General features: G+C 39.1%; 3 protein-coding genes and 1 long non-coding RNA gene across 13 annotated transcripts; 2 read left to right on the forward strand and 2 right to left on the reverse strand.

Moving 5' to 3' along the window:
- The first annotated feature begins 17537 nt into the window (after nucleotides 1-17537).
- Nucleotides 17538-85582, forward strand: TLK1 (tousled like kinase 1). 6 transcript variants are annotated; one of them, XM_084524456.1, is made up of 23 exons: nucleotides 24495-25547; nucleotides 27146-27222; nucleotides 27363-27508; nucleotides 44673-44791; nucleotides 46551-46622; nucleotides 50461-50536; nucleotides 53021-53067; nucleotides 53512-53598; nucleotides 54702-54791; nucleotides 55574-55666; nucleotides 57015-57125; nucleotides 58620-58756; nucleotides 59979-60167; nucleotides 67386-67452; nucleotides 71004-71101; nucleotides 75060-75141; nucleotides 75422-75513; nucleotides 75600-75689; nucleotides 76469-76638; nucleotides 77737-77872; nucleotides 80291-80402; nucleotides 80690-80797; nucleotides 83819-85582. In XM_084524456.1, the coding sequence occupies exons 3-23, from the start codon at nucleotides 27460-27462 to the stop codon at nucleotides 83993-83995; spliced, it is 2202 nt and encodes a 733-aa protein (XP_084380582.1). In that variant the 5' UTR covers nucleotides 24495-25547; nucleotides 27146-27222; nucleotides 27363-27459; the 3' UTR covers nucleotides 83996-85582. The 6 variants fall into 6 exon arrangements, with proteins under 6 accessions (XP_084380585.1, XP_084380586.1, XP_084380581.1 ...); XM_084524457.1 differs by lacking the exon at nucleotides 24495-25547 and adding an exon at nucleotides 29318-29425 and having other exon boundaries at nucleotides 26107-27222; XM_084524459.1 differs by lacking the exons at nucleotides 24495-25547; nucleotides 27146-27222; nucleotides 27363-27508 and adding exons at nucleotides 17538-17683; nucleotides 18422-18468.
- A 2029-nt stretch (nucleotides 85583-87611) lies between these two features.
- Nucleotides 87612-106731, forward strand: LOC311439139 (uncharacterized protein). Of its 5 annotated transcripts, none has more exons than XR_014694553.1 (4): nucleotides 87612-88045; nucleotides 91786-91872; nucleotides 92869-93531; nucleotides 102164-106731. XR_014694553.1 is itself a non-coding variant. In XM_084524489.1 (3 exons), exons 1-3 carry the CDS (start codon nucleotides 87902-87904, stop codon nucleotides 102245-102247), a joined length of 315 nt encoding a protein of 104 aa, XP_084380615.1. In that variant the 5' UTR covers nucleotides 87612-87901; the 3' UTR covers nucleotides 102248-106731. The 5 variants fall into 5 exon arrangements, 2 of the variants coding, with proteins under 2 accessions (XP_084380615.1, XP_084380614.1); XR_014694554.1 differs by lacking the exon at nucleotides 92869-93531 and adding an exon at nucleotides 99983-100142 and having other exon boundaries at nucleotides 101288-106731; XR_014694555.1 differs by lacking the exon at nucleotides 102164-106731 and having other exon boundaries at nucleotides 91786-91954; nucleotides 93398-98443.
- Nucleotides 93834-99970, reverse strand: LOC311439140. The gene is made up of 2 exons (XR_014694556.1): nucleotides 95022-99970; nucleotides 93834-94669 (listed from the first exon to the last, which is right to left on the reverse strand). It is a non-coding gene; the product is annotated as an uncharacterized lncRNA (long non-coding RNA).
- On the reverse strand, nucleotides 105824-121560 carry GORASP2 (golgi reassembly stacking protein 2). The gene is made up of 10 exons (XM_084524487.1): nucleotides 121377-121560; nucleotides 114162-114242; nucleotides 112360-112563; nucleotides 111864-111950; nucleotides 111216-111346; nucleotides 110475-110607; nucleotides 110246-110369; nucleotides 109800-109886; nucleotides 107652-107747; nucleotides 105824-106869 (listed from the first exon to the last, which is right to left on the reverse strand). Exons 1-10 carry the CDS (start codon nucleotides 121437-121439, stop codon nucleotides 106559-106561), a joined length of 1317 nt encoding a protein of 438 aa, XP_084380613.1. The 5' UTR covers nucleotides 121440-121560; the 3' UTR covers nucleotides 105824-106558.
- Between the last annotated feature and the right edge of the window lie 336 nt (nucleotides 121561-121896).

Raw genomic sequence — 121896 nt, forward strand, 5'->3', positions numbered from 1 at the left:
AGGTGAGCCTAGTTACCTTTTTTATCATACTACCAAGCTTTTCAGTGTCCCCCTGAATTTACAAAATCAAATAAAAAATAAAAATGACAGCTATTGCCAAAGAAAAGCCCAAAGGGCTTGGATTATGTGCATGCATATATATATATATATATATATATATATATATCCTTAAATGAGAGAATAGGGAACATCAGCAGTCTGGGAGGTAGAGACATGGAAGTTGGCAGGCATCCAATTAAAGAGAAGTCCAGGCATGAGAAAAAAGAAATTCTGTAAAGAGGATTTTGCCAATTTAAAAGAGAAGGTTTGTACACGCAGGAGTTCTTCCTAAACACAGTGGTAGCATGGGATGAGAAGTAAAATAAAAGTTATTAAGGGACTTCCATTTTTTGGTCTGGAAAAGTGTGTAAGCTGTAACTGTCACGTCTGGACTTTCTAAGCACTTTTATACAAGAGGTCTGCTGGGGATCCAGATTCTTTTGCAGTTGGCACAGGTGCTGAGTCATCAGGAAAGTTGGCCATTTGGTTTTAGGTTTCTAAATATAGAGGTGAAGATTTAAAGCCGTAATCTGGGAACGGTGGTCACTTTTATGCAGCTTTGGTGGCCTGAATGATTTCGTTCTTAACCGGGTTCAATACCAGAGCCTTAGCTGTGCTTAGATTATACATACTCTTGAAAATCGTCACTTCTGTGAAAAACAAACCTTAGTAATTACAATAAAAAAATGAAGAAAAGAAGAAATGTAGAAGAGTGGCAAGTTTTAGTCTCTTAGCAAGCATGAAAACTCTTCGGATAGCTTGTGTGTGCTTTCAATCTATACAGAGGAGCTGGAACAAGTAGGCCTTGAGGGAGGCGATAGAAGAATAACCTAACGTAATGAAGAAAGCTTTGGTGAAACCTTAGAAAGGGTGAATTTTAACTATGCAGTTGGGCTGGTGGTTTTTTAATTTCTGATGAACTGCAGCACACGGTTGGAAACTTTGCTAAAATAGGACCTTATTTGACACTTAAAGTGCTGTCGCAGAGAATCAGAATTACAAAAAGGCATTTTCACTTTCGCTGTAGATTAATTTGAATAATCCAGTATCATATAGGATAGTAGTAGGAGCTTTTTCTTTAAAAAGCAAGGTTTTACATTGGTGAGTCATTGCTTTAGTGTGACAACGTTTTGTGCCTTTTGCATTGATGCTAGCTGAATAAATGCTTTCTGAGAGTGTCCCCGCTTGAAAATGCAAGGTGGGCTGGGGAGGGAAGGGAGAAATCCTGCCCGACCAGCAGCAAGGTCTGTCTGGTTAAATGTGTACATTACAGCAACGGAGTGCCTGCGCGGTGACGTTGTGGTGCCCGTGGCTCATTCCTCATTCCTGCCACACCAGTGTGCTGCACAGCATGTGCATCATAGGTGTCATCTTCCCCCCTCCCCTAAAAGGCAAGGTATTCCAGGAAAATGAGCCTTGAACTAGCTGTGAGGTAGAATGGGTATTGTTTTGACAGGCCAGGTATGGCCCAGGGGTTCACCAGTGCCTGACTCTGCTTTAAGTCCAGTAAATGCTTCGTTATTTATATTGATTACAATCTAGGTAAGCAAAACTCTTGGTGATTTTAAATTAAGGGAAGGATATCTAGCAAGTGGATAGCAGCTGAGGAAAGAGTATTTTGAGCGAAAATAGTTCTTTCTATAAACTTTGTATCGAGCTTTTATCTGCTGTACCAGCAGTGCAAACAGAGCTTTCTAGTGGGGTGCAAAATACCTGTAGCTATGTTAAGCTTTGAAGGATTAGCCATTGCATCCAACATACAGTGCTTTTGTACAGTGGCAGTTCACATGCAGCTGATTGGTTAGTCAAAAAGAAAAAAAAAAAAAAAAGCGTTTCCCCTTACTATAAGATGTGAGCTTCAAAATGAGACTGTGCCCTCATTTTCCATGAGAACTTAAGACATGCAAAGCTTGAGGTTTTAAAAGTTAGTCAGCCATGTGTGAGTTACAAAACCACAATGAGTTAGAAACTTGTGTTAAAATTTGAAATGAGTATTTTTTTTATTTGCTTCTAACTTAAGACCAATTTGATAAGTTTCATTCCATCTGGTGTAAGACTAAGTATGACTGTTTTACTGCAAAAGGGGATTTCTTGATAATATTACAGTAGGATGATAACAAGAATCTGTTTCTGATTAAACTACAGCAGATGACTGCATTGGCACTTAAAATGTACCATTATTAGTCTGTTGCTAGACGCAGACTTCTTGTCTGTTGTTTTGACACCTGCTGAACTCTTCTTTCAGTTGTTTTCTCAGTCTGAAGGCCCTCGAGTTTCAGTCACCCCTGTTAATTCTGAAAATGCTGCTACATGAGGTGAAATTAAATTTACATAGCAAATGCAGATTCATTGTATGAAATATACTTGCAGATTTCTCTAATGAATCTTCCAATGCCAAAAAGGGCCCACAACAGCTTCCTAGTCAGTGGCCACTGTTATGCAGTGCTTAAATTACTCACAAATACAGTCCCTCTAGTAGAGAGCATCTCTAGTATGACTTATTTTTAATATAATATAGTAGCATTCTTTCCCATGATTCCTACCTCAAAGCTGATATAACACATCCTGTTCCACCCACTGGGAAACAAATACAGGTTCTGTCACCAGCTTCATTCAAGGTATGAATTCATCAAGAAGAAATTTCATAATTGGGTCTGCATCTATTGCACATCCCTGTCCAGGTAGATTTCTTGATACTTTGATCAGTTCAGTATGGCATATTATTGGTCTACGTTTTCTGGACCTTATCGATTATTTGGGTTTGTTTTTTCTCTGAGATACAAAAATGTGGAATCTTCTGGCAAAATGAAAAGGAGAGAGAAAATCTTGAAGCTTGAGTATGTCTGTGCATTGCTGCATTGTTGGACTTACTTTTTAAAATCAGTTTTTCAGTTCTTCCCAGAAGCACTTTAGTAAAAGATAAGTGTTGGTGTGCAGCAGTCACAGGACAGAACCAGCCTAGAGCCTGTGTCTGCACCTTACAGAAAAGGCCTGTAATGGGAGCAGTGCGATGACTTCATACAAAGAATCCTGAAGACGAAGCTAAGCTGTTCTGTGTTCTCATTTATTAGACAGAGAGAGAGAACTGAGGAGTAACCTTTAAGGAATTCACATCGTACCTGAATAATTTGCATTTAGAAAGGATGTTCCTTTAGTGTTCAAATTGGTTTATTGAATCCATGTTAGACTCCTGTAAATGCTGCACAGCTTTTGCATCTCCAGTACTTTGCCTAAATGAAAAACTAACCTTTGGTGTCTGTCTTAGCTGTATTGCATTTATGTTTGGTCTAATAGAGGTGATGAAAGTCATTGAACTGAATGGCACAAATTTGCTTGGCCCTTTAGAAAGGAGCCTTAACAACAATCTCGCTTGGATGTTCAGAGTGACAGGAATTAACATCATTCCTATGCATAGGAACATACTTCTGCTCAAAACAGCCCTCACAAACTCATGTTTCAGTAATCTGTGGGGCAGACTTTGGTGCTAAAGAAGGAAAAACAGAATGTATTTGTTTAACTTCTTCCAAGAGAAGTTAAAAAGAAGGCAAGTACTTTGAGTGGTTAGCAAGCCTCCCTTCATTTTGATTCTACTGACTGACCTACCGTAAAGAAGCTTGAAACAAAACTCATGTTACTGAACAAAAATATTTTGTACATAAGTGTGATAAGGAGCTATGGGATTGGTGTGGATGTGGACAGAGCTTGTTTTTTTCCTCTAGGGTACAGGTTATGTTGACAGTAAATTCTTCTCGCAGATAGTGGTCATAAGAAGTTTTGCCATGCAGATCAGACAGAAAACTGTATTGGAAGTGTAGGAGAAACTGGGGGGGTGATTAGGGAGAACGACACACCTCTGTCATACACCTGCTTCAGCCCCTTTCAGTTTCAGCATTTTTGTGTAGATCTCATGGGATCTTATACAAAGGCTTTATGGTCAAGATAGTATTTAACAAGCTGTTTAAGATCTGTAAGGTTTTAGGATTTGTTTGTGATTTTTTTTTACAAAAGCAAAATTTCATTGAAGCCAGACATGAATATAGTTTGTGAATTACATGTGGAAAATGCTTTGTGGGAAAAATGCCCATAATTCCTAACAGGGTATTTTAATATTCTACTTAATATATCCAGCATTAGAGACATGAGATTCTAAGTAGCATTTCTGAGTTTATTCATAGCAGTCACTACTTGAGTCCCTACTTGAAAGTGGGGAAAAAAAAAAAAAAGTTAATTTCTTTGTGAACTTTGCAGTATCAGTGCAATTGCTCTTTTCAGCCAGGGTCTGGGATTTCCTGAGTTATTCTGAACATATGGTAGCCTCAGTTACTGGTGTCTTGGTCTCCAGAAGGACTATTTTTTACACTGCCCTGCAGATCTCTTTGCCAAACAACCTGGATAGTTTGTAGCTGTCATATCAGCAAAAAGGGCATGGCTGCAATCCTGTAGTTCAGCACAGCTGCTTAACTGTTTTGGATGTGTGAGGCTCAGAAACCGTCCCATCCTGATGAATAATAATCTTATTTCAGTCCTTGTCAGCTTATGGCTGGGATAAGGCAAGGGAAATATAACGTGTGTAGCAGTAACTTTGGCTCAGAGCTAGCATAGAGCAGTACTGTGTACTCCCAGAGACCAAGGATACTTCCCTGTTTGCCTTCTATTCCTTGCTGTGCCTTTTCAAAGAATAAGAAATCAGCAGTATCCTGCTCTATTTTCCCTAGGCACTCCAAGAATGAGATGTGGGGTATTTAAGGGATCTCCTGAAGCTCAGAAATGAAACATGGATCATCTAGAACAATGGGTCTTCCCACAACAATAGCAAATCTTGACTGTGTGAGAACAGTGTTTTCTTTGGAAATGGTTCATTTCTGTCTCAGAAGCTACAGAAAAAGGAATATTTCTTTTATGTTGTGTGCTCCACCATAAGGACCCATATTTTTGTACGCATGTGCAAAGCAAAATAAAATTTCGAAAAGAAAGCAAGCTAACTTGCTCCTTCACAGCTCCATGCAGACAAAATCTTAGAACTGCATAAATAGCAGTTTGGTGCTTTATGCATGCCTACGACATGGTCAGGAAACAAGATAGAAATACATAAAGAATAGAATAAAAATAGAAACTATTATGCAAAGATGTCTTGATGCATTTTTGTTTCTCTTTAAATGTTATAAATAAATGAATATGTGCAATTGACCATAGATTATCATTTACTCCTAATGACCTGAAATCTTCATTTGGAACAAGGCTTACAGGATATTTTATAAGTTCTTTGGGATTATTTTTTTTAAAGGAACTTGGCATATGAATATATGAGTGTAATATGGCACTATCATCAAAAAGAAGATCAAAATAGTGACTAGAATAAGTGAAAAGGAGACAGAACTGGCACAAATCTGTATGGAACAAAGAAGTTACATTTATTATCCAAAGTACATCTCCCATTGGGAGCTTGGGTAGGTATCATACAAATCATGATGGAAGATGTCATCTAACGAAGGACCATTATTATGGGAAGCAGGTAGTCTCCATTTTGAATAAAAATCTAGGCACAATTACATCGCTTGTTAGCATGCAAGCAGCCAAAGGAGCCCTGTCTCTTATTAGGCACTTAATCTTACTACCTGATGTGGAATTGTCTAATAGGAAATTGGGTAGGAATTTCTGTGAAAAAAAATGCAAATAATGTACAAAGTCATGTCTATGAGTCTTATGACTGGTTTTAGTGCTTTAAGGTTAAGTTCAGGTTGCAATGAAACAAATAGTTTGGCTGTTCTTGGGGTTTGTGAGTGTTATTAAGTATGTGAATATCAAATAACACCATACACCTGATTTATCTGATAGCAAGTTATGTTCCCGTTGCTTCCCTAGGATCCTGAAACCTTGCCTGAATGCCATCACCTGAGACAGGCATTTCTTTCACTGTTTTTTCTGTGACAGCGAATGTGAGTGCCAAATCTATCTTTGGAAGGCATAAATGAGATGCATCGTCTTTTAGTGGTCAGGTCTGATAGATATGCTCTTTTATGTATCTGCATAGAGTCTTATATAAGATTTTGCAAAAGTGAGAATACATTTTCCCTAGGGAGAGAGATGAGGAATAAAGGATTAGTACATCTCTCCATACAATAACTCCTAATGTGAAATTCTAGCCCTATTTATAACAATGAGAGCTTTGCTACTGACTTGAGTAGGATCACAGTTTTACCCCTAAGGTGCAGTTGTGCTTTCCTAGGAGAGCTAATGTACAAAATACAGCCTCTGCCAGCACATCATCAATGCAATAGCATGGAAAGAGGGTAACATTAAATGACATCCATAGCCAATAATAGCTGCTGCAAGCATCCTGTCGAGCAGCGTATTGATGTTAGTCACCAGCCTTCTGGGTTTACATAATATTTTCTTCATACCTGGATGAAATGAACTTAGGATGAGTTGGGGTTCTTTGTCGAATTGTGGTTAGCATTTTGTTATTGTTGTTGCTTTATTTATTTATTTATTTTACTTTTTCTGAAACTCGTCAAAGAATGTCTCATGTGGTGTTGCTTCTTTGATTTTTATTAATAAATCACACCATATGTAACTAAGTTTTTAAAGCCCTTCAAGGCACTGTTTAATTTTTCAGCTCTCCTTGTCTGGTTCTGTCTAGCTCTTTATTAGCTTCCTGTCCTCAGGCCTTGCCTTTTGTAAAGCAGATATCATCATGCATGCATTTCTGTGAAGTGTCTTGCATCTCACGAAAGAAGGAAAAGACTCTTAACTGGGATCCCAGCCTTCCCTGACCCACTGCTCAGTAGGAAGTGTGCTGTGGATGACAGCAGCATTACAAAGTGTCTTTGGCCAGCAAAGGACCTACAAGTCACGGGCTGAAGACTGTTACTTAATATCTTCTAGGTAAGACTAACATACTCTTTTCGATAGGGCTGTTTAGATGTCAGACAAGAAAATAACTCCTTGATTTGTTTGCATGAGAATGAATCCTGCAGATAAAATTATATTGCGTAATAATTTCCTGCAGCTCCCCAGATACTTGTTAGAGTAGTCCAAAATTTAATTCATCATCTCCCTATGAAATTGGATCTCTACTTTGTACTTCTGATTGCTTCTCTCAGCTCGATTAATGACATGGAAGCACTTGTTCTTTCTCTGAATAGTGTCTGGGTGCCTCCTGCCAGAGCAGTGAAGATCACCTTTTGCCGAGCTTATACATATATGCAGCAATAGCAGCCATAATGGGTGTTTCAGTGCACTGTGTAATATCTTCTTCCAAATTAAGGGGGCTTTGACACATCAGTCAGTTTCCTTTGCCTGTATTTGATTGCACACTTAAAATCAGCTGACTCAGATCAAGTGGTGCCTTGTAGCTTTAAACTCAGCAGTGGCTGTTGTCTATGTTAAGGGAATTCTTCTGTCACTGTAAATGAGAAAACAAGACTCAGACTAACACTGGCCTTGGAATTTCTTTGTAATGATCCTCCCTGAGAAACTTCAAGCTTTCTTGATTGTAAATAGGAAAACTTTTGAAGGAGTATGTGCACATGGCAGAGAGAACTTAAGAAAGTTTATTGAATAATTTCCAAAAATAAAGTGGAAAAAGATGATGTGTATCAAAACAGAAAGAAGCAAAGCAGTAGCGTGAGGTGACACAGTGCTTTAAGATTCTGAAGGCAAGCTGGAGATTGTACTTGGGACTAGGCAAAGTTCTGCATTGAGATATTGGAGGTCAACATCCTGAGATACTGAGACCACTTCATTGCCCCATTTCATGCTAATGTGTTTCAGGCTACTGTGTTGAGTATCTCTAATATTTGGCTTTTTATACTACATGCAGTAGATTCAATTTTCCTGTTTTTACAGGCATTATTTACAGCAGTGTGCCCCAAAACGCCTTATGGATTCAAGCTGTCCCTGAATCAGTGTTGCAGAGGATGCAGTTTTGATCTTTTTCTCGAATATATGAACTATAGATGATACATCCTGGCATACATCTTTCAGACCAGACTGAAAGCATTCAGTTATAGACATTTCAATCTAAAAAAAAAGGGATAGAAATATAACATAGATGGGAAACAGAGGATATCTCAAAACGAGGTCATAATGGAGGACTTAAATTACACGTCTATTGAGACAGCAAAAGGACATGCTCAAAATATGCTGCAGTATCTGCATGCAGATATTGACTTTTACAAATATGCAACAAATATGGATTGTTTGTGAAAGCAACAGCAATAGGTCAAGATGTAGCATAACAGAAATCAACTCTGCAAATATAAATATTTATTATTAGTGGACAGTAACTGCTTCCTACTAAAACTGGCAAGAATGACGAATCCAACCCTCTCAATATTTACTGAAGAATTAGGAAGCTAATGAGAGAGAGTGCTGCAAAAAAACCCAACCTTGTGCATTCTAGAAAAACAAGCAAAGCTAGCATTGCCAGACCATAATGAAGAATACTCCAGTGTACTGAAAACTACTGGGCTGCAGATCCACCTACTTAAAATACACCAGTGCTTGCTACTGAACCAAGCAGTGACAAATATGAAATGAAAAATCCTGCATTGATTGAAGAATGTGCAGAATTCTTTCCCTTCTGTATTTTTTTGATTGTTAGTACTTCTATGAAACACTGCTGGATGGCCATTGAGCAGATTACAAGTAAGAGATGAATACGTCTGGTTTGATCTTTGAGCCTCTTTCATTAGGGGCAGGTAAGAGTCAATGTCATCTCTGCATACTGTAGCGTATTTTAATATCTGCTGTTATTCTCTGGGTTGGTTTGCAATTTGAGTCTTTAACTTATGACCTCTTTTTTCATTTAGCCTTTGATTACACCCCAAAAGAGTAGATTCACTTGAACTACAAAATCCCTGATTGTTGTGGTACTAATAAGCATTATGCCTACCGAGAGCTGCAGTAGAAGAGAAAGGGAGGCTTGACACCATCTTTTGTCTGTGTTAGAGCAAGAGGAGAGGGAAAGATGTCCAGGAATTGTCTTATCATCATATGCACATACGCAAGCATTTTTATTTATCTAATCTCCTGGCTGCTTTTTCAATGCCCGTCTTAATCCTTTGTTCTTGAAGTAAGCAAAGGAAAACTGTATGACAGGCATTTATTTTTTTTCTTTCTCAAGAGCAGCTAGTATCCCTTGTGTTGGGAAGAAAATGGGACCATGTGGAAAGCTAGACTTCAATTAACACATCAAAGGGCAGTTTGAGGGGTTTTGCCTAAAACTAACAGTTAGCTGAGTTGCGGGACTGTGGGAATTTTGCATTTTCCTATACGCTCGTGTGTTGCTTTTTTACCTCTCCTATTTCTCTACTTTTTCTTTCCTTCTCCGAAGGGGCTGAATGGAAAGCAGTATAATCTTGTTGAACATATTCTATGGTTCTTGCTGATGAATTAGATGAACAGCTGCTGGGAACAGTCTGGGAATACAATTTGGTGAAAAAAAGAGATGAGATACAAACAAATTCCCTTATGATGCCATTCATTCTATATGCAATATTATCCCAGAGGGGTGGAAGGATGGCAAGGCCTAAAATTCAATTTCAATTTGAGCTGGTTTTAAAAGAAGCAATTCTACATAAGCTGCACCCACAAAAACATGTATTTATAGGCACAAACTTCTACTTCGTAGGTAGAAATGGCACAGTTGTTTGTATACGTTTGTTCTTTGTATGCATAAGAGCTTACTTTTACAGGGACAACCAGTGTACTTTATTCTCAATATTTCCCAAACAGATATGTTAATTCTTACACTATAGAATTCATATCTTTTCTGTGTGCTCTAAACAAGGTGTGGAGGGGAAAAAAGAAAAAAAATAAAATAAATAAAGGCCTACATTTTAGTATACAGGATGATCAAAAATCAATTCTAGAAAATGAAAAGGAACTTAGTAGTATGTGTCAGTATTCCTGTAATGTCCTCCCAATCACGTTTCTGCATTGTAAAAATCCAGCATGCGATTGTGTGTTAAGATTGGAAATTAAAGCTAATCTCCTCCTCAGTTGCCTTTTGAATGTCATACAGCAGCTAAGCAATGGGCATTTTGCTTTCTTGTCTTGCTGCTTCAGTAAATTCCTTCTCAGGTTCTCTTCAGCTAGCAGCATCTGGGAAACACACACAGAATTAAACATGCCTGTCCGAAGAAATGGGAGAGCCAAAGAATAACATTGATCTTGGATAAATTACCGTTTATTGTACTTCTGATAATTCACACTATTTTAGAAAGGTTGAACAGATTTTTGATGGGGATCTCGGTAATGTGGAACATGTTATGGCCTGTGGCCACACATCCCATAATTTGAACTAGACCTCTGTGTTTTAACAAGTTGTTTCCTTTTATCCCACTGTAGATCAGTATAACATAAGCCCAGGTAGTAGGAATTGGATGCATTTCTTTTCTTGATAGGTTGGGGCACCTGGAAAACCATACATTATGCTCTGTATCTTTTGTAAACTACAAGCTTGGTCTGCAAAAGTAACCATTTTAGAGTCCTAGGAAAGTAAATAATTTTTAAATAAATATTTTATAATTTATTCTGGAACTGAATTGGTTTTGTGCTTGGATAATTGGGAGAAGCCTTCTTAGTAGTTATGAAAAATGGAGAAAGTATATATATATTTAAAGTAGCTCTTAGAAATCATCTAAAAGCTTAATAGTAGTCATGGAGGCTGCAACATGAATGATGGTTTTGTTTCTTTAAAAGGGATTGCATTAGCTGTCAGGATGAAAGTGTCATCAGCTCAGCTGTAACTATAGCTTGACACTTTGTGCCTCTGTGCATGTGCATAGCTTGATATTATCTAAGTACGGGTAACAGTGATACCTAAGGCTACTGTGGATAAACATTGAAGGTTTCTGATGACAGCATCTTAAGCACAGGAGAAAAGCTCTTGTGTGGTTTGTGATACCATCATAACCCTAAGATGCTGACAGAGCTTCATTCACAGTTTTCCTGTGAGTTGCTTTTCATTATTTCTTGTATCACTTTTGTTTCCTGTTGAAAATCATAGGTATTTTTTTCTCTTTAAGTCCAGATTAAAGTTAAAAATCAAAATCAAAATACCTCTTACTGCCCTGCTTATTTTAAAATAATTAAAGATCTCAATTTTATGTATTGAAGGTTATAAAATGAATATTTTGGACAATACAAGTGTATTTTAAGAAACAATGCAATTAATCAAGAGTAATGTTTTATTTAGTTAAATTTATCACGGCATTATGATTTTTTGCTATGTGGTTAATCATATCACTCAACATGACAACCAACATCATCGTTATTAATAGAATATAGTGAGTACTGAATGGAGCCTTTGCAAAGATACATACGTGCAAGCTGGCTACAAATTGTAAGTAGCATTTGTCGTTACAAAAATGTGGGTTGCATTTGTCTGTTTATTCTTGGGTTTTGTCATGTTTATGTTTTCATGTTGCTAGAATGAGTTTTCTTTATTTTTTCATTGTCCTAACTATTTCTTATTTTACATGGAAGTGTTCTTTATTTCACTAAGGTCTGGACTGCATCCAGTAGTTGTGCTGCCTAACCTACAGCAGCCAAGTGAAAGGAAACAGGTTATCTAGTACTGAAATCATTACGAGGTGGGGGGGGGTGGGGGAGAAGAGAGGGGCAGAAAAAGCCCTTAAAAGGTCATCCAGTCCATCCCTGTTCTGAGGCAGGAAATGGGTAACTAGGTCATTCCTGACAGATGTTTCTGTAGGCTGCTGTTTAAAAACCACAAATGAAGGGGATTCCACAATCTCCATAAACCTATTCCATCTAATCTAGACTTTAAGTTGAAAGGTTTTTTTTTTTTTGTTGGCTTTTTTCCCCCCATCTGGTCTACTCTTCTTTGCTGCAAATTAAGCACTTATTTGTTATATTTCAGGTGGGAACAAAGAACTGTTGATCACTGCTTTCTGTATGATGCTTTTTAAAAGATGCATTTTCCCCCAGTCTTCTTTTTCTGAACTGACCAAGCCTCATTCCTTCAACCTTTCCTTGTAAGTCCTCTTTTCAAAAGAACTTATCATTCTTGTTGATTTCATTTCAACTCCATCCAAATTGTTTAAATTGTTCTCGGAGTGCATCGCCCAAAATTGCACAGAATACTCCAGCTGAGGCCTCAGCAGCACGGAAGATTGCAAAATAATTAGGTCTTGCATCTCACATACTGTGCGCTTCCTAATACATCCTGGAATGAGAAATGTCTTTCTGCAGCATCATCGTGTTGTTGACTTGTATTTACTTGGAAATCTACTCTAACCTTCATATCATTTTCTGCAATCCTGTTGCCCCATTAAAGTGTCATTATATTATATTGATATGTTCTGTTTTATTTTTGTCATCAGTAGTATCTCTCTAGAATTTGTTGAAGTTAGACTGTTGCTCTAGATAAAATATCTAGATATTTTGAATTCTATTTCCAATGTGTTTGCAACCCCCTTCTAGATTTTTTTTTATTTTTATTTATTTATTTATTTATTACAAATTTTACAGTTTACCTTCTGTTCTATTATCCAAGCTGTTAAATGAAAATTTGAATAAAATAGAATGGATGAGAAAACCCTGAAGGATGTTACTACTGTGCCATCCTGATTTGTCAGGAAACAGTTGATAAATACTGCTAGGGAGAAATATTTAACTACTTGTGTGTCAACTGTTACGTGATTTCATCTACTGCATTTTTTTGTATTGCAAGCAAAATTAAAGAAGACCAAACTAAGAGCTTTGCTAAATGACGGATACCACATTTGGTTCTTGCTTCTTATTCAACAGGGCCCTGTCTCAGAAGCAAATTAGAGTGGTTTGACACAACAAATTATTTTTAGATTACATTTTAATGTCTCATCGCTTAATTGTTTCTATTATATTATTGTCTCCATGCCTATACACTAACTGCCTAATAACCCATGTAGTACCCTTCAGTGATGGATGAAGTATTTATGAAAGTTAGGTCAAGTGAACTCTTAATTCCTGAGACAGGCAGTATTTTTATTATCCTTTCTAGTCTTGCAGAACCTCCCTTGTACTTCACGAATTCTCAAAACAAAATAAAAATAATCATGCAGAGATTATTTTAGCTTTTTAAGTGTTCCAGCATATATTTTAGCATGTTTTCCTGTGGAAACAAAGTTTATATGGTCGCACTGTATGACCTGACCAGTCATGTCACACCATGTCTCCACGTTTTTGTTTGATGATTTCTTGTTTTTTAGTTAAGCAAAGAGTTTGCTGCTCTCTTTCAATGCTTTTTTTGTGTCAAGGTAGTCTGCTGTTGTGTCTTTAGTATGCCTTTCTCAATAACTGTCAGCTCTCCTATGCTCTTATTTCCTTCTGACTTTATTCCAAAAGATCCACCCACCCTTTCATTCCCTAAGCCAACTAGAATCTGCTTTTGGAAGCCCGTTCTCTTTCTGCTATTCCATGCTTTCTTTCACATAATTAGTTTTATTGTTCTGCAATCAGTTATATACATACAGTCATCTACCTTTGCCTTATCAGTTAATGTTTAATGATTGAATAATATGCAAAACACCATTTTTCCTCTCATCTCCTCACCTATCTGAAATCACAAGTTGTTCTCAGTACCTTTCGGAATCTGCTAGCCAGCTTGTCTCCTATCCTGTTATTTTCCAGAACCTTGTGTGTGTGCACCGAGGGGTGGTGGGTAAGAAGGAAAGGCTGTCCCAGATTTACCATGGGACCAGTATCTTTTTTTTTTTTTTTTTTCTTTTTTTTAAGGTATGTGACCTGTCTGGACAGGACCAGGGAGAGGATGCTTGACTAGGTGGGTGTCAGATCTGATCAAGCAAAGCAGCTCCCTTGTTCCCAGCACAAGGGGCATCATGGAGTGAAGCAGCAGACCAGCAGGGCTAGAGCTGGAAGGGAGCAAAGGCAAGGAACCTGTAAATTATAATACTGCCACTTGAATATCTAACATTTCACCCTCTGTCACGCTTATTGTTCATGTTATCTAGCCAAAATTTGAAGGCCTTATTCAATAATACAAAACAAGAACAACAAAAACAAACAAACAAGCAAAAACAGCTTGAAGTTGGTATGATTTTTGTCCGAATAAAGCACCAAGACGTGCCTCATTGCTGTTAGAAACTGTATACAGACATGGCTCTCTACAAATATTGTCTGTCTCTAATGGCTTAAAATCAAAGGCAACAAAATAAGCTCCAGGCAAGGCAGATACTTCAGGAAAGAAGATATAAGGTGTAAAGAGTTAGACGCAAGTATGAAAGATGTATGGAAAAGCATGAGCTTAAAAAAAGGATGTAGAGGAAGCCTGACACATAAGAGGGGACTGTTTACCAGAAAACAGCATTATAAAAGGAATAGTCTGAGTGTAGGAAAAAATTGCAGGGAGTAGCAGACAAGTAGATTGCAAGGGACACAGGAAGAAAAGCAATAGAAGAAAATGAAAACAGACAGGAGGGAGAAAAGGAAGTGAATGTAACATCCATCAAGATTGAGTTTTTCATTTCTTCACCAGGGAACATTTAAAACCAAATTATATTTTATTAAAATGACATACACGAGAAAGGATTGTAAAATTGTCTTTCATTCTGACTGGAAGGTAGCTAATAATGTTAGTAGTTAAAGCAAGGAGAATGGAGTAGAGAGCAATGCTTCTATGGAAAGAATGGTTTAATTTTTGTTTCTGGTTTGCAGGAAAGCTGTTTGCAGGCTTCTCAGAGATTTAGAGTACAAATAATCATAGCAGAGGTGGATCACTGGGTCTGACTGCTGGTGATGATATCAAAGGTATATGATAAATGCAGTTTCTGACAATTACACGGATGATAAAAATAGATCTGTGCTTACATGGTGTTTCTGTTCTCGAATGTAGGCTTAATGTGATAGCATTTTTTTCATTTTGGCTTCTCTTCATCTTGATATGCTGGTATATTTAGGGAGGATATTTTTGCTAGTATATTATTTATGTATGTTTTTGTTACCTTGCAACTCAGAGTTGCTAGCAAGTGCTATATTAAAAAAATTATAAAGCATGTAGTGCAGTATGTGGCTCAGGGAGACAGCTCTAATTCAGTGAGCCTCAAAATTAATTTAATCAAGATCTGAATAACTTTTTCCTATGAAAATATCAGTGCTTTAAATCAGTTTTAGAAAAGTTTGATTAAACTGGAAAATTAACGTTAGTACAATTACATTTCTTTTTGCTCATAAATAGAAATGCTACGTGAGAATCAGGTGCAAGAGATGCTAAAATCTGCAAGTGTATCCCATTACAGTAATGCACATGCTGTCACAGTCACTTGGCATTTTACCTTGTACGCAGGCCAAAGCTGCATTTGGAGTCTTGTGAGCAACAGGACACAGATTGGAAGACTCCAGTCATCATCGCAACCCTGGCTGGCTGGGAGTGTGTCGGTATGGTATGGGGAGGGCCTGTACATGTACTCAGCTCTGTTAGGTGGAGGAAGTGCAGTGTCTGAGCTACAGACTTCCACCATTCACTAAGACGGAGAATGGTATTTTCTTTTTTTTTTTTTTTTTTTTCTAGAGTGCTACATTCCATCTAACCTAGAAATGTCATAAATACATCATTTTAATGATGAAGTAATTTAGGCGTTTTCTATTTGAGCTGCTGTACCAGTATGTCTGTTTCAGTTTCGAGAATATTTTTTTCTACCATGATAATCAGATCAGATTGGCTGCTGATATTGGCATAGTTATAGGGTGTGTGTATGTCCTTCTCTATATGGGATAAGTGAATGCATGTGCATATGTGTATACAAATATGTGTGTGTAAAATTAGCATATGTTGGCAATTATGGTGCTACATCAGCATATCCCTCTGTAACAGCTTTTGTTTCTCCTTTAAGAAAATAACTCTACAGCTATAAGACACCTTTACAATGGCAGAGAGGGCCATACTATGACAAACTGCATAATGGTCACAGAAAAGTAGAGAGAATCAAATGAGGTAACCTGCTAAAAGTTCTCATGTGTCTATGATCCAGAACTGCCAGGATGACAGGGAACCAACGAAGAATTGGAAATCTTCTAAACAGAGTCCAGTTTCACTGGCATCGTGAATAATTGGTGGCCTAAATCAAAGGTCTTGAATAGCAGTTGCAAAAGAGAATTGCTTGTTTGAAAAAGACAGAAGCAAGGCTGGGTTACTCTATATTCTGTCCAGGAAGGTTAACTTGCTCGAAGTCTAAGAAGATGGAAGAAGGCTGCATATTGAATATTTCTGGTTAAATATATGGAAGGGTAAGAAGACCTAATACTATTGTTGAGCATATTACAGAACTCTTAATCAAAAGAAGCAGGTGCAGGAAGTAAATACCAAAAGCACCCAAAGTAAAGACACTGATGATCTGATTCCTGCCACTTCCCTGATCTCTAGCTGATAGAGACTGCTATAAGTTTGGAAGTACATAGTTAGTGCTACTCGAGGGATGTACTCTTAATTCTGGTAACTCTTGTCTTTCATTCCTAGAAGTCGTACAAGCTAGCTAAATCCAACTCTTCTTCTACATCTATTTCTGATTGCCCATGAATTTAAAGCCTCCTTTCTAATTATTGACATAATTTTTTAAAAATGGTCTTATTTACAACCTATATGTAAATGTACGTTGTTTGTGTAATTGGTTACATGATTTGATCAGTCACCACTCCCAGATATTCTAGCATCTGATGCTTCATGAAATTTCAGCCAAATGATAGAAAATTGATAGCACTTTGGTGGGAAAGAGAGATATTGAACACTCCATTACTAAGAACATGTATTATTGGATGTTAAGAGTACATATTCCTCATGAGGACACCAAAACATATTTGGTGCCTAAAATCTCTTCCTGTAATTAGTCCCATGACTGTAGCATATTCTTTCCCAAAAACATCTGGGATAAACTGTGAATTTTATATGTAATTTTGAAATTACATCTCTTTGTTCTGTAATGGATGTTTGTAAAAGTTTTGAAATTGACGTTAGACCTGAGTGCAGTTATCATTATAGTTGCAATGCTGTAGGTCACTCCTGCCACAGTCATTCTTATTTTTGCCTGTCAGTCCTTTTCTTTAACCCCTTTCCTTCACTGTCTCCCAGTTAAGTTCTCTTTTCTAAAGATTTAGGGGTAGACTATCAATTTATTTGTGCACAAAACTTGCATCACAGTACTTCCACTGGCAAAGCTGAAAGTTCTCACAATTCTGTTGTGTTTCAGGATTTGTGTTGCTTGGCTTTTTTTTTTTATCTTTGGAATAATAAAATTTCAAAATGTTTTTCTGTTCTTCAGCTGTCCTTGATACGAGGGCTGTTACTGTGATAAACCGTTGCTAACTTCCACTTGACATACTTTCAAGGGAGAAATAGCACACAGGCTATTTCACTCCTTTCTGTTCTTATTTGGATTTTGAGGTCCTTCTTTCTCACACAGCAAAACTAAATGAGATTCCTCGGCCTTAGCTTGGAATCAAGCTTTTCCTTGTATGCAGGCAGGTATGTGGCACCTTCTTCATTTCTATTCAGTGCAATCCCACTGAACAGGGATTTCCCCATTTCTACTGCCTCAGGTTATGCTGGATGTCAATGATATGTGGCGTTTCCTGCGTATCACAGGGAATCATGATAGCAGGCTATCCCACTCCTGAACACTAGAAGGTAAGGAAAAAGACTGAATATAAAAATCATATATTTATTATTTAAAAAAAAATATAAAAGAATGTGTAATACTTCTTCAGTACTATTAGGGCTAGAGTTGGTTTTCAATATTTTGGGTGGGTAACACAGAGCTGACTGCTCTCCACTGTGAGAGGTTATCCATCGGGCCACTGGACCATAAAGTTTTACTGCAAAATGAAGGCAGAGTATTGCCAGTGACTGAGAAGCATTATGCATGTTTATGATGCTATATAATATGGTAAGTATTTTAGAGTATGTTTGGAAAAATCTAAAAGGTATCATTTAAGTGATAGCACTGAAGCAATGTGGCTTTACAAGTAAAGGGATACCTAAAATCTGTGTTAAGACACATTAAGAAAGTAGGTTTTCTGTGAAATATGAAGGGGAAATATGTCAGCTCCATGCATTTTAAAGTCAAGCAGATCACCTTATCTGGAGATAGTCCATATAATTCATGCTCCGCTTTCGATCTTCATCAACAGCTCAGAAAAACAAGAGATACTGTTCTGTATTATGAAAACTAGATCCCAAATCTACAGAACGCAGTAGACCTCAAGCTGCATTTTGGGACTGGTACCCATTTCTGCAAAGCAAAAGGGGCAGAAAGAATGCTTGTTATGTCTGCTTTTGTAAAGGTAGCGGGCTTTGTGTTAAGTGATGCAAATAAGCTCAGTGACTTTGTTATATTTATTTAACTGACTGTTTCTTACTTGGCAGATTTAACAATGGCACGCTAGAGCAGGATGTACTCCTCAGGAAATGAGGTACACGTTCACTTATGCTATGGTATGGACTGGGGGATCATGAGTATGTTTTGGTTTTAACCTTGCAAGAAATTTCTATGCTAACTGATAAATATTAATATTGCAGTCAGAGTGAACTAGCATGGCTTTACTTCATGTCTAAGTACTAGCCATTTCCTGGCGTAATTTGCTTAGGTGAAGCCTGAGAAGTCCTGTATCAAGCTGTTAAGAAGCAAGTCACGGTTGAAGTATTAGATCACTTCGCCATACCCACAAAAAAAGTATAGCTGTTGCTAAGTATATGTCCTGGAACAGACTTGCTTAGCAAGTAAACGTACTAATTTTTACTTCAGGTTAATACCAAATTGCTAAGAAACTTGCAGTTATGCTGTATACTTGTGGGAGGTGAAGATCTTAGATAATTTGACAGATGCCACTAAGGAAGAGAAAAAAAAAAAAGGTAGTATCTGCCTTGTGCAGGGATCTGCAACCCCCCGCTAGTGATCCGTGCTTGTTGTTCTCGAACAGAGGGGAAGGCAGGCGGCTGAGTGGAGGGCCAGGATGTCTCCACATGGCACCGCACCACGAGTGCCGTGTCCAGCAGATGCAGATACTTACGCTGTATGCAGAACGCAATAAATCTGCGCGCTGGGACACTTCGAAGTACTCAAAGCCAGTTCCGTGCACAAGTTGCACTCGGCAGTTAAAAGGCTTTGTTCCAGCCCTGACTTTATCACGCCTCTCCCATGCCCGCTCAAAACGCCGTTACTTGTGGGGAAGGAAGCGGTGAGCGCGGGGCTCCGGCGCAGCTCCGCCCGCCCCGCAGCCGTCCTGCGGGCAGGGGTGCGGGTGGCAGGGCCGGGCCGGGCGGGGGCGATGCGCGAGCGGCGCCTCCCCCTGCTCCTGCTGCTGCTGCTGCTCCCCGCGGCCCCCGCTTCTCGCCGCTGCCGCCGGCTCCCCGGGCGCGGACTCCGCGTGCCCGCCCCGCGCCGAGGAGCGGCGCTCCCTGCCGGCGGCGCCCGCGGGCCGGGCTCTCGGCTCCGCGCCCCGGCGGCATGAGCGGCGCGGCCTCGGGGGAGCCGGCCCCGGCCCCGGCGCCGCAGGCACGGGGGGCAGCGCCCGCGGTGCGCGCCGCAGCGGGGGCGGCGGCCGGGGGCGGGGGCGGCGGGGCCGGGGCCGAGCGGCCGCCTGGGGCCGGGCCGGGGCAGGTGCGTGCGCGGGGGGCGCCGCTCGCTGGGCGGCTGGGGCTGGGCTGGGCTCGGCGCGGCTCGGCTGGGCGCCGGCGGAGCGCGGCGCTCGCTCGGCAGCGCTCGTGTTTGCGCATGACCCCTCCCCGCCTGCGCCCTCCCCTCCCCTCCCCGGCGGCGGCGGCGGCGGGGAAGGTTAGGCTCGCACACAGGCGGCTGCTCGGCGGCGGCGGCGGCGACGCAGTGCAGAGGTGCGGGCAGGTTGCGCCGGCCCCGCGCCCCGTCCCTCCCGCGCCCCGCCTGCCTCCGGAGCCCTCGCCCCGCCGGCGGCCTCGTCGCGCCGGTGTCGGGCCGGCCCCCCGGCCATGAGCGCGGCGCTGGGTGTCCCCCCGCCGCGCCGCCTCCCCCGCCGCCCCCGGCGGCTGCCGGGCTCCAGGAAAGTAGCTTGATGAGTGTCCAAAGTAGCAGTGGAAGTTTGGAGGGGCCGCCATCTTGGTCCCGGCTCTCCACGTCCCCACCGAGCCTGCAGGGCTGCTCCGCGGCGGCGGCGGCCTCCCAGCTCCACGGCGCGCCGCCCGGCAGGCCGCCCAAGGAAGGTAACCGGCGCGCCGCGGGGCTGCGCGGGGGGCCCGGCCCTCGGGGAGGGGCCCGGCGACCGCCGCCGGAGGCCGGTCCCGGGCTGGCGGGGAGAGGCGGCGGCGGCGGCGGCGCGGGGTCAGCCCTGGGCCCGGCGGCGCCGCGGGGAGCCTCGGGCGAGCGGGGCCGCGCCGCCCCCGCCCGCCGCCGCCGCTGCTCCTCGGCGCCTCCTCGGTGCCCCTGCGGCCGGCTCCGCTCCCGGCCGTCCTCCCGCGGCGGGCGCTCGCCTCTGCTCCCGCGGCGGCTCTCCTCGGGCGGCCGCTCGCCGCGTCCTCCCCGACAGCGGCTTCCCCTCCTCCTCCTCCTCCTTATCCTCCTCCTCCTCCTCCTCCAGCGGCGCGCCGGAGGTGCTGGTGGATGCGGCCGTTGTTGCTGGATGGAAGGAGTCGGGCACTTTTGGCAGCATGGAGGTGGGGCAGAGAGAGGGACCGAAATCGCAGCGTTTGTCCCTAGCACGAAGACGCCCTCGGGAGCGGCTGCTTTTGCGGCCCGAGGTGACAGGGCACCTTACGGCCACCACGGAATGACTGCAACTTTCTCCTTTCCTCCATCACGTCTTAGATGATAATATTTTTCTCCTCCCTCCCCTGCTCCTCCCCTCTTGTGTTACACCGACAGCCAGAGCGGGGTGTTGTGGGTGTTTGCAGGGAATATCTGTATGAAGGTTACGAGCAAACAAGTCCCCTTTCTATTCCGTTTCGCTTATTGTCTGTTTTTTCCTCCGTGCATTGAGATGGATTGCCACAAGATGTAGCAGTTATACAGCTGGTGAACGGCTCGGAGCTTTCAGCTAAAATAACTACTTGCTGAATGTCGGCTGGTGGCGGAGGAGAACTTTTATACACAGATACTTGCATACTAAACAGTTGTATAATTTTACTCGATTTGCCCCGGTTTAACGAATTCCGTATAGCTTTTCTTCTAGCGTCTGCAAAATGTCGCTGCCTAAGCAGGAAACTTGCTAACTTTAAATAGAAATGATAGCGAGAAGGGGGAGTCTTTGTTTTTCAAGTCTTCCTGTAGCTTTTGTTGTTGTTGTTGTTGATAAGCAATTTAAGGACTTGGTAACGGGGATCTGCTATCCTGAAAACGCGTAATGTAGGACGTGGTTCTCCATTTTCCATGCCAGTAGTTGTCAGATTTGTGTCACTCTCTGTCACTTCTGCACACGCTCCTCCAGGTAGATTGACATGAAATGCTCTAGAAAGTACCTGGAGAGGGATTACCGTATATGTTAAAGATGCTGAGTAAAGTGGCAGGCATTTTGTGCTCCTGTGCTCTCGAAAGCTGATGCTCTCAAAAGCAGCCACCGCCAGCTGAATATGCAGTTGATTTTAACTTTATGGAGAGTAGGTTTCATCACTGTCGCAATGCTTGTTATGAATGAGTGTGCATATAATATTCATATAGGGTGCATATGTGAGGTATTTTTGAATATATTTCAGATGCCTGGCATACAAGCCTGAAATGATTATTGCAGTATTACATGCATATACATATATATATATATTTGTATTTATGTATAATTTATATATGTTATTTATTCTAAAGAAAACCGGCATTCATTGAGTGTGTTATCTAGGCATGGAAAAACAGTGTTGTGAAATTAATTTTTTAAGGTGACGATGATGATTTTTACTTTTTTCTCACAACTCATGCAGTTGGATTTTCCTGGGCCCGATGGTTTACATCGTGTAGTTCAGATTCAGGGGTTACAGAGTAATGATAGCCCTGGTATGTGCTTGGTATTATAATGTACTTTATTTGCATAGTGTTCCTGTGTTGTGATGATTATGTGGCAGAGGTAGATAGTTATGCTTGAGAATCGGTGTAGGCTATCAGCAGTGCTTGGATCTACAATTTCTGTTTAAACTGGCAGGATGTTAGCAGCACACCTTACTTCATTCATATACATGTATTTTACAGTGAAGCATCATGCATGAAAGCAATAGGCCATCAAATAGGGGCATGTCAGTGCGTTCACAGACACTGGCTTGTGTGCATGCAAGAATCATGGCAGACCGAACTAAGGAGCTCACAATGTTTGAAACGCAGTGTGGTGTGTTCATAGGAGTTTGTGTGCCCACGTGGTCTGGACTGATGAGCCCTTGCGGTGCTGCCGGAGGTCACGGACATGTCGGAAGCGGTGTGTGAGGCCGTAAGCCTGGGCGAGCTCTGAGCCATGCTCTCGCTGGGTCTGGGGCCTGGTCCTGGTCTTGCTGTTGGATCTGTGGGACCCAGCCCCACTCCTTGACCTCAGGAACACAGGCCTCACTGCTGTGAGGACTTGGTACCTGCTCGCATGGCTCTCACCATCTTCTAAAAATTTATTGAGAACAGAAACCCCCAGCACCCTGATTTAGGAAGTCCTGAAAGCATTCTTTGAGCCACTAATATTGAGAAAGCAGAAACAAACAAACCTCTGACATATATAAAACTGTCACCCAAAGATGTGTTTTTTTTAATTATTGTTGTTGTTTTGTTTTTTAATTGTAAATATAGTACCTTGTCAGTATTGAAAAGGAACTACTTAGGAAATACAGGGTGAAATTAAAAAAAATAATTAATCTCTTCTGAAGTGTGTTACAATATTGTAGCAATACTTCATTATAATTCATCAGGTGTTATCTTCTCATGTCTTGACTTACAGGGGCATCATGGCATAGCTATGCGGATTTGACTTAGGTTTTTGGGGTTTCAAAATGAAAATACTGAACTGGACTTAAGTACAATGGTAGCCATACACTTTTACTATACCAGAACTATCTCATGTTTCCCTCTCCATTCAGTATCTAAATTCCCATAGTTATATCAATTATTTTATATGCCAGTAACTTATATGTGGTATATTTGGTCTCTTGTTCAAAAGCCATACAATATGGGCTATAGGGAATTTACGATAACTGTTTGTTATTTTAAATAACATATGTGATCGTATAGCTAGATCTCGTGCCACATAAGTTTCTTGACTGTTGACTCCTTTGTGGCTGCCTATAAGGAGAGTGCCCATAAGGAGACCAAACTGGTGAGTTGAAGAGCGCTGTTTTGTAAATGGGGGATGACAAGGCAGAGGGAAGAAGTCTGGGGAGGGATGTGTGAGTATCTTGGAATAGTTCCTCTTCAGGGGCTGAGGCAGAGCCCCAGTGACTGGTAGTCAGGCATGGAGCTTTGCAGGTTGTTTTGTGTGCTTCTGACTCTGAAGACTGCTGTTAAAAGCAGAACACCACCAAACACATCTCTGAATTGCCATGGCAGGAACGTGAAGGTGCACTTTTAGAATTTGAACCCAAGTTAACGTATGATGACAACAGGGTAAATAACCTCATTATTTATTAAGCACTGTTTGAAGGACTAATGTTGTATGTGTAGCGAACTTTGGTGATAATTATTTCTTAATTTGATTAATGTATAGTATTTGTATTCATTGTTACCTAAAATACGATGGTAGTTGTCCATCTGAGCATAGACATACAGGTTTTTGTTCTTCAAGTTTCCAGCTTAGCAAATGTTTGTAGGTATGGGTTTGTGTCACAAGTGCTTCATATAGTGATATTGTGTTAGTACATGTGCATGAAACCTACCTTATTATATTAAAACTTGCATGTTTTTTTGTTTTTGTTTTTTATAGTGTAAAAACTCAACTGTTTTATTTCCTTAACCAGTAAGCTCTCAGTAAGTTTGTTTATTGCCATTTCTTACTGTTTAATTGTAGATGTAGAGCTTTGAGAATCTTACGGATTTGGCCGGTAAATGTGGGAATAAAGAAGAATGGGAGCATTTGCTGTTGAAGGTGATGGGTGTATATCTACATGGCATAAACACATCAATCGTATTTAGGCTGGCTACAGCAGGTGTTGTGTAAGGCTTAATGTTGTTCCACTGGTAATGCACAGATTCTAGCTTGTGATATTACTGCTGTTTCTGTTGCAGATGTGTTTCTTACACTGAGCTAATGCCAAATTCTTACGAGATTTTATAGTGTACCCAAGTGAGAAGTGGAAAAAGACCTTTTTAATATGGGCACTTGTTTGAATCTGGTTTTCTGAAAGGCAAGTGTTGCAGAGAATAAAGCAAATTAATGTTTGTGTGATTGTTTTGTTTTAGTTCTGTTTTAACTTGCCTAGAATGGAGTTTCCCATTAACCTATTCCATTTTAAATGGAGAGAGAATCGATATCTTTAAGGATAGGCTGTATTTATTTGTTATTACCTCCATTCAGATAAGAAGCATGTTATTTCTCTGATTTTTTTCTGTATTTTTTTTCAGCAAGTAAAATTTTTCTTTAGCAAGCTGAAATAAGCTTGCTTCTTTGTAATAATTTTGTTCTGCAGTTATTGTTGTTACTACCTTGGATTTTCTTCTAAATGGTTGTAAAATACTATTTTAAGTGCTCCTGGAAAAGACTGTTGTATGTCCATGGTCAGTGAGCTCTGTTTTACTACCTGAAGAAAGGAGATTATGGAGACATGACTGGCTTAAATAGTTGTCTCTACTTTGTGTGTGTTTGACTGAAGGTGGCATTTTGAAGTACTACTTGTTCCTGATCCAGATTACTCCAACACTAAAAATATTGCCCCCACGCTGAAATTTTTGCACAAGTAAATGCTGGAGTTGAACTTAGTAAATACTATATGTTTATGAAGTAGAATATTTCCTGAACTGTGGCTCCACTAAAACCTAAAAGTATACCAGGGAAAAAGTTTTGTCTTTACAGTCTTTATGAGCTTCTTTTTCATTGGCTTGGTGTGTTTTGGCTGTGGAAGAGGAAGAGGGAAATTAGGGTTGCTGGATTGCTCTAAGTAGAAATTAAAGTTGGGTAGGGGAAGAAAAATAATTACTTTTTCTTTTCTGTTTAGAATGTGTTGGTGGGGCAGTTCCATGGAGGTCCCGATGGTGACTCAAGGGTAGCCGTTAAACAGAAACTGGCCTTCAAAATACAGTCTGTTTTCTCGGGTGGGCTTGTAACTGAAAAACTTCTAATGGTTGCTAAAGATAGCAAGGGACGGGCACTGCACTTCTGTCTTCAGTGTTTAAGGACTGAGTTCTGCAGCAGTGGAGAAGGGCTAGTGAGCATCAGAAAGTATTTTGGATCCATGTCCTTTCGTCTTGACTCAGTCCATATTGAGGTACTCAGTTTGGGGTAGAAGCCCAGGTTCTGTGTCCTTCCTGAGGAGCCTCTTGCTGGAGGTCTTCCTCCTTTCTTTCCTTCCCAAGCAGAGCTTCAGAAGATGCCAGCGGGAAAACCGGGGCAACCAGCCGTTCCCAGGGGCAGACGCGGTAGGTGGCAAAAACGTGAGTGTTTGAAAGCTTTAAAAGAAGAGCAGCCCAAGTGTGCCCCAGGAGCAAGGGCAGGAGGGCTCGGCTGGGGCTGGGCGTGCTGGAGGCTGATGGTGGGCGGCTGCTGGGGTGGGTCCGCGCTGGGAGGGTTGACTGAAATCAGTGATTATATTACTAATTTTAATCATGGCTTAAATCAGCAAGCAGGAAATCCTGATTAAATAATTGTTTTTAATTTTATTTGCATTTGTGCTTAATTATTTTTCCCAAAGAAAAGTTGATTCTAATTGGTCTAATTTGATCACGCTTCTTGCTAGGCGGGGGGGGGGGCGCATCTATATGTGTTTACTTAAGTGGTAACGCAGCCTAGATTCTTGGTGTTTAAGAAACATAATTCCCTATGCTTTAGATAGCTTTTAGCTAACTTTATTAGCTAAATAAAACAAATCCTAATTGTGCTAGATACGTAAGAAGAAACAAACACATCCGAGTGCGTTTTGCGTTTAAAGCAGATTAAACAGAAGTGGAATCGTCTGTAGTTTGTGAAATGAGTTAGTTGTTTCTGGCCACTGCGCCTTTCAAGATTTCAAGTTAACTGATCATACCCAGTCGCCGTTCCTTTGTTTGGGAGAGAAATCAAGACTTCTGCTTCCCGAATTGTCGGTTGCTCTTTTGGTTCTGAGCGAACTGGCTGCTGAACTGAAGGAGCTGAGCAGGTGAAAACAGCAGGAGCGGCTGCAGGCCTAGGTTGCTCAGGGCTTTGGCCCTCCCGTCCGGGCTGCGTGTGGGCACCTTTCAGCAGCGTGGTGCTGTCACCGTCACAGCAATAAGGTTTATGCTCTTCACATGTGTTTTTCACCTGTGTGAATTTAATAGGTCATAAACATGAAGCCTCACCATAAATTACCATTCAAAATTAAGCTGAAATGTTTAACACCAGGGGTTATTTTTAAAATACAGAAATAAGAAAAGTAACACATCCTATACTCCAAAGGCCTTCTTAACTTTAGGTGGGGAGGCTCTGAGGCTGACAAGTATCCTCAAAAGATTTGGAATGAAAGTTAGGGGTGGTTAGATGATTACAAGACTGTGATGGGAATCTGGTAGCTTTGGAATACGGAACTTCATTTACAGGAGCTTTTATGTGAAACTGAACATCAAGGGAGATGGTCGGTATTCCCCCAGGCTGCCTCCACTTGCTGAGAGGTAGCAGCAGGAGCATTAAGAAATGGCTCTTGCCTCATCATATCTGCACAGCTTTAAGTGGGTGGAAACTTAAAGGCCGCTGTGCTTTGTAATGTCCTTATGAACAAAGCACTCCGTACTTCAGGGTTTAAGAGATTGGGATGGTGGCAAGAAATTCCAGAGTGCCTTTTAGAGGAAATGAAGCCTGACTGTAATTACTTGGAGATTTGCAAGTACTGCATTCCCTTTCTTTGGACTTCTAATACAGCTATACCTGTAAGAGAAAATGAAGCAAAATGTCTCTTTTGAGGAAGAGCAGGAAATCTTGATGCCTTTAGAGAGAGATCTATTGTATGATACCATGTACGCCTAACCTTTTAGATACTTACCTAGTTTTATGCCTGTACCCTCAGCTCATAACATGTAGATGCTTCAAGCACCGTGTCCTGCAGCTGTGGATTCTGGTAGCTTACGCTTTATTTATTTTTTGGTAAGTCATAGACCTTTTGAATGATATGTATAAGAGCAATAAATTGGAAAGTAATGTTAAACGTGCAAGTAAATGTTCTTTTTTTTTTTTTTTTTTTTTTTTTTTTTTAACTTGTATATGTCTGAAATAATATAATTCAGATCATGGTCCTGGACTTCACTCAATGAGTTTCTGATGCTCTTGGGATCACCTGAATATAATAACAGAGGCATTTCCTGTTTCTTCTTCCACCACTGAATGATGGGAGCTCTTGTTTGTAGGGAGACAGACTCAGGTGATGCCACAAGTAAGATTTCTAGTATGTCTTTCTTGCACCCCTGTGGCTAAGACTGAATAGGCCTGTGCACTGTATACCTGCATTTGATAAATGCTGCTTTGTAGTTAATACTGCATTCCCATCAGTTCCACAGTTTTGTCTTAAACTTTGCAGCTGTGTTTCAGCCAACGTTTGCAGGTGTTTTTTGTTTGGTTGGTTATTTTTTTTGGTTGGTTGGTCGGTTGGTTTTGTGCCCTAATACCCTTTTTGTAGCTATTTGGGTCCCCAGGGAGATTTCAGTCTTTATTTCTTAGTTTATTCCTAGTGAAGGTGATGGGAGAAGAAGCATCCTTTAATAAGTTGGTGTATTTATTATAAAACAATTGAAAACAAAATCCCCATGTTATTAATAATATGCTTTAACATTAGTAGAACCATGTCTTTTAAAATGAACTTACAGAGAATTATAACTAAAGCAATTGTTTAGAAAGTGTAATTTTATTTTGGTTGCTGGAGGTCTTTATTAGCAAATGCTTCTAGTCCTGATGGGTAATGATCTGTTTTTAACAGTTATATTAAAAGTTGTATAAAAAGATGTTACAGAAGTTCTGAAATTTTTTCAAAGTAAAAATTCTTTGGTATCTTTCATAATGTTCCCCATACTTTTCTTTTGCCTTCCTTTTATGCCTTATCTGAAGAGGAATGGCAGAATTATTTGATGGCAACTAATCCTACAGCTGATGTCCTTTGAACTAAACTTTGTGGCTTGGTAGAAAATAATCACGTTTTGTCTTAGTTCAAATACGGTATTGGGAAGATAGTGTTCAACGTTATATGCTGTTCAATGAAGAAATATGTTTCAAGTAACCGCTTTCTTTCCATTCAGCGTTGTGCGTATTGCAGTATGATGTCCCTTATTTAGGATAACTTTTCATTGGAGTAATTGTATCAAAATGCTACATATATTAATGAGATTAATTGCTTATTTATAATACCTTGTGTTCTGTAGTGATTGGCCTTTTTAAGATCATTCCCAAAGACCATAAAATCTCCACTTGGATCTTCTGATAATCCAATCCTTTCTGTGCATTGGTCACTGAGAATTAATTGAATAAGAAAACATACGAAGTCCAAGCATATCTTTAGTGTATGAAAGAGTTGTGAAATAAAGCATTTAAAGAGGAAATTTATTGGAAACGAGGTGGTGTAAAATGTGCTTAAATCAGTTGGAAATACAGTAATGCATTTGTCACATAGCATAGTGTCATTGCTAGCACATTCCTTAAATTAACTTTATAACCAGTGCACATTGATCTTCTAGTCATACTTGTTTTTTACCATCTTGTTCTCAGAAAAAGAACTTCAATCATTCTGTCCTAAACCTTGCTCACTTCTGTATTTATTTAAAAATATATATATTTTTTCAAATGAAAATTCAGTCAAACTCTAAGCTTTAGCCTTTCATGAAAGGTAAATGCAGGAAGGAGTGGGAGAAGTTCAGCATGATGAAGTACCAGCTCAGCTTTCTTCATGTGTGCAATAAAAGGGGGAACAAAAACAGAAAAAACACACAGCAAAACATATTGAAAGCATCAAAACAATGCTGCTTAAACCAAAGTGGGTCATTCTAGAAGGCTCAAAACAAGGAGATTGTGCTAAGTATGTGTATTTATTAGAACTCTGCAAAAGGATAGTCTTCTCAGTATTTTCACAAGAGATGTGGGTTATGACAAGTCTTTAGTAGATAGTAGAAACTTAGATTTTATGGGAGAGAAAAGATCAAAATGCTTTAAAATGCATCTTTGCTTTCTCAAGATTTTGTCTAATTATTTTTTTCAGGAAAGAATCCCTTCTGTGTGCTTTCACTTATTTAAGGTGTATCCAGGAAAGTGTCCTACTTTCTTTTCCCAGCCATTTTACCCCTGGTGTGTGCCCTTCACCAGTGAGGTGAGAGCCTGTACTGTAGTGAGAGGATAATCGTGATGATGGCGGTGGTATAGGTGATGTGCCTTCATTAAGTTGTTTTTTGGGTTTAGTTTTGGTGTTGGTGGTTATGGATTATTTTATTGAAATGGGTTGATTAGTACTTATCACTAGGGTTTTGCTTTGTTTTGCCTTTTTTTTTTTTTTTTAAGTTTCTTTTGCAAGTCAGTTATTCCTTGAGCAGGGTGTATTCTGGGGAGTGGTTGGTGTGTCTTTGGTAGATATTTTAGAAACTTTTTGAATATTAGTGTTAAGCTTTAGTTTCAGTAGGTCTATTCATGGTACTGAACTGTATTAAAAAAGTTATCTTGCAAGTTATCCACAAGATCTAACTTTGAATAAAGTGGAGAAATCGTTATTATAGTACCTTTGTATTTAGTATTTTGAAGGCCACCTTAAGGAGTTGGATTTTTGTATTTTAACATTAATATAGGGTGCCAATAGAAGTAATTCCTGAAGATAAGGGTTTAGAATTTTTAAATTAAATGCCAAAAAAGCACTTTTTTTTCTGTGCATGTTATTTTATGAGTTTGAAATCAAACTGTTTGTTTGATTTATCTCAACTTGTATAATCTGATTGCATGTTACATTTTTTAATTAAATGGTATTATTAAATGATTATGATGCTAATAATGCCTAAGATGGATAACACCAGTATACCATTGTCTTTGCTACATTGTCAGATGGTATTTTGTATTCCGCATCCATACTTTTTTTCAGGCCTATGCTGTCACATCCAGAGCATCCAAGTGGTTAATATTAAGGAACAGTCAATTTTATGCATCATGCATGCACACACTTGCTTTTTTGTGTACACAAAATACGTGTGTGAAGTCTCCATGAGCTGTTTGGTCATTTGGAATCCTGTTGTTGTTAGGACTCTCCATCCGCCATAGCAGTCTCATGAACACATCAAGCTTACTCGAACTTTGGTCACTTTCTAGTAAGAATGTTCTAAAATCATGTTGTCTCTTATTATGTACTTCTTCAAAACTTGTTTTGTGATTTCAAATACACCATTTTGCTAAACCTGCTGGTGAGTGTTGCAGATAATACAAAATTTGGTTGCTAGATTAATAGTACTAGTTTTACTGTACTTGAGTTTTAGTTTTTTATAGATTGCTGTTTGCTTTCGACCAGAGGAATAAAAACATGTCAAGCTGAAAGAAAAATATTGTCTGTTTGTATATTACATTAGTATTATATTTCTTGTGTTGTTTTTTTTTTTTGTCCACTTGTTATCTTTGCAACATATATCTTAATTTGGGAACGAAATATTGAAGCTGTGATGGCAAAACAGTTTCCAGTAAATGACCTTAATAGTGATTTTTTTCCTTGTGTTGTATGATTGAAAGCTGACCTGATTTGTTCTCCTGACTAAATCACAGCGTGCTGTTCTCTGAGCCCTTTGCTTGTTTTGCTGTTCTAGAGAAGCGCAAATAACAGGCACTGGTCCCTGCCAGCATCTGACACCACCTTCCCAGCGTTTTTCTTAAATCTTCCTTCTTCATTTGTTTATACCAAAAAGAGAGGGAGAGGGGGACTGTGCCGGCTGTCATGTTGTTGTGATCATCATTGGTGTACCATCGGTTCCGTCATACCGAAGGAAGGCAGGGTGTCAGGCAACAATATCAGGGACTCTGCCAGAAGGTGCAGGATCTGCCTGTGTGCTGCTGGTGCACCCGCGTCCCACTCTGCACAGAGAGTGACACGCTTTCCCCAGCTGGGTCCCTGAGGCTGTGCCTTCCCACCACTGGTTTCCCTTTCTTAACAGCACTTGGCCACAAGCGTGACCTCCTGTGCCATCAGCTTGCTCTGCTTCCTCTCAGCTTCTGTGAACTTTAATTTTCCTCTTTGAACTGACAACCGCGTGCTCGGCCTTCGTATTTGTCCCATACCGTGATGGCTGAGGAGCAGAAGCTGCCTCTGTGCTGGTTTTGCCAGGAGGACTTTGCTTTGCAAAGGGAAGAGGTGGCTGCTGCGGCAGCGGCACCACCAGCACAGCACACCCAGCACTCAGGCACAACCTGAGGGGACGCTCGGGGACACGCGGCTTCAGGGGGAGGGCCTCCCAGGAGCTTCTCCCCAGCGTCCTGCAGCGTGCCGCCCAGCAGAAGATGAAACACACTTCTAAGGTCATAGCGGATAGAGGTCCAAATGGAGGTTTGTGTTTTTTTTGGCAATAACAGATCCTCTTAGCATTTCAGTCTTTAATAATGGAAATTCCGTGTGGTTTTTTAGACTTCAAGTTAAGACAGGTCATTACGATTGCTTTTTGTTACATCCATTGACTGGTTGAATCTACTGGTTTCTGCATCCAGCTGTGCGGAGGTGTGTGGAAGAGTGTTCCTGACAAAAATAAAACATTTCTAGTAGGAATTCTCCCATTTGATAAATAATTGTTAGCACAACTAATAATGTTAGCTTGTAATCAGAAAACTATCTTACGTGAAAGTAGTAAGCGAAGACTGAATCAGTGATTCAAGTAACTAGCAGAATACGTAGTGTGAGTAGCTGTTAAGGATTGAAATTAGTGTCATCAGAGACTCAACTGCTGTGTTATTTTTTTATTTTAAGTTCTACCCAGACCTGCACAGCGTACTCAGTCACTTGCGTCAGCACGTGCCCCCCACACTCAGAAATTTGCCTGAGCGTTTCGGCGCAGCGGTGCCCCTGGTGCTGGTGCTATGCGGGTGCCAGGTGGGATGGCACAGGCTGCTGCTGGCTTGCCTACCCTCATCCCCAGAACACTGCCAATGAAACTTTCTTGCTCCTGATGGGTTTGGGGTTAGTGAATTTCACTCACTGTTAAAGTTTAGTCATCCTCAGACTTTTCCTCTCTGAGGCCATGTTGCCAGGGAAGGGAACGGGTGTGTGAGGGGTGCCCAGTGCCTGTACGCGCAGGCGCTGGCCTGCTGGGGCTGTCAGGGTGTGCCTGGCGTGGCCCTGCCTCCTCTCCCAGTCTGTTGCAGACTTAATGCTGGATTCATTCTGTTTTTTAAAGTATCCTTGATGCGGTCAACTTGGGGTGTAGTTACCTCCAGCATCAGGGTTGTAGAACCAGAAGGGTTAAACATATGCTGGGTGAAATGTATCCCAATTCACCAGCCATTTGCTCCTGGTAGCACAAACTGGTCTGTCTCTGTCAAGTCACCTGTAAGGAGGAGGCTCTGGGAAGCTTACTTCAGCCATCCGAGGATCTTCGTGGTCCTCCCTTGCCTGAGCTCTGTGAAGGAGAACTCCTGAGCTCTGTGAAGGAGAACTCCTGCTTTCTCTCTTGTTGGCTGGGGAGAAGAGCTTGGGTCACACTTGTTCTTAAGTTATACTTGCTGTGGTCCTCAGAAGCCAGTGTAATGACATCATCCTTTAAAGTAAGTGCGGTTAGTTCTGTAGTGCTACAAGTACTATGCAGCTGTGTTTTCAGGTCTTTCTACATGGTGGATGTTATTAATTACACGTTTTTACTAGTGTCTTGAATATGTATGTTTTATTTGCCACATCGAAGACTAAGAGCTGCTCTTTCCTAACTCCTGGTTGTTCTTGGGGCTTTAGCTGCACTGATGTTACAAAACTTAATCCAAGTGATCACAGGCGTTGTTCCATGAGGTCCGTTCTTTATTCAGCATGCAAGATGGGCAGTCCTCAGGAAAGAGCCGTGCTGAAAAGAATGAGAATCCTTTCTTTCTTTGTTCTAAAACTTAAATGAATGAAAGTGATAGTATAGCAGAAAAGAAAGCTGGTTTAAAATTAGGCAAAGTACTAGATAGGAGAAACAGCTGTAATGCAGATTTCTTTAATGATGATGCTGAGCAAGACTAAAACCAGATTTCTGACAAATGATTACATATGATGTTTCTTTGTCTGTGAACTGGGTGGTTGCTGAATTAGAAATTAAAACATTTTTTCTTTTAGCCCTGAACTTGATTTTTCACTGATTCATGTGTGATTTCATACTAGACTTTTTTTTTTCATCTCTGTAAGATGGAAGTAATGCTGCAAGGTCTTAGGAAAATGTAGGTGTAGTCAGTAATGTATTGGTGTATGTATGTAATTTATTTGGAGCTGTGTTCTGAGACACTCCTCCTTACAAGGGGCATTGAGGAAGTGAATTTCTTGCTGTATTCGGCAAAAGCTTGGATTCTCTTGTCAGTTAGAGACGGCTGCTTGAGTAAATTAAAAGAAAAAATAAAGGAAAAGAAAAGAACAGAAAAAGAGGAACATATCTAGTTGCCTGATTCTTTGAGCACCACCTAGCCTCTAGACAGGGTGCCTACAAGAGACAAACAGCGATCAGTCACGCAGTTGGCGTGGCCTTACTCAGCACAGGGGGACGGAGCCATCGTTGCATGAGCTGCCTGGTGTCGTGCTGTTTTCTCAGCAAGCTTGTCGAAACTCTTGATGTAAATTTTGTTTGTTTCAGTTTCTAGTGTTTTATGTGCTGTGCGCTGTACAGGTATTTCAAAAGGAAAAATTAACAGTGTTGATGTGAGGTTAAGACCATTTTTCTTAAAATAGCGTTGCTGAAAAGCCAAAATGGTTTATGAGGCTTGTGGTTACAGTCAGAGGTGAGTCGACTGTCCCTCTTTAATCTTAGAGGCTTGATAATTTCTTTTCTACATGTTTGCTGTGAAACTGTAGCCTGATACATAAGTATATGGGGGTTGAAATTGGTCGATCCCAATGTTATGAAAGAAATAGGTGAATGTAGTTGGAAGGACTTGTTTGATTTCTCACTAGCAGCGTGAGGCTCGCCTGTAGCAGTGCAGGTGGGAGCAGTGAGGGGAGGGGAGGTGACCGTGCCGGAGAAGTTTGGAGATCACAAGGGCAGAAGTGGTAGTAGGAGCTACGGAAGTAAGGCGATTAGGAAGTTTGGGGAATTAACAACTGAAACACGCTCCTATTGCCACAGATACAGCTTTCAAATACCAGATGACTTGTGTTGAAACTGGGAAGTATGAGATTCTATTAAATTGTTTTTTATGGCCACCTTTTTACCCTATGGATAACTTCCAGACAAATTTATTTGGGGAAAAGGTGTGTGGTTTGTTTGTTCCTTCATGGCTCACTTTTTCTGTGGAGTGAGCAAGAGAGGCAGAAAAATGCTGCGGGGAGGGGCACTGCTCTCCCTTCCTGCTTGGTAGGTGACCTCTGCTTTTAACTTCCTTTCCACTCCTTCCTTAGATAGCAGAAGCTGCTGTTTATTTTTGATATGTACAAAAGGCCTGTGCCATTTTAAATTCTTGCAGAACAGCCATTTCATGGGCTCAAGCATTTAGGGCTCCTGGTTTGTTTCCTTATAACTGAATGCAGCAAATGAAATGTGCTGTACTTCCTAGTATTTCTCTAGGTAGATGTTTCTTCTTCATGACTGCTCCGGGCTTTTAGTGCTTTTCAACATAGAAATAGAGGGGGATGGAAAGAAGTGAGCTTTTGTTGAACGTGTGATGCGCTTTTTTGGTGTATCACAAAACTCGTGTTATCCTGTGACCTGTTAGTCAGTGTTACCAACAAGCGACCCATAAACTTGCAGCTTGCTTCTCCCTGCCTGCTGCCTGTTCCCCAAAGGGGACAGGGAGCATCTGTTTTTTTTGCTGCAAATGAAGCTGAAGAGGGCAAATTCTGCTTCTGTCTTTCTGTCTGGATACCCTTTATAGCGCTGTCTGGGAGCAGCAGTAATTGCTGCAGATTCCTCTGCATAGAGATGAGAAGGGAGCTGGTAGAGACGGGCAGACAGCATGTCACCTGCATGTGTTTGGCCCAGGCAGTATTGTTTTTTCTCTCTCTTGACATAATGTTGTGTTCAAGGCAGATGTGTGCTACCTAGAAATAGTCTTTTAGTGTTTCTGCCACAGATGTCTTACCATAACTTTGGCCAAAACCTTAGTCTCTTTCTGTAAAATGCAAATAGGCTTTTTCTAACTTATAGGGGAATAGTATGCATAAACTTCTCTGTGTATTGTTTATTTCTTTACTGGTGTACTTATATACTGCAGTGCAATATACCAAAACTGTTCTATTGTCCTATGGGGCAGTATGTGGACTTTTTAACTTTTTGATTCACCAAGCATCTCCAGAAGACTTAAACAACAAGAACAACAAAACCAACAAACCCTAAGTGGTGCTGTCATATTTTCTTCTAATCTTTCTTCTAACTTGATAGAATACATCCATAGAAACAATATCTTCAGTGTATTTTTTTCTTTAACCAAAATGTTGTCATTAACTCTAAAGAAATGAAAGTTACTGCTTTTGACCTTACAGTGAAGTTTTCCATTTCCAAGAGGAAGTTGCCTGGAACCTAGAGATGATTGCTTAAGGCTTTAAAGGAGACTCTAGAAAGTGTAGTATCATGTTCATGCAGTCACAGATTATTATAGTGTTGAGAGATGACCAGAAATGCCAGGAGGGTGTGCTAGTTGCTTACCCAGCTGCTGCCAGCCCAAACAGTTGTCTTGAACAAAACTTTATTAAAAGCACTTTAAATGAGTGCTTTGTACTTCTGATTATTCTGTCACTGTAGCAGATATTCAGATGCAGTCATTAAAAAAGAGCTTTATTGAAGATAAATACTTGAAGATACTAGTGACAGGACCCGCGGGAACGGGGTTAAGCTGAGGCAGGGGAAATTTAGGCTTGACATCAGGAGGGGGTTCTTCACAGAGAGGGTGGTTGCACACTGGAACAGGCTCCCCAGGGAAGTGGTCACTGCACCGAGCCTGTCTGAATTTAAGAAGAGATTGGACTGTGAACTTAGGCACATGGTCTGAACTTTTGGGTAGACCTGTGCGGTGTCGAGAGTTGGACTTGATGATCCTTAAGGGTCCCTTCCAACTCAGGATATTCTATGATTCTATGATTCTATGATAAGATGTACAGATACTGAATAACACATGCATTTGTTCTAAATGGACTAAATGCTTAGAGTAGTAGTTTGGACAGCGAGAGTGAAATAGTCAGGTAACTTGCTCTCAGGTATCACTGTCATCAGCTGTGACCAATAGAAAATGGTCAGTGAATACTGTTAAGCTTTCTTGTTTCTTTGATATACACGGGATCTGACAGTTCACTATGAAGTGGTAGAAGGTAGTGATGTTCAAAAGCCATCAGTCATCCTGTTGAGTCAGAACCTGCTCTTTGATCACTTTTGGTAATCAAAAGTAATCCAAAGAACAATTGCAGGTGAGTAATCTGGATTTCAAAAAATATGGCAAAATACAGCACTCAACATTAAATAGCAACAAGTTTCAAAAGAATAGATACTATTCCCTGTAAATAACATATTTGGGATATCACCAACCTAGTTTGTAGATGTTCAGAGTGCTCAGTTCTTCGTCAGTCTTTTTCTGCATACAGTATTGTAGCCAACAACACAGGAAGTCTGTTTTTAGCAGATACTTTACTATTTAAGCTCTTAGTTGTATGAGTTCAGAGTAAGTCTTTTTAAGTAGGACATATCCAGGAGGGTTGTTATTCACTGGTAATACTTTTCTTTGGAGTATATTATTATTTAGTGCCTGTTTTGTTTGATACAGGAGGGTCTTCAAGATGGGAAAAGATTTGGGGTTTCAACACAGGACATACACTCAGCTTTTCCCTAGCACAATATTGTTTTTAAGTCTAGAAGAGATTACTGGACATGGACAAGGATCTTGGGCAAGTTCTTTGTCCAAGTGGAGTGTTCTGCTCTTTGGGCACAGCAGGTACTTCTGTTAATATGACCATGAACTGATCTGTTGAATTCGGTTTTTCTCTAGTTAAGGACTGTAAAGGAGAGGGGAAAATATGGCGATACCTATTTTCAAAAGGTAGCCTCTTTACCACTGTTGAGGTTTGACCATTCGAAGGTAAAGGATTTCAAGATTTAGTAATACACCGTATGTTCTTTCAGTTGTCGTTTTCCCTTTGTTCATCAAGCTAAACTTTATTCAACAGACTCAGGAAGGACCTTGTCGTGGTTCTGTTGCTCATAGCGTTATTTGCTATGCTAACGCTTCCTGTACGTGGTGCAAGTGGAGTTGTATTAGAAGCTTGGGAAATGGTTGGGTGGGTGCAATGTTGAATGTTCTATGTTATATCTTATTGTTAAAAATTATTCTGTGCTTGTCAACTCCTATCATTAAGATAAGAAAAAAAATGCAAAAATAATGATGTAGTAATTTCAGGGGCAAAGTGGGAAAAAAAATGTTCTATGACAAATTCCTGCAAGAAAAGGTAGCATAAAGAAAAGTCTGGCTAAGACTTATCTATTGTAAGGACTTGTGTCAAATTAAGTGTTGAATCTTGTCTTCTGCATAATGAACAGGATTGGAATGAGATGTGGCATGCCATTGTTTCGAGTGAATATTGCAAAAAAGCTTTGGAAGCTTTCAAACCCATCAGCATCATCAATTGTACTTCAGTCTTAGAAGATGTCATAGACATACATGTTGTATATTCTCAGGTTTGAAATATAATTTTTAAAGGTGCTCAACCAGCTGTTTTTCTTCTTTCAAGTATTTCTCTTGCCTACATTAGTGCTTATCTTTCATAGGCACTGTGCTGCACATGTTGTGCTTACACTGGTGCAATAGATTTGTTGCCCATGGCGCTGAAGGAAAGCCCAATTGCTTTTATGCAGTATGTAGCCAAGATGCTGTCACTCAGAAATAAGAGCTTTTGGTTGCTTCAGGGGGCCAGCGTGTTGCTCTTGAGTCGTGTATGGCTTTTGGGCAATTCGGTAGTACTTGCAGGGGATAGAACCAGAGGGGCTTAGAAAGGAGGTGTCTGTCACTGGCTTGCCTTGGACATAGTTACATGACCAGTTCAGCCCCACTGACAGCAGAATAGACCCTTGGGGAGTTATTGTCCGTTTTGTTGTATGAATCATTCTCTGAGCTTTGCATGAGCCATTGAGTTTCCATCCTTGTGGCATGTGCCCACACGCATGAGTGTGTATTGTTGGTTCATAGCCAAAATGAAGGCTTTGATAAGCAACTTGTAAATCCATCTCTGCCTCAGCTGCCTACAGCCGTCTGATGAGACACATAACAGCTAAGGGATCCTTAGAATACGGTACCTAGCTGAAAGGTGGGAAGATCCTTGGGTTGTTACCCACAAATTCCTCCTAGCTGATCTGGATGGATTTGGGCCAAGTGGTTTCCTCATAATTCTTTCTTTAAAATGTTTGTGGAGGTTCACTCAGGAACATTTCTCTCTAATTCACTTTCCCAGCTTGTTGGCCAGACAATTGAAATCCAAAAACTGGCAGGATATAGATGAAGTCTAAAGATTGTTAGAATTTTTTAGCATTAAAGAATTGATTTCTGCTGGAGAATGATTTGCAGAAAATGGCTTATCTATCTGGCAGCTCTGGGCTGGTGAACTGTTGGAAAAAGTGAAATAACCTCCAAATAGCATTCAGAAAAAAAAAAAAATCTATGGCCATTTGGGGGGGACAGACTTCAAAAAAGACTCTGAAAAAGAAATAGATTGCATCTTGGGGTTTGGAGAGGAAGTACACAGAATATCTTCCTGACCTTACAGCACCAGGAGAATTAATGTTGAACATAAGAATGCATGTAACCCTAACCATCTGTTCTTCCTTATCAACTCTTTAGTTCAAGGGAAATCAGAAATTGTAGGGGCTTTTTCTCCCCTTCAGAAGAATGTGTTTTGGTGTGTTTTTTTACTTTGTATTTTAACAAGATTGCATCCAACAATCATACAACTGTAACCAGCAGACAAAAGTCTTTATAAAAGTACTTTGGAAGTGGATTTTCAAATTACATTTGTCAAAAACAAACAAAAAAACAGCTATCTTCTGATGTTTATAGGGAATATTTTTTTCTTATTTGTTAGATTTACTGTATTTATGTTCTTTAAGACCAAAGTTGTTTTTCAGTTACTTTTTTTTTTTTTTTTTTTTTTACTTCCTACAGGTTTTATATGGACTAAAGTCTGATCTATCTGCCTGCTAATTATGCAGCATTTTTCCTAAATAAAGCGTCCTCCTTCCCTTCTTAAAACACCTCCTCCCCCCCCCAACCACAACTCGGATAAGCAGTAGTTATATTTCACTTGCCTGCATTCTTTTGAACATTATCCCCATTTTAAAGTACCTGAGTAGTTTCAAAATCTTTTGGCTAGGTGAAGGGCTAAGCTATAAAGTCAGAGAAGTCTGAAGTTTGTTTGAAGTTAACTGTAAATCTGTAAAGGAACGAGAGACAAAACACTTGCTTACTTGAATTTCAGTTGCATTTCCAAGCAGTGCTTTTAGGAATGCTGTTTAAAGTCCGTAATTTTCAGGCAAAATTGTTGCTTTATGTCGCTGAATTTTGAAAAAGTAAGGGTACCATCTAGTTCAGGTTGTTACTCATTGGAACCCATGTGGAAAAATCAGCAGACATGAATAACACAACTTGAGGTATGGGATGAGTTGTCTTACTGAAGTCACATCTTGTATGTTATTTAGGTTGCTCTTCTAAAAGTACAGTTCTTCTCATTTCAAGAGGATTGCTTTGTGAAATAAAAGAATATTAAGTGTATTAAGTTCACCTAGGCACCTTATCAGTGGTAAGAAGTCTGTTAGTAAACAGAGGCAGAGGATAACTTGAGTAAGAAAAACTGTTATCATAGGTCTTCCCTATTGCGGGCTTTGATGTTACCAGCTGAGGGACTGAGGAATGCTGTTTTCACTACGCATTTAAAATGACTCTTGATCAATGAAGTAGGTTCTGTTCTTTCCTGACCCTAGGTTTAGATAAGTATTCATTAGGAATTTCCTATCACTTGCAATCTTTTCAAAAGGTTAGTTTCACTTGAACATCAGGATGTATTTTTTTCCCTATTCTACTGTTTCTACTGCTACCCTTTGACTTGAAAATCTTCATTGTAGCTTGAATGTAGTACTCTACTTTTTCAAGTCGCCTTTGTGGAAGTTATAGTATAATCTACCCAATATTTGTGGTCTCCTATATAAAAGTTAATGCTCTGGAAAAGCCAGTGATTACAGGGATTTCTAAATTTCCAGGTTATGCGTTGTCATGGCTGATCTGTGGCTGTTTTTGTTAAGTATTAAGTAAGTGCTGCAAGCCTAGGGTCTTAGTAAACAATGTCCTATAGATTTTGGATATGTGACTATTGTTAGGAGGTATGTATAATTTGAGGTTTTTCTGTTGTAAATCTCAGAGTGTATTCTGTTGTCCTGTTGACTGGTGGTTTAGGTTGGATGGGACCTTTTTGACTCCAAAGGCCCTAGAACTTGAATGCCTGTGGCCTTGGGGTTGTAGCTCACCTTGGATGGTGATGTACTTCAAAGCCTACTGAGGGTGGGCTGTGTTTGTGCTGCTATCTTGGAATTGAATTCTTCCTTCTCAAATTACTGCTGGTTGGCTTGATGCCATCATACTAGCACCTCAACTTGTTTTCTTAACACATTAGTAGTTTTCAAGGCTGTCTCCAATGCTGTTTTCTGTGATTCCCCAAAACATGCTGTCGAAGAAAGATTTAGCAGCACAGGTCAACTTTTTTTTTTTTTTTTTTTTTTAAATCATTTCTCAATTCCACAGCCTAAATGTTCTATTTTAAATGGAACTGATTTTTTTCTAACCTAAAAATTAGGAAACTTGCATTCAGTCCATACAGTGTGATGTTTTTACTGTATGTTGATTTGCCTTGCTTTTTCACATGCTTACAGTTACAATTTAAAGACATGCTCCTTCACTGACTGCTTGTTCTGAGTTGCTTTATTGCTGAGCCATAAATAAAGTATAAGCTGTAATAAATAGAAAGTTCTACTATTTAGAAGAAGAGAACTGGATCAACGTGACTTGTACTTGTCACTGTACCAAATACTTCATTTTCTTGGAGGCAGAATGTTAGCTTGATTACCTTATTTTCCTGGAGAATGAGAAAGTCCTTTCTGGCTGCTTCTGCAGTAAGGAAGGCCAAGAATTTCAGAAGGATGAGAGAGAAGAAAGAAGCTGAGTATGTATTTTGTTGCTTTTGTTTGGTTTTGTTTCCCAAGTGAGACCAAAGCATAGTTCAAAAGGAAGTACATGTGGATGCAGAGATGAGATGCATCTTCATGTTGGTAAGACTTTCAAGGAAATCAGTTGTGTAGCATTTTTTATGAGACTGCAAGAATTAAAAAATCTGTAAAGCTTTCGTTTTATCTGCCGGTGCATGTGTATGACATGGTGTCATGCTCAGTTGTTAAGAAGTTAAATTATTAGAGCATCAACACAGTGGGATAAATATATTTTAGGATATTCCAATTTGAAATAAAGTTACTTAAAGACTTTAAGAACTACATTGCAGTGCAGTTACCATGCTAAATCTTGATGTTTCTAGTTCCAGAGATTGTTTGATACTTTTATTGGAACTTCTATTTAAAAAAAAAAAAAAAAAAAGTTTTCCAGGCTGCTTTTCTTACCATTTGAAATATGTACCATTCCCCCTCCCCCCCCCCCCCCCCGAGTCTCTTTTAGCTAGGTATTAGTTACCTCTATTGATCTTAAGCATGCTACTGTCAGTGAAGAGAATACATGAATACATGGTGGTGATATAATCAATGTTAATGTGAAGTGTTCCAAAACCAAATGTTGGACATGAATCTCACACCATGCGTATTACCATAATACCTGAGTGTCTACAGGGAGTACATTAGAAAATTCTATTTACATTTGGGCTATTGTTGAACTGTCGTCTTCTCTTCAATAGATAAGTCTCCCTGCTGAAGGATTTTGTTTTGGAATTAAAAGCTATATGCATATAAGACTGCTGAAGAAACCAGACCAAACCAGTATGCCTTTCACTTAAGTGAAAGGTGGTTTGTGCCAGCCTTGAATTCAGGGGAGGGGGCCTCAGTGTAATCTTAAGGGTTGTTCTCAGAAGAATCTAGCTTCTGCATAATGAACTTTATCTTCATTGTAGAAGGCTGACAATGTGTGAAGCTGTTGATCTTTCTTCATCTGGAAGCTGTAATTGATTGCCAGATAACAAGTGTCCATTCAGGGTAATAAGGGAGTCGAAGGTAAAGATTGAGGCTTGGAACCTGATTCCATATTTAGTAGGAAAGAAACTTGTCTGATCTGTCAGGCCTTTGTGTTTCCGTCTGCAGCTCTGCTCTGTAGTCTAGCAGTGTTCACAGTAGAGATCATAGTATGTGTGTGTCCCAAAAGATCCAGTTTGTCGTAGGTTAAGGCTTAGAGCAGAAGCTTCCTGCTAAACTTTCTCCTAAAATGTCATTTATACGGAGGTGTGAGCAAATGTTTGGTCAAATTGTCATATCTCTGCAAGTATTCATATATTTGGGCATTTGAGGCCTGGTGTACAGGTGTTGTTGCACTTAATTATTTTCTGGTTACCAGTTGTGAAAAATTCAAACTACTGTGGAGAATCCACTGATTTCTTACATCTCTGTTTTGGTAAGGTAGAAATACGATATGACTGAGGATACTGAATGCCATGCAAAAGCTTGCAATTTCTCTGAGTTTATAATTCTGACTTTTGACATAACCAGTTGCTAAAGAAGTTATCTGAGACGTTTGGACTTCTCAGAAGAGTTCTGGCAAACAGAAGTCCTTCACAGGACATTATACTAGGACTTTTATACTAGAGGCTGTGTAGGGTTCTGAAAGCTAAATTGCTGCAGAAGAACCCACCCCCCACCCTGTCAAAATATACAGCAACTGGGTAGTGTTGGTTGGTTATTTTTTATTTTCTTAAATGACCAAAAGAAGCTTTGCAAAATCTGGTAGTGATTACAAGAAATAAAGAGAAGTTGCTTTTTAGGGCTCACTGTAATCGTTTAGGTAATCTTTGAGTTTGTTGTTGTTGTTTGGTTTTGGTTTATTTTTTTTTTGGAAGATAGTGGACGTTTGAGTGGCAGCAGTTGGTAGGAATGCCAGTCTGTCATTTAGCATCATTATAAATACGCCTCAATTAAGTGCTTGAGCTTTGAGTTGGTGAATTGGCTTTCAGAGGTAGGAATGAAGCTAGTTCAAGAAGGCTGTGAGTATATTTTTAAAACTATAGGTTTTGTTTATCTTGTTAGCAGCAGTAGGATTTATGAAATTTGTAGTTTGCATGAAAAGAGAATTCCAAAACCTTTTTTTAATAGTGCCATTTGAATGTACATGGTTATTACTTTCAGTCCTTTTTGTACTACTTTTCTGACAGTGTGTGTTGTCCTGTGGGATTGAAAAGCACAAAGTTGGTAAGTTGTATTTTAGTTGAAAAAATAAGGCTACAACATTTTGTGAGGTACTAGAGGGATATGTCACTAAAATACTTCATAAAGACTTTGGCATTAAATAACTTATTTAAAATAAAGCAACTGAAATGTTTCCAATTTGAAGATAAACTGAATGTTCAAGTAGTTGAAAAGACAAAAACAAAGAACACAGTTTGTGTAAATACAGAAGGCTATTTGTCTACATGATCTTTAAGACTGATTAAACAGTCGTAAGTGATTTAAATACAAATTAGAAAGCTGCACATCATGCTCGTGTAGGCTGAGCTCATCAGAAGCTCCTTTTATTCCCCCACTTCCCCCTATCTTCCTTCCCCTCCTGATGCCAGGAGCACTGCTTTACCTCCTCCTAGCAGCATCTGTAGGAGGCACCACCTGTACAAGGGTCTCTGCTTACTCCTGGCTCCTTACACATTGCTGATCCTGCTTCTTGATTGTCTGCCTTCCAAATAATACTACATTTCCTTGTGTGTGCTGTGGACTATGGTTTATGTCCTCATTTTCCCTTTTTCCTGTGATTTTTACTTGACTTGGATATTGATATTGTGATAGTCTAAACAATTTAAATAATACAGTGATCAAGGGGATTTGCTGAATCGGGAGGTTTTATGCTGGAAAATATTTTGCTCTTGTTGCTAGTTTGTTTTTTTTTTTTTTCCTTTTTTTTTTTTTTTATAGCTATAAATAGTTACCTAGTTGGCGTATCACACACTGCAGGCTCCATGACTCTTACACGCCTCTAACAGATTTTAGTTTTCACCAAAATTGACAAGGATATTCTGATACATGGAAGTTTACCCAAAATTTCTAGAATTCATTGAGTTAATTTGTTACTAAGTAACAGATGGTGAAACATTGACAAGTCGGTGGCATAAATCCTATCTTTGCATAGACCAGTGACATTTTTGGCTTTTTTGTAAAATACTTCACTGCAAGCAAGCTTTTTAGGAAATATAATTTATTTTATTTTATTTTTAGGAGCAATGGATGAGCTTCATAGCCTGGACCCAAGAAGACAGGAACTGTTAGAGGCAAGATTCACAGGAGTAGTAAGTGGCAGCACTGGGAGTACTGGAAGTTGCAGTGTTGGAGCTAAAGTAAGTTCTAAGAGCAGGTTACTCAGATCTGCTGTCTTTGAAATGTTATCTTATAGTGTCTCACTTATATATTGTCCATGCTATTTACTTGTAAAAGTACTGGAATGTAGTAGGGTCTCAGAAAAATCATTGTTAGTTGGTGATTTTGGTTTAAGTTAGGATTGTTTATCCTGAAATGATCTATGACCATATGAACATTGAATTGTTCTTAAAAACACCGAAGAATGGAGTTATACAGGCTTTTTCATGGTTTTGTTCTAGTGTACCTGTGATCAGAGGTGGAAGTTTTTCCCAATACTTAAATGGAGCTGTCTCTTCTGCAGATGGCCAATTATTTAACTGTTTTGTGTGAAATAGACTCACAGAGTCATGTGTGACCTATGTTTCCAAAATTAAACTTGTTGGAAGACTGATATATATGTAGATTAGCAAAGCCCTATTCCTTCAGCTTTTCCAGGCATTTATATCAATTTTATGTACTTTCATTATACACTTTTTGCAATCCGTCCATTTATGTTAAAACCAAGATATAACACTTCAGTGAAAACCTTATGAACATTAAATAGTATGGCTTAATTACCTTCCAGATGTTATATATTACCCTTCAGTTAACACATCTGCAAAATAAATCTATCTTTATAACAAATCCTATTCAAACTTACTTCAATTTCCAAGACTGTTTTCTGCAATACTGTTGCCTAAACAGGGTTACTCCATTTTGAGTCATTTGACCCTGATGACCAGATACTGAAAGATCACAAAGAACATGTACATATAGGCATTTTTAAACTAGAGACTGTTTTAGGGGGGCAAACCATTTTTTGTGTGTGTGTTTTTAGTGGTGTTTTTCTAGAAATCTTAATTCAGACGTGATCTAGTTATTCAGAAGATGTCACAGATCTATACTGTCCTGCAAGCTGATGCAGCGCTGGAATTTAATGCTTTGAAGCAAGCTGAGTGTGTGCCTTCAGAATAGTTGTTTTACTTCAAAGTATTTGTTCTGCCTTCCTATATGGAAAAAGAGAATAATCTAGCATTATAACATTTTTTTTATTAAAAAAAAAAGCTCAACTTATATTAACAGTTTTTCGTAAGTGAATATGGAGCAGACTCTTTCAATAGAATGTCCTTGTCATTCTTTGTTGAAAAGATCTTTGAATAAATCAGCCTTAGAAAAAGAATAAATACTGTAATTTGAAACTATTTCAGTTTTTTTATTTTTTTGCTCCACTAGTCTAAATTTGTCGTAATAGAGGATATATTTTGTTGTAAAAATGTACAATGATATTGTCAGTAGCTTGTATTTTTGCTGTTGAATGGATTAAGGAACTCTCTCTACAATAGCCTAGTGCCTGTCTTGGAGAAAACTAAGACATCATTTATTTTGAAAATTAAAATTATTAGTAGCTTCCAACACTTTCAGCAATATTGGGTGTATAAGCACATTTGTTGGAATCATTTTGTAGGGTTTCTCATTTAATGTTTTGCTATTTCCAAATGAGACTGAAACAATTTTGATATTTTAGTCGTTTTTTGTTTTACTTGGCTTAAAAGAAACTAAAATAGAGAACCATGTCAAAACATACACCCATCACGTTTCTTATCCCAGGGATATTACAGGGACTCTTACAGTTGATCATTTTTTCTTTACATGCATGAAATTTGATCACTGTTACTTTTTATAACTGCGAGTGATAATAAAGGACTAGCTGTTTTATAAATGTGTATGTAATATTGGGTATTGTATTTTTCTTGGTAGGCCTCAACAAATAATGAAAGTTCGAATCACAGTTTTGGAAGTTTGGGATCTTTAAGCGATAAAGAATCAGAGGTAAGTATACTGGGCGTATTTATTATTACCTAGAAATTTTAATGCTTACAAGTCATAATTTATATTCCACTTGGCTTTTAAAGTAAAATACAAAATACACATCTGGATAGGAGAAAGCATGCATTACTAAAAAGTACTGTTCTTTGGCTTTTAGTCACAAAACTAGATTTTGTTTACTAGTTTCTTCTGGTTTACCTATCTAGTCATGCAATGAGGATAAATACTACAGCTTTTGGTGCTGAAAATGCTTAAATACTTTGCTAACTTTTTTTCGAATAAGTGGTAATGCTTTTCATCGGCACAGATAAACTTTGACTAAGGTTTGGCTGAGACTTTGAAAATATATTTGTAATATTTGGTGTAGTAGAGTATCATTTCACAGCTGGACACGTGGGATGCAGAGGCAAAATGTTTTTTTCCAAGTCATGTAAATCTGATAGTCCAATCTACTTTTTCACTGCACAGTGTTTTAACCTCAAGCTATACTTCTGGGTAGGAATACGTACTGTATATTCCAATATATATCTCTATATACATTATATATATTCTAATACTTGAAATCTGAAATATAAGTATTTTTAAATGGTCTCTGTACCGAGCAGTTCAGTATTGCAAATTTGTGTTTTCTGAAAGTTCAGTCTTAATGACATTGAATAATGAAATATGGTTTCTTGACTCATTTTCAGAAGTTGTCAGTTGTATTCACTTAAATTAAATTTTAATTGTAATACCAAATACGTTAACAAGTTATTTTAAGAACAGAACTCTAAAAACATCTGTTTCTGATGTGCTGTAGTCCTATGGAAAGTACACTTTAATACCAGAAGCAAGGTGTCTTTTTATGGTGTGACAACAAAGGTTTCATAATAGAGAATTCCTGTTGTGGAAGGTAGTATAGAAATACAAAGACTTGCTCATATGGGAAGCAGTACCATCACTTGATGTGTTGAGAAAGAACTGCTGTATTACAACAGCTGTTGAGAGAAAAATGTAGAAATGCGAATCTCAGAAACGTTGAAATGAATTTGTAGCAAGAATGGCAGCTTCTTAGTAAACATGGTGGTACATGGTACATTCGTGTAATCATATTGTACTTTCATTGCTAAGTTACTAAAAAAAAGAAAAAACATTCTCACTTAGTTTTCCACACAAGTGGAAATTTTTCATTTTCCTGGTGTGTCAATTTTTCTTTTTTTTTTTTCCTCCACAATGGGTGCAGAAAAAACAACTGTAAGAATTACCTTTTTTTTTTTTTTTTTTTTTTTTTTTTTTGACTGATGAAAGCGTCTTGGATAATAGTTTTAGTAGACATACTTTACAAAGTAAACTTTGAACTGCAAAATAACTTGAAACCAAAATTTATTTTGTATTCAGTTCAGCATTCTGAGCAATAAATGTTAACTGGCTCTTCAATACCCAGACCTGTATTTCAGTTTCTTTTTAAACTTATATATTGCTACTATTTTATTAAATGCTTTGTTGGTATGGTGCATATTTCTTAATTTAGTGTTGTAACTGTGTGTATTAGCTGTTTATAGTTGGGATAAATCCTAAGTTGACTACCTCAGATTGTGAACAAGTGCTTCTGTTAGTTTTCCAGTATTTTTGGTGCTCTCCACCATTCCTTGTTAAAGTGGATTACTACTCCTTGTTTTGATTACAAATAAGTTCTTTTAATTCTAACTACTATTTTCTGTTTTCTGTAGATAATGAATTATTTAAAGTAGGAAAGCCTTGTCTGTGGCTTTATTTGTCCAGTTTGATTAGTTATTTAAATGTTTTGCTCTGCTTGCTTGTAGCTTTTCAGTTGCTTCAGTTCCCAATAATACAGAACCCTCATTATAAATGTAATTTCAGAAATAACTGAAGGTTTGATCTAATTGGAATTCATTATGTGCTGCTGAGAAAAACAGCACTGCTGTATTTATTTGTGCATAGCTATAAAGCTTTCGGGGGGGGGTGTAAGATTTAAAAGAAAGTACTTACGCAAAACTCACCTCATTCATTGTGCAAATGAAAAATAATAAAAGTTAAAAAACAAAAGGCACACTGGCGATGTCAGTGTTGAGACAAAAAAAAATCTGATTTTATTACACACTTTTTCCTACAGAAATTACTTCCTTAGTTACATTGTTACCAGTTTTTGCAATAATGGTAGAAAATATTTAACTATACATAAAATATATAGAAATTCTTCTCCTTTTTTTTTTAAGGAGATTGATTAGTTGAGAGTTGGTGCTTAAAATCTTTATTTCATAAAAGAGGATGTTAAAAAGCCAAGATTTAAAAGTATAAATATATGAAGAAAAGACTGAGGGGAACCACATTAGAATTGAGAAGCAAGCTAGGATCAAGGCCATGATGGTCAAGGCTCTGCTAATATGCCAAGCTGTGGGTAACTTTAGCATAGCTTCAAAAGCTAACTTTGTGTAACTTCCAAAGTATTTTCTTGCCTATGAAATAGCAGGATTTTAATCTGAATCTTGGCAATAGGTAAATCCTTCTGAAGTGATTGAAAGCAGCACGAGTTGTTGTTTACTGGGAGGATACGCCTCAGTCCCATTAGACTTTGGTTTCTTGTAATTTGTATGATTCCATCCATTAGAAAGGATTTTGGAGAACATTTGCTAGTGATAGATGCACACTGTACATTGCCATGCGAATATTGTGTTTAGAAAAGGATGATCATGACCTTGTTGGGTAACCTCATTAGTAACCTCATTAGTATGCTAATACTTTCTAGTTTGGGAAGTTAAATTAAATGTTGAAAGAAATCAGAAGAGCTTGAGGAAATAGACATTTATGAATTACTTGAGTTTTAGTTTTAAAACTACATGTATAAACCTGTTTGAATGTCTGGTTTTTAAATAGAAGACATCAGTCGCTGCAGTTGGAAACTAATTTTCTTCAGGGAGAATTTTAAATGCTTAAGCGTTAATTAGCTTGTAAACAAGTTTTTTTGGCTTGATATGGTAGGTAAAACTGACTACATTAGAAGGATAACTGCAAAATTAAAAGCTGGAAAATGCGAATAGGATGAAAGTGCGTGGCTAAATAGTTTCAATCCAGTTATATGGAGAGAGAGCTTAATGCCAACTATTTACCTGACAGCAATTGCAAATGATTAAAATAATATTTCTGAGGTACACTTTCTGCTTTTAGAATCATGTCATCGTAAGCTAACTCCATTTTCAGGAGTCCGTGTTGTTCAGTTGGCTAGTGTACAATAGCATTGTAAAGTGCACAGATTTTAGTTGGAAGAGTTTATTTCATATAATGTTTAATACATATATGTGATTTGAACTTAATTTGTAGCCTGCTAATATGATGGTTATAATTGTAAAGCTTCCAAAGGTGGTTTTGTGAAGCTATCCAAAAAATGATTGCCTATAAACAGTATATGCTATAGATAAGGAAGTTAGAGCTTTCTTGTCCTGACTTTCCACTTGTAGGCTGATAATTTTCTATACATCACAAGTAACCTCAAGTGGTTCTTTGCCACAATATATGTTTTGGGATTTTTGCAGAAAATGTTTGAAGGTACCCATGTGAAGTTCTTGGAACTGAAACATACTCGAAATGCTTTTAGTGATAGGTTTGAGATTTGAATTATGACGACGTTTGCTATATTGGAAAATAATGCTTTAAGCACAAAATTATTCACAAACTTGGTGAAATGATGAAATATTGGTATCATAAAAGAATGAAGCATCTCATCACTGATGGCAAATTTAGTCTGAGATATTTTGTACCGTAAGATTTTAGCTTATCTCACAATGCTGTAGCAGTGACATAAGTGAATAGAGTTGTTGGATCACATTGTTTTTGTTCTTTGTAGACTCCAGAGAAGAAACAGTCAGAACCTTCTAGAGGAAGGAAAAGAAAAGCAGACACTCAGAGTGAAAGCAGCCAAGGTAAACTAAACTGTACATGAATTATATGGTTATTTTATACATTCGATCAAATTATAGACTTAAAAATTCTGCATTTTTGCTTGCGTAAGACGAGTCTTGGTTTTTGGATGATAAACTACGCATCTTCCCACCCCACTGAAAATTTATCTGCCACTGGAAGGGACAGGCAAGTAAAACTTGAGCCGTGTTGATAATAGCCTGTAAGAATTGTGCACTGCTCTGCGTGTAAGTTGCAGCTGTGATGGCATGCTGTGTAGTTTTAAAATCGTAGCAGTTCTTTTCATCAAAAATACCTTTGTGGTTTCTATTTCTCTTCAGTACATAAGGAGAAAAATGGTTTACTGATTATAATATGTGATTGCTTAGTTTTGAGGTATATTTAAAAATGATTGAATTCTATTCTTCCTTACAGTGTGTACAGTATAGTGCTGTAGAGGGGTGGATGACACTCAGGATGAAACAAACTTTCCATTCAGTGTTTACAAAGCATGGTTATTGTTGTTCCTCTCTCTAATGTGACTTTTGAGGGGAGGAAATGGTGGAAATTTAATTTCAAGACAAAAATTAATCAAAAGAGGAGAAGAACTAGTTATGATAACATCTGCATTAGATTCTTTTTGTTTCTAAGCTAAGAAATGCTATTTCAGATTCATACTCAATGTGCTCCATATCTGGAGGGCTTCATGATGCAACATACTATTAGTTGAAGAATTATGTGGTTTGACTAAAATGAATTTCTTTGTAAGTGTTACTTCATAGAGACCTGGTTTGTTCAAAGAACTTGAATGAGATTTCCTATTTCCATTGTTCTAGTAGCTCATCCTTCCTGCTACCAGTAGGAGTTGAAATCAGAGATGATAGAAATTTTATAACTTTTTGGCATAAATTATAACATGATTATAATGTTTAATAATTACTATTTTACTGTCAGCAGCAGTGAAACTGAGTAGTCTGAACTGCAGCATTCGTAAAGAACTGTCCTAGGAAACTGCAGAATATTGGAGTCGTAGAGTTGAAGCATAGCAAATTCAACTATTACAATGAAAAATGAAGAACAAGCTCTTGTCTACAGCATACCTAGGATTTTGACTTCCATAACATACAAAATAATCCATAAATGTTGAATAAAAGTAGTTCTTAGAATATGGAGGTAATTAGAAAGTAGGTTAAAATCAGTGTGAATCTACATGGAATTGGCTGTGCCAAAATAAGTTGATGTATTTCATCAGTGCAGTTATGTAACATGACGTAGAGTAGACTTTCTCTACCAAAAAAAAAAAAAAGCAGTCTTTCTGATTTATCTAGATGAGAGCAAATTTTAACTTGATAAAGTGATATATAGGAATTAAGCATGGAGAAATCTAGCAGAATTACCTGGTAGGTAAATACCAGGATAACTAGTTATATGTATGCAAAATGGGTAACTTCTGGAGGAGTTAGCTCTATGCTATTATAGGTCTTTGAACGGTTTTATCTAAACATTTCTGGTAAAAGTCTTAACACAGAGAATGCTGCCAAATGTTTCTGTTTCTTCATGGTGACTGTTAGTGACAAAAAACTATGCATCAATGCCAATACAGAGGCATGTTGGACTAGTAAGAGGTGTTGAGGGCTGAAGCGATAGGAAAGTTTGAAAGTCTTTGCTTAAAAAGGGCAGAGATGTAACTTCGGACCTATGGTTAATGATGTCCTAATTTATTGCAAAAAATCCTTTCTGTAAAGAAAAAAAATTTGAACAGCGGTATACATACAAGATATCTCCTAACAGGTAGTCTGACCAGTTTTCAGTTTTATCTTAAAGCATAATAGAGGAGAGTATTTATGCCATTGGATATAGCCTTGGTGACATCTCTGGAATGTCGCATATGGGTTGGGTCACTCGTGTCAAAGAGTTCCAGTTGATTCTTCTGAAGTCTTGATACTGATTATGATAAAAGAAATTCTATTCCCTTTTTCTGCTCTATCTCCCTAGTGAACGCTGTGACATAGCTGATTATTAATCATACTGTGAGGAATGGAAATACTTGTCATCTTCCATGCCCACGCTGTTTCTGGCACTTAGGGAAATCCTTGGGCTGAACATGTGGGCAACTCACCTGAAGCATTATTGATAGGTTAATTTGGTATTTTGGATGTGGGTGAACTTTGAGATAGGGTTTGAAAAGGGGAGGGACTTGGTGCTAATGGTTTCATCTGTAGAATGAGAGATGAGTTTCCTGTTATGAAGAAGAGGTCTAGACTCACAGCTAAGTCTGTACTAAATCAGGTTTAGAATTGAAGTGTGACTTCATGTCTGATTTCTCAATGAATGGAATGTGCAAATCTGTTTGTTGTGGCCAGTCCCTTAATTATCTGCATGGGGAGAGCACATATTAACACATCAAAGAAAAGGAATTAACGTGTTAAACTTTGCAATAATTACTGTACATGTAAAAATGTAAGATATTTATAAATAATATATTTATTCTCATGCATTTGTTTCAGGAAAGAGTATTGGGGGACGTGGTCACAAGATTAGTGACTATTTTGAGGTAAGATTTTTTATAGTTTTTTTTTAGGTTACTTTTTTTGTTGAAAGCAATTTTAGATGGTACTTGTGAACTCAGGAGGATTACCAAACTACAGTGACAGCACAACATTGCATTGTACTTAGTAGCCTACCCTAATTCAAGTTTTGCGTGAAAATATTAGATATAAGAAACTCTAGCTTTTCTTCAGATGATGCACTTTTTTTTTTTTTAATGTAAATTTGTGTTAAGCCTTGAAGTAGAGCTGTAGTGGTTTTGTGGTGCAGCCTGAGTTAAAAGGCAAAAAACATTTTCTTTCACACTTTTGATGACCAAAGGCTACAGTAACACGAGTAATGCAATCTAGATTACAAATTCTTTCTACAGATGAGCTGTGTCATTCAGTGTTTGTATAATATATTTTAATCAAAAAGCTTGACTGATTTGAGGGTCATATCTTCTCTTCAGTACCAAGGTGGAAACGGCTCTAGTCCAGTTCGAGGTGTACCTCCTGCAATCCGATCTCCTCAGAATTCACATTCCGCCCCTTCTTCTGTAAGTTTGTGAACTTCATGACTGCTGGAGATAGTTTAATGGTCTAAAAGTAGCATAACTAGAAAAAAAAAAATCTGTATATAAAGGAAATTTTTTCAAAGGAATGAATTAATTCTCTAAACAGCAAAAATAATAAAAAAAATAAGTTAAATGTTAAAACTAAAATTTTCTAGAACTAAACTTTTAACAGTGGGACTTTTTTTCTAAAACCAATACAAAGTACAAGGTAATTATGTGAACTGTTATAAAAATCTTAAAATGTTTTACTGACACTTACTCATAAGCCTCAAACGAAAATGAGTATTTTCATTAATTACAAGGAAAATGAACTCCTGTCTTAGGACTTGAATGCTGAGCTTTTGATAAATCATGAGTTTTAAAATAATCGATAAATACTTTGCCTGTATCTTTTTATAATTATCTTCATTAGTCACAATAATTTTTTTTCCCCTCATATGCATGATTTTAGTGTTAGAATCACATGCATATGCCTAAATGGCCAAACAGCTTCTGTCAATTACAGAAAGGGTTTATTTTTTCTGTTGGTAGACCCTGGTTTTATTCCACATACTTTCAATTTCAGACATCCTTTTATTCTTGCGAACAGTATGGAGAATAATAAAGATTGTGGAATTTGGCTTGAAAACTGTCTCATTCATACAATCTAGTGGGCTTGGGGAAGTATTCAGTAACAGAATTTGTGTTCTGATCAGCACTAGCTTCCCCTTTCAGGTTCTCCCATGGGAAATAACCTCTCTGAAAATAACTCTTATTATTTTGAGTTGCAAATGCTTAGAAGCAGAAAAATAAATCTCTGGAAGATTAGCATTGCCTTATGTCAATCTTGTATTGTCTTAAATCTTTCAGTCTGTTTCCCAAGAGTGACAGTCATAGTTTTCTCAGAGAATATATTGCATCCTTTCTAGAATACAAGTGATGTATAACAGCATAGTGGTAGTTCTTGATGCAGGGTACCTTGTGTAGTAAAGGTACCATATTTCTCTGTTCGGTATGATTTTCCTGCTATGAGTTGTAAACAAGGTTATGTTCATAATTGAATATTACAGTTATATCTAAAAAATCTTTGTTTTCATGCATTCCAGGTTCGACAGAATAGTCCTTCTCCTACTTCATTAGCTTTTGGGGACCACCCTATCACGCAACCAAAGCAGTTATCTTTTAAAATTACTCAGGTAAGCACTTTGGAGTAGAGCTATCCTGTATCAATTCAGACTATAGAAAACTCATGTTTATTTATTTGTCTTTCAACTGTTTTAGAACTCTTAAATGATTTCAAGTTCAGCAGCTTATAGTTTAAATCTTTCAGATTAGTTTTGTATTGTGTTCTGCTTCCAGTATTAGATGTCAATGTGCTGGCATGCTTTTATAAAAGTTCTTAGCTGTTGCATGATCTTAGAAGGGGAGGCTTCTCTTTCAGATAATATTTAGGGCGGCACCTGCTGTTGTCATATTACTGTTCAAATAAAGTATTGAGAAAGAAAAATGAGCTGTTAATCAAAATGTGATATAGTTCCTGTCAGGACTTTTAAAAACTGATAGCACCTGTTTTATCTTCTCTGCCATTTCTAATGTGATTTGTTCTCTTTCACAAGTTAGTTAGAACAAGGCTACTTCACCTGTTGACTAAATACAGAGGACTTGGAGTAATTAGTTGACATCTACATTCTTGTCCTGCTTTATATGCTTATTTGTGAACAATAACTTGTCAATTGGTGATGAAATATTTTCACACTGTTAGTGGTTTTGTCTCAACTGCTTCCAGCCTTCCTAATGATAGGAGAAAGTAGCTTTGAATGTGAACCTTCCACGTCATTTCCAAAATTCATTAAAATAATATGTGCTGGACTGCTTAAATGTTGCTGAAGTAGCTTATTTCTCAATATAACCAACATGAGAAAAATAATGCTGTAATTGTTAAAGAAAATGGTTAAATATTTCAAAATGTTCTTTTCAGACTGATCTCACAATGTTGAAATTAGCTGCACTAGAAAGTAATAAAAATCAAGACTTGGAAAAGAAAGAAGGTCGTATAGATGACTTACTCAGGGTAAGTATTAGACATTGTTAGTGTTAGGTAAAGAAATCTACAGTGTTAGACATTGTAGACAGCACTAGGTAAAGATATCTACTCACAACAAGCAGTGAATTCTTAGCAAATATTTTAAATGTTCGAATAATTGATGTTTTTCAAAGTTACTCTAAATGAAAAAGTTAAATATATATATATTTTTTTTTTTCTGAAAAATCTGAGAAGCCTATAAAATAAATGCAGAAGGTTTTTTTCTGCTTCCGTATTACAGCTTACTAATTATTAAATACATTTATAGACTGTCTGAAGTTACAAAAATGGTTGATGCTGTTTAGCAAGCAGTTACTTAATTCCTTAAGTTACATAATTTCATATAATAGATTTTGTCTTAGTTGTGAACAGCAGTCATCAATGGGGCAGCTGTTTGCAGTTTCAAAATGGAGGTGATTGTGACAAACTGTTACAGACACTAACTCTTTCATAAGAAACTTATACTATCCTGTAGTCTAAGACATCTTTAGAGATATAGGAGTCTTAATGCTTGTGCTCCTGAAAGTAGGGTTGGAGAGGTATTATGATGTATTTAAACTGCATACTAATGAAACAAAAAGTACTCCGTTCACAAGTCATAGTCTGTTCAGTATTTATATGTGTGCAAACACACATTTATCCATGAAACAAGACATAAAATTGTACTTATAGGCTTCTTGGGTGCCTGTTTTAGCACAGTTCTATAGTATGTGACATAAAAAGCTAATCTCCAAAAAGCAGGAAAAAAAAATAAAGAAAAAAGGTCCATTTAAACAAGATAACATTGGTGTGTTTTTCTACGGCAATAAGATGAATATAATATAATAGGAATATAGGGAACTTAGTATGCTTTCTACTCAGTTGAATTTTCTCACAATGAAAATTCACAATGATAAAAGCTTGATTTCGTATGACACACTAGAATTTTGCATTATTTCAGTAACAATATACAAAGGATCTGGAGCTAAATTAAATTTTCAGTTTAATACTGGAGGACTGTAAAAGCAATCAGCACAATGCTTTTATAGAAAGAAAATAAATACAGGCTGAATGCTCTGTATTACAGAATGTGGCTCAGTGTAAAGGAAATAATGTTCTTAAATGCAGTTTCATTCAAGTTCATTCCTATTTTTCCAATAGGAAGAAAAGCATCCTTCACAGATCTATCCTAATATGTAGAAATCAGATTTTTTTGAATACTTTTGAATATTTATGTATGTGCTTACTTCAGTCATGTGAAAGAAGATACATATGTTGAAAGTAGATAACTTTGTTTTCTCTGACTGCTGATAAAAGAAATAATGAAACACTATTTTTTAATACTTTTTTATATTAGGCTAACTGTGATCTTAGAAGACAAATAGATGAACAACAAAAGCTACTTGAAAAATACAAAGAAAGGTTAAACAAATGTATTTCAATGAGCAAGAAGCTTCTAATTGAAAAGGTAAGTTTACTGTTTTTACAATGTTTGTGATAAAAACTAAGTGTTGTAGAACTCCATTATGATTCCTTAGTTTTAATTTTTCTGTAACTTTTTCAAATGAATCCCTGAGACGAAAACTTCGTATGCATGGTCTCTATCTGGAAGTATGCATTCTTTTATAAGTCTGAGTATCAAAACGAAATGTTGAGCCTTTTTCAGATTGTGAAAAATTTTGCTTTTTAAAACTTTTTTCCCCCCCTCACGAGTAATTCAGGTATAACACATCATTAAAGATAATAATTTAGGATGCAACTAATTTTCTGGATAAAATTTAAGATTTTAAGTGGGTGAAAACATTTTTTGAACTTACTCTGTTGTGGAGAAGAGACAGATAATCTTTGTGAGATGTATATGTGGCTGAGATAATTTTTGATGTAAAATAATAAATGCTATCTCAGAATTAATGGAAGCAAGGACATGAAGATGACCATTTGCTGCCTTCATACTACTTTGAAAGAAATGTCTATTTCAAATGTAATGCCAATTATATTTGAACTAGCAGCACTTTTCCGTAAAAGACGAGGATACCTTGTTTCCCTTCCTCTTCTTTAAAATCGTCTTATTAAAAGAATAACTAACAAAAAGTGAATAGAAAATCATTTTATTAAAAATCAGGATATAAATTTTTTAAGGTAAATAGCCGAGTCTGTTCCCTAACACCAGCTGCTAGATGCTGTTGTCAGATAGAAGGGTGCAACCTGATCTTGTAGATTTTTAGGAGGAATTTCCTTGCTAGCATATCATAAATAAATTATTTCAGTCCTTTTTAAATTCCAGCGTGAGGGGAATAGAAGGAAAAGATGCATCATCTATGCTGCTAGGTGAGCAGCTTCATACCAAGAATATCACATAGGCACGCCATGCTGGCCTCTTCAGTCTGGAAGTCTGTTAACACAACAGTCCTTCATTCCATCAACTTCTCACTATGTGGTATTGGGCCATAGGCCCAAGAAGAAACCTACCTACAGTGTGTTCCTACCTAGCGATTCTTGAACCCAGTCACTTTGGTACAAGTAGTAAATCAGATATCCTGTCAAGGGAGTTTCCAGGTCAACGCAAATAGATACACTTCTAATATCTAAACAGGTTTGTTTAATATAATAGACATGTACAGGCATAGTCTTAATTATACACTTAAATGATGCTGACACTCTGTTAGTTCTGCTGCGTTTACAAATAAAATGTTTTATTAATTATGAAGACAAGTAAACTTCGTAGAGAAACTAAGTCTAACTCATTTTTTTGGTGTATAAATATCATCAGTACCAATTCTGAAAAGTGCAGATGAGCTCTGCAGAAGTGGGAATAAAAGGAGCAAAGTAATAAAGGATTTTTTTCATCTACTGTAATTTTTCCTCTCCCTTAGAAAGCTGTTGGGGGAAAAAAAGCTGAGTACTTTAGTGACTTTTTGAATATTTTAGTATTACTAAATGTGAATATATTTTGTTTTCTTAGAGCACACAAGAAAAGCTGGCAAGCAGAGAGAAGAGCATGCAAGACAGATTACGCCTGGGGCATTTTACAACAGTTCGTCATGGTGCTTCATTTACTGAACAGTGGACAGATGGCTTTGCATTTCAAAATCTTGTGAAGTTAGTCAATGCAATATTCTTAAAATTCTCAGTAATTGTTAGTTCCCTCTAGTGGATTTTTTTTATTACTGAGATTCTAGGATTAGAGCAGTTTTTCATACATTATATTTTGCTTTGCCTTTTGAAGACTGAGGATACAGTACAGGACTCCCTTAACCAGCTGAGAGAACACTATGGCTGGATGTCTTTGGAAGATGATTCGGATTCACTTGATTTTAACTGTCTTTACAAAACAATGTGAATGTACTAATTGAGCAGAATGTAATTGTTCAGCTTGGCTAGTAGAAGGAGCTGGGAAACTAAATCTGTGATTTTTTTTCAAGCAGCTAGCTGGGGATCATTGGGACGGATGAAGTCTGTGAAGTTCTCATTGGTCACATAGGTGTTCTGCATGTGCATGGTTGTAGCAGCTTTTTCAGGCAACGAGCTCCTCATTGCAATGAAAGATGAGGGACAAATCTGGCAGCCTTAGATAGTCTAGCCCAAATGGATGGAGGAAGGCAGCCAGCTGGAAGTGAGCTGCTGCAACAGGTCTTGCAGCAGAGATGGGGCCAAGGAAGAGCAGCCTGGGAGACAATTGGAGATGGTGGTAAAGTAATTATGCAGCGCATCAAAAGATATATATTGGTAACGAGTCTGATTCACTCTTTGGATCTATATATTTGAGTAACTCACCAAGATTTTAGTTTTTGAAGGGATTGTGTAGTCTTAGCATTTTGTGATTGCATAGGATGTTTATTTATTTATTTATTTTTTTAAAAGACAATCTGTGTATGTGGTTTGCATAAAAGCCGTAATTGTCATAAAACGAAACGGATGATTTGTTTATCATGGTCAGATCAAATTCAGTATTTGGCCTCTAAAAATCAGCTACTTCCTATTGACTCTGCTGCTTTTCTTTTGGCAGTATAAAACAAGGTATCTACTAGCTCAGGTGCATTTTTCTTTTCAGTGCAGGAATAATGTATAATACTTTTAAATAAACAAACTGCAACAACAACAAAAAATACTTCAAACAAAAAAACTACTTCAAAATTAAATTGTGACAAAACTTCTGGAAAAATCTTCCACCTAGTAAAGAATCATAGTTATTTTTCCTAAGAAACAATTTCAGATATACAGTAAATTTTATTAAAAAATCTTAACTTCATCAATTTAAAAGATAGTTCTTTAAAAATGTAAAATGGTGAAACTTTAATAAAGCTTTTTTTGGGGTTTACAGGCAGCAAGAATGGGTGAATCAACAAAGGGAAGACATTGAAAGGCAAAGAAAGCTCCTGGCCAAGCGAAAGCCTCCAACTACAAATAATTCTCAGGCACCATCTGCCAATTCTGAACCCAAGCAGAGGAAAAATAAAGCTGTGAATGGGGCAGAAAACGATCCCTTTGTTAGACCCAATTTACCACAGCTGTAAGTTTAACATTTCAATCAGTCTTTTACATAAATTCTCAGATATTGTCTGTGTGAGTTCCATTCAAATAACAGCATAAAAAGACACTCAGTATATTCAGCAGCTATATTCTTACTGAGGACTTGCTGATGTTAGGGAAATTTGCACCACTGCCTATGAAGATGCCGTACAATTGCCCAATTTATTTTTGGTAGTCACCAGAGAAAGGCCTGTTCTGTATTTACGCAATGTTCCTTCTTTTTCATAATCCAGAGGAGTCCTTATTCTGATTTCTCACTCGTGCAATGTTACTGATTTCTGTTGAACTGTTATTTGTCCACATTGATTTAGGAACCTCTTCTTCCGTTAGAGATAATTTTATTTATTTTTTTATTTATCAGTCTTTATCTGACAGAAAAAGCTTTTTTTTGCCTTAGTATTTGAAAATGTGTCTGAAAAAAAAAAAAAAAACAACAAAACAACAACAACAAAAAAACTTTTTCCCCCTTCTGAATGCAGATCCTGAGTTCAGCTGTCTATTATGGTTACTGATCTATTTCACATATTGACACTGGAAATTTATTGTCATTTACACATAAAAATTGAATTTTCAGTTCTTTAAGTTTTGTTGTTTTTTTTTTTTCCTCCAAACAGAAGTGGTACCATCCAGGGCACAGGCAGATGTGTTCTTGACATTTAATTGAGTATTTTGAGAAGTTGCTTTTTACAGATACTAGTTACTGCCCTTGATGCTGAGAGGCTGCAGCTGATGGTGTATTTTTTTTTTTTAAATAAAAAGTAAATAAGTAGGTTTAAAAAGACTAGTAAGTTAATATTTCTCTTTGCAGAAGTAGCCTAAGTGTGTTGCACATCATCACGTCACCTGTCACTTGTTGGAGGTGGTAATTTATACCTCGAAGGAAGGGAACTTCTAAATTCCTTTGGTTACATCTACAAAATCATATGTTTTGACCATCAGTTTGAAGACAGCTGCACATATTTTGCATAATATATCATTCTTAAAGATCACATTGTGAAATTGTTTGGCTGTGACAAAAATATCAAAATATAATAGTAAGGCTGGCAATATAAGCAAATATTGATTAGTGCTACTCGTTTTTTGGCAGAGAGCTGAAGAGTGTTCACTCAATTTGATCCTTTAGCAATACTTAGTGCGTACACTTCTTTTTGGAACATAATACTTCTGAGTAGTATGGCAAAGATTACTGTCCTGTTAAAAATAACTTTTTTGTTTGAATGTGATATCTCTTGTTATTAAAAGTAACGTTTAAGGAATGAAAAATTACAGAACTTTTAATTCACTTTTAATTTTAATTTACAGGTATGTTATCTTTGCCTGTATATAATCATTGTGTTCTTATACAGTATATGCTTCTTATGCAAGTCTCTGTATATTTCATAGTAAGAGAAGGCAAAGGCTTTTTTTCAGTTGATAATGAGATTATGAATTACTAGGATGGGCATCCAAGCAATATTTTCAGAACATTTGAGTCAATGTGGCTCTAACCAATTCTTACTTTCACAGTAATCAGGAAAAAAGATCTTTGCTTTGAATGTGTACCCCATCAGCAAGAGAGTAGTACGTTTATGGTTGATGGACTGATGTTAATGCTCTAGATTGTATGTGGGGCATTTTCTTGTGTAGAGACCACCTTTAAGGTTCCCCATTAATAGTGAAAGTTCATAACAGTGTTTTCCACCTTTCAGGAGCTGATAATATAAATATAAAAATTTATTTTCAAATATGCAAACCAGATTTTTGTTTTAGATGCCTTCCATATGTAGCAGCTATTTTTTTCTACATGATGTGACAGTACATAACATTGTATTCACTAGGAAATAGAAATAAACATAAATAACAAAATGGTAGTAGTGGGAAGTCTGTAGTTCCCATTTCTTGTATTTGTGCAGGGAATTCTGTGTCACTTTTTCCATTTATCATTGTCATAGAAGTTGTGTTTTTTATGAAGTTTGAAAACCCAACAATTACTATTTAGTACTATTTATTTGTATACCAGAAAGGTGCATTTGGCCATGTTATTCTTCATGTTAAATTTCCATAAACTTAATGCTACTTTAGGAGATGATAAAATATTTACTTTGGGGAAAAATACAGAAGACGTGGCCTAATTATTAGGTAGGTCAAGGTGAATTCCTGGTAATAGACTTCTGAATAGCTTTTGGTGTTACGCAGTTTCAAATTATTTCAAAATTACTAAAAAAGTAAATAAATAAAAATCAGATTTTCATTTAATTCGGCTTAGCCAGTTGTGTTAAACGGCACGTGAAAATGCTTGCTGGTTGTAGAATTGCCAAGAGAAAAATCAGAATTGCCCTTTTGTGTCTAATAAACTGTTATTGAAACTGCTTTTGCCTTGAAGTATCCTAATTTGAACATAACATAATCAAGATACAAGATAGCTCGCCTTTATGATAAGCTTACAAATTTTATTTCAAACCTTTGAGAAGGTTATTAGTATGTCCTGAGATCACAGAATCATTAAGCCACATCATCCTCTTAGGCCTTTACTTGAAAGGGTGTTAAAAATATTTGTATTTATGATTTGTTACAATTTTATAGAGTAGTGCTGTGTGTTGATTCCTTTTTGCGTCTCAGTACAGAATTAAATATGCCTTGTGTACCTTGATAAAACAATTACTCATTCTGCTCTTCCACTTTAGAGTGAATTTGTCATCTGCTATATGTGATTCCCTCCTATTACATCGTGCTTATCACTGTTCCTGTGTTACGTTGAAAGTAATGACCTTAATTAGTATAGCCAAATGGAAGATGTTCTGTTTATATGAAGCTAGGGAAAATACAGAGCTGCTGGGATTAATGAACTAAGCCAGTAGTAAATCAGCACAACATACATGCAACTGATCAGGCAAATCTTTTTCAAACAAACAAACATCTTGCTAACTGTTGTTAGCAACAAGTGTCTACCTTCCTAACACTGTTTGCTTTAGAAGATGTCTCCAGCTGCAGGTATTGACAAGAGAAAATGATCTATAGCTTTGTAACAAGCAATGTTATTGAAGACTTTTCTGAAAACAGTGGTTAACTGTTTTGAAACTGATTTAAGGTGTTGCCTGAAGGTATTCTTAACAAAAGTGTTTTAGTTTAGCTGGATATACCATGTTCTCTGATAAAAATGTAAAAGCAAAGTCTTTTGTATGGGTAACTTCAGTGCAAAGCGGCCATCTGTCATTACCCTGAGTGAAAGGTGATTTTGGTGTAAAGACTTCTGTGTTATTTAAACACCATTCTGATTTTCCAACATTCATTCTGTGTTTTGTGGCCCCAACCAAAACTAAAAAGTAGTTTCAGTTTTGTGAGATCACCTTTCTACCGAACGAAGTAACTTTATTAGTCCTATGTGAAAGTGATAAATTGAAATGTATTTCAAGAATAAAAATGTGTTTGAAATAGGGGTAGCCTTCATAGTCCTGGAAAAGTCTATTTAAAAAATCCATTCCAAATTCCTGGTGACTTCAGGGATGATAACACTGGTCCCAACTTTTTGGAAGTAGGTCTTAATTTTTTACCAGGCAATTGATTCTAGAAGCAGCATTTTATGTAGTGTGGGTGGTGTAGTCCTTCCTCTCCAGCTTCAGCCATGTTGGTTGTACTTAATTCCCAGCTGCCTCTTTCTCTGCTCACCCAGTTAGTCCATGAGAGTCTGCATGGGTCCTTGTCGCTGTACGTAATTTGAAAAAGAAGAGCAGAGAGAGCTGGCAAAGTTTGTTAATGTAGCTGAACAAATGCATCAGTTAGAGGGAGCATTCTGTTCTGTATGGAACAAATAAAAATATTTTCAGAAACTTTTTCAAATTGAAGTGCCAACAATGTGTCTGGGCTTTACAGGACAAGTGACAACAGCTCTTTTCCTGAGGCAGTCTCTTTCTAAGGCAGACATGGGAACAATGGAAGTGGGACATGGCAGAAAGACCTCATGGAAGGCTTGAATTGGTCGGCGTTCACTGACCATCTTTGTAGAAATTCTAGGAACTTGAATAAGTTTTGACCCAAAAAAGGAACACTTCAAAAATTGTAACCAAGAGCTTGTACTGGATGTGCAAATTGCTGTTTTGGGGCATGTCAGCGTTCTGCCGTTAATGTGTATCCAGAACGATTTTTCAACTGGGAAAAGGTGGGAGGAGAGATTGTTGTAAATGTGCCAGGCTTAATTGTCATGACAACCAAGAAGCATTTGGCCATTTTGTTTTTGTGTAAGTGTGTGTTGTCGGTACCCACTGGTAAGAATGTTTTGGTCACAGAAAAAAGGTTTTGTCCTAACTTCTGAGGAAGAAGTGCAGAGGTTGGTTAGGTCTACTTGTGCATACTGTGTCGAAGTCTTATAAATTAGCCTATGAAAACATCATTAAGCTACTGGAAAGCTCATTTTTGCTAATAAAATAAATGTTTAAATCATGGTACCAAACCTCTCAGACCAGGAAGGCTGCCTGCTTTCTTCCAGTGACAAATAAATATGGCATGCCATGCCTCTACATGCCCTGATTTTCCATTTCAGTGCACTTAGTGGCTGGTAGCAGCCTGTTGCTGGCCTCCATCTCTCCTGTGCGCTTCTCATCTTTGTCCTCCGTGCCTGATGAGTCCTGTGTTTCTTGGGTCGTGGAGGAGTAGCCCCTTCTGCAGGATGATGGCATCTTGTAGTTGACTTCTGCTGTCAGAAGGGGCTTCCAGTGTGATACCAGCCTGCAGAAGGCAGAGGGTAGACATAAGTGGGAGGTGGTGGAAAGCACTCTGGTCTGGGTGTTTTCAGCCTGTGCAGTGGGCTGGTGGCCTGTGGCCAGAAAACAGACAACGTGCATGTCTTTGTTGTACTATCTGTTATGTGCTAATTCAGCAGTATGTAGGCAAAGTATATATAAAGATAAAAAGTAATTAACCCCTGCTTTTTTAAACACATATTTCTGAATATGAAAGAATAAAGTCTTGTTTTTCATAAGTAACCTAACAAAATCCAAAGCGACTGTGTCTGTGTATAGTTGAGCATTTTATATGCCTTCCTACAAGATGCTATGGTCAGTAACGACAATTTCAAATTGCTGTGAATCATGCTGTGTCTCTAATAAAATTAGATTTGTAAGGAAATAGAAAAATAGAAAACAGTAACTTATTGGGATATAGCATGGGCACATGGAAAAAGTGACTTTGAATCTTAATGTTTTCAATATGACCTCTAACTTGTGCTCTGAGCTCGAGGGCTGTTTAAAAACTTTTTGGAAGGCAATAAGTGTTCGAGCTGTCCAAGCACTTTGTCATAACTCTACTTAGAGAGCTGAGATTTAATTAAAAAAAAAAAAAAAAACTAAAATAATAATAATAATAATAATAAAATCCTATATTGTGTTATTTTTTCAGGGGATCTTTGGTTTTAGTGCTTTCAGTGTTCAGTGAAAATTCCGGAAAGTTTCGTGATACACACTTTGTATTTTCAGTGTTTTACTTGTGATTTGGCTTTGCTAAGCCACCTAAAAATTATTCTACCTGAGAGAGACAAACATTACAAAATCTGCATTTCTGGAAATAAGTGCACAGACCTGTGATTTATACTGCACATAGGAATTTGGAAAGAAATAATACTCAACCTCATTCACATTGACATTCATTCTTTGAGAGCTTATTCCATGTTCAAGTAGTTTGCTGTTCAAGTAGAAATATTGGAAACATGTCAGGGATGCTACTGTGAGTTGTCTAGCTTGGCCTTGATGCTGTCCTTGATAGGTCTATCATTAGAGCAGGAATTAGCATGTTGTTTTCTTAGGTTTCTTGCTGTCATTCGGACTATATGTGGAATGCCTTGCCAGCTTTCCTGTGCTATTGAGACGCTCCCTTTCACATTTGCTGTAATGCCTCCTCTTCTCCCCAGAGGAAATTTTGTCAGGAAAACAATATAAATGTTCAGTTCGAAAGTACGGCTTTGAGAGATTTTCTGACTTTCCTGGAGAGAGGTGAATTTCCTCATTCCATTGCCTTCAGCATGTTTGTAGATTTTGGTTGGTTGGGATACATGGCTGCTTTTCATTCCAGTGGGGAAGAAAGATGCAGGGTAACTTGGTGTGACGCTTCTTAAAATAAAGGATGGCTTCTTTCTAAACCGGACAGGACATGATCATGGGTGCTTTTTTCACCTGACTTGGAGTGTTTTCTATGCATTTGTATAACTTATCTTCCCAGGACAGTTGATAATTCAACCTAGTAAAATGTGGACTTGGTGAAAACATACTATGCTATTATCTTTAGCTTTGGATAATGCAAATAATACATCTTGGCAAAGTAAAATGTGTATGCCATCCAGCATTAGTTTTGTGCCTGTATTTGTAGGGATTTGTGTAAAAGCCATACTTTTTCTTCCCCACCCCAATCTCTTGTCCCCCTTCATCATATACGTATGGTTTCTTCCCTGGAAGTTGAAGTGTCTTTGTTTTCTTTCTTTGTGATTCCTAAGCGGTTCTGTTCTGCATGTTTGTTGTTAGTATGTTGTTTGTTGATGGATGCTGCATGTAGTCAGTTAGTATGTTTCTTAGTTACTCGTCCATATGAGCAGTCTGGATCCTCTGGGTGCTAACAGACCTCTCCTAGAAAGCCCACAGACAGTGAGGGACCTTTGAATTAATTGTAACCAGGAATCTTATCTGAAAGGAAGATGAAGAGAGAACAAGATGAAGAGTTGTATGCCAATTCAAAACTGAATTTATGGTCTCGTGCAAAATGTAGTGTTAATGAACTTGGAATCTGTGGATTAGCACTACATTTTCTAAATTGTGGATCAAAAATCTACTGTTACAAATCTCATCCAGTTAGTTTCTGTATCTCCATCTCTTGGTGCATTACATGTTAGAGTTGAGAACCAAGCAATGAAGCATCAGCTGAAATACTAGGGCGGTGAGATGATTTAGAATGCATCCAGGTAATCTAACAGGCTGTCTGGGAGAACAGCTAGAGTCTATTGGGAGAGGCAGTTAATGTTCCAGAACACCAGACAAAGGCATTCTGTAGGTATGTTTTCACTCTGAAATTACAAACAAAGGTGTTCAAATGGTTCAAAAATGTACCTTTTCATAAAAATGTACCTTTTGATACCATGGTTATAAATAATTAGCATAAGTTGCTCTGCTTACTGTAGCATTTAAGTAAGAATAGTAAATAAGTTTTTTTTGGTTTTGTTTTGTTTTGTTTTTTTTTTCAGTTTGACTCTAGCAGAGTATCACGAACAGGAAGAAATTTTCAAACTTCGATTAGGACATCTCAAAAAGGTATGTATATGGTCTGTTTTTTAACATTCTGGGGGCATGTCGTGAACCATGAAGACTAGTACTATTAAAATAAGGAGAGGGCTTCCTTGCCATAAGCATTGGGAGTACAAGGGAATAACAGTGAATCCTTGTAACAGAGATGTAACTGCCACTACTGATCTCATTTTAGAGTTGAGAATGTGGAGTCAACCAAATCTGTTATGTAGCCTTTTTACATTTGTTTTTAATCTTTAAAAAGATCCAATGTATGGGACATGGTAGTTCTGAATAAATACCATGTTTTGATTATCTACAGTATACATTTCAGTTGTTACCAGTTAGCATATTACCTGTAGTAAGAGAGAATAGAATTTTCCTAGTTTTATGGAAAACCTCCTCTTTGCCTCTTAAATGATATGTGCTGACAGATACTTTATTCCAGTTTCTGACTTCTGAAAAAAATCTAGTACTGCTTTTTTATTAAATCCATTCTAATAAATCTGTGTAATGAAGTAGTTATGATATTAACAAGCTATTGCTTATTCAAGTAAGGCTTTTGAAGAATAGCCTTTGAAAAGGAGTGACTGTTGAAGAAGGCAGAAATATCTCAACAAGTGTGGAAGGAAAGTAACACTAAAATGTAGAAATAAATGAAACTCTAGAGATAATTCAGTTTGAGTAGACAGATACTTTATCTGCTGAGCAGTAGCTATTGAGATGTTTCATCAAAACAGGTCATTGTGTTTTTCCCCTTGAAACATGGCAAGAGTCTGTTTCTGGCTTGTTCTCTTCAGTTGTACAAATAACCTGTTACAAATCCTACTGTGATTAAACGGAGCTGGGCCACCATGTGAAAACACTGATACTGTTAATCAAAGAATATGAAATACTTGAATCTGTGGTAAGGAATTTGCATACAAACTTGTTGGCCCTACAGTGTAGACTGCCCAGTTTGCCCTTCACTGTTAATGCTGTAGAAATAGCACCAGCTTCATATGAAATTCTGTTAGGAAATTTTGTATTCTTTTCCATGCTTTAACTATTTTGAAATCTATTGGAAATTTCGAGTGACTAATAAAAGAAGCTGTTCCAAATTTGTTTAATCCCCAAATTGTTTTTCACCTTTAGCATCAATGCTAAAGTATGCTCTGTATAAGAAAAAAAAATTACTTGACTGAATGCCAGAGGGGAAATAAATACGATTTCTTAGAAACCAAGTTTGAATAAATCTGAAAATAATAATAAAAATACATTATTGCATTTTAATTCTTATGGGTGATACAGATTTTGTTGTTAACAAAGAAAAATATTTTTATCTTTGTACATGGATATATTCCCTAGTGCTTCATTGCTGGTTACATTTATTCTTTCCTTCTGCATATGCTGTTTTGCTGTCTGCTCCTCTTCCTTTTCACTCTCCAGATGCTTTCCTGGTGCTCTTATTTTTGGTGCCCTGTACATGCTGCCACCACCAGTTCTCTTTTTCCTTCTGCTCCCCAGGAAATTCTTTTCCAACTAGAAGCTTTGGTCCTGGAGAGAGACTCTTGTTTTCTCACTTCCTTTTATATAGCACTGACCTGAGGCAGCTAAGCTGGTTCATTCTTGCTTAAAGGTATTCACAGCCTGAGTGTCCTAAATAACAGCTGGAAACAATGCAACCAGCCAGTTCTCTTTGGACTAACATTAGCCTATGAACCACATTTTGAGAACCACTGAATTGCATAATATATGAACAAAAAAGCCCAAAAGAGGCATAACTGATGTGTGTTTTTTTGTCAGCCTTTGGGAAGAACATAGACAATTGTGTGTGTGTAAGTGTGTGGCCTTTTTTTGGGGGGGGAGAAGGGCTTGAATTCTTTATAGAAGACTAATGGGTTATGAGGAACTGCATATCATTTCAGGATATTTAATGGAGAACTGCAAGGATGAATCTAAATATGAAAAAGTTTAACATTATATAAACAAACAAAAAAACATGTGACAGTACACATTAGGAAAAACAAATAATACACCTCGATTTGCTCTCAGATTAGTGTTACTTAGTCCAAATTTCAAATTATAAGGGATTTGAGTTTCTTTATTTGAATTGAGGTTCATCTAATGTCTTGTTTGGGATGATGATGGTGTGGTATTTTTTTGTTTGTTTGTTTGTTTTTCCCTTAGGTTATCACAGGAGGGATCCAGGATATTAACTGAAATCTTTCTGAATTTACTCATTTAATTAATGTATGTTCTAGGTTATATAAATACAGTTGTTGTTTCAGGATAAGGTTTTACGATGTACAGTTTTTGGAAATACCATCTTTAAAGTATTTTATCTCCCCTGTGCTGACTTACACCTCTATTCCCTTATGCCATGACTTGTTGCCCTGTTGCCTTCACCAGCACTGCCAGAATGTGAAGTTACAATATAAATTGGATCAGAAAACTGATCTAGCTTCTTTCAAAAAATAAATGTTTTTTTGCAAGGCTTGCAATTTATTTTTTTATTTTTTTTACTTTTAAAGAAGAGATTGATTAGTTTTCCAGTCTGGTTCACCATGTACAAATAGCTGTGCCAAAATAACAAGAGATGGTGTGGGGCGCTGCTTCCACAGGCACTGCTGGGAAAAACAAAACAAAAAAAAACATATCAAATGCAAGGCCTTCTTTCTCCTTTTCAGCTAGAATAAATCCATAATTATTAGCTTTCATGTACAGACTAATTTTGTCTCTTTTTTTTTTCCAAACTTTCAGGTCCTATAGGTACTAACTCTGAAATAAATGCAACACTTTCTACAGTGTGTTTCAATGAGTATATGTTTTTTGCTTCAAGTATAAATATGCTGGTTTACACAAATTAGGCACTGTGCATTCTTTACGTTTTTGGAGGCAGGGAGAATCTGAAAATCTGAATAGATATTTCAGTGCTGTTTGATACGTAGCATAAAAATGACATAATTCTAAGTGCCAGGATTAGGGAATGTCCTAGGTGTATGTACTTTAGAAATTGCATTTGAAATTTTAGGCAACACATGTTCTGCATTTGTAATTTTAACAAGATAGAAATGAAAAAATCTTTCGAAATTAGCTTGGTTTTGGTGTTTTATATCAACACCTTTAGAGCACTTCTGCTGTAATGATTTATTCTTTTTTTTTTGGTTTGTGCTTCAGCCTCAAAATATTTCAGACATCTTTTCTTAATCTGCCAGTTTGTACAAAATCTGTAACTGCACATATCTCAATTTTTTCTTCATTGTACATCAATTTCAGACCGCTTCCCAGATAATTTCTCTCCTTGGCTGAGGTACAAAACCCAGCTGCCTCTCATTTTGAATAGCATCCCTACAGTGCAGAACAAAACTATGAACATCCCATTACCTGTGGGTTCATGGACAGAAGGTTCCTTGAAACAGGCTTTTGCCTTATCTCTCTGAATTTTTCAGGCTTTAAGAGAAAAACAGTGCTTCCAGTTCAGCAGGGTTTTATAATGTTATGTTCCTCTATTACCACTAGTATTGATGCAGGGGTAAAAATATCCTTTTCAAATGGGGAGTAAATGAGCTTTTATCTTTCATTCTTTTCATTTTCAGGAGGAAGCTGAAATACAAGCAGAACTTGAACGTTTGGAAAGAGTTAGAAATCTTCACATAAGAGAACTGAAAAGAATAAATAATGAGGATAACTCACAGTAAGAGACCTAATGTCTTTATTTTGCATGTTTACTTTTAATATAATGAGCTAACATCCAATTTTACCTATAAGAAAGAAGCAGGTTGATAAATTTTTCTTTGAATATATATATATATATATATATATATATATAAATCATTTAAACTTTGCCAAATAGAAAGGTTGCCAGTTTTTAAGTTAACAGTTTTATTGAATATGCAGGAAATAACACACACACACAGATTATAATGCAAGAAAGTTAAAACTTTCAAGACTTTTCATGTTACTAGGTTAAATAAAAAATCTTGTAAGGGAACCTAATGCAATTTCCTTAGCTGACAGTAATGCAAGAAAATGGTGGGGAGGTTTGATGTCAGAGCAGAGATTTTATGATGCAGTTAAAATTAGTTTTAGTTTTATTGCACTGTAATTTACATATTGCACAGGTACCTGATAGTAAAAAGATAAATGCAAAGTATTTTGAGTTCAGTTAAATGTTACTCTGTACTTCAGCTTGCATGGCAATTTATCATAACGTTGAATTGACGTTTAAAATTTGCTTTAACTATGTAGATTCCAAAGTAATTACATAAGTAATAAAGTAAGTGTGTTTTCCATGGTGGAGAATACAAACATTAACACCACAGTTCCACCAGAAGTTAAAGCTGGCACTGTTGCTTGAAAGAAACCAGTTCTGCCTATCTACTGTTTCCTTATGCACTTGCCCTTTTTCTTTTCACATGCTAGCAATAGCATTTCTGTAGGGAACAGATGCTGGAAGTTGATCCAAGTTAAATTTCCAGCTCCTGTGGTTTCTTTTTCTGGATTAATTTTAACACCATATCAATCAAACTCCTGGCCTAGTTCTTTGCCCCTCATTGCACAAATGCTTATGCTGCCATGAGGAGAGAGGGCAACACAAGGGTGGAATGAGCAGCCATGGGGAAGGAAATAGCAGGACTGGGCTTGTTTCTTTCTGCACTAGTAAATGTTTATGGAACAGTAGCCTTAGGACTTGAGGGCTTTAATTTTTGCTTTTTAGACACAGTAGATTTATATATACAGTAAGATTTCTGAACATTAAAGCGACAAGACATTAAATTGTTTTCTGCTGTTGTAATGGTCCCCATACCCTCAGGGAATACAGAAAAATTTTGTTACCATGTGGCTATAGTGCTAATTGATAGCTAAATTGATGTTGTGACATTGTTTTGGTTATGAAAAATAATGGGTGTTGATGCTTACACTTTGGTGGCAGAATATTTCCTTTTGAAAATAAATGTCCTACAACAAAATAAAAATAAACGTGTTGTTTTGCATGTTAAATGCTAAAATGCTAACCACTGTTAATCCTCAATGTTGGCATAAGAAGTTTAAAAAAAATAATTCAACAAGAAGGAATAAATACCACAGCAAAAATGATCAGGTTGTGTGTCCGTGTAAACATTGCGTAGGAAGGACAGGGACAAAACGTGCCCAAATTAGTCCCCCTTGAAAACAGTTACAGGACACAGACAAGCACCTTTACTTCTTTTTCCAGTCCATGTTGGCATACTTTGTGATACAAAATTAAAAGCTTTCTACTTAGTTTTCATATTTTTGGGGTTTTGGTTGGGGGAGGGAGAAGTGGCAGAGTTAGACCTGAATATTTGCCAAGTAGCCAAGCTGCAACTTACAAGTGTAATACAGAAGACAGAAGCAATGGGGAAGTCATTTAGGTCTGCAGCCCCTGCTGTCTTTTCCTAATATTACTTGGGTCTCAGCCACTTGATAAGAGTGGGTTCTGAAGTGAAGTGGCCTTTGGGTCCTGACACAAATCCTGCCGGGTTTTCAACTTCCACCTGGGGTCTGAGGCTGAGCCCTCTTTCTTGTTGAAGCCTTCCCCTTCACATCACTCTACACATGCATGTCCCCCCTTAAGCCTCCCAAACATGAAGGATTCTGCAAACTTATCTGTTTGGGGTCCCAGGCTTAACAACAAAATGTAGGAAATTTTGTATTGCCCAGAAAAAAGATGAGTAAACTTGTATGTTACAACTACACTGGGAGAATAGAAAAAGTGGAGGGTAGAGGTTAAGGCTTCCCTGTCTGGGCTGAGAGCTTGTGAGATGCCGGGGCTACCAGCAGGGTGCTGGTTCTGAGTCATGGAGAGCCACACAGGGTTAGCAGAGGCAGCAGTGGAGGGGGGAGGTGGAAAGGTTCTCGCTACTGGTCCTACTAGAGGCATAGATGTCATAGAAGGACCAAGAAAACATTAATTTAAAATTTTCAAGAGTGGTTTGAAGAAATGGGCTACTGATCACATAACATCACTCTCATAATTATTATACCTCTAAATTTATTTAATCTGTACTGAATGTGTTGCTTATTATTTATGATTTTTAAAAAGAATCAAAACTTTAACATTCAAATATGTATTAACCTTCCTTAAGGTTTTCAATGCAGTTTAATTAGCAGCTGGCTCTAAATTTAGGAGTATAGGTATCTCATCATTGTACTGAAAATGTGATAGAATTATAGAGCCTATCAGGCTTTGTGAGGTCTATGACCCTGTGAGGTCACCTGTCACTGTGAGTGAAGAGACTTGCAAACATTTGTTTTGTTCATGTCATTTACTACTAGAATTCATAAAATCTTACCTAATATTACCTAAATATTTACCTAGTTTCTTTTATCTCTGAAGAGCTTTACTAAAAATCCATATTTCAAAAGTGTAAACTCTGAAATCCCGTTTGTTGTAGAAAGACAATCAAGTCACCAGCTCAGCTTACTAGGATTTTGGAAGCTGATAAGAAATGTGTTTTCATCTAACAAACCCCCAAAGAGTTCCAGCAGTTATTATCATCTCTCTCTGAATCCTTCACTATTTTTTTTTCTTCCCTGTGTTGCAAACATGAGCAGTCAGACTCTGGATGACTGTATGGAGAGATTTGTTTTGTCATCTTCATGTTTTAGCAGAGAGTGTGGTCCTTTTCTGTATCTTTCAGCATCATTTTACATTTGGAAGGCATTTTTCCTTCCTGCTTTTGATAAGAGTATGTGCAGATACTCAGTCTTTGGTATGTTTTCTTGTGTACTGCTGTTGGTTATTTTTTAACTTCTCAGCCTTGTATAAAGTCAATTTATATATACATATATATACACACATGTATATGTGTAAAATAAGGAAGTATATCTTCCTTATCTGTTCCAGAAAACGAAAGCTGACATCTAACAAATTTGGCACAGCGAGCAGAGAGTCCTTGGTTCCCATCTCATTAACCTTTATGTAGAGGAAGAGTTTGGGATTTCAGCAGGATACATGTAGGATGATAGGGAAGAGAACAGCAGCCCTCTAGTGATACAGGTTGCAAAGCAATATTCACCTGTGTTTAGAATATTACTGTTAGAGGGTTTCTGGGCATATTTATTAGCCAAGGATAAATGAACGGATTGAAAGGTTGGAAAATGTTCTGAAATTCTTTGCTCACTTCTGATTTTTCAGACAGCCTAGAAGCAGAACTCATGCTATGGAGAGAATGCAGACTCGACTGTTATTACTGTTGCTGACATTGACAATGATCACTGTTGTTGATAGGCAGTGGTTTAGTTTCAAAAAAAAAAAAAAAAAAAAAAAAAAGACAACGCAGAATAGTATTTTCTCTGACTCATCACAAGAACAGTGTTTACAGTGAGTGGGTTAAGGGTGTTTTTCTTATCTTCATAAAAAATAAAAAATGACAAAAGTTTGTCAGAATGGTGTGATTTGATGATGGTGTTGTGATAGCAGTTGTTTGCTGAGTAGTCGGCAGGTACTGAAATTGACTGCGTTGTATAGTTCTATAAAGTTGCACATAGTGAAATATTATTCAGCATGTTAGGTATCACTAATAGAGAAGTTCTGTTTGAGCTGCTTGAGAAGTAATACTAAGAGATTTAAATTTTAGGCTATGACTGTGTACCTTAAACAGAATTAAATTATTATTTTTTCTTTCAAGGTTTAAAGATCACCCCACGTTGAATGAACGGTATTTGTTACTCCACTTACTTGGCCGAGGTGGCTTCAGTGAAGTGTACAAGGTAGAGTGTGTTTAGTCTGCTAAATCTAATGTTTGAGTCATATATTTTTGTACATTGAAATTTGGGGAGTGGGGCAGAGGGGTGTTGAGGGATATGAATAAACAGGAAGATTTTAACATGGTGGTGTACTCTTTAAACAGAGGTTGAACAAACTCCTTTATTAATGCGTGGAAGGAATTAGCATTACAGTAGACATGAGAATTACATGACAGTTTTTTTCCTTTCTGTTGGGTGTTATTTTTGGTTATAACTTTCCCATATTTGTGGGTTTCTTTTTTAGGCTTTTGATCTTTATGAACAAAGATATGCTGCTGTGAAGATTCACCAGCTTAACAAAAGCTGGAGAGATGAAAAGAAAGAAAACTACCACAAGTAAATATTAATGACTTACGCTTCGTATGTTAAATTGAATAGTGTTTTATTGATTGTGGAAGATTAATGTATCCATCTTCTTTTAGACATGCCTGCAGAGAGTATAGAATACACAAAGAACTGGATCACCCCCGGATAGTTAAACTATATGACTACTTCTCCTTGGATACAGATACGTACGTACATGAAATAAGTATTTCCTAAAAATTGACAAGGATTGTTGGTATTGTATAAACAGAAATGAAGAATATTTGAACAAAAAGAATATGTTCTTGCTTTCAGCCAAAATGTTTAGGGTTTTCTTAGGGTGATGTCAAAAAACAAACAAAAACAACAAACGAAAAAACAACATGAGTTTCAGAATTTTGTATCGGATAAATATTGCAGACCTTCTATAAAGTGATGTAAACACCGTTTTGTAACACCTGACTAGCAAACTCTACAGGGTGTTCAGAGGATGAAAGGGAATATACAGTGTTGTAATGCTTTTGGGCAGAGCAAGGGCTGCTGGAGGGCAGCCCGGAAATGCTGTAGCTTAAGTTTCCAAGACTAGATACCATCAGGAGCCTTGGTAGCCTAAGTGTGGCCAATGGTCACTGGGCATGAAATTTTGTGTCACAATAATGAATATATCTTTTCTACAGAGAAATATGACTGCATAAATAAGTGTGAGTTAGGTTGGTAGGGCTTTTCTGTTTGTTTTGTTTTGTTTTTCATACTTTATCTCTCTCTTTAGTAGGGAAGCATTTTCCTGTTTGGTGAATATGAATGTTCTGATTGATGTCAGGTTTCATAAGCTAATGGTTATGCCTTGTGTTTTACTAACGATTTCACTCATATAGTTTAATATTCAGGCAGCCGTTGTTAAGCTTGTCCATATCAAACTAGGTTGTCATATCTCTGATCTTGTAGTTTGATACATCATTTAATTTTGTCTCTCTAAATTCTGCCCTAGGTTTTGCACGGTGTTAGAATACTGTGAAGGCAATGACTTGGATTTCTATCTCAAGCAACATAAATTGATGTCAGAGAAGGAAGCTAGGTCCATTGTAATGCAAATAGTAAATGCACTACGGTATCTCAATGAGATCAAGCCCCCTATTATACACTATGATCTTAAACCAGGTAAATGAGGAATGATAAAATTGAAAATGTCAGCCCCTTTTTTATCCTTATTTTATTTGTAATTCATGATTGAAAATAACAAAATTATCTTCTGTGTATCAGGTTTATTTTAGTCAACTGAAAAACGGGTATTTCTCTTTCTGATTTTATTGTAAAAATCAAATGCCTTTTCTTTAGAAAAATGTCTGTAATAACCTTTCTCCCTTGTATTATTTTGATTTCACTTTGTCGGAAAAAATCATAGACCACATAGATATGTACATAAGCATTTACAACGTAAGCAGATAAGATCATTAATTGGCTCAGTCCTGTCTGATCATGGTGTAATGCTGATTTGTAAATAATTTTTCCCTTATGTATTTCTTAGCCTGTAAAGGATTAAAACAAGTAATCAATCGCTTTCTGCAGCTGAGGATAAGCATTTCCAACCAGGACTTTACGGAACTTTTTTTTTTTTTTTTTTTTTTTTTTTTTTTTTAAAACGTTGGGTCTAGTAGTGCCAGGCTGTTTGCTTGCTACTATGTAGTAAGTTGTTCGTATAGATTTCTATTATGGAATAATAGATTTCATATTATGGCATTGTACCAAATGTATTCTTAGTCTCCTTATTTTTTGTTCTCTTTTTAGAGGAACCTCATCAAATAACTTCTGTGTCAAGAAATTGCTGTACAACTCTAACACATGGAGTTAGATTCTTAGCACATTATTACAATAATGTTTTGGCACTATTTTGTGTCATACGCAAACCCTGAAATGTGTAGGGTAGGATTTGTTTTGCACAGAAAAATATGCAACTTCATTATGACTAGTATACTGCTACACTTTGCTGTTTCCTCGGTGTCCAGCTAGCTCCCGGTTGAGGGAGCCATTTCAGATGATGATGATAACATAGAGAGTTCTTGAGACTGCACTAAAATGTGTCATAGTCAAGTCAGTCTAGACCTGAGAATATACAAATGATATGAAGTTGTCACTGACCCCTCATTAAGTTGAATGTTCCTGAGAATTGAGTGTAGTTTTAAAAATTAAGCATTCTGATAGCTTTTTTTTTGAGCTTTATAAAAAAGTGAAACAACTTTTTTTCCTCCCCCTGTTTAGGTAATATCCTTCTTGTAGATGGAACAGCGTGTGGAGAAATAAAAATTACTGATTTTGGTCTGTCCAAAATAATGGATGATGATAGCTACGGTGTGGATGGAATGGATTTAACTTCCCAGGGAGCAGGAACTTATTGGTAATGCCTGGTTTGATTTTATTGTTCAGACTCTGGGTCATTGTTCAGACTTAAGAAATGGTTTCATAGCTAATTCCTATAGATAGCTAGGATTAAAAATACTCACATGGGTGACAAAGATTCTTACGCAGTACGGTGGATCTTGATATTCTCAAATAAGACAGGATGATGCCGTAAGTATATATACAATGTGGAAAAGATCTCTGTGATTGATAATATGGTTTCCCAGAAGAAGCAGGTGTTTAATCTTTGGCTGCAGGTGGTTGAAGACGTTTGACAGAGCTGTGATGATTAAGTGTGGGTGCTTAGTCTTTGGAAATCTTAGAGCAGGGATTACCAGAAGGTAATGTCCTTAGGACAAAAGAGCATTTACTCTTTCATCCTAAAGGTTAATGAGAGCTCAGCAGCTGTGACTTGTTTTCTGTGTACCCACATGCTTATCCCAAAACCTGAAATTTTGGAGCTGCCTAGAGAATAGGAATGACAAAAAAAAAACATTTTGTTGCTTACAGAAAAGCTGTTGTTCAAATTCACTTTCTGAAGATGCACCTTCTTTTTTGGCACAGTAGCTCTTTGGGCCTGAGTGCATGGTGGTTGTGTCAGGGTGACTGAAGTAGAAAGCCTACATAGACCATGTTATTAGTTTGTGAATTCATTTGCTCTTTTTCTCCTTGTTTCTGCCTGTAGCAAGAATACAGTCTGAAGCTGAAACCTAACTGTAAACAGAGAAGCCAGTGTCGTTCCTCTTTAATATTGCATTTTTCCCATATTTGAAAGTTGTACATAACATTTTTTCTATTTTCCTTCAGAATTTTTAGGAAAAAAAACGCATACTTGTTCAGTAACTAAAATGTGTATGTGCTGTGAAAAGACAATTATTTAAGTTAAAGCATTTTGGAAGTGTTACACTGTTTTGCTATTTTCCTTAATATTCCACCTACTTTAACGTTAAGTATTTAACTGTAGGAACACGATTCAAAAATTTTTTCTGTTGGATTTCATCTAAAATAACACATGCACTGGCAGTGCTGTGAACTGGGAGATCAAAAATGGTCTTTGAGCATTATGGATTTGTGATGAATCACTTTTTATGAGCCCAAAATCTTCGTTAAGGAAAGTTTTGAGTGAGTTAGATGTGGGAATCTGTATGTGTAAAACCAATCACACAAATTTAGTAGTATAGTACTGGGAAAGATACTTTCAGTCATTGGGTCCAGTTACCTCTCCTTCCAAGTAGTCAGGTCACATAATATATTCTGTAAACTTAGTCGTTTGTATTGAATTTAGTGCTTTGTCCCCAGTAATCTGATTTGAAGTCTGTTCTGTAACCTCAGTTTTATGATAATTAGAAACCTAATCTTCTAATTTACAGCCTGTGTTTACTTGTAGCCAGTTTATACTTGTTTGTTCCTGCACCAACAGTGTTCTCCTCTGAAATAGGTTGTTTCCCTTCCTGATAGAGTAATTGCTCTATTGTGTTTTTATATTCTTTGGTTTTTCTCTGAGTTGGAGGCTTTCCATCTTCAGATCATCTCAGTAGTTTTTCTCTGCACTTGAATCAATTCAAGACCATCTTCTTTTAATGTTACAATCAGAATTGCACACTAGTATTCCAGAATAGATTTTGTGATGTTGTGTGAAGTTCATATTCATGTTGCATTCTTGTCTCATCTTTCTGCTTATTTCCATTTTCACAACCATTCCTTCAAGATTTTTTCTAAAAACTTACATGCTGTTGATGAAAGAATGTTTGGTCTGTAATTGTTGTAATAGGTTTTTAAGCATTTTTAAATTTTGAATATTACAGTCATTAATATTTAACTGCCCTCAGCTTGATAATTTGGAAGATTTATTTGTTTTTTAAAGGAGAATCCATTTCACTAGTTCTTTCCTAATTCAGAGATGGCATAGGAACTTACTCAACTTTCAGCCTTTTTAATATGGCTTCATGCAGATTGTAAGAATGGAAGTAAGTGACCTTTGTCTACCATATACCTCTCTGATTAATGTCATCATTCTTACTGAAAACTTAGGTAAAGTATCTTTGAAGCCACATGTATGTTAGCTATGATTCCTACGCAGGCCTTGCTGTAATATGCCCTGTATAGCTTTCATTTTTTCTCATGCTGAAAGAGGAAGAAGGCATATATTTAACGTAGGATCCCAATACTTGAAAAACAAATGATGATTAGTGGTTTAGGTAAAGAATAGGCCCTCTGTTTGAAAGACTATGCAAAAAATTGTAACATCAGTTCTGAAGGGTGTGTGAAGTGTTGGAATGAGATCATAAGGTAACTGTACAGTTGTCAAAAAATCAGAGGTGGTATATGAAGCATTTGTAGAATCTGATATTTGAACAAGTTCTAGTGATTGCATACATGTACTTGCTGACATTTAGGCACATACTTTGTTTTTCAGGTACTTGCCTCCAGAGTGTTTTGTAGTTGGCAAAGAGCCACCAAAGATTTCTAATAAGGTTGATGTATGGTCAGTTGGAGTAATCTTTTTCCAGTGTCTTTATGGTAGAAAGGTAAGGAAAACATTGCTTGAAAATCTTAAAGCTTTAGTGTAAAATGGCTGTTTCCAGTAGACTTTGAACAACGGTTATAAAGATGTGAATCTATACAGAAAATGACTTGTAGTTTTATCTGGCATGCATTAATATTCTAAGAAATGTAGAAAATTTTGACTTGAACTTTTTAATTTTAGAAATGGTTAGAAATTTATATAACCACTGTAACAACTTACTGTGGTATAAATATTTATGAATCAAAATAGTTGGATATTCATGCAGAAAATCCTGTGCTTATTTTTCAGCCATTTGGCCATAATCAATCACAGCAAGATATCTTACAAGAAAATACAATATTAAAAGCCACAGAAGTTCAGTTCCCTGTCAAACCTGTTGTAAGCAATGAAGCCAAGGTAAGGTTTCATACAATTGCAGGGTAACGGTTAAAACCTGTCACTTATTTTTGAGGATTCAGCTATAACACCGCTCTTAAGTAAAGAATGCTCTGGGGTACAGTAATTAAATATATAGGAAACTATACTGGAGAACTAATATTTTCATGTTTTAATTTCATCAAACTTATTTTAAGAATTCTTAACATTTTGTCTTGAAAGCAAGACCTTACAATCCAATTTTTTCTTGTGAAGTAGACATTCTCTAAAATCACCTGCTTTGCTTTTTTGCAGAGGACCTTAACTGTCTCACTAAAAGTTCTTAAGAAATACTTCTGCAAATAGTAGAAAGCTCTTTCTGAAAATAGTGAATGTTTATTCTCCCCAGCCTTACTGGCTTAAAGAACTATTTGACTACTGAATACCTGGAGAGTGTGCCTGCCAACATTCTTCCCCTTGAAAGGTCATAGTATGTGTATACCAACTTAAATCTGAGTTTAGAAACACAAAATCTTGCAATTAAAAATATTTCAATGATGATTTGAGAAAGAAGACTAATTAAATAAATAGTTGAACAGCCTTAACAGTATGGATGGCAATATTTTCTGTATTTGATAATATTTTTGTTTTGAAAAATTTGTAGTATCAAACTCATATGTACAGACTAGCCATTAAAAGAACAGATTAATATGTTTTCCAAAACGGCTACCGTGAGTATCTATAACAAACCCAATTCTGTGAATACGGAGTAAAGCATTATATATGAGTTGTTTGTAAAACTGTCCTGATTTCTAAAAAACTAGTGGACATATGCAAAAGTGATTCTTTCATTGGGAGGGGAAGAAAACAAAAAAAGAATTAAAAAAAAAAAAGTCAGATTAGTATTTTATATATATATATATATATATATATTATAATAGATATAATACTATGGTTTGGGACACAAGCTGCAAAGAATTTAGGGATGTTAAGATAATTCAGCTTCTCAAGATTAAACCGAATGAAAACACAGCTCTAGATGAGGTAGGTTTCCCAAAATAATAGGTCATTTCAGTTCATAAACCTATTATTAAAAATTGTGGTATGTTTATGATTAATATATTTTCTAGAAGTAGTTCGAGTTGAAGTTAGGATTGTGAAAATTTGTTTGAAGAACTAGTTTTTCCTGTGTTTGTGTGTGCGTGTTTTGTTTGTTTTTTGGTTGATTTTTTTTTTTTTTTGATTGATTGATTTCACGTTTGGGAAGTTTTTTCACCTCGTGTCTCTTACAACACAGTTGTAAGTGACAGACAAGCATAGTATAACTGATACCATTACATCCTAGTGGCTTACATCTCTGTCTTTTAACTCTGCATTTTTTGTTATTAGTAGTGCTTTTGTAGAGGATGTCAGGAGAAACTAGACAATTCAGCATGGTTCTCATATAGAATTAATGACTTATTTTACATCCTTTGTGTTCCATGTTCTGTTTGTTTGAAAAAAAGAGTAAAAGTAGAGAACATTTAAAGTTTATTAACACTGTCATGATAGCTGTAAAAGAGAGGGAAATGTTTAATCTCTGGTGGAAATACTGTAAAACAATTTCAGACCGACTTGTAAATTTGAACTGTTCATGATGACTGTGCAGAATCTAAATTGTCTCTTGGATTTATAGGCCTTGTAGTTGGAAAAGAACAACTTCTAAACTGAAATTTTGATTTGGAAAATATGGGTATTAAATAAATATGGAATCTGAAATGACACTGATTTTTCAGACTGTCCTTTGATCCTTGTCACTTTTTCTTATTTTGTACAGTGTTCTGCTTTACATTACAGTAATACCTGCAGTGCCACAGAAGTGTTAAGTATTCTATGAAAATTTTAGAAGCAAAATGTTAACCTGAGAACCTTGCAAGTAATTGTTAACAGCTCATTTGATAGGGATTAATTAAGAAGCGATTGATTAAAATCCATAATGTCCAAGAATGTGTGAATATATGTTAAGATGTGTATGATTTTTATTTTTTAACTTATTCATGCTGGATATGGAAGTGCTTGAAGTAAATTCTAACAGGATTCTTTGGAACATATATGAGAGATGAGTTTTCCTTTAATCATCAATTTTTAATTGGAGCGAAGAACAAACAACTGAACAGATTTATCGAGAAAAGATATGTAATTCTTTTCAATTAAGTTCTAAAGTAATGATGTGCTAATCAGTTCTGTAGCAATAAAAAGGATTTTCTATCATTAAATGTTGAAGCCCAAGTTCCCAAGTGACTGAATGTTCTGTGTGTACTAGACATGAGACTTGACAGAAACTTTCATCGTAAAATAATTGACTGACATTGTATGGGCCTACATGAAGGATAGTATATTGTCTCAAGAGCATTCTTGAAACTAGAAGATTTTTTTCAATTCATCTGGTTTAAAATATAGAATTGAGTGTTCTCTCGCAGAGAAGTTCCAGCTAGGTACTGATTTCATAAATAGTCTATTGGTTATTTAATACCAATTGAATGTGGCAACAACCGCTGTCAAAATTCACATTTTTGCTGTATTCAGTCATGGCGCACGAAAATGCCTTTTTCCAAGGGCAAGCTAAAGCACTGAAGTTTTGTCCTGCATCTTCCATCTAGTCTTCATCTACTGCATTGCTGAATGGTTTAAGAAGTTCTGTGGAGCTCCTTTATACTTTTTCAATCCTCTGACATTTGCTTTTAGCTTTAACTAAGCTGTTCAGGGATAACACATGCAGAATTCTCACTGTGTGAGCTGCTAACATTTTACTTGTAAATGTAGTTCCTGTTTTTTTGTCTGAACATGGAAATACATATTTGAAGTGTGATTATTTTAAGCCAATTAGGCTTTTTTTTTTCTGCTGCAACATACTCTGTTTTTCATTGGATTCAGTAGTGAAATGTTAGGCTGTCTTTGAACTGAATTATGTAAGAACAAAAGATAATATTCAAAACTAGTTTATCTGTGAGGACATGTTTCTTTGCTTGTAAGCAGATGTAATTATTTGGAATGGTATTGTAATTTTTTATATTCCTTTTCTAGGCCTTTATCAGACGCTGCTTAGCATACCGAAAAGAAGATAGATTTGATGTCCATCAGCTGGCTAATGATCCTTATCTTCTGCCTCATATGAGGAGATCAAATTCTTCAGGAAACTTGCATATGACTGGGCTAGCAGCATCCCCTACACCACCTACTTCAAGCATTATTTCGTACTGAAATTTCTCCATTTGAGGAATGGCATGATACCTTTGTGTAGTTTCCAGATGCAGACTTGAGCTTGAGAGCATTTGAGTGTTTTTACGCAGGACAAGTTTGATAACTGTGTTTTCAGACAGAAGTCCTCCTACATAGTGTCATTTGTATGATTGGAATGGATCATGGACTGTGAATAAATGTACCCTTCAGAGAATAACCTTTAAACATTGAAGGATGACACTGCCTGTTGCACACTAACAGGTATACTGTGTTTAAGACTGAAGAAAAGGTTTTTAGTTTTTTCTGGGGAACATTGTAAATAATCTTTTTAATACTTAAAGTACATTTGGTTGATACTGGAAAGTTCTAACAGGAAGGGTAGTTTTTCATTATTTAAATTAAAAAAGAAAAGAAGGTAATGAGCAAATTTAAAAACACAGGAGAAAAATCTGTGCCTGGTTATAAACTAAACAAACTGCCATGTATCCAAGACATTGATCTTTTGAAACCAAAGTAAGAAGTGCAGGAAGGTCAAAGCTATGTTCTATATCGGATTCTTCAGATAAAATTATAGTATTTTATTTGGCAGCTCAGGCTTGTACCTCCAAAAATGTGTTGTTCTTTCACAGAATTTTGATTGGAAGGTGATAGGGAATTCCCGGTACTTATTTCTCAGATAGGTTGCTAATTTTGAAATAGACTCAGTTTTCTAAAAATACTATACTTGCTGTGGTATTGAAACTTGTGAAATTTTTCCAGGCCTCTGATAAAAGCAAGCAACAGTATGAAACCAAATGCAAACAGGTCATGTATAATGTTCTATGCAGGAATAATGATAAATTCCCTTCTAGCTCTATTGTAAATTGTTGTACAGATGTCACATTTTCAGTTAAATTTCAGCAACTTATTCCTGTACAAATGTTTAAAGTATGGCTTTTTCTAATTGGATATTGTATTTTTTTTAAGTCTCCCTCAAAGCGCTTTTAATTGCTGCTAAACGATGTTGCTTTTACTTTCGCAAAAGAATCAAATGACCTCCTTAAGGTGCAAGTCAACTGTACGTTATAGAGAGACTGAGTAGGTAATTTGTTAACAATCAAGGCATGTAAAACAGATCTGTGTTGGCAATATACAGTACAGTTCTTTAAGTCAGTTTATTGCGCTCTTAACCTGTCGAGCGCATCAATACTAGATGTAGAAGTTGCTCATGGCTATTCTCTATTTCTGAAAGTTCCTATCAACAAGGAAATGTTTCTTGTGGCTTGTACAGATATTTTAAAATGTGAAACATTTTCTAACTGCCTTGTATGGTAGAAATTTATTTTTCAGAACAGCATATCTCTCTCCCATTTGCTATTCTTTTTACTGTCCCATTCTGGATGCTGAATACCTATATGTAATTTTGTCCATGTTTCAGAAAAAGGAGGCTGTATTACCACAGGTTTTCATTTAGTATTGTACAGTTCAACTGTTGCTCTTGTTTCTGATGTTGCAAGCCATTTTGTTTTCATTGTATATAAAGAAACATTAACTGTCTCTTTAAGATGCTGCTGAAATTGTAGAGAATGTAGCCAAAACAGTAATAAACAATGACAGTTGAAATTTCAAGGTTTTCATTGTATATTTTTGCATTTCAACAAAGGGCAAATCGGTTTACCATATCACTGAGCTACGTTTAGCTATTAAAAGCAGGCTCTCTTCAATTACAAAGGGCTAATAATAGAATAATTCATTCAAGTAATGTTAGGGCTGAAAGGGGAGAATTCCATAAAACTTCAGGCATCTGTCATAATGAAGTAACCAATGCATTATTTCATTGACTAGACCTCACAAAAACAATGTCAAGTATTTCAGTAGGTCTTTATGGATTTTTTTAACCATAGGATAAAGTTAGACTCAATGACATGTACTGCCTTCACATTACACCGGAGTGCTGGGACTGCACCCTTTTCATCATCTACAGGGTGAAACCAAGGAGTCTTTTGCTGCATTGTCAAAGTGCAGGGTTCAAGAAATGTGCTATAGCTGCACACTTACGTGAGATTTCATTACTTCTTACTCTGCATGTGTCAATCTCAGAAGTTAAATCAAAGACTATTTTGCCTAAGGAAAAATGAAGGATTGTGTTAACTGTATATTTATTTAACTGGAATGTATTGTGGTAACATCTAGTTTATTGAAGTTCAGCAGTATGTTAGAGAACTGCTTAAGTAACTAAAAATTGTATAGCTACCTAAAGATAAGGGAGATTATGCATTGTACGTGCAGACTTGTTTTTCTTGTTAGCATCTGGGAATATAGCCTGTTGTGGCTGAATACATGACACTCCAGCTTGACAAGTACATACTTCTGAAACCTAAGCAGTCGTATTTAGTAAGTTTCCCCATAGAAATAAATGAAAGAAGAGTCACCATCTCATCTTTTGAAAGAAAGTTGCAAGATTTTTGCCTCCAAAGAACACAGTTGTATTTGTGTACAATACCATCAATAAAAGTTTTGTATTCCCATGTAGAGTCACTCTGTGATCACAAGAAGATGTCCAAGTTAGAGTCTTCAATGCCTAAGATTCGGCAATTTGTGTTTGGGATAGAAGTACCCCTGAGACCGAATCTAAAGGCCTGAATTACTGCAGATTGTCAAGAAACGCTGATCCGCTTTAGGTAGTCCATGGTATTAGTAATTTAGTCTGTATTTCATGTGTATTTTACTGATTTCATCACACACCATCCACTGCTGTATTTCCTAAACACACCACTGATGTAGCATCAGGTAGATGAGGAATTAAGTTAAACTTCATCAGTTTTTATTGAATTATTGAATCTTGGAATTAAAAGGTTTATTTTCTTTTATACTCACAAATACTTCAAAATGTCTACATTTACTGAAAGATGCTAAAAGCCTACGTTGCTATACTGTATAAACACCCATGTATGAAACAGAAGTGACTGCAAGAGAAATTCTGCATTTTTAACTATGATTATAGTCCTACAGGTCGTTGCAGCCGCAGTTAACAATGGTTGGCTTGTTTCTTTAAAACAACCATGTTTTGGCACTATTCTATTTGTGTTTGTACTGAAATTGTTCAAATCTTACTGTGGAACATTATTCACCCTTAACTTGGTCTATGCTGGCTGTTGATAGATGCAGCTTTCCGAGAGGCTAGTTAATACTTGAATTTTCAGAAAAGTGCTTTTAACTCTAGCAAGAAGATGGGAAGGGTGTTGTGTTGCTGGCCAGCTGCCCAAGTGCTATTGACCACACACACCGCAGCTATGAGCAAACTGCTGCATAATTAGAAAAGCTTTCAAAAGCCCACAAAGCCGCCAGCCCTCTCAGTATGCGAGTCACGGGTGTGTGAGGCACAGTGCCGCTGCCCGTGCCACGCAGCTTGGTGGGGGGTGCAGGGCACTGCTGGGACCCTGCATGGAAGCTGGGAATTCAAGTGGATGACTGGCTAGGTGGTGTTTTGAGACCCGGAAAAGGAAAATATGCCTTGAGTCTTGAGACATCCCAGGAGATCCTGCTCCTACTTTGCCATCTCCATGATTATGGGAAAACGCAAATCTAAGGCAGGAGAGCAAGAAGGAACCGCTGTTTGTAACCAACCCATGTCAGTGCCACCGGGCTTTACGTCTTGTGTCTCCCCTGCCCACAAGCTGAGGAGTACAATTTAAATTACTTGAAGACTTTCCTTCCCCATTGCACTATTGTGGGCTGAGCGGCCCTGAGCAGGGTGCTGAGGGCAGACCTGTATCTGCAGGCCACACCTATCTCCCCCAGCCTGTGCAGCTCTCTCAGCCAGTCAGGTTGGGGCACATTGTGTCTGGGGAGTGTGTACAGAGCCCCGCTGGTGCTCTGCTCCAGCTCTGCTCCCAGCTGCAGCTCTGCTGGGGACAAATCTGCTCCTGCCAGGGCACAAGGCCCACCATGCCCACCAGGCCAGGTGGCAGCTGCCGCCATTTTGTTGAACTGCTGCTGGGGGAAGTGGCAGCCACCAAAATGGTGTGTGTCTCTGGGACATTTATTTCTCCTCAGAGGGCCCTGGGACTTGCTGGTCTACTCCAAAAACAGGTAATTTTGTTGGAAAGGGTGCCCGGGGGGGCTGTCTGGTGGGGAGGCCTGGGCAGGGTGTCAGGAGCTGGGACAGATGCAAAATTTGGAGGCTTCCAATGTCAGTGCCTAAAACACTTTGTTCTCTCACTTGCTGTTGTATTTTCAAATATACTTTATTTGTGTATCAACTGCTGTCAGAAGAGAGAGACTGGTTTCATAAACTAGTGGTGTCTTGCTATGTGGGACTGAGGGTGTTTCACTGTTGCAGGCCCACTTTCTGTTAGGCCTCCCAGACCACCATGTCTGTGCTCAGTCACCAGGCCCGGGTATGCCACATTTTTGTAGTCCCAGCATTATCCTGTCATGGACTTCGGGCCATAAACAGCCCTCCTGAGGCCGGCTCCCTGAAGGCCAGTACCAGCAGTGCCATGTTCCTGTCACCACAGACTGACTGAGGGAGCACAACATGGCTGACAAGCCCGGTGCCACATGCCGGCTGCCTGGACGGCCAGGAGGCACGGGCAGCAGGGCTGTGTGGGCCTCAACACAGACCAGGCAAGGGACCTGAAAAACTCTCTGAGGTACATCCTGACAAATTTGTCTACCCAATTCTTAATGATAGCTGTCAGTGGAGAGTACCCCACCAGGAAACTCCAGCTTTTCTTCATAACCTTTTTCTTGCTGCTTATTAGGCCTATTAGTTTCTGTCCTATGTATGCTGTGAAGAACAGTTCCCTGTCATGCTGCTAATATATATGCAGATGATTATTTTTTTGTTAGTTTGTTTGTTTGTTTTTTCTCAGTTTCCTGGTTATTGTGGTTTTTATGTAAGACTTCAAGGCCAAAAATTAGTTTGGTAATAGATTTTGACTACTTGAAAGGATAGATTGCAGCCTAAGCAACTATGTGACCATAAGGTACCATTAGAAGCAGCATATAAATTGTTTATTGCTATTTTAACAGAATGAACAGTTAGTGATACAAACATAAAAAGATTTCAAACTGCCTGTTTCCAGCTTTCAGGTGTTTGTTGTTGTATGTGCCTCAGAGTGATACCTGAGGGGCTGGAAACATCTACTCCAAAACAGGATTCAGTTTGTAAAAAATCTGAAATGCTCTAATAATTGCCTGATGTCTGTCCTGCCTCAGCAAAGTTGCTGTTTTGCACTAGCCCAAAGGCCTTTTAATACTCAAGTTAGGTGCTATGCTTGCTTACTTGGCTGTGGGTGAGAGAAATGACCCAAAATAACCCTTTTGTTTGGGGCAGAAACATGAATGTTTAACCGAGTGCTGATTTTGAGTTCAGACTTGCTCACCTAAGAGTGGCTTGCAACTTTCTTAGTTTTATTAATTAGGAATGTTAGTAGAGTAACTTCTGAAGGTGAACCTTTTCTCTTGGCCTGTCTCTTGTACTTGGGTGAGCAAATTGCCTTGATCTACTTTTCCATGGAGTTAAATGATGAAGGATTTGTGTCGAACATCTGCTTTGCTTTCTGTGCAGTCCCCATGTATTTCACTTTGAACTGAATGCAGGTTTTTTGAGCGTTCTCTGGAGTTAAGACTATTATCCTCTGAACAAGTGAGGCTCTTCCATTATTTATGTCACATATTCAACTCCTAAAAGAATGTCGGTAAAACTCCTGCTGTTGAAGAAATTAATTTTTTCTATTATTCTTAAGGTGTAAGTAATAGAGTGAGTCACCCTGTGATCTTTTTATTGTGCTATGCTTCACGAACCAGTAAAATTCTGTGTGTAAATGAAAGGAAAAGGTTTTCCCTAGAAATCTCATTTTATATCTAGTGTTTCTAGAGCTAATCAGATATCATTAAGAAATTACATGATGTTTTAATTCAGAATCCATTTGTGCAAACCTGTGGCTGTCTTCCGTTCATTGTTAAAACACACGAGGACTTTCTGTTCTAAAAAGTGATGGAGATCAAAACATTTGCTGTAGCCTCAGAGGATGTGCTACCATCAGACCAGCAGGTCAGCTAGTAAAGGAAGGTGTTTGCCTGCCTTTGTGTGGAAGCTGGGCCACGATGTTAAGCAGCATGTGGCTCTGTAGTCTACTGAAACAAGCATTTCCCAGGCAGAGAATCCTGCCTCCTGAGCCCTGAGCCCAGTGCTGTTCCTGTAGATTGGCAAATGTCTTTTCAGCATAAAACATCAGCGGTCCCTGGATATATCACCTTTGTGTTTGCTATTACTCATGGGAGTAATTCTGCTCATACACCAGGCTCGGATCGGTTTTGCACATGGCCTCTGGATGTGTATTCTTGTTACTTTCAGCACTGGGGCACACAGGGGTGGCATAACTGCTCCCCTCACTGAGACCAGAAGGGAGTCCTCAGCAGAGCCAGGGACTTCAGTAAGATCTGAGAACATCTATAGCTCAAAGAGACGTCCAGTGCTGCAGTGCCTGTCAGTACCTTGCTGAATCAATGTCATAGTTCGTTTTTGATGATCAAATGCTAAACTATTTATAGTTGAGGACAGAACAAAAGGAGTCTTTATGCACTCTCAAATCAGCCTGTTCTAAATGTTTTTCACTAACAGAAAACTACAGTAGTTAAAATAATCAATTGTAAGCAGTTCTTTGATAGGCAGTAACTTGTGGTAAATACGTCAGCTGTATGGACAAGCATAGGGTTTTTGTTTTTTTTTTTTTATGATTCAGTAGCTAAGTGTCATAGACATCTGCAAGCCCATGTCTTGCATGTAGTTTATGTACAAAGATGATGTTACAGATTGTAGTACTCAGGTAGGATCTAGCCCTATGTGCTTCCTATTGACCAAATTCCTTTTAACCTAAACTTATACACTGTTTGCAAACTGCAATGGAACAGTGGGAACTGGGGCTTTGCAGAGGCTGAGACCCTGTTATGTTTAAATATGCAAATGAGCATATGGATTTAATGAATACATAAATAAATAATAAAGCCAACAGAAGCCTGAGAAAGCTAGTGCCATGCTCCAGGAGTATGGCAGCATGGCAACATGTCCAGGCATGTTGCCATGCTGCCATATTCCATGACTTATTGAGGATGCATTCCTGAAACATGCTGTGGTTAGTAGTTGGATGGATTGTGAAGGCTCCTGTAAGAATCACTGTAGTAGAGGTGAGATGTGTGCAGGGCCTTGAGAAATGCTGTTTGAATAGCCAGGGATATATTTTGCAATAGGAGCCCTTTCCTATTCATATCCCAGGAGTTCTTCCAGAAGAGTTCTCACTGCAAGACAAAGACAGATGAGAGGCCTTGTTCTGACTTACCTGTTGGGACATGCTCGTGCTTTCTGAGGCCTGGAAAGGAAAGCTGGAAGAGGGAACTGACTCCCTGTCAGCGTCAGTGAGAGCTTGGCTGGACAGAGCACCGAGAGCTGTGCTGCTTTGTGCATGCGTGAGCAGATCCAGGAGGGTTTTGCTTGACTTCATTGCTAGAACAGCAGTTATCACTAAAAACAACAGGAATTACATCGACTTAAAGGATTCAAAGAAGTAAAACATGTTCCCCTATGCTCCCCAGTGTCTATCTGATCTGCCCTTGGGCTGAGCATGACAGAGGAACAGGGCCTGCCAAGTGATCACATACGTGGGGCTGACTTAGCAAGAAGTTGCAGCTTCTTTTATTCTACAAGGTTTGTCCCTCTAAACAGCTCCATGAAGAGTTATTGTACAGCTTCGTACATTTGCATAATGGAAAACTTTCTTCTTGACAAAAATAATCATCCTAACGAGTGCACAAATGGTTCTTTTCAGGCTTACAGCTGCGGCTCAGTGGCAGCTGGCAGAGCTGATTCGAGTACTGGAATACCTTCCCTTCGTGCCTTTCTACTGAAAAGCCAGGTAAATAACATACTAATTGGCAAACCGTGCATAAGGACTTGCCCATAATGAATTTAGAGCATCGTATTCCATTGGTTAAATGGTGAGTCATGTCTGTTTATATGATACCATTAAATCCTCATGTTGCTTGTTGGGTTACATAAGGCGATATGCAATGCTGAGTCTGAGCTCATAAATTGTCTTTTTAGAGCTGTCACATGTCAGGACAGTTTTATTACTGAGCCTAAACCCATTCCAGCCTAACAAATCAGCATGTTGTAAAGGTTATTGTCATATCATACAATTAAGAAAACCCAGCTACATAAAATAGAAGAATTATTCTCACATCCTTTATTATCTGTCCCAATTCCTGTGTTTTTAATGAATCTCACCCTCTTCCCCTTACATTAATGCCTTAGTTTACAGGTAAAAGTAACACGTCAAGATACAGGTGGCAAGTTAAACAAAACATGGTCCTAATGGTGAAAACTATAAAAAATTACAATTTTTTTCTCCTTAGCTCAGAGACCACTGAGCTTAGAGACTGCTGTGAGGAATTCAGCTGAATTACACCAGGAAAGCTTTCCTGTTTGGGGTGTGCTCTGATGTCCCCTGTTAACATCAGGCAGTGATGTGACAGCCTCTGTTTTGTGTTTTTTTTTTTTTTAAATCATTATTTTTTATTCAGTGAATCACATCATATTTTTTCCCACTTGTATTGCAAGCAATTGCTTAGGTTGCAAGGGATTTTGCCAGTGCTGTTCTAGGGAGCAGTACAGCCAGGGCACAGAGAAAAGCCGCTCTGAGCTGTTCCTATTTGAAACTGGGGAAAAGCACCGGGTGTCAGCTAGGTAGAGCTCCAGACAGGTGGTGTGACTGAAAAGGAGCTTCAGCTGCGCTCACTTAGCTAACCTGTGTGCCCATGATGTGTTCAGACAGCCACCATGTACTGGGTGGCTACCAGGTGAATCGCTGTAACAGCTACTGGCAAAGTTTCTCATGTTGTTCCTTATTCAGCTGTACAGAAAGCAACGCCAGAGCACATGGGGGAAAGCAATGGTGCCTGGGCCACCACAACTGTATGCGCGCTGTGCTGCTCATAAATCAGCATCAGCCAAACCAAACCTCGCCCCAAAGACTGGGAGGTGCCACTGGAGATTTGCACCAGAGGTCTGTGCCAGCAGCCCGGGCAGAGGAGAAGCACCTGGTGTCCTCTAAGTGGCAAAGCAAGCTGCTGCACTCAGGTGCTCCCCACCTGTTTGCATCTTACCTGCCTGCACCCCCCCCGGCCAGAATCAGAGGCTGAGACATACAGCTTGGGCATGGGAATAGCAGAGCGGCAGATGCTGGGACTGAGCCGTCAGGATTGCTCGTCCCTTTGGGATGTTGGACCAGGCCTGCCTTCCCTCTTGCAGGCAGAGGATTTAAATGCTAGTGACTGATTTTCTTAGAACTTGGCATCCTGTATCGGTATTTGCTAGTATTCGGCTATGCTTGGCTAGCTATTGGTTCAGCAAATACTGAGAGAAAACTGTTTCTCTTACAGCTTGTGTAAAGCGGGGAGGAATGTTGTGGAACAAAGGTGGACAGAAATTTGATGGTTTATATAATCCCTCTGACTTGGAGCATTAGTCTTAAAATAAGGATCAAAGTAGGATTGAAGTGTGACTTCTGTTTGAGGTATCATTTAAAAGAACTTCATACTTAACTGTGACAATTCTGAGTTTTGTCTTCTCCATTCTGGTGTTAACCCCAGACTCTCATTAAGAAACTTGGGAATTTTAGGTATTCAGGTACCATAATGATGACTCTATAAAAGTCATTGATTAATACCTAAAAGTTTGAAGCAAGATTCACATAATGGATTTGTAACTGAAAATGGCTGGAAATATTGTAATTCAGCTCTTTGTCTGTGTTCTGGAGTTTATTCTTAGTACTGACTGCCGTTCTTATCATATGAAATGACAAATCACAACTCAGACTCCCTTTGAAGTACCACATTTATCATTCTCAAGTTACACATTTCCTTGTGATGGTCACTGCTTACAATTTCTAACATGCTATTCATAGGATATTGTAGTGATAAAAGTACATTAATGATAGGAGCTTGTAGTTCTAAATTAATTTCTAATAAGGTGATAGACAGTAATAGCTGCTGCAACATACGATATGCAAGAGAGTTTTTTACTTTAAGATCATAATGTACTAGTTAGTAACCCTAATAGCATTCTGCTGTATTTTAAGGCAACTAAATAGCCTTTTACCCTGAAAGATTTTTTTTTGTATTTTTGACCCCAGACAAATATTTAATGTGAAAATTACCTGAGTGCTTCACAGAAGTTAATTCCATCAGGCTGTGGTGTCACGTTAGACATGCCTTGCACTCATTTGTAGTGCACAGGGAGATGCTATTTTATAGCTGCTGGTCTAAGTGGCAGAGCGTGTGAGACGTGTGCTGCTCTCGGTCTTTCTGCACACTTTTTGGCCGGGTTCCCTCTCAGCCAGACCCACGCAGGTGCGGGCACCCAGCACCTGAGCGTGGTGTCCCCGGGAGGAGCCCCTCTCGCAGCTGGTGTCCCCAAGCCCTGCCGCTGGCAGCCTGGTGAGTGGCCAGCAGTGAGCAGCCAGCGCCCAGGCTGGGATCGTGACCCTGGGAGGACTCGGCCCTGGAAGGCAGCTGCCAGGCGGCTGTTCTCAAATGTTTTCGCTGCGTGGACATCTTGGAGGCGATTTTCTCCTGCGGTCCCCTTCCCTTCCCTCCGTGGTTGCACAAGTAACTTCCTTCTCCAGTCATGGTCCCACAGTGTGCTGTATCCAGCTGAAACGACAGGGGGAAATTCAAACACAATGCAATAAAGCAACTGGAATTTGTTTGTCATAAACCCCGAGGGCATGTTCTCATTACAACAACGAGTGGTATCCAGCAGTTACACTCTTTCATGTTTGCATTACATCCCTCTAAACTGCAGAGATTAGAGCCCGCTTTCAGTGCTGTCTGTAGGTCTTTGCTCGGTTTGACTGGGAGGAAACTTTTCAGCCAGGGCTTGGAACAAAGAGACTTCCTCCACATGACAGCCATTAATCCTACCCTCGCGGGTGGCATAATAGCTTCATTCACTGATCCAAGCCAGTTGTTTTAAGAGGAGTGCAAAGGAGTGGGAGCAGCTTACCTCTCACCTGACAGGCAGCCAGCAGCACCCAGGGTCGGCAGCAGCAGGCACAGCCTGGCAGGAGGTGGAGGAGCCCCCTGGGAGCCGACGCCACCGCCCGCAGGTGGCTTGCGTAGCTGCCTAGTTCAGTGCTTCTTCTGTGCGGTCACACAAATGCTTGACCAAAGCAGTGCTTTTTTTAGCATGTAAGAAGACTGTTAGCACATAGCCCATGCTGGTCTGCGCTGTCTGCTGAGGGTTGTGAAGAACCAATATTTCCAGGAAACAACCAAGATCACAGCAACCACCACAGCCATCCAGGCTCTACCAGCATTGAAGCGCACAGAGCCATCTCTGCAGTTATCTCCAGAGAGCAGCAGTAACAAAAACTCACTCTCTTATAAAGTGTTTCCTGACTGAACTAATGCAGGAAGAACCCAGTGTTGTAATTAGCCCGTATCCCATGGGCGCAGCAGCGATTACTCCTGTAGGGTTTGCCTGGATTCGAGCATCTGATAGCGCAGCTACATTTACGCTCCTCAGACATCAGGGCTGTGCCCACACTGAGCGCCGGGCGCCTTTGTGCGCAGTGACTCAGCAAGTACGGTTCTGGCAGATGCGTGCCAGTCCAGTACGCACATGCACGATGTTTTCCTAAGTGCACTGAACTTGTAGTTACATGGGCAGTAAAATTCTCACTCAGTCTGTGGGATTTATGTAGGGTTAGACTAACACATCGTGTTTCCAAGTCATAAGCCACCAACAAAGAATGAGCAAAGACTGCTGCCATGCTCGGCAGCATGTTTGCACTCTCTGAGCTCTTAAAAATGGTGACGGTATTTTAGAAATCTTTGTCTTTCTGGATGGGGCTTCTTAAGGCTAAGAATTTCTAACTAGATGTGGAAGTGGAAAAAGGTGTTAGTTTCTCTTGTCCATGCTGTCCTGCCCCATTCCCTCCTTTCAGCATTGGCTGGCACAGAAACGCTTTTCTAAACCCCACACATCTTGGACTGGAGGAATTCCCCCATTTCTATTTTGGACAGGTACAATGCGCACAGTCTCAGAGCAGGCGTCCTCAGGGGGCGAAGAGAACTGGCACCAGGGGCATTTTCCAGGGGGAGTAGGGGACTTGCTCTCCTCTCTTTGTTAGCTGTAGCCTTGGTGGAAGACACAAATTTAGGGGGGTACCTAGCATCCTGCAGAAATCTACTAGTAAATGGACTGAGGCAAATGGAAATATTTATTGCCAGGTTTCTGTGGATGAACTTGTAAAGAAATTAAAGTTAATCCCAAAGAGGGATGGATTGGGTCAAATGTGCAACTAAGAGCAGGGAGGAATACATCAAACTCTGGCAAACGCAGGCCAAATGCCGTTGTTATTTGGTGCTTTGCATCTAGAGATCTAACGAGATAGAGATCCAAGCGGTAATACACACACACATGCGTGTTGGCAGTGTGCTGCCTCTGCCTCGTTACGAACACAGCTGCTGAGGCAGGGCCCTCCCCACGTGTTCGCACAGACCCGCCACGGGAAGCTGAGAAGTCAGCTGAGACCTTTGGATGCTCACTGCAGTGCAAATATCAGAGATAAGACGTTGCCTAACAACATTTGTCACTGCTGAGAAAGGGGTGGGGTGTCAGCATCTTATTTACTTACGACTCAAGCAGACAGGTCCTTAAAACTGTTGATCTTACAGGCGAGAGGAGTGTTAGATATGGGGAAAATTACAACAGTGGAAGCAAACACTTGCCCTTGTGAATTCTCATGAGCTATATTTAGAATTTAAATCCAAGCATAATTAAACAGTGCTAATGAGACAGAGGGGCTTATCTTCATTTGGTGTATAATTGGTATCACTGATTTCCTCATTCATTTTTTCCTAGTTTTAAAGCCATCTTGTTCCAGTGAAATCTGATGGTAAAAGTTACCCTGCAGTGAGAAAGTACCTGGCCTGGAGCGTAAATTCAGCTGGAAGCCTTTTAAGGGTTGCAGCTTTCTTGATAGCATCAATAACCGACAGCAAAGACACCTGTGAATGTGTGGCCAACACTCAAGCGAGGCACTCCTCATGCAGCGTGCCCTTGAAAAATGCCATTTCACACAGGATTACAAAGGCCGTAATGGAGAGGAAAGGCTCACCTCCTATTTCTAGTGAGGCAAATATGGGAAGAGTTTTAATAGTGGTAGGTGAATATCCACCACCATCAGCTGAGGTTTCTGCCTTGAAATATCCTCCAGCTCATCCAGAAATGTGGAGCTGGCACAGGAACTCCTGGTGGCATTTGGTGGCTGCCATCCCGCAGCCGGTCAGAGAGGAAGATCCCGCTGATCTTGCCTGGCCTTAGTGGCAAGCCCGCAGCTAGAGCAGCAGCCTCTGCTACAGCTCTGCCTGTTGCAGCCATTCCTCTGCTGGCTTTGTCTAGGCCACAAAAAAGTCCAGCCCCCTCCTGCTGCAGGTAGCTGTTGGTTTTTGAGCAGCGATAAAATCAGCTCTCGGAGCAGTCTATTTTTACCTATGTCCCACTTCACTTTTCAGTTGTGTCTTTGATTGGCTTCAGGCTCCTTTTTATTATGTCTTACTGCCTCAAATGCACTCAGATTTTTGGAGGGTGTAGTCCTTCTTTTACATCTGTTGCTGCAAACTGCAGCAAAATCAGCTCTCTCCTGTGAGGTGGCACATTAATGACTATGTCTCCATACATCTCAGTGCCAGGTGCTTGTGTTTACCTGCTGACGGGTGCTCAGGACCACCGTTCATTCAGTGCAGACTGGATGTGCCTCACATCCTGGTGGGAGTGCTTGCAGCCAGCTGGAATCGGTTCTCAGCAACTGCTTGTGGAATAAGGAGTCTCCAGCCCCTCCTCCCTGCAGTGACCACTGCTAACTAAATGCCTGTCCACCCACTGAGCCAAACCAGTTCAAAGAGGAGCACTGCAGTGGCTGTGAGCAGACTCTGTTGGATATGAAGAGGGCAGAGCAAGATGAATCCCACAAAACAGCAATTGTTTTTCATCTTGCTCCAGTAATTCAGCACAGACTTGTTCTTTGGGTTGCTGAACCCAAGACTTTGTTTTGTCATTTTTGAAAGGGGATTTAAACACTTCCCTGCTAAGATGGTTCTGCAGATTAATCTGAGACATAGGAATTATTACAAGTATTTGGTCTAAAGTTCCCTTTGCTTAGGTTCAAGGGACCACGCTGACCACATCACCTGTAGTAAATGCCCCTCCATCTTTTTAAGGCAGCCTCCTTGGACCGCTTGGGTCTGTGCTGCTGTTCCAGGAGGTGAGACTTGCAGCTGTCCTTCCCCTGTATCACTGCCTAGCTGTGCTGCTCTGTCAGCACGGTTTTAGCTTTCTAGGGGAGCAGATCATTTCAGAAGTTGTTCCTCCTCAAAATAAATGTCTTCATCTGCATATACATTTCACAGAATGGCATGTCTGCTCGTGCTGCTTTTTCACATTTCTAGTCTGAGTGCTCAAGCACTTAACACCGCCCTGTGGCTGAACAGCGATGAGAGATGCCACTGGTGACCCGAAGAAGTGAGAGCAGCAGCCAGCACAGGTGCTCGGCTTGTGAGCAGCCAGAGCTGCAACCACTTGGCTCTTTTTTCAGCCCAGCTAAAAAGATGCCCTTTTCCAGGAAGGTTTCTCTCTGACTTAGCTGTGAAGCGGAGTTCCTGTCTGCCTGTGGCTATGAAGAAAAGCCCTACGGCTCTCAAAAGTTTTGGTGACTTACGTCTTACCAAATTTTAAAATCTATCTTTGCCTTCTGCTGCCCTAAACATAATTTTCAATCACATTATTTTTTAAACCATCTTAGCTTAACTGCTGGGGAGCCCCACTGGCAGGATTAAACAGCTGTTTTGGTTCCTGCCAAGGGTGGGTGAAATGGCAAGCACCAGCTCTGCCTCCCTGGCTGCTGGGGGACCTGGAAAGGCACCGATGGCACAGCGCTCGCAGACAGCTGCGGAAGGGAGCTGAGGGCATCAGTTATTAGTTGCCTAATCAGTTTGAATTCACAAAGCACATTCCTACTGTTTGTTTTTTTTTTTTTTTTTTCCTTTTTTTTTCTTTTTTTAGTGAGCTATATACAGGTCATGTTGCCTGCCCTTCTCTAGTGAAGCACACCTGCTGGATAAGCAGCAAAACTCCCCCTTGCACAGGACGTGGGGCTAGAAGCAAAGGTCTTGCACTTGAACCGCACTGTGTGCACTCCCAGGCTGTTCTCAGCATGACAGCCCAGAGCAGAGGTTGCCCATGTTTAGCCCAGTATGTGATAAGAACAGCTTTCTATTACTCTTAATCCTTTTGAAGAGTTCTCCTTGAAGAGAGCACAGTGTCTCTGCTCTAACAGGCAACACAGGTGTGAGAGCAAGCGAGCTGCTATTGCAGCCTGCCTCTTGAAAACCACTTCTGTGCCTTGGGGGTGCCTCGGGTGTCGGGCACAGAGCAGTGTCTGTGGGTGCTCTCCCACTGGCTGGCTCATGGCCCTCCCTCGGGCTGGCCCGCTGCTTCTACCCCAGCCACAGAGCTCTGCAGAGGGGGTGACCAGGGCTTGCAGGCCATCAGGCAGCGGATGTTGGTGCCAGCATCTGTTTCTTTCTGCTGGGGCCTGAGAAGTTCAGAAAGCCTTGGCTCTCCCTGGGAGGACAGCATTTGAGGAGTTCGAGGCAAGAGGTGACAGTAGGACCCCTCTGCTCTGTGGAGGAGCCAAGCAGGTTGTCCAAACGCATTGATTAACAAAGCCATCTGACTTCCCTGCCCTTTAATAGGTCGCTTTCAGTGTCTACCTCTTCCTACACACCTAACACTTTTTTTAGCAAGCCTGTGCTACCCTTTCTGAGTGCTAGTGCATGGCACCACCCAGAAAAGACACAGCCTTTAGGTGAATAAGGAAAGAAAAAAATGGGAGTGGAAGATGAAGAAGACAAGCATCTGAGATGCCCTCAGGCCTTACCCTACAATATTACCTCTGTCAGCAGCCGCTGAGGCAGCACATCCTTTGCAGACGGGGCTGTTGGTGTACGTACTGAGAGATGGCGATGAGTTGGCCAAGGCTGGAGCAAGCACTGCCGCTGGCTGGTGAGTTCCTGGAGCAGACCACGCTTAGCCTGAGCTCCAGCAATCTGAACGTGCCAGGTAAGGCCATGCTAGTGTGCCTCTGTGTGAGTGAGGGATGGTAGTTCCCAACAAGCATCTCAAAAATATTTGGCTCAATTCTTCAAGGTTCTAGCTATCTCACCCCAAATTCCTCAAAGTCTTCCTACTCCTTTGTGACATGTAGTTTAAAGCTAAAAATATTCAGAAGCACAATGCAATCCAGAAGGATGTTATTTTTATTGCTTTTTTTGTTGCTAGGAAGGAAAATGGTCAAGAAGTGGGTTAGGAACAGTATGTTCCTTTTCATTATTAAACAGGTACTTCCCAGAGACCTTTTTTTTTCCCTTCTCTCTGACCAGGTGTTGCTTGTAAGATGGATAAGAAATACATTCCAAATAAAAATGTAACCTTTAAACAAAAGGGATTAACAGTATTACAATTTTTTTAAAAAGTCATTTTGAGTTTTTAAAAAGCCATTTTGAGTGCCCAGCATGTTATTTGGCAACACACAGACTTCCAGTTGGTTTCTATTTTCTTAGCAGTTGTAGTTGCTTTCTAACAGGATTTTATCCAAGTACTGTTTATATGTACAAAAACATCTCCTGATGTCAGACGTCTGAGCCTTAGGAAACCAGTGTCACTGCCTGGGACCTCATTTGTTCTGTTCCCTGTTTTGTGTGAACACAAGCCCACCTTAAGGCATAAACAGTGTTGTGAAATAACTTCTCGTATCTTTTCTTACAAGTCTAGCTTTTAGCATCATAGTTGATTAAGCTTGACTAGTGTCTACTGACTGTTAAAACTGAGCCTCTGTTTATAAAAATGTCAACATTTGCTTCCAAATTTTTATGTTTCTTAAACAAGCTGTGCTATTCCTCTGTTAGCTTGATTTCCCAGATCTTTTCTTTAAATTCTGTAAGCATTGCCTGATGGTACATGCCAGCCCCTATCAGTGCACATCTCCATGGGTATGTAGAAACTCCACGATGGGAGGTCTGAAGCGTTTGTTTTTAATGACTATTCTGAACATTCAGAAAATAGAATTTCTTGGGAAGTCAGCTTGAAGGATAAGGTAGAGATGGTAGCAGGGTGGACACTGCTAATCTCAGCTACTGACCTAGCTGTGCGACACGCGGCACACACGTTGCAGCATGGAGAAATTGAAGCTGTTTCTCTAATAGCAGGTAAGAATGTAGTGGTGTTTGTTTAAGATACTTGGCTATTTGTGGCTAACATTCGTCTAAGGAGCAAGAAGAGTGAAAGGAGCTGTTTGTTCATGAAATCTGCCAGCAGAGGAAGGTGCTTGATTGCAGTGAGTGGGAAGAGACGGCTTCGAGGAGCTTCATCCTAGGCAGTGCTTTAAGTGTCCTTGCAGCGCACCAGAAAGTCCAGAAAAGCCAACCCCCCGCGACCCCAATAGTTCCAACACCGCAGTCAAACATAAAGCCTGCAGCTCTACATGGCTTTTACTGATGACTAGTAGTGGAGAAAGGGTCCTTGCAGTGCAATCTTGATTTATCTTCATTGTCTTCTTACCTCACCAGCAAGCCTATGTCAAATGCAGGCTTTGAAGCTTAGGTTCACAACTTATGTTGCATTTCATAGTTTCTGCTGGGGTTTCATAGCCCACCTATAAGCTGCAAATTCCATGAACAAAGTGTATGAATTTGCAACCACTTGCCTGCAAAGAGCAAACAGCTCTTGGACATGAGAACTGTTATTAAAATGGGTTGTTTTGTTGGCAGAAGTGGCTTTCACTGTTACCATAGGTTGCCCAAGGTGAGTCTGACCTCTGTGGTTTCTCTGAAGCTCTCTTGTGGGTGAGCTGAGCAACATCGGAATGCAGCTTTTAAGGATTAGCTGAGCCCAACAAATACAGGAAACTGTGCTGAGAAAGTAATACTACATTGCACAACAAAGGAAAAACCTTATCTTCTGATCCTGTAGGATAAAAGTTCCAAGGCTGAGAACTTGACTATTTGGTAGGCCCATACTCGGCTTGTAACTGCAGCATAATCACCTTTGCAGCCTTCTCTCAGGGCAAAATTCTGCCTTTGCAGGTGTACGAAGGGACAGTGGAGAGGCAGGTGTGTGGCCAACAGACAGAGATGGGACTGTATTCTCCTGCTGAGGAACAACGATGAGGACTCTTGCCAAGGAATAAGATAACAAAACATGAACCCCACCAAACCTTTCTCGACCAGAGCAGGCCTCCACATGCCAGTTCTGACTGGGCCCAGGCTGTGGCCTTTGAATTACTAGTCTTGATGCAGTTGCTCATGCCACGTATATCACAAAAACACCACCTTGGTATTAGCGTGCAACTGAACTAACATGCAAGAGATATTCCTAAGAAACACCACTTGGCCCTCAGAGTGAAATCCCAATGCGCTAGCTGTACACTGTCAACTGAATGTGTTCACAAGGCCTATGGATAAACGTGAGTTGAGGCTTCTGGTAAAGGATGTATTTATTCCTTACTAAGCTTACTGCTCCTTTCTGCAAAGCTCTTAGCAACTTGACATGTTATAAATATCTATGCTCTAACTTTTATGGAGCTTTATCTCTCTGTCTGGGGCAGGTGATGGGGTGGGCAGAACTGTTGAAGAATCACCTGTGGTAAATGAAGTTTTATTATGTTTGATTAAGTGAGCAGTTTTTTGAGATCATTTTTGCATCTTAAATAATTCACTTTAAAAAAAAAAAGTGCTATGGTGAGTGTTGGCTCCTCATACTACAGCTAAAAAACAGTTTCCATCACAGATGGTGTAGGCAAATCACAAAGAATTTTTGCTTTTACTAGAAGGCCCAGCACAGGGCTGTACAAATACATGTCATTGGCAATGCTCTGGAGAACGTACAGAGCACAATGACAAAGCACGAATTACTTAAAAACTATAAACAATTACAAATGCAGAAATATTTTGTGGTGTAGTTTTTGCCTACACCCATTACAGGATTCAAACCTAGAGCGAGACAGATTCTAGGTGCCCAGCTCCAACTGACGAACAAAAACTGAGCTCGATGCCAGTGAGGCCTCCATGGTAGGGAGGGATTGTCAACATTTGTTTGACTAGTACAGACAAAGCCTGGTGTATAATTGAGGAAGACAAGTCATCATGATCAAACATCAGCGATCCTTATCCTGCCCCTTAAATTTAATTCCATAATCAGCACTTACATCATGGAGAGGCTGCAGATATTACCCAGGCTTCTCCTTCAGCATTGCACTATCTAAAATGAGTCTTGTCTGTAAGGATCTGTTTTCTTCAAAACAAACTTTGATCCTGCCCCTTGCTTAGCTTGACAAGCTGCCAGCAAAATTCTGGATTTTAGGAATAGCTTAAGCTCAGCCCATTCCTGCCTTCAATCAGTTGGTTTTACAGTTATCTGTGATTCCTCAAAGTACTATCATACAGCATCCAGCTGGCATCCATTTGAATACAGTTGCTGCTGCTTAAGGGGAAAGAAAAAAAAGATAACACCATCATTAAGAAGCCTAATCTTGCAAATTCAGCAAAAATAAACTATTGCACGCCATCTCGTGGCACTGCACAGCTATTTCCTGGCAACACGCTGGAGCTCCAACCATGACAGTGAGATTTAATGTTTGACAGGGTTGCTTAAAAAAATGGCCGTCAGGGTTAGAAAGAGCCCATTATACGACCACACTAAAGCTTCAAAGCATTCATCATCATTAACGCTTTATCCACGCTTGCATCTCGACTTTGTATGCTCAGCAGCTGTCTCCTGGAGCCGCAGCAGAGCCTCAAGCTGCAGAATGCACCTCTTTGACATGTGCTTGTGGTTTCTCAAGCAGAGCCATAGAGATGCTCCGCACCCAAAAAAACAGCTGAACCACTGAACACCACTGCAGCCTTTTGTGGAACAGGAAAATCCTTCCATCTTCCAGTAAGTCATATACACATTAATCATTCTTAATTATATGCAGGACTTAAGAGATTCTTGGTATGTCCACCTTCTTGTCTCCTGTCAGCACAGGAAGAACTCCGTATGTTGATGTTTAAAATAAAGCTAGCGTGCTTATTCATAACTGTTCATTAACAGCTGAATGTATGAACTCATGGAAACAAGGTTAGACTAGCTGTCAGTCCCTTCATGTATCTTCAGTCTTTCTTCCTGCTTACTCTTTTAAAGGGGGAAAAAAAGTCACTAAAGATCCTTGCCATGAAGTGATTAAGCCATGATTTCCCTAAACCAAGCTAAGGAAATCAAACCACAAGGATAAAGTACAATATTAGGGGTTCTGGTCCTTACTTGTAAGTGACATGTTTTTGATTCGCACTTTGGATTTATTAGCTGGGAGATTAGAGCTTAAATTCTGCACCACTGAATCATCTCCAAGTTTGAAACTGTGTTGTCTTCAGCAGAACTGCCTTTCTTCCACCACTCACACCCATCAGGACACTGGATACATTAAGGTCTCTTCTTCATTGCTTTAAGTAACAGAAGTGCACGACTTCAGATTAAGCATTCTATTTTTTTCTGCTATTAGAGACAACTGCACAACTATGAAAGTTTGCAGCTTGCAGTTGGAAAGCACAGAAACATACCAGCTAATCTCAGCTATTACTCTGAAAGGACATTGTGCCATCCTATAAGAACAATCAAAAAGGCATCTGATTACAATCAGTAATTACAATCCTGGTAACAATTGCTCTAAATTTGGTACGTGACAAACCTATTTTTACTGCTCTTGGGTTAAAGAAGGAAAATAATGATGAGGACTGTAGCTGGGAAGGTTGTAAATTTACAGGAAGGACTGTTAGACCTGTAAGGCTTTTTGAACCTCAATACCAACAGACTTTCTTTATATACAGTAAAGAAAAGAGGGAATATCCTTATTCTCATTCCAAGGTTTAATTCTGAGGTATGTGATACTGGATTTACAAAAGTAAATACATTTCTGACAAGCAGCGAGCCCTGTACTTACCAAGGCAGAGAAGACTCCAAGCAGTTAAGAAAATAAACTGCTCACAGTGTGAAAAAGTAAAGGTTTTGTGGTATTTGACAGACCTTTAAAGGTGTAACAGCTGATGAGGAAACATGCAGTAGTGGGCCAAAAAAAAAAAAAAAAAAAAGACAAATACTTAAGTGATAAAGATAAGGCAGGACAGCAGGTATTAGATAAGGCTTCCACTTGAACTAATTCTTTGAATTGTTACAATAAGCAATTAGATGCACCTAGTATTCCAAGCAGTGAGCAGGCACACTGCGTTGCTGAAAGGGATTATGTGGCTGTGGAGACAGACTTTGGCTCCAGCTTGCTGATGATACTCCCGAAGTTTGAACATATTTGTAGCAAACACAAATGAAATCCCAGTAGCATAGAAGGACTGGAGCAGTGTAGAAGAGCTTTCCATATCAGTTGCACCTGACACCTGGAGCTCAAGCACTATCACCTGGAGTACAGCACACATACCAGGTTATATACATGTAAGTCTACAGTTAATCTGTAATTTTCATCCTGAACATCAATTTAAAAAAAAAGTTTGAAACATTTGCAGGCAGATTTCATGACTCATTGCTACAACAGATCTAGCCAGTTCTACTGACCCTGCCTCTACTAGGAAGTCTGGCATTCCCCTCTTAGATCTGTTCCTCTGGACATGAGCCCTTGTGCTTGAGAGAGTTAAGCTCAGAACAGTTGCAAGAATTTCAGCATTAAGCAAATAAACGTGCTATTTTGTCACATGGGATAAAATTCCAGGAATTTATTGCTGTATGTATGCTTAATCCATTAATTTGTCTTACAGTAGTCATGAAGTGCCAAATTGTGTGCTACATTTAACATTTCCTGCATTCCCTTCCAAATGCCATTTTACAGTGGGCGTGTGAAACAACGCAGCAGCAGTCACAAAACATGGCTTGAGCATCTCTCAAGAGCTCAAAATAAAGATTTGTGTACAAGCTGAATAACAAGATGTCAGTTAACAGGTCACTCAGCAACTTTAATAGAAATACCTTTAGGTGGAAGTTTTGCACTGTTAAAATTTACAATTCAGACTAAACATTCTCATCCCCACTGTAGTAACAAGATACTAGCAAAGACAAGAACTATGGTATGTAAATGTCACACGCAAGAACTGCTTCATTTCTATCAGAAGCAAAAGTTGCTAATAATAAGCAAGGAGAGGCCTAGCAGACTAAGGCTATCAGCCTATATTAAAAACATATACCTCCGAGTTTGGCAGTGGAATTCTATTTACCACCTTGAATTTTTTTTTTTTTTTTTGGCTAAGTACCAGTACTCTTCCTCCCCACCCACCAAGCACACTTTATAAATCCCCTTTATTTTTATTATACCTCCATATTATTTACAGGATTCCTAAAGATTAAGTACAAACTAGTATGAAATTAATGATAGTTTGCTCTTCAAATATGTATCCCATGGCTAAATAAATACCAAGCCAATCCAACAGAGCGATCTGGAGTTATGATTCAGAAGCTTGTGTATCTGTGATGCCAGATGTTTTCTCATTGACAGCCAAGGATTCACTTGATTTGTCAACAATAGTCGCCTTAGAAGTTGGGGTAGCGCTATCCAAGGTGAGTGCAGAGGTCTGTTCTACGTTTACAGTAGTGCCAGGGTCAACGGAAAAGCTTCCAGCTTGAGTCATGGAGGGAAGCAAATCTGTAGGCACTGTAGAAACCTCTGTGACCAAAGGAAGCAGGGGAACACATTTTGGTGGCATCGATAGAGGTGTTATTCCCATTAGATTCAGAGGCGGAAGAGTTGGCAAACCTAAAAAAAAAAAAGAACAAAAGCAGTGAGCTGCTATGTATCACAGATCTGGATAGATTCTGTGTTGGTTTAAAACCTTCCCCTTCTCTAATCCTCTATTTAATTTCAAATGGCTACCTCTTCTCCAAGAGGAGCGTGAGCACAATATACCTGCAGTACTGATTCGGCAGACGAGTTTCAAAGCCCAATATATTTTGGAGACAAAGAATCAGAATAAACTCAAGTTTGTTTCCACCTCCCCAGAGGACTAGGACTTTAACGCATTAATACTGATGATTAGATTTTTCTGGCTTTCACTTAAGCTGCCAGAAACAAAAAACTAACAAGAACCTTATTCCATGTAAGCTTTCCATTTCTTTTTGCTTGTTCCATATGTATCTTCAGCAGTTTTATTTTATTCAAAACTATAAATCTAGCATTAGTTGGTACTTCTGGCATTCAATCAGGGTTCTTCAATCTCCTTGTCCGGCAAACAAGGGAGCACCTCATATTTTCTTCCACCCGTAAAACTACATTATTTCTTGGCACAGGACAATCTCTCCTGGGGTTATAAATCAGGTAATATGAGATGAAACAACTAAACACAGACACAGGCTTAGAATTAGTTTATCTCAAAACATATTCCTTGCCTACCCAATCTGGGCACTAATGTCAACTCCCATCTCCAGCAAACATTCAATTTATCCTCTTTAGGACTCCACCAGATGGTTCTAAATGAGAGTGTCAAAGATCATCAAGGAGAGACCTGCTATTACAGTGTTTCAGTTTGCAGAAGCACTTACCAGGCTGTATGATTTCTGAAACAATGTGTGGTGCTGGTAAATTAAGTTTGGACAGATCAGTCAGGTTGGGAAGACCTGCTGGTAACGGCATCAGACCTGAGAGGAGAGTGGAAAAATGACAGTTGAAAATTTCAAGCTTTTTTTTTCCCCATCTCTGGGATCTTATTATTTGAAGTTGTTTCATATTGCTTTACATCTTGATTATCATCTTTACATATAAAAATACAAATTCACTTGACTTTCAACTTCAAGTTACACAATGAAAAAAAAGTTACCAACTGCAGGAAAATAGGACTAGTAAATACACAATCCCAATCTTTCACATTTTCCTGAGGAAAACAGAATCTTATTTCAAGGAATAAACATTATTTAATTTCAAAGTTCAGCTTTTTATGAAAAGTTTTTTCACTGCAGCACTATACCAGAAGCCTTCCATTCCTAGCTTGAATGTCAGAAGATCATAACAATATGAAGTACAGGAAAAAAAAACCACAACAGTATTAAGAATCGGAAATACTATTCTTAGTCTTTTCTATTCAGTTTATAATTGAAGTTAAACACAAAAATATATAGAAAAGGCAAAACAGTAACTTTCAAGGTCAGGAAGGACTAAAAATACAATACAAACATACAATGAACATAACACATGGCCTTTCATTATTGTGTTTGCTGTAAAACATCTTTCCCCTCCTGATTCTCCTGTCTTAGACGAGCTGTATTTCTGATACAATGGCTTTCTTCCTACTTTATAGTTAGTTCAAGGAAGTCTAATTCTGAGATAAATTGCTAATATTACAGTAGCAACAGGGAGAGGAGGCAGAGAGTCTAAAAGCAGGCAACTGTACACAAATTTTGATGAAAAAACATCTTTCTTTACCTATCTGAGAATTTATTAGCCACAAAGGCCGACATCATCTGAGTCAGAGCTTTCAGTTCAAGCAACTTGTTTTTTCAAGCAACTGAGTTTTTTTTAATCTGAAAAAAATCTGAACTTCGCACAAATTCACTCAAATTTTAAACCTCCTATATATTTAAGGCTTAAAATTTGCATGTTCATATTAGTGAAGTTGTAGTGCAGTATTCTAATAACTTTAAAAAAGGCTACAGTACTATTCTGAGAACAAATTGGAATAAAAATTCGTATTTGCAGCTGTTTGGAGAGAGGGGTTATGGATGCAGGAAAGGAGAAAATATTAACAGAAGCTAAACTTAGTGGTTTACTATTTTAGCTATGGAGTACAAGATTAAAAGTTCCCTGCTCTTGTATGCAAGCACTTAGCTCCCCTACATAATATTTCCTATGTTACAGACCATACCTCCATGCATTACTTAAAACCTTTATCTACTTTTCTTACAGCCTACAAAACAAGAACACAGTTCCTTCAGTGTTTTGGAGTGCATGACTGAGTCCTGTACCAGTGCATCAATTACATGGCAAAATCCCATACAAAACTTATCTTACCTGCTACTCTGGAGCACTAGTGCTCAAAACACTGTTACCAGGAAATAACATACACTACTTTGGAGACAGACTATTGCTTTTATTATACAGGGTTTAGTTGGTAAATAATTCAGAAACAGTAACTGCAACATGTAGTTCTATACTGTTATCCGTCTGCTTATACTAAGAGGAACAATCAAGCTGAGCATTAAAAAGGAGTCTCCTAAAATTGAATTTTTAATAGGTGAAAGGAATGTAGGAACAGGCAATGTATGCCTTCCCTGATCTTTTTTTCTGTCTTCATGTCTGAATGAAAAGAACAAACAGGAACTCTGAAGCTGCTAGCCAAAGTATTTTGCACCATACTGTTTATGACGTATGGCAAGTAGCGATGTATCAAATCAAGAAGTGTTGCAAGCACACCTAATACCTTCCATAGAAATCTAGAATGCTACTGTGCAGGGGGGTCTGAAAGGTAGATGATTATCAGCTTTCTTGCTAACTCAGTCCTCTGCGCTAGAACCATGTGTACGGTGGGTCTATATAAAAAAAAAGCTCCAAACATTGCAGAGATTGTATAAAAATGTTCTGATATGAAATGCCTAAGCTGTACAAAGCTATATCCTGTAGCCCCAGAAGAAGGGTGGAAAAAAAGACTCTTCGCTTTCTCCTTTGTTTCAGAAATGTTTTAAATGTTACCTACTCACCTGGTAATGTAGTTGCTGGATTAACTGGTGGCACAGAAGTAAGGGACTGACTGACTTGTGGTGGTAATAATGGAACTGTTGGAACACCTGGTGGAGTATACAGGAAAACAACACTAATTTTAAGCATAGAACACTTCAGCTCCCTTCTTCAAGGGAGTACGTGCCTTAAATAACCATACAACACTGACGAAGAAAATCATTATTTAAAATAACACGCATTTCTTATAGAAGTTACATCTTTTGTGAGCAGTACTTGCATTATGCTTGTGTTAAAGAGAATATAACTAGTACAATGATCTAGCATTTGTTGTTAAGTAAGGTTTTGGGAAGACAGAGGTTTGGGGAAGAGTCTTCTCCCTTTTATTAAATACATGCAAACACCTGTGAGTCAAACAAAAAAGCCAATATACCTATGCATTTCAGAAGTTAGTTACTTCCACACTAACCTGTACTGAGAACATTACTGACAGTAGTTGAGGGTGAACTAATAGAAAGTCCAGAGAGACTCTGTTCAAGTCCTGCTGGCCCAGGGGGTAACGCCGGTGAGGGATTAACTGATGACAGCTGAACCTTTCCAAAAGAAAAGTTGCATCATTAGGGTTTGTTTTCACAAGAACAAGTAAAAGCAGAAAAAAAAATCCATTTTACAAAGCTAATGGAATGAATACAACTTACCTCTGTAAAGCCGTCTTTGAGAGGACTGAGAGATGCACTAGGCAACTGTCCTGGGAGAGAGATTTTCTTTCCCTCCTCAAATGGGCGTGTAGGTATCCTATGCAAATACCCATAACCAATGCCACATCCTAGGCTTTTAAAACATGAACATTTAAAAGTCAGTAAAGCAACTTTATACTACAAACTCTACAGCAAGCAAATGCATGAAATACCCAAGATGCCAACAGGTTTCAAGATAAGTTCTATACAAATATCTGTGTTTACGGGAAAAAGCTAAATGTTGCCTCATTTTCTATGAAGAAGTAATCATTATGAGACAATAGAAAGGCAACTGTAGCTTTCAGCAATAAATATTTAGCACAAGTTCTATTGTTATTTGAACCAAGCAGCTGTATCAGGAATACACCTTGGCATTCAACTCATGCCTGTTGTTCGCAGTCCTGTTCCGGTACAGCGCGATACTGTACGAACATACTACAGCCTAATGAGTATTTGAAGTCTCATGCAGAAAGCAGTCATTGCACTCTGTGCATTTTTGAACTAGCTAATTTCCTCTGCAAATTTATCTCCCCAATTAGTAACTAAATCTGAATTTCAAGTATGTATGTAATTTACTATAGCAGAAACACATTGGATATAAGAATAGTCTTTTCCTGGTTTTATAGGGAACTTGAGGAAGCAGGTTTTAGGCTACTGCTAGTAAGAAAGTTGCCCCAGCTCCCATGACGTATTTTTTCTTACCTGCCTTCTCCACCCCAGGCAGAATTTGGAGTAATCACCACTTCCCGACAGTTATCTGTGTCTGTGTTGTACACATAAAGTTTTAATGGCTTTGTTTCATGTGTTTCAATAAGGGAGAAGAGATCTTCAGACTGCAAAAGAATAATAACGAATGAGGGCTCCTTTGTCCTTATTTTATCACTTGATATGAGAATGATTATCTTCCTCGTCCCAACTTTCTGTACCAGAACCTGGAAATTGCTACATGGTGCAGTTGTTGCAGTGCTGCTGTTTTATCACAAGGACAACTTGAAGTGCTTTGCTGGTACCACTCAGAAGATGTGGGACAACCCCAGATCTTCAATCTGCTATTTGATATATTAACATTAGAGGACAAATCGTTTGTATCTAACTTCATAAAGATATTTAAAAGCAATTTTAATTTCCAGAATTGCATTTAAGCACAGTGCAGGGGCAACATGCCAGAACACCTTCCTCTTGGTATTGTTACTTTAATTAGCAGTGAACAGACAGAATACGGCATGTTTCAAACTGCCTAGGTACTGTTTTCTAGTTTAACAGAAAAAAATCAGTGTTACTTACGTACGTACATACATATATATATTTTATATATATATATATAAATAAAACTTATATAAACGTACACACCTCATTCATAACAGTATCTGCTCCAATGATATAGTCACTGTGAGGTCTGAGTCCAGCCAATGCAGCAGGAGAATTTGGTTCCACTTCCTGATTTTAAGATGGAAAGTTATGAAACATTACATAACAGGGTGTAGCAGGACAGTTACATATGCACTTCACACAAGTTTTGAGTGAGACAAACTGGTCAAGTTTTAAATCCAGTTAATGGAACTAGTAAACTGACCTAGTAAAACAGCAGTGAGGTGACAGTCTCATTACACACCATCACAAGGAGTTCAGAATACTGTGCAACAGCACTGATACGAGATTTGATAACATACACAATTCTACTTCAAAAGCCTTTCAAAAAACAAAGCCAATGACCAGAAAACAGACCAATTTCACCTCGTAGTTTGCATACCCCCTTGCAAGTTACTTTTCTATAAAAAGACTGAAAACCATTAACAGTAAGCAACATATTTTGCAGTAAGAAAAATACTCAGAAGTCCGTACATACCAATACATGCCATACGTTTTCATTGGCCCCATCGAAGCTGCAGAAACGAATGCTCACCCCCAGCAGGCCCTGTCCACCCCACATGTTGCTGGGGGTCACTGACGTTTCTCTGAGCTCCAGTGTTTTGCTACTGTACACTAGCATTTTTACAGGTTTTTCAACATTTGCTTTCAACAGGTCCTTGAGAGTGTCATTGTCTTTATTCTGTAAATGTTCGAAGAAGAGCTTGATTTAGCGTTGAACACGGTGAACATCCAGTTCTATAGCACCACTGTTGCATGTCTGAAGTCCTATAAACACTAAGCATTATCAGAATATATCTCTACAGCTATTTCATAACAAGCTTTCAGTCCCTTCACAATTCTGTAATACACCTCCAGAGAAAAACTGTGGTTTCCCAGTAATAGATCATATATTCCAAATGTAAAAACACTTCAATTAAACCTAAGATATGATATACAGGAAATTGACATTTAAATATGGAGATATTCCTGTTTCCCGTTCATAAACTTGGTACTTTTAACAAAGTTCACATCAGAAACATTCAATTCCTACAACATTCAAGTAATTAATGACAGAATTTTTGCACTGATACTAGCTAGCTCCAGTAACTTGTTTTTGGGTAACTTGTTACCCAAAACATAGAGCAACAGCATTTTTGGAACTATCAGTTTGTGGGTTTTTTTGTTTGTTTGTTTTGTTATTGTTTTGTTAAGGACCAGTATATCAACAGCATCTGAGACCATGTTTGCAAGAAGACATTGGTAACACCTCTCTGGCAAGAGGGAGCAGAGGACAGGGACTGAGGCACCCCTGAACGAGCCAGCTCTAGATTCAGAAGCCACGTACCAGCCCCACATGGGACCAAAGCCAAGCTGCACTGCTCACAGACATCCTGGTTACAGGCTCAGTTACACCACTTCAAGTTCCAGCTTAGCATTTATTGCAGCACTGTTTTGCATGTGGACATATATGTTGCTCTGATTAGTTTAACAATCCTCAGGTAGTAGAATCTTAGGATATGTAAACATGGACCTGTTTACTCAAAACCCATGCAGGACATAATGTGCAATTCAAATTCTTAATTCTGCAAGTAAATCTGTATTATAAGAATGCCAGAAAACTGATTTGAAACAGCAAGTTTCAAGAAATAACTACAGGGCCTACTTGTCATGCTTCCAGAGAACAAAATCACTTAAAGTAGAGCAGATATTTCCACAGGAGAGAGAAAGAGCTCATCCCACTCTGAGCTCTTTCCGTATGTTCTTAGATATGCCCTGCAGCTTTGCAGAGTCTTTCTTGAACCAGCTTCACTGACAGAGTTTACCCACAGCTGTTTTTTTCCACTGCTCTGATGGTTTGCTGTCTCACAACAGCTCTGCTTGAAAACTTTCTCGCATGGTTCCTGCCCAACTAACAGCTTTGACAACAGTTCTTTCAACCAACTTGTTTTGACTGAAATGAGTTCACAAGTTCTCACACAAGCAGTTTTACAGATGGAACTGGAGGGGCACTCACACAAGCAGCTAGAGGTGGGTCAGCAGCTAGTATTACCTTCTGCTGGCAGAGATGGTCGCACAGAGTGAGTCTGTCTGCACTCTTACTCTCCAGCATAATTTTTGATACAACTACAGTTATAAGGTAAAGGAAATTGATTTCTGATGTAGGTAGGCATTCCAATTTTAGACCAAGGATAAATATTATATATATATTTAAATAAATACAATTGTTTATCTATAGAAATAAGATTCCCAACATGTTGCTTGTATTCAGTCAGTATTATAAAATAACAGCACACTTACCAGTCTCGAACCATTAATAGACACAATAAAATCAAAGAACGGCTCCAATCCAGCCCTGTGCCCCGGTGAGTTTTCTTGCACCTACCAGAAAATGAAACAAGAGTTCAGCAACAGCATACAAATGCTGGTTTATAGATTAGAATTGTATTTCTGGTTGTGCTATGTGTAGTTCTAGAAGCTACTGGTATTTGTACGTACCATTTTTAGTATGTTCAAATATAATCTTTTGGATCAAAACAGTACCTCCCTTAAAAAGCGTATAAAGATCACTAATTTATATTTTGTTGAGGAAGGACAACACTAAGCAATCACTGGGACAAACACTGCTTCAGCAGCTGCCGCAGTTAAATTGCAGACATTTATTTCAATAAAGGACATTATGGTCAAAGGGCAAGCATAACAAATTCTGAAGAAGTTTGTTAAAAAGCAGCATCTTTACCCTAACTACCAACACTGGGCCCTGCTTTTCATCTTACACTTATTAGAGGAAAAGGAGAGTTACATCTGCGTAAGCAGAGGTTGTTATCTCATGATTAAACATCACCTGTTGACATTCCTGAAAAATAGAGGGCATGTGTACAAGCTATGATTCATTAACATACCAGCAAGCCACAAGAAAAGGGAAGGATGCAATGTTGCAGCTACGGCAGCTCAAATAATTCAACCACTCCACTAGAACAGGCTTAAGTGTTGGATATGCATTTCTCCCAGAATCTTAAAGTATGTTTTTAATTCCAAATGGAACAACTCAGACACATATTCTGCCAGTGCTGGCTTTTCACTGTTAGATGCATTGCCAATATAGACAAAAGAAACTCCAACATGGCTGTCAGATTTTTCCTACTGCCTTTGGAGCAAAGCATATCTATCTTTACTTGTCAATTGATTCATTTTACTTGCTGGCTTTCTTTTACATCCTACATTCATCTTCCAAATGCTCTAAAAAGCATCATCCTTTACAGTGTGGTTTCTTATATTACATGTTAATCCATCTGACAAAACTGGTACAAATCTGGTAGTTTGTTCAATACCAATCTAATTCTGCAGGAATTCAGCTTTCTTAGTATGACTCATTTAAAAGAAAATATTCTAATATGGAAAAAAAGTTAGATTACTACTGAAAATGGCCTCTTAGACTATTTATCTCTGCCTGACACAATCACAGTGTCAGGGCTTGGAAAAAACGCAGATTACTTGTGGGTAGCATTCTGTAACAGATACCCGAAGCCTAGAATATTAGTGTCACAATCAAAACATTAACAAAAAATAATTTGGAATCAGTAGTTTCATTAATTGCTGTCAAAATTTGATAAAGCAGCCAACAAGTACAAATTAGACGCTATTCTGACACTGCCAGCCAAAGCAATAAAAACAACTGAGGTAGAAATAACATCACAGAAAACCCCATTTCCAACGAGATCCTAACGTGTGTCTACAGAAGTGTTTCTTCAAGACACCTGCATGCTCCTTGGAAACGAAAGGTATTATCCTAGGTGCCAGCTATTAACTGCATGGGACCACAGCTCTCACTCACCAGCACAGCCCAACAAGCCAGAAGCATGGGGCTGCCCCGCACTATAAGGCCAGTCTGTGGGTTTGAGATACCTCTCACCAAGAGTCACTAGGGGTCAGAGAGCGAGCTGCGCACCGGGTCAGGGGTGAGAGTACAAGCTATACTCCACGTGGTGGGCCCCCTGACGCGATTGCACAGAAACGCCTGGGCACACTGAGGACATGTTGCTTTGACTTCAGTGAACTGTACCCAGAGCTCATCTTTAACTTTAGGTATTAAAACTTCCAAAAACGTAGAGCCTCAGAACAGCATCCATAAACAGAAATTTTAGCTTAATAGAGAGGCTGGGTGATTATTCTGCTCAAATGTGGAGAGCATTTACTTACTAAGTCAGGTACTCAAGGCTTTTCCACCAAAGAAAGGTTAAACAAACAATTTCATGAAAACAGTAAAGAACTCCAGTTTCCGATGGACGTGTTCCGTAATTGCATTCTCAGGCCTGAAGTTTCTCCTATACTCAAGTTATTCAACACATCCTTTCCTTGGATGTGGTTCTTCTAGTAGCTAATGAAGGACAAGCTGTTTGTTGCTCAGTTTAGGGAGGGGACAAGAAAATGCTTTATAGGGTCTCCCTCCCTCATTCCACCACCTATTTCACATTTTGTATTTTCTAATATGCCTGACAGGAAGGCTTTCCACCTAAACAAAATCAGCAGATGGTTTCAGAAAATATTGGGAGAACTCGTAAAGTCAGAAAATGTCATCTTAAACCTCATCAAGAAAAATGAGTAAACCCAGCAATCCAATACATTTCTTCAGATAACGTACCAGATTGTTAGACCTAGATACACGTCATGGCCGTGAAATCATGAAAAGCCAGATGTCAGCCAGCAAACAGCTGCAAAAGCAGCCCTGACACGGTCTGCTCTTTATTCAGAGATTCTCCTCCATTTCTAAATGCATTACTTAAAAGAAGAAGAAAAAGCCCAACCCCTCTGCCACAACATCCTTCCCACCACAACCTCACATATGATAGATGACATCCTGAACCTTTTCAACTAACAGTGACCTGTATTCAGTAAGGTAATCTTTTAAAATTAGAAGGAGCACCTACAATAAATGAGAATTACATATACTCAGCATCTATCAATGTCAGGCTCACGGACACATGAAATGGATGGATTTGGTATTCTAAGTACATTACTTACAGTCTGCCCAAAACTGATGAAGGCACAGTGAGAGCTCCCAAGTTCTGAACGATTAGTTCGCAGAAATTATCTTTAGATGTTGAACACTTTCCCGCATATCCATCTGAACCCTGAACATCTTTGCATGGTCTCTTTGTAAAAGAGCTTGCAGAAACTGCCAGGAAGCTGTCTCTGAAAGTAATCCAGCTCTTACAGCTGCATAAATCACACCAACACATGTACCTGTACCCCCCTTCGGTCACCGCGTGTCCTCATCCTGTGATGTACAGGTTCAGTCACAAAGTTTCGTATTTCCCTAGCTTGTTTGGGCCTGATGCCACTGGTGGGAAAGCGTTTTCATGCCTGACAGTCCCAGCAAAACCCCTAAGTGCTGTACTCATTCCATGTGAGAGCTCTTCCCCTCGAAGAAGCAACACGCTCAGCACTGCGTGACACCAGCAGTGACCCTACACAGCTCCACGCTGTGATCCCACACTGCGATCCCACACTGCGCCATCGCGTTTTCAGCCAGCCAGCCATCCACCGCCCTGCACAGCGCCGCGCACACAGCACAGCTTTCTGCTCCGAGCACAGGTCATGGTTCTCATCAGGAACTACAGCAATGAAGGGTAACTAGGGGTCTTTGGAAACACGAGGGCACAGAAACCTTGCTGCTCGTGATGGAAGTAAAGGTTCCATTTATAGGTATATAAATTCTGGGCCTCCTGAGCAATCCCGCTTTGTGCTTCTCTGCCTGTATTTTCCAAGTCAGTCAGTAATCGAGTAAGGACTGAGGGGAAAAAAAAAAGTCAAGTATTGCCACTCACAACAGATGCAAGTGCAGGCAAGATACCATGCACAGCTGCTTAGGAAGCCTAATTCCCTACAAGCCAGCTGTTACTGCAGCCGTGTAAGTTACAGCCACCTGTGGGTAAATGCTGTGACTTTCATGAGTACAGAAAAGCAGCACAATAGACTACCAAGAAGAGCTGTGGAACCACTGCCACCAGAGGCTTTTAAGAGCAAGCAAAGAAAATATCAGGAATGCTGAAAGTCAGATGGTAGAAAAGGGCTTTATGACCCTTCCAGCCTCATATAATGCTGCAGGCCCTCAGCTTCTTCCTGAGGTGGCAGCACCCAGACAGCAGGGCTGCTGAGCACATACATCAGACACGCTGTTTCACTTTTAATTCACTGTCATGAATTAAGAAAGGAAAAAGTTTCAAGGGCATGACACTAATAATAATCTATGTAACAAATAAGATTTTTTTTTTCCATAAATACATAATATTTCTTCTCACTAAAAACTCAACGCTACCCCTCTGTAACTACATAGTATAGATTTATTTCACACATTACAGTAGGGCTGCTTAGCAACACAATGGTCACAATTTTAAGCCCTGAGCCTCCAATGCACGTGGAATTAGGCATGGAAGCCACGATTCTCAAAAGCAGATGAAATCTCTTGGCACTTTTGAAAGTCACACTAGTGTCCGCTTAAACCTTTTAGAGCTTGGCTGCGAGCACTGAATACACAACTTCTAGGGAGCAAAAGCTTCGAAGCATTTTATTTTTCAAACAAGAAATCCTAAGTAATATTTACTTTATTACCAACAAAATGCTGAATAAAGTTTTTTTTTTTTTTTTTTTTTTTGTAGTTCTTCTGCACGCTCTGTAATAGGTAATAAAACTTCATTATGTATAGTCTATGAGCAATTCCTCTGTTAGGGCTTATAACCAATTTTATTTGTCAGCTATTATAACACATCACACAGTATAACTGTATTGAATTTCCTTACGAACATCCAGCTTTTAAGAAAAAAAGCTTTATAAGCTTTTTATAAGAAAACAGATTCCCTCCGCACAGCACCAAATTTTATTTTTAACAGAGCACTCACATTGAGCATTTAAAAACCCAGCCCCCTTTAGAAAAGAAGAATCCTCTTCATGGCTACATACTTGCATATCTACTACAACAAACTGAAGCATTTAATTAAAAGGTAGAAATCTACACTTCAGGCACAGTCGTTCACTATCTTTTTGTGAGAACAGCATATGACACAGCAACATACAGATCTCTAGCAGATAAAAATTCTTGTATTGCTTATTTTTGAAAAAAACCTGTCAAATGGAGCGTGGACAAAGTAGCAGCTTTGCATTTGTAATGCCAAACAGGAAAGTTTGTCAAAATTACACTTCAGTCTGATTTGAAGAGCAGACATAAGTGTCTACTGAGAATACACAGAGGCAGACAGTCGCCCTATTCCACCACGTAATTGTATGTTAAAAGGTGTATATTTGTTTCCAATGTAAGAAGAAGCTATGGTGAAAATCCCCAGAGTTCAGTAACAGTGCACGCTACCAGCTGGGGAGGCAGCAGTTAAAAGCAAGATTTATCAGCACATTACACAACCCAGTAAATGAAAGCCTAACAGCAGAAGCATGTATAACAAATAAAAATATGTTCTAAAGAACTGATTAAAACACAGGACAGATCATTAGGTGTACCTGTGAAGGGGCGATGGCAACAAAACAGTCTGCAACTTTATCTCCATCTTAATTTAAAAAAAAAAAAAAAAAAAAGCTACATTTCAGTGCCTAGGAACCCCAACAGCACAGTCCACAGCAGCTTGTCCCATCAAGGATGCCTGTGATGAAATTGCTTTCCTTCTACAACACTTCAGTCCTGGAGGGTTCATATTTCCTGTTACAAGTGCACTGATAAAATGCCCACAATGAAAGCAATGCTGCATTGCATATTAGCAGGAGCTGCCAAAAAGACTCAATCTTTTAAAGGAAAGTGAAAAGATGTGCTAAATTAACGATTAACAAGTCTGTATTATTCCCTTGCTCTCTGTTCTCCTGGTCCTGCTCGGAGTGACAGGAATGGCACTTGCTCCCAGCCCCGCAGGGAGGCGGTCGGTGCGGTCTGGAAGGCTCGCTGTCAGAAACCTGTGACGTGCAGCTGCCTGGGCAGCTTCTGCGTGGCTCCCAGGCCTGCCAGTCTGATTTACATGAGCAAAACACCACGCTCAGAACTCAAGTTTGAGCTCGAGTATGAAGTAGAAGACAGCAGGAGCACTGCTCAACGCGCTGCCAGAGGCTGGGCCACGCAGACAGCCCAAGCATTTGCGCGAGCTCCTCCAGCAGCGGGAGCTGAGCTTAACATCGCTGAGCACCTTGCTACAGAGCACCAACTGCAGGGCTCAGCTTGGGAAAACTACGTTGGGAAACTCTGCTCACATACATTTAAACATTCCAAATTATAATTTTATAGCACTCCAAAGCTCTTCTCAACTTTGAATCTACAAACCTAACTAAATATAAGCACTGGCCTTCCTCCTATTAGGCTGCGATCATGGTGCAATTTAAGATGCCTATCAACAGGAAGAATAATGGTTCATTGTCACGGCATCTGAAGACTTCAGCAGGAAGATAAAGTAGTTAAAAAACAGGCATCAGTCTGCTTGCAACAGCCTGCCGGTCCTTTCCTGCATTTAATGGAAAACTGGCTGTCCTCTCACAAGTCAACTTCTTCAATGTGCACCTACCATTTATAGTTAGAGACCAGTAATCAAACACTGCCACCTCAAGTCACAGCAAAACCACTACAACCAGAAGGTGCCTCAATGAAAACAAAGTTGCCAGATTCAAGTAGAATTATAATAAAGAAAGTGGATTACACTTCATAGAAGAGATGCACCTCAGTTTACTAACAAGCTCTGACCAAACCGTATGAACTGCTGAATCTGACAGAGCTGACATTCTAACTGCACACCACTTATTTTACAGCCCCTGAGAGTAAAAAGATGGCATTTCTGCTATCCCATACTGAAGAATAAGTGTCTTCCACAACACGCCTTTCTCACCTGCTATCCTAAAACAAGGTATTTGGTGGAGGAATGGAAAAACCAAAATGGATTCTTATACATTAGTAACATTACAAAGGAGAAACAGACTGCCACGACTTCAGCTTATATGGCATCTTTTCTAGCAGACGAACGGGTGTTATCAGAATAGCAACATTCGCTTTCCAAAAGCATCACCCCACATTTTAACACCTAGGAGACGACCTCTGCTCTCCCACACGCAGCTGCAGCTCTCCGCCAACAGCCCCAGCCGGGCACGGCTCTGCAGCTCCTCCACACGCCTGGAACGCGGGGCCGGCCCTGCTCGGGAGCTGGGGCGGTCAAACCAGGCGCACACGGGAGCAGCCCCTGCGCAGCGGCCCCCGCCGGGAGGGTGCCGCGAGGGCGCCGTGCGCTGCCTTCGCGCCGGCCGTTGGCCTCCAGCCCCCCAGAGCCCTCGGAGGCGCTCCCGGAGCCGCCCGCAGGCCGCGGCGCCGCCCCGCCGGGAGCCCCCGTGCCGCGGGAGCCCAGCCCCGGCCGCTGCCGCCCCTTGGTGCCGCCGCGCCCCCCGCGCAGGGCCGAGGCGGCGGGGCCCTACCGGCCGCCCTGTCCCTAACGGCCGCGGGCCGCCCCCTCCCCTCCCGTCCCGTCCCGCCGCGGCCCTCACCCTCAGGACGTGGTAGCCCTCGGTGCCGCCGCCGGGGATGTCGACGCTCTGCGAGGCGCCCATGGCGGCGGGCGGGCGGGCGGGCAGCAGAGCCGAGCCGAGCCGAGCCGAGCCGCGCGGTGCGGGGCGCTGCGGGCAGGGCCGGGTAGGGCCGGGCAGGCCCCCACGGACGTGGCACCCGCTCCTCCCGCCCGCCTCGGCAGGGGCGGGGCCCGGCGGCGCGGGGCAGGCCGGGAGGGGCCGGGAGAGCAGCGCCACAGCGCCCCCTGCCGCCGCCTCCGGGAGCGGCAGCAGCGGGAGGAGGGGGCGAGGCCGGACGGTGGCCACGAGGGGCCGCGCGCCGCCCGCCTGCACTGGCGCCCCCTGGCGGCCCGGGGGGGGGAGCGCTGCGGCCGCCGCCGCCCGCAGCGATGCACGGAGCTGGGCGTGGGGTCGGGGCACGGCGCTGAAGATCCTGGGTATCCTGAAGGTCCTGATGGAATCCCTTCGTTACAGGAAGAATTAACCTCGCGGATCACCA

This window comes from Aythya ferina (genome assembly GCF_964211825.1).
Source record: "Aythya ferina genome assembly, chromosome: 6".
In the NCBI taxonomy this organism is placed as follows: domain Eukaryota; kingdom Metazoa; phylum Chordata; class Aves; order Anseriformes; family Anatidae; genus Aythya; species Aythya ferina.

Excerpts from the sequence above, each read along its gene's own strand:
- LOC311439139 (XM_084524488.1), top strand. The coding sequence starts at position 87,902 with ATGCCCACCAGGCCAGGTGGCAGCTGCCGCCATTTTGTTGAACTGCTG. Across the intron at positions 88,046-91,785 it reads CTGGTCTACTCCAAAAACAG|GCTTACAGCTGCGGCTCAGT; the intron begins GTAATTTTGTTG and ends GGTTCTTTTCAG. Across the intron at positions 91,873-92,868 it reads CCTTTCTACTGAAAAGCCAG|CTGTACAGAAAGCAACGCCA; the intron begins GTAAATAACATA and ends TTCCTTATTCAG.
- GORASP2 (XM_084524487.1), bottom strand. The coding sequence starts at position 121,439 with ATGGGCGCCTCGCAGAGCGTCGACATCCCCGGCGGCGGCACCGAGGGC. Across the intron at positions 111,951-112,359 it reads AAAACGTATGGCATGTATTG|GAAGTGGAACCAAATTCTCC; the intron begins GTATGTACGGAC and ends TCTTAAAATCAG. Across the intron at positions 107,748-109,799 it reads TCCAGCAACTACATTACCAG|GTCTGATGCCGTTACCAGCA; the intron begins GTGAGTAGGTAA and ends CTCTCCTCTCAG.
- TLK1 (XM_084524455.1), top strand. The coding sequence starts at position 20,083 with ATGAGTGTCCAAAGTAGCAGTGGAAGTTTGGAGGGGCCGCCATCTTGG. Across the intron at positions 60,168-67,385 it reads AGACCCAATTTACCACAGCT|TTTGACTCTAGCAGAGTATC; the intron begins GTAAGTTTAACA and ends TTTTTTTTTCAG. Across the intron at positions 75,142-75,421 it reads GCTTCAGTGAAGTGTACAAG|GCTTTTGATCTTTATGAACA; the intron begins GTAGAGTGTGTT and ends TTTCTTTTTTAG.